This window comes from Miscanthus floridulus, chromosome 14, assembly GCF_019320115.1.
Source record: "Miscanthus floridulus cultivar M001 chromosome 14, ASM1932011v1, whole genome shotgun sequence".
Lineage (NCBI taxonomy): Eukaryota > Viridiplantae > Streptophyta > Magnoliopsida > Poales > Poaceae > Miscanthus > Miscanthus floridulus.
This window is the reverse complement of record NC_089593.1, coordinates 1,338,921-1,482,314: the sequence shown is the minus strand read 5'-3', so window position 1 is coordinate 1,482,314 and position 143,394 is coordinate 1,338,921. Positions and strand designations below refer to the sequence as shown.

At 47.6% G+C, this 143,394-nt stretch overlaps 6 protein-coding genes and 1 pseudogene across 8 annotated transcripts; 4 read left to right on the top strand and 3 right to left on the bottom strand.

Annotated features, from left to right (window-relative positions):
- Positions 1-1,197: 1,197 nt before the first annotated feature.
- LOC136505680 (uncharacterized) lies at positions 1,198-1,563 on the bottom strand. The gene has a single exon (XM_066500833.1). The coding sequence runs from the start codon at positions 1,561-1,563 to the stop codon at positions 1,198-1,200; it is 366 nt and encodes a 121-aa protein (XP_066356930.1).
- Positions 1,564-20,246: 18,683 nt separating this feature from the next.
- LOC136504330 (probable serine/threonine-protein kinase PBL8) lies at positions 20,247-25,372 on the top strand. The gene is made up of 6 exons (XM_066499216.1): positions 20,247-20,730; positions 22,051-22,385; positions 23,070-23,205; positions 23,986-24,122; positions 24,224-24,347; positions 24,706-25,372. The coding sequence occupies exons 1-6, from the start codon at positions 20,676-20,678 to the stop codon at positions 25,155-25,157; spliced, it is 1,239 nt and encodes a 412-aa protein (XP_066355313.1). The 5' UTR covers positions 20,247-20,675; the 3' UTR covers positions 25,158-25,372.
- Positions 25,373-59,089: 33,717 nt separating this feature from the next.
- Positions 59,090-59,907, top strand: LOC136502772 (uncharacterized). The gene is made up of 2 exons (XM_066498025.1): positions 59,090-59,206; positions 59,367-59,907. Exons 1-2 carry the CDS (start codon positions 59,137-59,139, stop codon positions 59,666-59,668), a joined length of 372 nt encoding a protein of 123 aa, XP_066354122.1. The 5' UTR covers positions 59,090-59,136; the 3' UTR covers positions 59,669-59,907.
- A 588-nt stretch (positions 59,908-60,495) lies between these two features.
- Positions 60,496-109,339, bottom strand: LOC136505679 (uncharacterized; annotated as a pseudogene).
- Positions 109,340-112,426: 3,087 nt separating this feature from the next.
- LOC136505678 (3-ketoacyl-CoA synthase 20-like) lies at positions 112,427-113,786 on the top strand. Its single transcript, XM_066500831.1, has 2 exons — positions 112,427-112,518; positions 113,321-113,786. The coding sequence occupies exons 1-2, from the start codon at positions 112,427-112,429 to the stop codon at positions 113,784-113,786; spliced, it is 558 nt and encodes a 185-aa protein (XP_066356928.1).
- Positions 113,787-116,246: 2,460 nt separating this feature from the next.
- Positions 116,247-116,791, bottom strand: LOC136505677 (3-ketoacyl-CoA synthase 20-like). The gene is made up of 2 exons (XM_066500830.1): positions 116,754-116,791; positions 116,247-116,712 (listed from the first exon to the last, which is right to left on the bottom strand). The coding sequence occupies exons 1-2, from the start codon at positions 116,789-116,791 to the stop codon at positions 116,247-116,249; spliced, it is 504 nt and encodes a 167-aa protein (XP_066356927.1).
- A 3,647-nt stretch (positions 116,792-120,438) lies between these two features.
- On the top strand, positions 120,439-133,577 carry LOC136506010 (uncharacterized). Of its 3 annotated transcripts, none has more exons than XM_066501137.1 (6): positions 120,439-120,799; positions 120,950-121,319; positions 128,631-128,935; positions 129,058-129,120; positions 130,519-131,021; positions 131,748-133,577. In XM_066501137.1, exons 2-6 carry the CDS (start codon positions 121,030-121,032, stop codon positions 133,239-133,241), a joined length of 2,655 nt encoding a protein of 884 aa, XP_066357234.1. In that variant the 5' UTR covers positions 120,439-120,799; positions 120,950-121,029; the 3' UTR covers positions 133,242-133,577. The 3 variants fall into 3 exon arrangements, with proteins under 3 accessions (XP_066357234.1, XP_066357233.1, XP_066357235.1); XM_066501136.1 differs by having other exon boundaries at positions 128,631-128,947; XM_066501138.1 differs by lacking the exon at positions 120,439-120,799 and having other exon boundaries at positions 121,192-121,319; positions 128,638-128,947.
- Positions 133,578-143,394: the final 9,817 nt, after the last annotated feature.

Below are 143,394 nucleotides of genomic sequence, written 5' to 3'. Positions count from 1 at the left end.
GCTACCTGTGATGCGACCTGCCTCATTGAGCAGCCCAGGGCCCAGAGCAGGCACACATCTGGTGCTGGGCCTGGTCTCTTGCGAGCAGCTTCTACTGCCTTGCCAACAATCCAACACACAAAAGTTTCGTTTTGCATTGATTTCTGGTGAGGACACTTGTCTCCTGGTCTCTGACCGTTGTTCTTCATCTGACTCCATGCATGCATGCATAGGGACTGCAGCGGCTGTAGGGTAGTAATTTTTTTAGAACAAAACTTATGTTGGTACATACGGTACTGTATGGTTTTCTGAGCATAGCACGCTAATACTCCAGGGTAGAAGAAGCTACAAGCTTGTTAATCAGGCACCTTCTCAGTGCTCCATAGTAAAAGGAGCTACAAAAGCCTATTAATAATGGTACCACTGGAAAGAGTAGAAGAGGGGGATCGAGTTTTTTTTTATGTGTCTGCTGCAGTTTTTGCTGCTACTCACTACTGAAAACCCATTCTTTGCCGAGGGCTTCTGGGTTTGCTGAGGGCTAGATTTCGGGCACTCGCCAAAGGCTCTATTTGCCGAGGGCCAGCCCCAGGAGCCATCGGCAAAGATAGGCCCTCGGCAAAGAGGCCTTTGCCGAGGGCCTAGCCCTCAGCAAAGAAACGGCCCTTGGCAAAATAAATCTTTGCCGAGGGCCTCGTCCTCGGCAAATTGGCCCTCGGCAAATATGGCCGGATGGGTCACGGCGGCCACTGGCGCCAGTCTTTGCCGAGTGCCCGCCGTCAGGCACTCGGCAAAGATTTTTTTTATTTTCTTTGCCGAGGGCCATTGGCCAAGCCCTCGGCAAAGATCCCCTTTGCCGAGGGCCAGGCTAGGCCCTCGGCAAAGATTTTTTATTTTTTTTAAATTTTCTTTGCCGAGGGCCATTGGCCAGGCCCTCGGCAAAGGGGAGCCTAGGCCCTCGGCAAAGATTTTTTTTTGGTTTTTTGAACCCAGTTTTTTGTGGTGCTATAATACATTGGGTTCAAAAAAACTGGGTTCAAAAAACCAAAAAAAAATCTTTGCCGAGGGCCTAGCCAATGGCCCTCGGCAAAGAAAATTTAAAAAAAAATAAAAAATCTTTGCCGAGGGCCCTGGATCTGGGCCCTCGGCAAAGGACCCAACCCACCCTAAATCGGCCAGCGGCCTGGCCCAAAATCCCCGCCCACATTTCATACGCCGCTGCTACGCGCCACCGCCGCTGCTCGCCCCACGCCCCGCCGCCCCACCACCACGCCGCTCGACCTCCGCGCCGCCCCTGCGCGCCGCTCCAGCGCCGCCCCAGCGCCGCCCCGCCGACGCCGCCCCACCGCCCCAGAGCCGCCCCGGGGATGCGCCCTGCCTTCCCTCCCCGTCTCGGTCAAGCAAGGGGAGCTCGGCCGCCCCGGCTAGCCCTCCGGCGGCCCCCTGCGCTGGACTTCCCGCCCCCCGCGCCGGCCTTCCCGCCGCCCCGGCCGGCCCTCCGGCGCCCCCCACGCCGGCCTTCCCGCCGCCCTGGCCGGCCCTCCGGCGGCCCCCCGCGCCGGCCTTCCCACTCCCCCGCACCGGCATCCCCGCCCCGACACCAGCCCCTAGGCCACCCCCGTCGCCGGCTGCTGTTGGAGGGGAGGAGGCAGAGGGTGAAGTAGGAGGAAGAAGAGAAGGAGAAGAGGAGAAGGAGGAAGGGGAAGAGAAGGAGAAGAAGAGGAGGAGGAAGGGGAAGAGAAGGAGAAGAAGAGGAAAAGGAGAGAAGAAGGAGAAGAAGGGGAAGAAGGAGAGGACGAGGAGGAGAAAGAGAAGAAGGGAAGAGGAGAAGCGGAGAAGAGAGAAGGGAAGAGGGGGAGAGGAGTACTCCGACGCCGCTTGACCTTGCCGGAGAAGAAAGTAACCCCCGCACCGCGACGCCCGACTCCACCGCAACCCTAGGTAAAACTCTCGTTGTCGGCCTTCCTACCGTATGTGGTTGTGTGGGCCTTCGTGCCGTAAATTGATATGAGGGCCTTCGTGCCGTTGTGGTTGTCGGCCTTCGTGCCGTTGTGAATGTCAGCCATCCTGTCGTTTTTGCAGGTTTTGGAAACCTCCCCGTGCAGGGGAGGTGCTGCCGAAATTTTGAACAAACAATAACCTATTGCCTTTTTATGCAGGAGAAGAGCATGTCGGAGGGGACCCGGAGGACCCCGATCGTCTTCGTTGGCGTCGCAGTTCTGCCTGCACTGCGTCGCCTCGCCACTGCGTCGACTCGCCACTGCCCCGCTAGCCTGACTTCACCGACACCCTAGGTATAAATAATCTCTTTTTCCGCATGTCTATCGTAGCCCACGCGTAACCCAGTTAGGCGTCTCCCGTCCGAAAGAGATACGGTCGTAGGTATGCGGATCTTTGCATATTTGCGACCGTATTGGCAGGAGCGGGTATTGGCGGAGTTTTGGGTAAGTTTCTCTCGCACAACATTGCTTAATACATCTCATTCATTGGTTAAATGTTTTATTGAAATAATGAATGGATACATCGGTTTTGTATGCAGAAAATTTTCAAGACCGAAGAAGGACTTGAGGCCTAGGCGGATCGGGCGGCTGCCGCAGCTTGTAGGAAGTACGTCACCGAGATGCACCACCATGGGCGCATCCAAGCCCACATAGACTACTACAGGTCGGTACTTAAGCAGTCCCTCCCCAAGCCTCAAGCAAGACTGATTACGCTGACCCGGGACCAGTACCTTGAAGTAGGCGAATAACATTCATAATGATTCATTTTGATATTAAGTAGGTTCAATTTCATCTTCTTATATGTCAAATACTCGATGACTTGTAGGTGATTCCCTGGTGATGCCGATCGTATCCCGAGTGCTGGGCCATGATCGTGGACAAGTGGTTATCACAGGACTTTGTTGACATGCACGAGAGGCAGCGGGAACAGCGTCTGATGAGGCAAGGTCCAACTCACCATCAAGGCAGTCGCAGCGTCCCCGGATACAAACAAGCATACGTAAGTGATTTCTTTCATTTATTTTGATGCTCAATTCTGCTTGATTTCTCACCATCTTCTCGTCTTTCTTGCAGGAGGCTGCGCACCCGGGCGAGGAGGTCTCAGAGTTCTCTACGTGGGCTATGTCCCACATGGGCAGGGCATCGTCCTCTGTCCCCTTCGACCCGACTGCCCCGCCCCAGGTGTACTCCGACCCGAACGTGTACACTAAAGTCTAAGAGTACACGTCCTCGGTAAGGGAGATCTATGGGGAAGATTACAATGTGCGCACTGAGCCCATTGATGTAGAGACGATCATGAGGCTCGGAGGAGGCAAGAAGCATGGGCGGCTGTGGATTGCAGACGGCGCCATCGACTCCACCACTGTTCCCTCCCTCGACGCTATCCGAGCACGGAGCACGAGCTCCAGCCAGCCCATACGCACACGGCCTTCTCCAGCACTGCAGCAGGTCCATGCACTCCAGGTAATTCCTGTTTTACTCGTCGTACGTTGATATTTACACACCTAAATTAGATTTGCATTACTGATACATTGGAGTGAAATATTACAGGCCGAGCTGCAAGAAACAAAATGGCAAAGTCAAAGAGCAGAACGCGGAACTGACCGCACAGCTGTAGGCCCAGCAGGTCGCGTTCGAGGCCGCGCGAAAGCAGATAGCGGAGATGATGGTGATCATGCAAAGTCTTGGGCAAGCATCGGGTGTACCTGTGCAGTTTTCAACTCCTCCACCTACTACTCCTGCAGCTACTTCTGTAAGTATGAAAGTTCACTTTTTGCTTGTGCTTTGCATGTATGTCGGCCTTCGTGCCGTTGTGGATGTCGGTGTTCGTGCCGTTGTGGATGTCGGCGTTCGTGCCGTTGTGGATGTCGGCGTTCGTGCCGTTGTTTCTTGCAGGTTTTGGAAACCTCCCCGTGCAGGGGAGGTGCTGCCGAAATTTTCAATTGAGTCTAATCTTTTTGTATTCCTAGATTACTAGATGCAATCTCTAAGTTCCAAAACTGTTTTTCCGGATTACTCACACATACAATCTCTGCTCCTTTGTGCAGCCTCCGTCCGTGGGTTCCAATCATCCCAGTAGTGCGTCACCGGGTGATCCCGCCTTTCCTTCACCACCGTCTCATAGGCTACCTTGATGAGGACTAGTGCTAGGTGATGTGGTTGGACTTTATTGTAATATTTGTGGTTTATGGTTCTGACTTGTGCTTGGATTTCATGAACTTGTCGTAATAAACATGTGAATGATGATGAACATGTGACTTGTCGTTGTAATATATTGTGATTTGTGGTTCACAATTATGGTTGTGATATATTGTGAGAAAATGGGTTCTGTGTGATATATATATGTGATGGTTGATATATATATATGTATATATATAAAATGTTTGTGTCGATGGAATGCAAAAAACAAAAAAAAAATTTAAATTTCTGCCTCTTTACCGAGGGCAATGACCAAGGCCCTCGGCAAAGAAGGGTCCTTTGTCGAGGGTCGTCCCATTGCCCTCGGTAAAGATTCATTGAAAAAATTCTGGAACATTTCTTTGCCAAGGGCCATGGTTGGAGGCCCTCGGCAAAGACTTTTTTAAAAAAATTAAAATTTCTTTGCCGAGGGCCTGCGGGGAAGCCCTCGGCAAAGATTTTTCAAAAAAAAAGAATAATTCTTTGCCGAGGGCCGTCCCATTGCCCTCGGCAAAGATTTTTTAGAAAAATTCTGCAACATTTCTTTGCCGAGGGACATGGTTGGAGGCCCTCGGCAAAGATTTTTTTTTTAAAAAAGAATAATTCTTTGCCGAGGGCCTCCGGAGACGGCCCTCGGCAAAGACTCCGTCCCAGGCGCCGGCGCCGTGACAGTTGCTTTTCTTTGCCGAGTGCCGGTCCAGCCCTCGGCAAAGGTTTTGCCGAGTGCCGGTCCAGCCCTCGGCAAAGACCCTCTTCATCGACTCAAAATTCCCCGAGAGCTCTTTACCGAGGGCCGCTCTCGACAAAGCCTTTGCCGAGGATTAATGGGCCTTTGCCGAGGGCCTCAGGCCCTCGGCAAAGAGGCCGTCTCCAGTAGTGACTTGCTGATAAAGGAGTATACTTCATACTCCGACCTTATGCTGGAGATGGATACGTACGGGTGCCATTTTAACTACCAGTGATTAATTGGTTGGATAAATTAATGAGTCGCTCCACAGCTCAATCCAAGGCTCCATCCCCAAGTCGATCTCCATCATCGATCCTGGCATGTGCGTGCTGAGAGCAAGTATAATAAAGGGCTCTAACCAACCTGAATGCTGAGATGGAGGAGAGAAGAAAGAAGAGAGAGGAGAAGCAGGCTGTAAACTTATAGTTGGCTTGTACACAGAAATTAAGAAACTCTATGAGAAAGACAAATGGACCATGTATTAATTATAAAGATATAACCACTGTATGAGTGGGCTGAGAAGTTTCTGTAAGAATTCATACGGTCAGTAGCCGACCTTGCTTCGTTCTGATGTGTCAGAAAACACATTAGTAGAGAGTACTACTAGCTCAGGAGTCAGGACTGACGAAGTTGATGAAGAGAACAGAAGAGCAGGCCAGCGGTTTTGTCCTGCAGCCGATCGACTGATCCAGCGTGCATGCACCTTTTTTATATATAAAAAATACACCTAAAATAACCAGGAGATAACACCCAATCTCATCTTATATTAAAGTCTCCAGTGAAGGGATCAGTATGTCTTGGCGTGAACTACCAAACCCCTACTGCTGGCCAGTTAAGTTAGAGCGTGTTTAGTTCAAGGAAGTTGGAATTTGGGGGTAATGTAGCACTTTCGTTTTTATTTGGTAATTAGTGTTTAAATATGGACTAATTAGGCTCAAAACGTTCGTCTCGCAATTTCCCACAAAACTGTGCAATTAATTTTTTTTTCGTCTACATTTAATGCTCCATACATGAGCCGCAAACATTCGATGTGATAGGTACTGTAGCACTTTTTGGAATTTAAGGTGGAACTGAACACGCGCTTAGCAATGATATCATCAGCCTGCTGCTTATAGTAGTATTAATCTAACGTATCCCGAGGTATCTTAAAACTTGTAACCATGTGCACGCACGCACGCACGTACAGCGCAGTACGCTTTGCACGTAGGAGTGTCTCCTCCCGTCTCATACTCTCGATCACTAGCTAGGTCAGTACAAGTTGGAGTACGTTGACACGTACGTATATAGGCCACTAGGCAAGCATGCAATGTGCAATGCATGCAGGGGCGAAGCTACGTCGGCTGACCCGAGTGCACCGGCACCAGGGTAAAATCAAAATACAAGTTAACAGGAAGTAAATTTTACCTCTTGTGCACCACCCTGGGCCAAACATGTGCACCACCGTGAGTCCATACTTTGCGTTCACAGGACACAAGCAGGCCAATCTTGCCTTGCGGTCGGCCCAGCTAGGATGTCTAGGAAATAGACTAAATACTGAACGCATGACCCATCGTTTCCTTCGCGTAGAAACTTTGACAGCGACTGTAACTCTACGACGACTATGAAGCGGAGAGCCGGAGTGGGCGAGGCTGTCGCTTCGCCTACCCAAAATTGCGACCATCGTGAGGGGAAAAAACGTCGCTTACGGCTCACGCCTCACGGATCAGGGCCACCGGATTGCCGCGCTGGCAGGACTGCTGGAGCTCATCGCCAAGTCGCTCTGCTCATCGCCAAGTCGTCGGAGCTCATGTTGAGTAAGCTTCTGTATCTTTGAATCTGTGATCAAATGAAATATTTGTTTTTTTCTCACTTAATTCTTTGGAATAACGTGCAATGGCAGGTAAGCTTATGGACATATGGTTGAAAAGGAAAGCACCATATGATGTTAGCAATCAGGGGCCTGTTAGCAATGCTAATACTTCTCATGAATCTCATCAACAAGAAACCAATGTTCGTGTTTCAGCTCCAGAGAAAATCAATTGGGGGGAGGAGATCCAATTTGATCCACGCAAAAGGAAAGATATACGTGCTTATCATCCTAATCTTTGAGATTCAGTAAGAAGAAAGTATCTGCTAAATGGGCCTTGTCAACCTTGCACTCTTGATTTTCCAGGGACTTGGATTGGACCAAAATGTAGAAGGTTTAATCCAGAATGGTTTGATGAATTTGGAAATTGGCTTGAGTACAACGAGTCCACTGATAAAGCATATTGCTTTACTTGTTTCTTGTTTAGAGACCCTACTAAAAAGGGAGCTGGTTACAAGTTGATGCTGCAGACAATAGTCTTTTAGGGTCTTCCGACATACAAAAAGACATCATTAAATGTTTTGCAGATGAGATTTTGCATTCCATCTTTGAAGACATAGGGCAAGATGTATTCTGCTTGCTAGTTGATGAGTCTAGAGATGTCTCTTGCAAGGAGCAAATGACTGTGGTGCTGAGATATGTTGATAGGTGTGGAGTTGTGAAGGAGAGCTTTGTTGGGCTTGTTCATGTGAAGGATACAACTTCTGCAAACCTCAAGTCATCTATTGATTCTCTATTTGCTAGGTTCAAGTTGAGCATAAAGCAAGTGAGAACCAAGGATATGATGGTGCTAGCAATATGCGAGGTGAGTTCAATGGCTCAAAATCATTGATCATGAGAGAAAATAGTAGTGCATATTATGTCCATTGCTTTGTTCATCAACTTCAACTAGTGGTTGTAGCTGTTGCTAGAAAGCATGCAGGCATTGCAGAATTTTTTAGCAAGATTTCTACCTTGTTGAATGTGGTGGGTGGATCTTCAAAGAGAAGGGACATGATTAGAGACATCAATCTCAAAGAAGTTAGTAAGGCCTTAGGTTGTGGGTTACTTGAAACTGGGACATGATTGAATCAAGAACAATGTCTTCAAAGACCTAGAGATACTTGTTGGAGTTCTCACTATAAATCTCTTAGAAGTCTAGTTAACTTGTTCCAAACAATTATCAAAGTGTTGGAATTTGTGGAAAATGAGGACAAGGATGGAAAGGCAAGGGGCGTTCTTGTGTACTTCCAGTTTTTTGAATTTGTCTTTTATTTGCATCTCATGTTGAGCATTTTGACTATCACAAATGTCTTGTCAAATGCATTGCAACGGAAAGATCAAGGTATTGTGAATGCTGTTAATTGTGTGGGGTCTACTAGAAGCCATTTGGATAAGGTTAGAAGAGATGGATGGGAGCAAACACTTGGAGAAGTGTATGCATTTTGTGATGAACATGATATTTCCAAGCTAGAAATGGATGAGCCTTGCATTGATCCAACTATGCCAAGAAAAAAAATCTAGAATTACCAACAAGCATAATTTTCAAGTTGATTGTTTTAATGAAGTCTTTGATTGGTTGCTACAAGAGCTTGATAGTCGCTTCAATGAGACTACCTCTCAATTGCTAGTATGTTCAGCTGCATTCAACCCAAGAGATTCATTTCATGATTTCAACGTGGATAGTTTGATAAGCCTAGCTAAGCTATACCACGTGACTTTGATTCCGTGCAATTGAGAGATCTGAATTCTGAACTTTTCCTTTATATTGGTGATGTACGACAGGATGATAGATTTCTTAGCATAAAAACCATTGCTGAGCTTTCCAAAAAAATAGTGGACACAAAGAAACATCTTACCTATCCTTTGGTTTATCGGCTATTGAAGCTAGTACTTGTATTGCCCGTCGCCACAGCTACAGTGAGAGAGGGTCTTTTCAGGCATAAAGATAGTGAAAACATCTTTGTGCAACCGTATGGGTGATCAGTACATGAGTAATAGTCTCATTTGTTATGTGAAGAAAGTGAAAATGTTGAAAGTTACCAATGCTACTGTAGTGGCAAGAAAATGAGAGATCACAAGTATTAGAGGTGATGCATTACTTTCATATTTTATCGTTTTTTAGTTTTGAATCATTCTTTTCTCGACATATTTAGTCATCTAACTAGTACTTCTGTCATAGGTAATTGACTCACCGAGGACTTCGGCTTAATATGTATTTTGTCATGTAGACCATGTAAATTTTGGATGTTTATCTGAATTAACTATTAATATCTCGGATCCAGCATTTTGGTAAGAATTTCTGCAATTCTATGTAGTGAGATAATCATTAAGCTTATGAAGTGTGCACTCGGGTCCTTGATGCTCTAGCTTCGCCCCTGAATGCATGTAACATCTATGACGAGATCTATGTCTTAGTCTAATACTAGGGATTAAAAAGATATGTCATTCGATCATTAGCAGGAAGGTGTGATTTGCGTGCGTGACCTAATTAATGACTAATGAGCCGTCTCCCTATGCAAGAAATGAAAAGAGAACCCTCCCTGCAAGCAAAGCGCTGCACCTGCACGCTCTCCCCATGTGTCACTGGGGTGCAGGCATTTGTTTGTTTACCTTACCAGCTGCCTGCCCTTGCCCATTTCGCCGCCTCCTTTTCAGAGCACTGACCTAGTACTGCTACTAGTGTGGCAGTATCATTACAGTAAGTATGCTAACTGCAAACTGCTGTGCTGTGTGTTAATAATGTATACTAACTAAGCAGGTGGCAGTTATAAGCGGCACTAAGGAACGTGGATTAACAAACACCTAGTACTAAAAAAAAGTGATCTTGCGCATTATGCTTTGAGTTGCGTTGGAAAAAAAAAAGGAAGCACGCAGGTGACAGACAGATGCTACTGGTAAGGTGGTGTTTGGATCCAGCGATTAAAATTTAGGAGGTGTGTCGGAAGAATGTTCCATAGGGTGTTTAGATACTAATAAAAAAATAAATTACATAATCCGTCAGTACTCTATGAGACGAATTTTTTAAGCCTAACTAATCCGTCACTAGCACATGTTTACTGTAGCACCACGTTGTCAAATCATGGACTAATTAGGCTTAAAAGATTCGTCTTGCAAATTAGTCGCAAACTATGCAACTAGTTTCGTAATTAGTCTATATTTAATACTCCATACATGTATCAAACATTCAATGGGACAACAATTAAAATTTAGGAGGTACAACCAAACACCACTAACTGTATTGTGGCTCTGCATGCAGCTGCAGCTGCAAGGCATGCAGGATGCGGCAGCTTTGATCGACGCGGACGGTGCGTGGCTTTCACGAATTCCAAGGTACAAGATCTTCTTCGTCTGCTGTTAGCATAGGAATCGTATCTCGGCTACCTGACTCTATTCTAGTACTTTTTGTCTGTTTTGGAGTCCCATGGGTGGCCAAAGGAGAGGCACGCAGTCACGGAGCATCACATGCACGAACAGAGTGCACTGGACTGGACTGGACCCCATGGCTGCTGCTGTTGCTCCCACTACCATCATGATCATGGCCACACGCCCACACCACAAGTCCCACTTCGCTCGCATGCTTTGCCACTTGGCTTGGCAGCTCCGCTCCGCCCTCACAGGCCGGCCGGCTCACTTCTCCGCGCGCTGCTGCTGCTCTGCTCGTCAGATCAGTCCCCAGCTACAGCTTGCAGCTGCTGCTCCTCCTGCTCCTGTTGTTGCCAGCGGCAGGCACAAAGCAGGCTGACGAGGCAGCGACCACGCCGGAGACCGGACCGACCGGAGGCGCCCGTTCACAGTTGCACTTGCACATGCATGCATGCATGGCCATATCGCCAGCGCGGCAGCTAGCGCTTGCCCATCCTCTCCTCCTCTCCTCCTCTCCCTCCACTGTGTGCCTGTACGTGGTCCACCGCTCCGATCCGACCCCTCTTCTTCCATTTTCCATTTCCATCGTGCAGCCATACAGCGGCACCACTTTGCTATGGGATGGTACTATGGGAGGCTACGGACTGTTTGGTTTGAAGTTTGAACAGGGGCAAGCTGCCTGGTCCAGGCATGAATCCAAATGTTCAATTTCAAACCAAAACATGCATACCCCGTAAGCATGATGGATTCTTTCATTTTAAACACCAGCGGCCAGTGTACCTAAGGGCGCATTTGGTCGCCTGCATCGGCTGCATCCAGGCTTGGCTGGTGCGAGCTCCGACTGATTGGTTGGCTGGCCGAGGGTGTCAGACAGGATGCCTCCATGCAAAAGCTCCCGTCGGGCCAGGCTCTCCCCATGCGCAAAAATTCTTCCTTCCTGGAGAGCCAGGCCGGCTGCATGCGGGGAGGGCAGACAACCTGCATCAGACAAGAGGGGAGCGTGTGGTGCAAGAAGCTCCATCAAGCCAACCAAACAGCTTCTCTCGGAGACCAGGCTGGACGAGCACGGCAACCAAACAAGAGGACCTCGCACCTGATGAGCCTGGGCACGGTGGGCCTGCATGGTTGGGACAGGCCAGGCTCTATTGGGAAGCAAACCAAACGTGCCCTTGGTAGCTCTTCACGCGGGCGGTAACCAAAGTTACCAAACGCCCCGGCACCACGCTCCGCTCTGACAAAGAAGCCCCTTGCTCACGCCGAGAGAAACGAGGAGAGAGAAGAGGAGCTGAAAATATTAGGGCGCGTTTAGATACAAAATTTTTTGGGTTTTGGCTACTGTAGCACTTTCGTTTGTATTTGGCAATTAGTATCTAATTATGGACTAATTAGGTTCAAAAGTTTCATCTCGCGATTTCTCACACAACTATGCAATTAGTTTTTTTTCGTCTACATTTAGTACTCCATGCATGTGCCGCAAGATTTGATGTGACGGGTACTACGCAAAATTTTTTGGAATCTAAACAGGCCCTTAGCTTCACACGGTTCCTTGTCAATCCCATGGGCTCGGTGCGTGAACAAGTCCAATTTGCCTCGGTAGGCGGCCAACAATGCGGGCTAGGGAGGTCTGGGGAGCGAACGTTCGACGGCGGGACAGGGCGAGCCTAGGAGGGTCGACGGCGGCACGACGTGAGGATGGGCCAGGAGGGGAAGGCCGACAATGACGCCGCAGAGGGCGATGCCAGCGTGGGCCAGAGCTAGAGGCGTCGGAGGAGGAAGAATGAGGCGAGGAAGGAGGAAGAAGGAAGAGAAGAGGTGGCGTGCGGGTGGTCGGTGGGGCCGTGGGGGTGACGGCGTGAGAGATAAGGTGGAGATAGAAAAAGGAAAGAGAGAAAAAAAGAGAAAAAAGGCATTATAGACATTTCACCCTTATCAACAACTAGGAGAAAGATGTTTTACCAGATGTTTTTCTAACTAGTAAAGCTAGAGCCAGAAAGAGTTGTGTCGACACGGAATTTTCGTCCCGTGCCGAGGACACACGAGCAGGCAGGAAGGGTCCGCTCGATGGAGCTGGAGATCCGCCTAGCTTCAGCGCAGGGGTGGTCGATCCTGCACACTCCTCCCGAGATGTGCCAGTCAATTTGACCCTGCAATTGACAAGGAGAGAAAGTTTATCAGTAATTTAGGGCGGAACGTGCCAGTGTTGCCAGACAGTCCCGAATGTGCGGCTCTGAGAGCCGATATGAAAGGAGATCGACTAAATAGTCGGTTCCAGCATATTCATAAGAATAAATCAGTTAAAGCTCATGGGATTGTGTAAGAAGAATCGGTTATCGTTCAGGATAAATATCATTATTTAGACAAATATTGGTCACCGGCAAAAGGATATCAATAGTAATTAGTTCATGCTAAGCCAATGACTGCAAGTAACCGGACCCCTTTTATGTAAAAGAAACAGCTCATCATCATTCAACCATTTAATAAAGATAAATCTAATGAACATATTAGATCTCATCTATCGCTATGACCCCTTTTATGTAGAAGATACGCCCTTGGTTGGGACCTTTCTTCTTCTGTATTTCGTCACAATCTTCTGTCCACACTTGCCGCAAGCAATGAGAGGAATGTCCAACCTTAGTCGCTTAGGGACCCCATGCAAGGCCGAGGACCCCGAAGCAGTCACCATCTATGACTCTCTATACCCATTTTCATCAACTACTATAAGTTTCTCATTTTGTGAACCATGAAATTAAATGAGCTATATACTAAAAAACCTTTTTATTTCTCAATTTACTAAACCATGCATGAAATGAGACAATGAAAGGTGCATACTAGTTTTGATGAGCTACTATAAGATTTCTTCATCTACATATGCAAACTATCAAGTGATTTTAAGCTCAAATGCCATATAAATAAAAAATATCCACCATTATTTCCAATCTAAAAACAAAAAAAATCTCTATTTCTAGACCATGAAATGAGGCAATGAAAGGTACATACTAGTTTTGATGAACTATTATAAGCTTCCTTCATCTTCATATTCAAACTATCAAGTGATTTCGAGCTCAAATGGTATATAAATAAAAAAATTCACCATCATTCTCTATTTCTAAACCAAGAAATGAGTCATGCTACTGATGAAACATGGGAGGATGAAGTTGGTAACCTTTAGAACCAAAGAATTGATGGAGGAATGAAGTCTTCACCAATCCCGCAAGCATGAACTCCTTCCACGAGCAAGAACAGAGAGCAGGCAGAGAGCTTGAAATGGCTCACGCTAGGGGAGGAAGAAAGAGAAAGTATATAGCCCGAGACATATAGTCCCGGTTTGTGGTATAAACCCGAACTACAGGTAGTGTTCTAGTCCTGGTTGGAGCCACCAACCGGGATTAAAGGTTTAGTCACGGCTGCTAGCTCCAACCAGGACTAAAGGTCCCCTCCTATTCCCCTCTTGCAAAAGTTGTGCCTCTAGCCGTTGGGCAGAGGACTTTAGTCCCGGTTGGTTGCTCCAACCGGGACTAATCCTGTCTTTAGTCTCGGGCCAAAAAATGACCGGGACTATGCCTAGAACCGAAAGTTTGTTCTCTACTAGTGGGTGACGACAAATTCGTCCCTTTCAACTTCTGTTGGAGACAAACAAATGCAATAAAGGATCAATATTGGATCTCCTAAAGCTTATGAGAATCTGAATTCTAGACGGTGATTCAAGAATCTGGATTCTAGATTAAAGAATTGAGGTATGTTTAGATCCTTGGATTTTAGAAACACCCATTATCTCTAAATAAATACTCCTCTGTCCTAAAAAAAGGATGTAATTATAGAACAACGCTATGTTAAAATATGCCAAATTTGACCAAATGTATATTTAAGAACTACTACTATTTATCGTACTAAATAGGTACCATTAGATTCATCATGAAACATATTTTTATAATATAATTATTTGGCATCATAAGCATTAATATGTTTATCTTTATATTTGGTTAAACTTTAGGCACTTTAACCGAGAATATACCCAGAATTTCATTCTTTTTAGGATAGAGGTAGTAGGATGGAGGTAGATTTTTGGATTCTTAAAATCTGCTGGTTAGATTATATAAGAACCACCCCTTAGATTCCACATGTTTGATCTCATTCTTATATTGATTTTTAGGAGGGGAGAACCAAACGGGGCATAAGTGCATGGTTGTAAACTCACATCATGGCCCATGAGCTTTGTCTAGTAGTATCACCAGAAAGGGAGACATGTAAATGAAAGTAGCTGTATTAGTTCGATTGAACATGTGTTCTAAATGTAACAGAAAAGACAACGCAACTAACTTTTATTTAGATAATGAAATGCCACGAGCGTCTGACCCTGACTTTCGTCCGGACGCGGCTCCATAGGAGCGGGCCTCATCTCTCTCAGAAATAAAAAAACAAATCCCCACTCCGCCACTCGCTCATCTGCTTATCTGCCCGGCGCCAGGCACAGCGTGGCCGCACATCCGTCCCCTTCCCCCACCGTGCGTCGTCGGCTGCCGCGCCGTGCCCTTCCACCCAACGCCCTTCCACCCATCACCGGCCGCGCTGCGCGCCCGTCCCAGTCACCTGCACAGCTCGTTCCCTTGTCGTTCGTCCATCCCCCATCGCCGTCACACGTGCCGCTGACCCCGCCATAGCCGCTAGGGCGCATGTGCCGTGGCGCCTCATGTCTTCCCCGGTCGAGCCAAGGGCACCCACGAGCGCGGCAGGTGCTGGTGGTGCCCGCGTGCCATGGCTCGCCGTCGGCTTGTACCCTAACGACTGGAATTGACCGGCCCGGCCTTTCCCTCCCCTATGTTGCATATGTATGTTTTAAGTGTTTTAGACATTTCAAATGTATGTTGCAATTGTTTCATGCATCTTGATGTTGCAAAAGTAGATCGGGGATGTTGCACATGTTGCATGTTGCAAGTGTTTCAAAGGCATGTTGCAAGAGTTTATTCAAAATGTTTCATCTGTTTCATACGTATGTTGCAATCGGTTTTGATATGGATGTTACATATGTTGCAACAGTATGTTCCCAATGTTTCAGTTGTTTCAGTCTTATGTTGCAGCAAGTGTTTTTTATGTTGCAAGTTGTAAGTGTTTTATTTGGATGTTTCATGTGTTTCACACATATGTTGCAATTGCATTTCCCAAATGTTTTATCTGTTTTTAGATGTACGTTGCATTCAAATGTTTTTTCATGTTGCAAGTGTTTTATGTTGTTTGGCCGGGGGCGAGCCGGGAGCCGGCGGACGGGGTGCGCAGTGCGCCGGGGGCCGGTGGATGGGGTTGCTGTGGGTCAAGGCACGCTGAGGGAGTCCAAGAGTTGTCCGTGTGTCCCCCGCGCGGAGAGACGGAGAGAGAGAGGAGGGGGTCAGGGGAATGACCGGCGGGCTCAGAGACAGGGGTGGAGTGCACTCGTGGGGCGAGGCAAAGGCGGACGGGAGCGAGGCTAAGGCGGACGGGGGTTGGCTGCGCGTGCGTCTGGACATTCGGATGTCCGAGCGCTAGCCACTCTGTTTTATTTAAAATAGTAATAACACATGGTGTTTCAGTATAGGACTCTTATTGTGTGCTCACTCGTTGCTAAGACTGGCAGCGAATGAAGGGCATCATCCATGAAGGGAAACTAATTAAGAAGATAGACTAATCATAGATATATGTGGCATTCATACAAGAAATGAGAGAGATTAAGAAGTTGACTTGCAACTATAGGAGGATGTTCGTGGGAGAAAAAAAAAGTTCAATCAGGTATGCAAGAAAAGTAATCAGTTAGAAGACTCTAAATAGAAACCGTGCGTTGTGAACCTGAAGCAGCGCACGTACGCTGAATAAAGATTGTGCATGACAATATCATATATATACCCAGCCAGCCCCTGATTCTTTTTTTCCCTATAAGGGCTGAAAAAAAAACATCCGTAGCTATTAACCCATATGCAAGCAATGATAATGTCAAATAAACCATCATCATCCAGCAAGAGGAATCTTTGGGAAAGTGGTGTGGATCCCTCTGCTCCTGTGTTCCTCGTACCTTGTAGTACGTACTGCCTGGTAGCAGTGAAACAGATCTCCAAGATATCCAGCAAATCAACTATTAGAATCCACAATAATATCTATAGAGCCGTTGGTAACAGACTGACAGTAGGTTCACGCGACTTTGTGTTTTTAACTTTTTATATGTTTGTTAACCGCAGTAAGATTATCCAATGGCCTCTCTGTTTGTACTCCTCCTGTCACAAAATAAATGCATTTCTAGCATTTAAAATTTATCCCCACAATAAGTACACTTTTAGGATATAGACCACCTAACACTAGTACTTTTTATTACTTTTAACATTTTCAAGGTGCAATTATTATACATTTCTATAACTTTTTGATAGGGTATTTATGTAATTTTGTTATGATATTGGTTTTCCTCCTTTATTCTAGAGGTGCATTTATTTTGAGATAGAGGGAGTAACCAGATTGGTTAGTATTACTGATCAACATATATAATGTATTGGGATATTCAACCACTCAATTATTAATATATTATACTCGAGGCAATTAATTCTCACAACGGAACACCATTCGATTACATTATCAACATGTAGGCCCCTATTGTCATACAGAGGGTCTTTGTAAGTGGTCCAATTCCTGGTCATGCCTATTTGGCATGGTTACCTAGTGTGTATAGCATGACTAAATGGCTGTCACCCGAAGGTTTTTAACCAGGGTCATTTTGCGATAGTCCATGTAACTACGCTAAAGGGCGATGCTATGTTCGAGTTGCATGGTGCCAATGCACATGCACCACGGTAAAAAAATTTGCCACACAACAGCTTCACTTATACCATATATTCTAACAAAAAAAAAAAAAACTATGTATACATATGCTCTGTTTTTTTTTTGCGATTGTTCCTAAGCACATTTTTGTGCATCCTACTTATATTAAACGATGCACCATGATCAATTCACTTGTAGCTTCGCCACTTTTTTTAGATAATGGAACTAAGTTCCAATCTTTATCATCCAAGGATGGTACATAGCTGTGTAGCTTCGCCACTTACAAAGCTATAGGCCATTCTATGGCCAAAATGATTAGATCTTGATAATTTAGATAAATAGAGATCAACATGAAAAATATGTGGCATTTTGAGATAGAGAGATTAATATTAGGGATTCAACGTCAGTGAACGTGGTCCCAAATGACACGAGGAAACCTCCTTTGTCGAACTAACCAATTTTCACAGGAAATGAACCTTCGGGTGAAAGCTTCTTAAGAAGGAGCCAATCGACGAAGGTTGTCTAGATCGAAGAAGAGGAATTTCAATGTTCTTTGTGATGACTTGAACCCAAACAAAGACATCATCAGAAAAGGACGAAGAGCTAAGGAAGGCCTCGCCAAACAAAACGAGGGTTGGTGGGAACCTACAAACAAATCTCGAATGACGAGAAGGGCTTTTGTGAAGTACATGTGGATGGTGTGAAGGTACGCACAGACGAAGATAGAGGATGACGAAGGTGTGAACAACTGAAGACCCAAACTTGTGACAAGAAGAGATAGGCTCGTTATGTAAATGACTAAATTGCCCGTGAATGGAGTGATGTCTATTTCTAGTTATAGTGTCAAATGAATGGGTACTTGGGGAACCATATTGTGCTATAAAAGATTGTCTCCCATATAAATACCCTAATAAATGTACAATATAATACCAAGGGATGAAGGAGGATGCGATTCATGTTGTCATGTCTACTATTTCTTCATTCCATTTATAGTGGAGTGTTTACACCCCCAACCTCTGACGCTCACCATTTTATGTGAGCATGATACCACTAGTCCACCACAACCACAATGGCACGCTCATCCAAGAAAACGAATCAACCAAGCAATGGAGACGACGCAAAAAAACACCATAAACGAAGATGATACCACAATGGAAAAAGCAATTGAGAACGAACCAAGATGTGGGCAAAGCTGCAAGATCACAAAAGCAAAACATGAATGATCAAACAACAACACCAAACCAATGCAACCAAGAAGAAAGGCTATGCAAACTTGAGGAACAACTTAGTATCAAAAAGAAAGAACTAGAAGCAGGCAAGACAAGAACAAGAGAAAAAAACATTCAAGCAAAGAATATATAAGAGGCAGAAGCATCACTTCATCACATCAATGAAGAACTCAAACATGCCAACCCACAAAAAGTTCGCTTAGAAGAACTAGGATCTTCAGAATAGCCAGAGGTGGCGGCTCGGCGCGGCACAAACGCGTGTGTCAGCGGCGGCATGGTTCGAGCAAGTTTGCGTGTCTCCGCAGGGAGACGACGATGAATGCAAGAGGAAAGGGCGGGGGTAGGTGGGGAGGTAGAACATGGGACTCATGTTAGGCCGCGTTTAGTTACCGAAGGTGGCGACGCCGGAATCACTGTAGACAACGGTAGCGCACTGTAGCATTTCGTTTGTATTTTGTAATGCTTGTTCAATCGTTGACTAATTAGGCTCAAAACGTTCGTCTCGCAAAGTACAACCAAACTGTGCAATTAGTTTTTGATTCGTCAACATTTAATACTTCATACATGTACCACAAGTTTGATGTGACGGGAAATCTTCTTTTTGTATAGTGCCAAAGTTTGGATTTTGGATAACTAAACAAGGACCTAATGGACAACCACCGGTTGAAAAACTTGTCCTATATGGTATCTTTTTAGAAGACGTGGCAATACACGAGCAATCTAAGTCATGATTGCTGAGAGTGCTTTAAATAGATTTTGTTGGTGATTACTCCATGTCTCTTTGCTCACTAATGGCGGACCCAAGGTCTGATGACCTTGGGCTGGGCGTCCACTTGGACTCTGGGGTGGATGCACGCTTAGCTATTTGTCGTATCACACTCTCTTACAGGCTTAAAAATACATGATCTTGTCGATGGCCCAGTTCGGCTTACGTTAAATCCGACGTATTCAGTTTCTTTTTTTAGACGAAACAGTGTTTTTCTCTCACAACATTTTAGCCAGAACAGTATTTTTCAGCCAATTTCAGCCAAGTTTCAGCAAGCCGAACAGAGCCATAATGCCTTGAGCTTCGCCCGGGCTCCATTTGAGCGCTGGGTCCGCTATCACCACTCACCATCTTTGTTACTATTTACTGCAATCCATACTGGCCCTGTTCGGCTTATCTCATATTCGATTTGTTCGGCTTTTTTTTTAGCCGAAACAGTGTTTTTCTCTCACAACAATTCAGTCGGAACAGTATTTTTTAGCCAATTTCAATCAAGTTTCATACCAGCGAACGGGGCCACAAATGCCTCTTTGGTACAGATGCCAGGGTTCCGACTCATCTGACAAGTACTCAAGTACTGTAGCCAAACTGTTACCGAAATCCATTCTTCTCTCTCCTTTCTTCTCCTCTCACTAACACGACCGCACCACCCAAAGCCAGAAATTCAAGCTTCACCGGCTCCAGCTTCCGCGTGCTACACAGTATAGCTACAGTGCAGCAGCCGAATCTGCCGGGAACCCAGCCAAACGGGTCCTAACTTCTAAACTCCTAGCATGCCACCAACCGTACTCCCAGTATCATGATGGCACTCTAAGCTCCGAGTTTCGTGGATTGGAAATCTAAGGTGAATCTGAGTTCTACAATTACCACTTTACCAGCATTTGTTGTTGGATTAACAAATCATCTGTGGAAGAAAAGCCACATTTATAAATGTGGAAGCGAACGCTCCAACTAGATGTAAAGAGAATATACAGGTAATGAATGGCAAATCCAATATCTGAATAAGGGGCTGTTTGGTTCATACTAGAAAATTTTAGTTCCTGTCTTATCAGATGTTTGACACATGTACAGATTATAACTAATTTGCGAGATGAATTTTTTAAGTCTAATTAGTCCATGATTTAACAATGTGATGCTACAGTAAATATGTGCTAATGATGGATTGATTAGGCTTAATAAATTCGTCTAGTAAATTAATTAGTTTTATAATTAACTCATATTTAATTCTTCTAAATAGCATCCGAACGTCTGATGTGACATGAACTAAAATTTAGTCCGTGGAACCCAACACCCCCTGAGCAATAGAGTCATCGTCAGACAATTAAAAGGCAACCGTGGACTAGGAGCACTTTTTAAGGGATCCACCCGTCTCCCCCACCCTCGGTTCGTTCGTTCCCTTTCACCACCATTGAACTGAACACTGTCTGTCTCGGTGTCTCCCTCCCTCCCCTCGCATCACAATCACAACTCATCCGCAGGCCATCCCTGCTCGGCTGCCCTGCCCCCCCTTGTTAACGGTTGAGGCTTTGCTGGTACACTCCTGCCGGCCAAGCTGCCCCTGTTCTGTTCCGCGCGAGCGTCCCACAGGAAGCAAGGAGGCATACAGCTCTGCTCCCCTCACGCCTCGCCTCGCCTCACCAAAAGAGGAAACGCCCACGGCTTGCTTTACCTCCAGCAGTCGTCTCGCCTAGTGCCTCGTCTCAGTCTCAGAGGAGTAGGAGGGAGAGGTGGATGGCATGAAGCAACCTGCCAAGAATGAGAGCCTGGGCTGCCCCTGGTAGAAGCAGAGCAAGACCGGGCCACAAGGAGGAGGGGGGAGGAAGAGGAAGAGGGTGAGATGGGCAACTGCGGCACGCGAGAGGAGAATGCCGTCGTCGCCGCGCACGCGCAAGGTATCCATCCTTTCCGGCTTGCGCCTGGGTTTTCTTGGGCGGACTCTTGTCGGTGGTTGCTTGGATTGGATCTCAGGCTGGCATTTCGAATTGCATCGGAATTTCGTCTTTGCTGGATTATTTGCCAGCTCCTTCCTGGCGTCTCTTTCTCTTGGTTGGTGGGCTCACGGTCACGGTGGATGTGGTTACCAAAAATGCTTTCTTTCTTGGCTTTCTATTGCGATGCCTTTTGGTTTATCTGTAGTTTCGGACTGGCGATTTGGTTGCAAAAATCGATTGTTCTCAGGGTCTAACCCATATCGACATTAGGGATTTAAAGTCACATGCCAATCTTCACTCGAAATGTTTTAATTCTAGTACTTCAGCAGGGGGAGTTTGATGTTTTTTTTTTCATTTCCCCCCTGGAGTCTGGAGATGAACCTAGCCTTAGGACTTTGGTTCTGTTAATCCGAATTTACTCAAGTTTTATGTTCTTTGGTTGAAAGCTTCGTTTATTTCTTCTTGTCACAGTTCAGGTTGTTGGTCTGTGATCTCTTCTATGCTGCATCTTCTTGTCCAGTCGCCGTGCCCTTGTGCTTCATTATCTTCTTGATTTTTTGAAACCCAAAGGCTACTTGAATTGACTGTGTACATTGAGAAAATCTAATGGCACTTTTCCCCACTATTGACTTTCGATTTCACATGGATAAAAAAATTTACGATCCTCCAAGTTGAATAAACATAATCTGCTCTAGTCGGTACTTGCATTTTTAAAGCAATTTGATTTCCACCCCCCCCCCCCCCCCCCCCCCCCCCCCCCCCTGCAACTGTGCAGTAGATCTGGTCCCCTGACCTGTTTACACTTTGCTTTAATCAATTTGTGCATGTATTATGTCTTTATTGTTTCCCTGTTTCCTACTAATAAGAAAGATAAGTGGTACAGTCCAATAGAAGCTTGTATTTTAGGGGAAATGTCATTTAATGGATGCTAGCAGTTGGAAATTCATTCATTTCTACTTGTTCTCATGTTACTTCTGTAATTTTCAAATAGCAATTGTATTTCAGCATGAGTAATCTAACTTTCATTGAACCCTGTTTGTAAGTGCTTAATTCTACACGAATCCTTGAGTCATACATTTTTCTTAGGATATATCCGTGACCTGTACTAGCTAATATAGAACTGAGCGTGAGAATATTTTCTAGTGGATAGCTTTTGGTCCTTTTATCTTATATATATGTGAGAAATCCTTGTTACTTCAATTCTTTAGTTACATGATGGACAATAGTTAAACTTCATATTGTCGAGGACTTATATTTCTTTCTTGAATACCATGTTCTCAGTTCAGCAGCTCCACTTGTTGCAACATCCTGCCAAGAACGCCCTTTCAGATAAGAAGCACACCCGCTCATCGTCAGATATAAGTGATCCTTCAACACCTAGGAAAATTGAAGATGCCAAGAACATTTCCATATGCAACGATGTGATTGCCTTCACATTGTTTGAGCTAGAGACGATCACAAAGAGCTTCCGTGCTGATTATGTTCTTGGTGAAGGAGGATTTGGGACTGTTTATAAAGGTTACATCGATGAGAATGTCAGGGTTGGGCTGAAGTCACTGCCTGTTGCAGTCAAGGTGCTCAATAAAGATGGACATCAAGGGCACAGAGAATGGCTTGTGAGTACCCAAGTTCTTCAGTGATTTTCATGGAAAGTTCCTTTTGTTATATGCATGGCAACATAAAAAATTGTCTATTAATATGTTGTACATGCAACTATGCATGGCACATTCGCATGGAAATATGTAAATATTGTCAAGTTCATATTGCCAACAAACATGCTCACAAGTAAAAACACACATACTGAGGGCTCCATGCAACTATTGTTTCATTGGCAGTCATGTTTTTGTTTCCATGGCTGTTTGGATTGGTTCTCACTGTTTTTTCACAATGTTTTGTCAGGCATCTATTATGAAAAACAGACATGGAAAGTTGATAAGCTTAGGTCATCCATATTGATTTCATTTACAGACATGTGCAGTCTTTGTGTTGTGCTGTTAGACAGAGCATATTGTAGTTTTCATGCTTGGGAATTTGAAAATGTTGTAGCGCACTTGCTTGGCCAGAATAAGCAACATCACTGAGCAAAGAAACCCGATGTGTTAAGATGGAAATCCATAAGAAATGTGTTTCTTTGAATGCCTAAGCAACTGTGAGTGACTTCTAGTAAAATGTTATTGGGTTATTTTTGCTCATGGTTTTCATAGTTATCATGCTTATGTGAGCCTAGAAAATTATTGTTTCAATACTGTGTTTGGTTCAAAAAAATATTGAAAATGTTTACGCATCTTTTTTTTTGTCAGACCGAGGTTAACTTCCTGGGGCAGTTAAGGCATCCAAATTTGGTGAAGTTGATTGGATATTGCTGTGAGGATGATCATCGGCTGCTTGTCTATGAGTTCATGTTTCGAGGAAGTCTAGAAAATCACTTATTCCGAAGTAATCCTCTACTCCTTATTGTCAGATTGTGTACGGTATCATAACTGAGTTTCTGTAATGCCACTTTTTACATACTATCTTCTGTTTTCTTGAATGTTGTCCACTGGTCTCAACACCTTGAGCTCATAAAATGTTGCTGATAGAGTTATACTTCATTTTCATAACTATTGCCGGTATGATCTAACTTCTCTAACTGGCAGATGGTTAGGCATATTTATTTGTCTACCAAAAACTGATTCATTATTTTTGGTACTTTTTTACATGCTATTTCCAAAATAACCACCAAGCATCCAACTCTTTAACTTTCTGATGACTCACTCAACATCCTGGATGATTACTTGCTTGGTAAACTGTTGATTTTGATTAATTACAGGTGGTACATACTACCTAGCTGGTGACCATCTATTTTTCTGGCTTCTATATTTAGCTTTTTAGGCAGCTTCCCAATCTGAACTTATGACTTCTTGTTATTTCCGCTGAAAGATATTTTACATTTGCACACTACCACACGTTGTTGATTTCTTCTGCATCTGTTGATTTTTGTCGTGCTTCTTTAATTAGGTACTATAGCTTCTACTTGCTACATTTCTTGATGCTTTTACAAATTGGCAATGTCCCCAACTAAAAGAGAAATAATTGAATGCTTCCCACTGCTAGAATGTACGATCTGTAGTGTGCCAGTAGCCCAGTATGCTATTTTCCTTGATTCATTCACAACAAACTGCTACTTGAGAGGAAGGAGATTTTGCTGACTACATATCCTACTTTTCATGTTCTCAGAGACAGCTACACCATTACCCTGGGGTTCTAGGATGTCAATTGCACTGGGAGCTGCTAAAGGGCTTGCATGCCTCCACAATGCTCAAAGGCCTGTAATCTACAGAGATTTCAAGACCTCAAATATTCTGCTGGACTCTGTTGAGTGTTAATTGCTTGCTCATGCTTTCTTCTCCCATTTCAGTTTTAAGAGAACATATGTGTATGAGATAATGACTTCTTTTTATTTCCATGGCTACAGGATTATACTGCTAAACTATCTGACTTTGGTCTGGCAAAAGCTGGCCCCGAAGGTGATGAGACTCATGTGTCAACGAGGGTGATGGGAACCTATGGATATGCTGCCCCTGAATATGTGATGACTGGTACTTTCCTCATTGTTTCTATATGTTTAGTAATTTCATTCTTTTTTAGAAGATATCATTGTTTCAGATATGAACTTCTGCATGTCAAATTGCAGACATAAAACTATTGTTTCTACTCATGAGCTGAGATCGCATATATTGCCATTCCCTGCTTCTTTCAGTTTTTGAATATTACTTCATAGCAGCAAAACTTATAGTCACAGAAAAGTATTATTTGTAATGCATGATCTGATGTCACATATAGATTGTTCACTGCTTGTTTCAGCATTTGTACAGCAAACTATGGCCAAAACCTACACATGTATGTACTATTTGTCTGTGTTCATTTGTTGTTCTCATGTATATAGCTGGTGTGCAGGCCACTTGACTGCTAGAAGTGATGTCTACAGCTTCGGCGTCGTCCTTCTGGAGCTCTTGACAGGGCGCAAGTCAATTGACAAGTCACGGCCCAGCAGGGAGCAGAGCCTAGTTGACTGGGCCCTCCCGAAGCTCAATGACAAGAGGAGGCTTCTCCAAATAATCGACCCAAAACTGGAGGGACAGTATTCGATCAGAGCGGCTCACAAAGCCTGCAGCCTTGCATTCTACTGCTTGAGCCATAACCCCAAGGCAAGGCCACTAATGAGTGATGTTGTCGAGACCCTGGAGCCACTGCAGGGCGGTGGCGGTAGCGGTAGCGACGGAGCTGGCCAATCTTCTGGCCTTCCTGACTATAGAGGTCGCCGCAGGCTAACAGGGAACAACGTCCACTTCAGGGCCATCCCAAACGCCAAGTGCTCCCCTGCTGTCCCGGTTTGCAGAGTGCGGTGATGGTCGCCGCCAACGGTGCTGTTTCAGTTGCTGCTGGAATAGGTTCGGTTGTATATTAGAGAGTCTAAACCATGGGTGATGTGTGCGCCTGTTCTGCGCTGCTGTGTGTGTTTGAGTTTTTGTTTTGGAGGTTTTTGGCCAGCGTTTTGAAATGTAAATTTGATCTGCATGCTGGTGCTTGTAAGGCCCGCTAATTTTCACAGTGGTCTTATGTATCCTTGTCTCCTTGACTGAGTAAGCCCTGCCAAAACAGGCGGGGTTTAAGTTTAACCCTAGAAATGAAAGGCTGAACTAGGACCTGTTGGATGCTTGATCTGCTATATGGTGTGCTGTTCATATTTCAGGAACCAGTTTGTGTTGAATTCCTTGACAGTCCTCTCTTATTTGGCACCCTGCCATGCGCCCATGCCACAGGGAAGAATGATGATTCTAGTCAAAAGTAATTATTTGTCATCGAAATTGTAGTTGTATGATCTTTTGATGCATTGTGCAATTGTGTAAGGCCTGACATCTCTTCTGCTAACCTGTACTAGGAACTGGGATGTTGATCTGGATGGCTGCCGGTCAGTGGGTTTTCTTGGTCCTGTTTTTCAGACTTTACCAGTTTGCAGATACGAAGTTATGTTTTCATGCGTCTATCTACACAAACACAATGAATAGGAATTCTGAAAAAAATATTAATGAGTATGGTTGCCTGCATCTGTTATCTTTGGTAGGTGCAGAGGCTCTAGTGTACCTTCATTATCATCTAAAAAAATGCTGAAAATGCACAGAAAGTAAAAGGCTTGATGATGGGATGGAGATGAATCATTGTCTGGGCTTGTTATAACCGAAGTCCACCGTCCAAGTAGTGCTTCTTGTTATTTCTTTTATCTTTTATAGATGCTACGTTTCTTAAATATGTCGATTTTGATGAACAAATATGCTGCATCACCCTGGATGGGTCTGTACTCTCTACAGATGATTGGATCACGCTCTGCCGTCTGAGCAAATAACTAGCCTATACACTGTAGTAGTAGTAATGTCAGAAACTTAATGGGCAGGAACAATCAGATCAGAGAACGCAGCTTCCTGCATTCAATTGTTTAACATTCAAATTATTTCTTGATGTCGAATATAGTAAAAATGAAGCATAATTTAATTTGAGAGGTTAAAAAACTAAATATAGAAAAATAGCCTTTTGATGTTGGCTATAAGTGACTGAATCTTAAACTTTATATAAGGAGATTAATTTAGAGTTTAATACTATGTGATGATAAATGCTCATAAAAGAGTAGAATATAAACATCATAATCATCCGCGTGTCTAGTCTAATGGAGATAATCGAGATAAATAAATGCAATAAAAGGATACGTACGCAGGTCGCTGACAGTGGAAACACAAACACTCATAAACTACCGATGGTCATGATATGAGAGCAACCCTGCTCATTTTCCAATTGTAACCTAGTCTGACACGCATCACCAACACGAGATGATGCAGCGGGTAGAATACACGCCAGTCAAGAAAGATGGCTAATATGTTTTTTTCCCACTCGAGAGAAAAAAAAAGAGTTCAATTTCGCTCGTGTACTAGCAATTACTAAGACGCTGCTGCTTCCGATTAAAATCTTTCCGCCGATACAGTATTTTTTTTTTCTGATCCTATTTTCCACGGGAGAGAGGAGAGTCGATTTGTTTTTTCCACAGGAGATTTCCTGATCCGATTTTTCACGGTTGATGATGACTCTTTTCCCGTCCCATTAACTCCAGTTCCGGGCGTTCTAAATTTGCTACGGGATTTTCCACGAGAGCTGATTCGATTTCGATCCGTTTTTTTCCACTGTTGACTCTGTTCCCGTCCAGCCAACTGCAGTTCTCGCCGTTCCCATTGTGCTACAGGATGTTTCACGCGATCTGATCTGATACCGATTCCATTTGCCAACTCCAGAGTCCAGTCGCGGCCGTTTCGAGTTTGCTACGGGTTTGTCGACGGGGAATTTTCTCATCGGGAAATATAGCTCTCCATCCCTATCTACATGGGGTAAAAAAAAAATTCCCATCCACATCTCTGCGAATGTTCGCATGGAGGTTCTCCTCCCATCCCTTCCCCGCACGTGGAATTTATCCGTACGGGAAGCTCAGCCACATTAGGTCTCATCTTCATTCACATGTGTTGAAGTGGATTGGAGTGAAATTAAACTAAATTATATTTCATTACACTCCAACACATGTGGATTGAAGTGAATACACATGTATCCAAACAAGGTCTTACGAAATAAAACATTTGAACAAGTAAAGTAAGATTTCATATTATAAAAGGCATCTAGTTTAGGGTACAATTTGCTATTCACACCATGCTGTTTGTCAAAATTTTTGGTAGAATTTTAGTAGACCTAGGGTGTAATTCATAGTAAAATTATTTCACGGGACGGGTACTCGGGGAATGGGGCATCCTCACGAAACTCGATGGGACTGATTTTCCCCGTATCAATCCCCATATAGACACTAAATCAGCCTCGTCCCTATCCCCTAATAACAGAGGAATTCCCCGCAGAGAATAAGAGATCAAGACCCATTGTCATATCTAATTTTTCCTCATCAATTTCACTCTGTTTTTCCACACATTCCAATATAATATAAATATAAACATAATAAGTGTCAAAAACAATGAACCTTTGAATCATTAATCTATTTCTGAGAAACAAAAAAATTATATACCACTGACTTATTGATGCATTTTCAATTATGAACAAATTTTGTTATATGAATCTGGTTTAGCCCATGGTCCAACTAATCAAATAGGGAACTAAGATGACGTTTATTGTGTGGCCAATCTAGTCTAAATAAAGCCTCTTGGCAGGGTGTGGGCCTCTCTGAAATTGGTGAAGCCAAAGAAACCCACGTTTTTGTGGCTTTGGCTTCTGGGCAAAAATAGTTTTGGCTTGGATTTGACAGATTAGAATTCTATGTATTTTTTATGGGTCTTCAAAGAAAATCACATAACTTGATATTTAACTTACCAACCAACACATGGATAGCATGAAAATTAAAATTATGATATACTTATGAGCTGAAATGTGTGGGCTGCAATGGGAGGAAAAATATCTCTCAAAGTTGTATTTTAATTTGATACATACGTAATAGTTTGCCAACACTAACTTAGATTATATATGGATGTCATTGTCATTATAGAATAATGCGTATAGAACAATTAATTAATAATTGTAGCCTCAAATTTTTCATAGAAAGGGAAAAAATAAATAGATACGTAGGGTCCACTACTACGGAATTGATTTTAGGAGCCAACTTGTTTATTAACAGAGACATTCAAAAATATATATCCCAAGAACATGATGATTTTTAGAGACAGATGTTTTATTTATTAAGACAACCAAGAAAAATGTCGATCTTCAAAAATCAATTTACAGAGACACCTCTCTTAAATGGTTTGTCTTTGTAAATCATTTTTAGTGGCGGACACTTATCATAAAGCCACCTTGGCAAATTAGCGTATGACTCAATAACCTTAGGCATATAAATAAAAGCAAATCCTAGAGCCTCCTAACTCTCCTCTCTCTCTCCGCAGCCGCTGCTGCCTGCTAGCTCTCTCGCTCTCTCTAAGCACCCACTTTCCTCCCATCGGCACTGCCCAGCCTGCTTTCACCCATCGTGTCACATTCCCATCTCCTTTCGACGGCTGGACCTCTCATGGATGGGTAGGGGGCTGCTCTCTTTCCCTCAACTCTCTGTCCTTTTCTCACTCTCTGCCTCTCCTCACAGATCCAGGGTTAACGTCCGATTCCTAGATTCATGTGTGTCGGTGCAGAAACTGACCAACTAGTAAATATTTATAGTTTTGCTGTACGTTGTGATCGGAGGTGGCCTAGCACACAATGACACAGGATTTATACTGGTTCAGGCAATGTGCCCTACGTCCAGTCGGGGTCGGTCGGTGACTTTATTCCTGAGCCCAGGTACTCAAAGTCTGTAGTGGGGGTACAAACGAGAAGGAGAAAGGAGGGGGTGTACAAGAGGTTCGGTCGGCTCTGACCGGAAGGGTCACGGTCGGAACTGGGTGGTCTTGCGGTTGGGAGTGTTGATGTCGATCTAGTGAGTCTGAGCTTGAAGAAGTCGATCTCCCCTGGTTGGAGGGAGCGCATCCCCTTTTATAGATGAAGGGGATGGCTTTTACAGGTGAGAGGGAGAGAGTACAGATATTTCTAAGCCCGGCTGCCTACGGTGATAAAAACTGGATAATGGTTGAAGCCTCCCAATACTGTCGATGTCGCTGTAGGATGTCAGATGTGTACGGGAGGTCGAGCTATCTTCTTCAGGAAGGATGACGCCGGTATCTGCAGAATACTTCTGGATGCCTAGTGGCATGTGAGGAGTTGTGCTATGTTCACCCGGTATGGCAAATCCTAGAGCCCATACCGCAATCGGTGTCCAGAGACACGTGGAGGGGGCTTACCATATGGGAGTTTCTAGCGGCCCCTACAATACTTTGTGTCAGGGTGGCTGCAGAGCACTGCTTCGTGCAGGGTATGGTCCTTGGTACAGTGGTGTTGACTTGTGAGCCATGCCTTGCCTTTCTCCGCACGCCTTCTGGTTCTTTCCGAGCGGGCGTCCCCAGTCGGATGGCCCTAGTTGGAGAATAGCGATGAACAGGGTTTTCTATGAATCCCGGTCGGAGACACGGGGTCGGAGTCGGAGGCGGTCCTCGGGTCAGGCTTTCCGAGTGGAGGCCGTGCGGAGCCGGCCAGGGCCTAACGCTAGCGCTCTGATCGGAGAGGCCGTTTGGAGCTGGCCTGAGCCTGAGCTAGTGCTCCGGTCAGAGAGATGGGCCGAAGGCGGCCTGGGCCTGAAGCGAGTGCTCCGGTCTGTTGAGTTTAGACTCTTGGGCTGGTCCAGAAGAAGAAAAGGCTGTTCTTCTGGGCCGAGCCTTGGCGTGGAAGCCGGTCCCCGAGGGACCCCGGGTTTATGAACCCGACAGGAGCCCCCGAGCCCCGGGCGATTCGGACATAATCGTCTGGGGGATTTTTGTCTTGCCGGTGGGTGCGCGCGAGCGCACCAGTGGGTGTAGCCCCCGAGCCCTAGGTGGTTCAGGCTGAACCAGTTAGGGGTGTTGTCTTAGCAGGCGTTTATGCATGTTTTTTAGTTTGAGACGGAATTTTGTTTAACCATGGCGTCGTTGTGCAGCCGAGGTGTTTTAAGCGCGGGGATTGGATTGAGACAGAACTTAATGATCCCAGCGTTGGTGCGCGCTGAGGATCGGACGAGGAAGTTTTTAGTTTTTGAAACAAGCCCTAGCGTTGGTGCGCGCCGTTGAACGGAAATAACTTAGTTTCGGATGCAACAGAGTTCGATCTTTGGCGTTGGTGCGTGCCGTGGGATCGGGGAAGGTGGAGTCGCGAGTAGACCCAGACGTCGATGCTCGCTGTGGATCGAAAGAGTTAGTTTTAGTTAGTGAAGCCGTTACGTGAGTTAAGGAGTCGCGGGTCCCAAGCCGTAGCCGGATGTCGCCTATCCCGTCGACGCGAATTAAGGAGTCGCGGTCCCAAGCCATAGTCGGATGTCGCCTATCCCGTCGACGCGAGTTAAGGAGTCGCGGTCCCAAGCCGTAGCCGGATGTCGCCTATCCCGTCGATGCGAATTTGGAGTCACGGTCCCATGGCGTTTAAACCCTCGAGCCTTGTCGGGCCTTCGTGGGGGCTGTGAGTCGTTTTTGCGCTACCCCATCCGGTTCCTCACAACCGGAGGGGCTGAGTTTTGTCACCTGTCCTGATCGCTCGGGCTCAAAGACTAGCTCGGTGAGCTCGCTAACGGGTGTGATTGAGTGGAATCCGGGTCCGTCGTTCGTGACGGGGTCGGCATAGCCCTCTTGTGGCATTCCACTACTCCTTTACCTATAGCCTGACAGATGCCTAGGTCATTCCATAGACTGACCCAGGTGGCCTGACGGCCTCTCCCTCGATGGAGATTCTGTGGTGAGAGGTTCAGGATCGAATGAGAAGGTTGAGATGACCTAGTTTGCCAGACCGGGCGAAGGCCTCACGGTGCTCATCTACGGTTTTCTCCCCTGGCTCTGTTTGGTTGCTCATGTCGAATGAGGCAAGCCACCGCTTTGTGGCGCAACACAGAGCGTTTTGGTGCATTTCGCTACACGTGCGATGCTTAGTTCCCGAGCCCCCGGGCAGTTCATGCCCTAACCGTCCGGGGGGTTTAGGCGTATGAGATGAATGCGCGTATGGATGTATGAATGATTTGTAATGAAATACATGGGCTTTGATGGTGTTTTACCTTGAAGACTGGAGCGACGGGATTCAAAGAGCTCCAGTCAGAAATGCCCATCCAAGACCTACGCTTGTCAATCGTGGGTTAGATCTTGTGTGAACAGTTTTTTATGAACATATGCTTACCTTGATGACCTGAGAGACGGGTTTCGGAGAGCTTCAGTCAGAAATGTCCGACCAGGACCCGTGCTCATCATTCAAGATGGAGTCAGCATGGCCCGCATGGGGCGTCCCTTCGCTTCCTTCCTGTATCTCAGGTACTTGTCCTGAGTGAATTGATCGACTCAGGAGTCCGGTTGATCTATCCTAGGTGACTCGATCGACTCAGGGAGGTCTGGTTGTCTCCCAGCAGAGATTTCGCGTGGTGGCGCTTGCACGACTGGTGGTACCTGCGCTCGTCAATCGTGGGTTAGCCCTTGTGTGAACTGTATGTATTAATGAACACATGCTCACCTTGGTGACCTAAGAGACGGGGTTCGAAGAGCTCCAGTCGGAGCCATCCGACCGGGACCTGTATCTTAGGTGTTTATCCTGAGTGAATCGATCGACTCAGGAGGCCGGTTGGTCTCTCCCAGTGGAGACTTCGCTGTTGGATCTCTCTAGGTCACACCTGGGGAGACAGGGAGCCGTCCACGTGTGGTGATGCTTCGGTTTTCGTGCCCAGCGTGAGGTAGTGGCTGGTCGTGCGGTAGTGGTGGGCCATGTCCCGGTCGTGTCCTGTCTGATTAGGAGCCATTTTGTCATGCTGGGCACGTCTCGTCGATCAGGGGGCATCCCATCTGCATTAAATGGAAAGAGAGAGAGAGAGAGAGAGAGAGAGAGAGAGAGAGAGAGAGAGTTTCTCGCCCCACCGCTTTGCCTTCTCGATCGACACATCCTTTCCTAACTGCTGCCCCCCTTCCTTTAAGTAGGAGAAGAGAGAGGGTGTTCGCCTCGTTCTTTTGCCTGTTCATCGTTTGCCGCCGCCGCCTTTCTTTTTCCTCCTCGTCGAAAGTGTTCCTGAGAGCTGCGGAGGTTTCTAGGAAAGGAAGGGGGAGAGAGCGAGGGAGAAGGGGAGAACTTACTGATCCTTTTTGCAAGGCGGAGCAAGATATTGGGCTGGAGGTCATCCATCATGAGGAAGCCGGTGCTGGAGTCTTTCGTCAAGAAGGGTTTTCTGCCACCGTAGGAGGTGGCGCACTAGAGGGTCCCTAGGGAAGAGGAGTTCCCGTGACCTCATCTCGACAAGGTAGTGTCCTTCCTTACCTTCCATGAGCGTGGGCTAGGATACCCTGTGCACTGGTTCCTACGCGGGCTCCTTAATGAGTGGGATTTGGTGCTGCAACACCTCAATCCGATGGGGGTGTTGCATATAGCCGGTTTCATCACCGCCTGTGAGGCTTTCCTTGGGATGGAGCTGCACACGGACCTCTTCCAGCAATTCTTCTCTGGGAGGACCTTGACGGTGGGGAGCTCGGTTGAGGCCGCGCCGGTGGGGGGTTTCGCCCTTCAGAGGAAGCCAAGTGTAGGAGGTTCATACCCTACGTACACCCCCTACAGTTCCAATCGGGGGTGGCACGGGAAGTGGTTCTACATCAGGAACTCGGAGGCGGCGCCGTTCCTGTCGTTTACAGACAGGAGGCCGGAGGAGCAGGAAAGCTGGTCGTGGGGTTGCGGCCGTAAAGGGAGGCACAAGGTGGAGGCCATCGAAGAGGAGCTCTGGAAGTTCATGAGGCACAGCCTTGACGGAGTGCCGGTGTTCTACACTCTCTACCACTGCCGGATTGCGCCGTTGGCGGAGAGGACGCAACCGATGTGGGAGTACGGCGGCCAGTCGGACCCGAACCGTGCGTCGCCGGAGGAGTTGTCGGATGATGAGGTCTAGAGTCATGTCGATCGGGTGTTGCAGCTGAGGCCTGGGGAGACGGTTGCAGGAAAACGCATACCGCTCAACACCTCGATCGTGTCCATGTTGGTGTGTTCCCCTGTTTTTGTTCATGTTTCTTCTCTGCTCTTTCCTATCTCTTTGATCTGGTTCATTCATTCCGTAGGGGCTTGGGAGGTATAAGTCCCGACCGCACCTTCCCAAGGGACCATAGGGCGTGGCTCGGCAGACCACTCAGAAGAAGGTGGTCGAGGCTCGGAAGAAGAAGAATAAGGAGATCCTATGGAAGCAGGTGAAAGAGCAGGAGGTCGGCCGGCGCACGAGGGCTGGGGAATGTAGGAGCGACGTCGAGTTGGAACTCGTGTCAGACGATCCTACGGATCTGGATGATATGGTCTTCTCCGACGAGGAGGAGAGCGGGGGGGGGGGGGGGTCATCGCAACCTCGGCGGAGCGTCGTGACACTGCGACATCATCCGCTGGTGACGAGCTGGTGGTCGCGCGTCGTGCGGCGGATCCCTCGTCGAGGAAATGCGCAGCAGGTGTAGACGTCGTCGGTGAGCGGGCGTCGAAGTGGACGCGGTCACCATGCCCCTTGACAGTGTCGTCGGCCCCGCTCCCACCTGTTGTGGACATGGTGGAGCAAGGCGGACGGTCTGCTGAGGGGTAGACTGACACTCGCGCGTCGCTCGGACCGGCGCCGACGCATGACTCGCGGCGGGAGGACCTGCCTACTGCGGGCGTAGTCGAGCATGCCGGGTGATCTGAGGGGCGGACCAGGGCACGTGTGCCGCGTGAGTCACAGTCGGAGGATACTACCCTTGTTGCTCCGGTCGAGGATTCCTAAGCTGGGGGTCAGGATGACCCGTAGGTCGGGCAGGAGCAGGTAGGGATGACTTTGCCCCCTGCCGAAGTAAAGGAGCGCGGGTCGCGGTGTGGGAGTGGTCCTCGATGCGTAGGCGCGTCGAGGTCAGGGTCGGCCTTCAGAGTTGTGCCGCTCGCCACCCGGTATGTCTTTCTCCGTTTTCTTTTAGTTTTTTGCTAGCTAAGCTTTTTGTTGGAGTGTGACTGATCCATACCTTTTGTCAGTGGCTCGGGGATGCCGGGGATGAGTATTGCCCCAACTGCCGTGCAGGAGACCTGGAAGCCTGTTCTGCAGCGTGTCACGGCGGCAAGACCTTCTGTTCCGGGGATGGTGCCCTCTGGTTTGGCTATTGAGGAGGCGGCGGCTCTGGCGTCGGTGTTAGCGGCGATCTCGGTGCTGATGGCGGTGGTGGCATCGGAGGTGACTCTCACAATGGAGGTAAGGGAAAGCGAGCTTCCAGCCTTGCCGGGTAGAGGGTCACGTGGCTCACCCTTGCCGTCGGAGCCGAAGGCGCCGAGGGAAGACGTGGTCGGGCCAGGGTCGGGAGTCCCGGTGGCGGTCCAGGTCGATGAGGTGGTGGAGATCCCGTCTGATGACGAGGCGGATGTCCCAATGGAGCTGTTGGTGCCATTGCAGCAACCCATCGATGATGTCACGGCAGAGCCGTTGGTGCCGTTGCGGAGCCTGGTGGTGGTCCAGTCAGTGGCTGGGACCTCTGGCGGGCTGGTGGTGTCACCACGGGACTTGGCAGTGGCACGATTGGAGGCTAGGCCCTCCGACGTGGTGCCGGAGGGTGACCTAGAGTGGCCCTGCCCTGAGCATCCAGTGAGTGCGTGGTTCGTCCTTTGGGACTCTTAGGAGCGTCAGCTTTGGGACATCTTCGGAGGGCAAGGGCACGTCGCGGTATCAGAACTCACCAAGCTGACCGCGCAACTTGAAAGCGCCCGGAAGCGGGCTTTGTTCGCCCGGTAGTTGGTTGAGGGCGACATGCAGCTCGTGGCGGAGGTGAGTTTCTGGTACTTGTCTTTTACCCCTGAATCCCTTGTCGGTTGTTTTTAGCGTGCTTACCTATCATAGGAGATAAGGAAGACGTCGTCCCGCAAGTCCCACTTCCTCTGGTCGGAGTATGCTCGGATGGCTAAGCTCGAGCGTCGGGCGGAGTCCGCTTGCCATGAGTCCCATGACCGGGCGGCTGAGGCGGCTGCGGCGCGGACGGAGGGGTAGCGTGCGGAGGAGCGGGCGACTGCGGCCGAGCAAGGGCTTGAGGTGGCAAGGGCCCACCAGGCAGAGACTGAAGTGGAGTTGCGGGCGTCCCTAGCGAACACCGAAGTGGCACTTTAGGAGGCCTTGGCGGCCCTTGATCTAGAGCGCGCCGCCCTGGAGTCGGCGGAGAAGGCCGTGGAGGTGGAGCGGAGGGCCCGGTCGGAGGCAGATCGAGAGATGCGCGCGCTCCGGGGCCAGGTGATGGAGACGGAGGACGCGAGTGCCCGGCTGCGTGAGCAGGTGGCCCAGCTGCGCGAGCAGGTGGCCCAGCTATGCGAGCAGGTGGCTCGGCAAGCGGAGGATCTCTCCACCCTTGAGGCTTCTCACATCGGTATGTCCCCTTTCTGCTTTTTGTTGTGTTGGCTTTTCCCTCAGCCTATTCCTGAGCTCGTTGCTCTTCTCGCAGAGCTGGGCGGAAAAGTGGAGGTGTTGGAGCAGGACCTGGAGACGACCAAGGCGACGCTTGGCCGGCGTACGGAGGAGCTGGCCATGTCCTGTGAGGAGCGTCGTGCTCTTGAGGGGGATCTCGACCAGATCCGCAACGTTGCCCAGCACGTCGTCTCGGAGATCTTTGGGTCGGCGCCGAGCACCAATGTGCCTGCTGTCTAGCTGGCGGAGGTCCCAAGGGAGGTTCGGGATCTCATCAGATCCGGGTTGTTCTACGGAGCGTCGGGGGTGCTGACCGCAGTGGGGACGCACCACCGCACCTAGACTTCACCACCATATGTAGCGGATACGCTGAAGGTATGAGCATGGCGGACATCCAGTCGATCGAGGAGCGCTTGCTGCCGTACGCGCGGTCGGTGGCAGATCAAGTCTCCATCGAGTGGGTGATGGATGTCCGCCACGAAGACCTAGCCAAAAAGCGCATGGAGAGGATGCTGCAGAGCTTTCAGATGGCAAAGAGCCTGGGTCGGAGGGGAATGTCGCCTCGGTCTTGGCCGAGCCGGATGCCGTGCCGTCGGGAAGTGAGCAGCTTGAGCCTTCATCGGTTGCACCATCGTTGGATGTCGTCAGGCTAGCCTAGTAGCATGCAAAAATAATAGTAGTTAGTAAATGTAGGAAGTTTTAAGTTCGTGGGGAAGCTCCCGTGTAAGACATTCGTGGTGTGTTTTAATGACTGCAATCGGTTTTTTGCTTTTGTAATGGAGTTGCTCCGTTCGGGGAAGCTTGTTCCCTTTCGTTCCTTAGTTCTCCCTTGGCATAATTTTGTTTTAAATTTCTTTCTCTCTTGTACCTGCCTGTTTGTTCCGTGGGCTGCAACTTTACAAGCCCGGGGTGTGGCCCACGAGGCTCGGCCGGTCGTAGCCATAGGAAAAGGTGGGGTGCGATCAGTCGGAATGTTCTAAAGCAAAGTTACGTAAGGTAAAACAAAGGAACTAACTACCCTTTTACTCAGGTAGGAAAGAGTTTCTTTATACAAAAGCAAAAGAGTACTTAAGGTAAAAAACAACAAAGGGGTAGTAGAGCCCCCTGGTGGAGCCCCCGAGCGCTCCGAGTCGAACAGTGTTCGGGTCGAGGTGCTCTTGTAGGAGCGTTCGCTAAGTAAGGTAAGACTGAAACTTAGGAAAAGAAGAAAAGACATAGCTATTCCAAGGTCCACGGAGAGGGCGTCGTTGTCGTCGTCCTTCAGTCGGTGCTTCCCCTTCTTCTTCCTCCTTTGGCCTATCAGCCTACCTCAGCAGGCGCTTAAGGAGCTGGCAGTCCTTGTAGAGATGGTTGACGGGATAGTTGTGGTTGGTGCACGGGCTCTCCACGAGCTCGTAAAAGTTTCCCAGAGGGCCTTGCTGGGGCTGAGTGCCCGCGTAATCTGCCGCGGCGGCCAACGCAGAGTTCGCCGGTTGGCGGTGATCCTTTTTGTTCTTCTTTCCCCTCTGTGCGGCGGCCCTCATCTTGATCCTGGCGCTTGGCCTTACCTTTGTCGCAGCCCTCGTTGAAGCATGGCAGAAAAGGCGCTTGCTGAGGGTGTTGGACAAAGGTCCGTGGTTCCAGGCTGTCAGGGCTGGAACATCGGTCGACACTGCGCGCGTCATGGTTCGGCTCGAGGCATGCGTAGATGGGTGGTCGGCACGGGGCGGTCGTCAAGTCAAGACGAGGAGCGGTTGTGGCTTCTTGTGCCGCAATCAGTGGTTGTGGCAATGACAGGGTGTAGTGCCCCATCTGCTGCGTCCCTATCCCCCGGATGGGGAGCAAGGTCGTGGGTCGGTGTCACGATATGGAGCACTCTGCTTGCTGAACGGCGGCGGTCTCCAACAGTGCCCGGAGGTTCTGGTGGATTACCCGTCTGCGAGGGTCGTTCGGCTCGGGCAGGTCACGTAGGAGCATTGCCGCGGCGGCAACGTTCTGACTAGCCCGAGCGAACTGCGGGGGATTGGTCCCCCGAACCGGGGCGTTGCGCTAGGGCTGATGGGCACGACCCTGAGCACCGCTCGCCGGTCTATGCGTCTGGGGCGCAGTGTGGTGCGCCGAGCGCATTGGTGCAGTTGGTGGCTAATGCAGCCACTGTTGTCGTAGATTCTCCCCGTGCTCACGTGTGAGCTCAGGGGTCCCCGTGTGGGGGCCTAGCGGGGCATGGGTCCGGAAGGACTCCATTACCCCCAGCGGCTGTTCCACGGTGTGCGCCACAGCGTACTCCCGGGACCGACGGTGGCTAGGTGCCACGTCGCCGATGCTGGAGCCGTCACTCCCGACATCGTCATCCATGATGTCGAGGAAGCTGGTGGGAGAATAGCTCGCCATCCCCACGAACTCAGACGTGAGAGGGTGCGGTGCCAGCACCTTTTGGAGTCCCTAGGCGTATGCGTCCGCAGAAGACGCAAGGCCATAGGGGAACTGGCCGTATGACGGAGCGGGGTTTGAGCAGAGAGTTTGCTCGGAATGAAGCGCAGATGCCGCGCCGTCGAAGTTGCGCGTCCCGAAGTCGATGGAGGACGTCCCTTCGACGGGTGTCGGGTCACGACCCTCCTTGCGGAGGTGGAGTACGCAGAGCCGGTCAGTGACGAAGTCCAGGCTCCCAAATCGGAAGGCCTAGAATGGCTCGAAGATGGGTGGAACCCACATCTCGGCAGGCGAGAGTGCGGGAACTCCAGCGAGCCGAAGTGAATCGTATCGCCCAAGCCCGCCATGGTGGGGGTGGTGGAAAAATGGGCCATCCGATGACCAAAAGTGTTGAACGTACAGCGTCTTCCCCACGGACAGCGCCAACTGTCGGTGCAGAAAGTTACCAGCTAGTAAATATTTGTAGTTTTGCTATACGTTGTGATTGGAGGTGGCCTAGCACACAATGACACAGGATTTATACTGGTTCAGGCAACATGCCCTATGTCCAGTCGGGGTCGGTCGGTGACTTTATTCCTGAGCCTAGGTGCTCAAAGTCTATAGTGGGGGAACAAACGAGAAGGAGAAAGGAGGGGGTGTATAAGAGGTTCGGTCGGCTCCGACCGGAAGGGTCATGGTCGGAACTGGGTGGTCTTGCGGTTGGGAGTGTTGATGTCGATCTAGTGAGTCTAAGCTTGAAGAAGTCGATCTCCCCTGGTTGGAGGGAGCGCATCCCCTTTTATAGATGAAGGGGATGGCTTTTACAGGTGAGAGGGAGAGAGTACAGATATTTCTAAGCCCTGCTGCCTACGGTGATGAAAACTAGATAATGGTTGAAGCCTCCCAATACTGTCGATATCGCTGTAGGATGTCAGATGTGTACGGGAGGTCGAGCTATCTTCTTCAGGAAGGATGACGCCAGTACCTGCAGAATACTTCTGGATGCCTAGTGGCATGTGAGGAGCTGTGCTATGTTCACTCGGTATGGCAAATCCTGGAGCCCATACCGCAATCGGTGTCCAGAGACACGCGGAGGGGGCTTACCATATGGGAGTTTCTAGCGGCCCCTACAATACTTTGTGTCAGGGTGGCTGCAGAGCACTACTTCGTGCAGGGTATGGTCCCTGGTACAGTGGTGTTGACTTGTGAGCCATGCCTTGCCTTTCTCCGCACGCCTTCTGGTTCTTTCCGAGCGGGCGTCCCCGGTCGGATGGCCCTAGTCGGAGAATAGCGATGAACAGGGTTTTCTATGAATCCCGGTCGGAGACATGGGGTCAGAGTCAGAGGCGGTCCTTGGGTCAGGCTTTCCGAGTGGAGGCCATGCGGAGCTGGCCGGGGCCTGACGCTAGCGCTCCGATCGGAGAGGCCGTTTAGAGCTGGCCTGAGCCTGAGCTAGTGCTCTGGTTGGAGAGATGGGCCAAAGGCGGCCTAGGCCTGAAGCGAGTGCTCCAGTCTACTGAGTTCAGACTCTTGGGCCAGTCCAGAAGAAGAAAAGGTCATTCTTCTGGGCCGAGCCTTGGCGTGGAAGCCGGTCCCTGAGGGACCCCGGGTTTATGAACCCGACAATGTGAGTGTGTAGTGTGCCCTCTAACCTACTCCGAATCTGATGCGACCCCATCCGCGGCTATGCCAATGACATCCACCTCATCAAGAATGTCCCTTTCCTCGCTCCCAGGCAGCACATGGCCCCTCTCAGTTATCGGATCTGGAAAGGGGGTGGTAGACCCGATGAGGGCATTGCAGATCCGGCGTTTGTAGGTGAGAGATGACTTTGTATCCTTTCCTAGCTAGATATGGCTTGTTGACTCCCCCTTTTGCTCTCATGGAGGATGAGGAGGACTGCATGGAGGTGCATGCATGGAGGCGGAAAGACGAGGACGACATAGAGGCAGACACACGAGGACATCATAGATCAGAAGCTCCAGTGATGAGAATCTATTTTCTTTTTCTGTTTTTATTATTGATTAATAACAAAGATGGGCGTCATAAGATACCACCTATATATATTTGCTATTTTATAGATGAACTATTCTACTGTCTCTATAGTGTTGGATTAATAGAGACTAAATAGAGAGACAGGCACTGGCAGAGCTACCTTAGGGCCATAGAGGGCCATGGCCCCGCCTTGCCGTGCATCAAGTTCCATGGTTGTCATGTGCAAGTGCATGTATATTTCCACACTGTCTACTGGCATAGCTGCATGCATAGTTGTTTTGTCTATGTAAGGAAAATGGACCCTTGGATCATTTACTTTGGGTTTTGGTGTTTGATGATCAACACAACCAAATTGGACTAATGAATTTGCAAGTGATTGTTTGTAGTTCAATAGGATGCAAGACATGACTTGGACGAAGGTAATGTGATGATCCGATGATCAACACCATAAGCAAGACCTTAGAAGCATAAGAGAAGACCCATGATATCAAGCAAAGTCCAAGTATGAAGATAGGAACCAAGCTGTATGCAAGATCGCGATGAAACGAGCTCACAGAAGTGACCGGACGCTGGAGGAAAGTGACCGGACGCTCCGATCAAGAGGCTCGGCAAATAGGCGTCAGCAGCAGCGACCGGACGCTGGACCGAATGATGGCGGCAAAATCGACCGGACGCAGGACAACAGAGTTCGATCGAGTACAGAGAGGTTCTAGAGCGGCAAAAATGCGATCGGACGCGTCCGGTGGCATGTGACTGGACGCTGGCAGCGTTCGATCAGTTGATTGCGGCTGCAACGGTCGGGACGACCGAACGCGTCCTGTCAGGACGTGATCAGTGTCTGGTCAGTAGCAGAAAGGCGAGATTTCGTCCCCAACGGCTACTTTCTCAGTGGGGCTTATAAATAGACCCCCCAACCAGCTATTTGAGAAGTGTGGAGCTAAGAAAACATACCAAGGGTGTTGATACACCATTTTAGTGATCTCCACTTGTATAGTGCTTAGTGTTTTATTAGGTGATTAGCGTAGGTGCTTTGTGAAGTGCTTAGGTTGATTAGACCACCGCTTATGCGCTTGCTCTAGGTTTAGGCCTAGTGTTTAGTGAGGTTTGCATATCTCTTACCACTCGGTGCTTGCGCGCACCATTGTGGTACATCGGAGGGGCTTGTAGTCTTGCGAGATCACACCAACCGCGTTTGTGGTGTAGCCGCCACCGTGTACCGGAGGGAACAAGGTCCGTGGCATTTTGGCCGGAAGCTTGATAGTAAAGACGGTGGGGAGCATACGAGAGAGGCTTGCCAGAAGGCACGTCGGAGACCCACTTGCGCATGGGAAAGGCCCGAGGCTATCCACAGAGTTACCCTGACCGGGAGCTTGGCCCTTGCGAGGGATTCCTTGCGAGGGGCTCCAACGAGGACTAGGGGGAAGCTTGCGCGCTTCTCGATACCTCAGTAAAAATACCAGAGTCGTCGATGGGAGTTTGCATATCTCTACCTTGCTCTTTAGCTTCCGCATTTACATTGATTGTATTACTCTTTTTGCGATAGAGATAGCAATACACTAGCAAAACTGTAGTTGCATATTTAGATAGTTTATCTTTTGCATAGGTTTTGCTAAGGTTAGAAAAAAGAGGTCATAATTTAGAGTTAGAATTTTAAGTTGCCTAATTCACCCCCCCCTCTTAGGCGTCACGGTCCGCTTCAATTGGTATCAGAGTCGGTTGGCTCAATTTGGACCTTTGGCTTAACCACCGTTGAGTCGATGCTATTTAGAGTTGTTGGAATGGACACCTCTAGGCCTCCACACTTTGACGGCACTAACTTCCCCTATTATAAAGCTAGAATGGCTTGCTACCTTGAGACGATTGATTTGGGAGTTTGGTGAGTCACTCATAACGGGATAAAACCCATTAAGAATCCCGATAAACCCACAAAGAGTGAAGAGAAGGAAATACATTTCAATGGTAGAGCTAAGAATTGCTTGTTTGAATCTTTTAGCATGGATGTGTTTAACCAAGTGTTCACCTTAAATACGGCACATGAAATTTGGTTTAAACTTCAAGAGCTCCATGACGACACATCTAATGTCCATGAGCAAAAACATTGTCTAGCTAAACAAAATTATGATTCCTTCACAATGAATGATGGTGAGCTTGTTCGTGATATGTATTCTCGTTTGAATCTAATTATCAATGAGCTCCATTCAATAGGATTAACAAAGCTAGATGATGCGGACATCGTGAGGAAGATCATCTCCGTGCTACCACAAAAGAAATATGCAAGCATCATCACCATCCTTCACAACATGAAGAACTTGAGCACCATGACCCTAGGCATAGTCATTGGCAAGATAGTGGCATTTGAAATATCATGTAAGATGGGTCAAGAGGAAGCCTCTTCATCGAGCAAAGGCAAAGCTCTCGCATGTAGCGAGAAAAAGAAAATGAAGAGCAAGCAAGTTGAGACAAGCTCAAGCTCAAGCTCCTCAAGTGAAGAGGAAGAAGAAGATGAGGATGATGATGATGATGAAGATTCAAGTAAAGATGATCAATCTTCCTCCTCCACCTCTGACCTTGATGAAAAATCAATCAAACTAATCAACAAGGTGGAGAAGATGATCCAAAGGCTCATTGTCAAGGGTGTGCCCATCCAAATCCAAGATCTTATTTTTACCAATCAAAGAAATGAGCAAAGAAAGAGAGGATGCTATGGATGTGGCGAGTTGGGGCACTTTGTGGAAGTTTGTCCAAACAAGCCCACACCCAAGACAAAGAAGAAGGCATGCAAGAATTAAGCCCTCACATCAATAAGGTCATGGGATAATTCTTCAAGTGAAGAAGAACACCATCACAAGAGACGAGGGCGCAAGCACTCATCATCAAGCTCTTCTCGTGTGTGCCTTATGGCACGAGGTAACAAAAGCCCATCCTCTAGAGAGAGTGATAGTGATGATGAAATGCCTTCTTATGATAAAATTGTGCAACAAAATCTTAATTATGCTAAAGTTTGCACTAGTCAACAAAAGAAGCTCGAAAAATTAAAAGAAAAGCTAAATAGTTCACAAGAAGCATACAAAACTTTGCTTGAACAATATGAGAACTTTGCTAATCTCAATGTTGAACTATCTACTAAAATTAAGCAACTTAAGGCTAGTACAACAACAAATGCATGCACAATCAATGATGCGCAACTTGTAAAGAAAAATGAAAGATTAAAAGAAAAGTTAGCTAGCTCACAATATGCTTATAAAAGTTTGCTTGCTAAAATGAAAACCACGTGCAAACATTGTGATGAGCTAACTAATAAAGTTGCTAATCTTGAAGCCGTTAGTACAACCCCCACCAAGGCATCTAAAAAGAAAAGTTATATCTTTAACATGTCTAAAAAGGATGCCTCTACTTCTTGTAATGATTTATGTTTAGACTCATCTTTGTACGACCAAGTTTGTGTTGAGAAAGTTGTTGTAGATACATGCACACAAGAGATTGCAAAGGAGAATGAGCAACTCGAGCAAGAAGTAGCTCGCCTCACCAAGGACTTGACTCAAGTGAAAGGCAAGGCGAAGCAAGCCCAACTTCATCAATATAACACCATCAAGGGAGTGAAGAAGCTTGATAAAGGACAAACTATGGTTTGCTACATGTGCCACAAGGAAGGTCACAAGTCCTATGAGTGCAAGGTAAAGAATGGGGGAGGAGCAAAGAAGAAAGAGAAGAAGCAAACAAGCAAGCTCTCCAACACCTATACCAACAAGGTGGACAAGAAGGCCTCCACACCATACTTGTTAAAGAAGAAGAAAAATGACAAGGTGGTGGCCATCAAGGTGAACAAGCAAGCCAACAATGGGGTCAAATGCTTTTGGGTGCCAAAGGAAATCATTTCCAACATGAAGAGCACTAAGAAGGTTTGGAACCCAAAAGGGAAGTGAGAAGTCCAATGGAAATCGGGGAATTTGGAGACTTGGCAAAGTATGGGTGCATTTCATGGGGTGCATCATGATGGACAAGATCATTGCCAAGTGGGTAAGTGAATACTATGGACCCAAATTCCGCTTCTCATGTTAGGTAACTAGATTCAATTTCCTTCAAGTAGTATCAATTTGTTTTTCCTATGAGTGGTATTTCTTACAAATTGGTATTTTTTAAAGCATCTAGTTACTCTTCATGTCTAGGTTTGTATTTGCATGTTTATATCTTTTGTCATGCATACACTAGGTATATCTTATGGTAGGCTTGCACGGTATCATTCTTAACCCTTGGAGCAAACCTACATGATTTAAAATTGTTTAGGAGCACGACACATAGCTTGTCTTACAATTGTTCATCTAATATGTAGCAAAGTCTAAATTGTAGATAATTTCTCCCAAATATCATCTTAGAAAATGATTCTCACATTCATGAGATGTTATCTTTCAAGTGGTATTATTGATTCTAAAATCAATGTGCATGACTTCTACAAGTATCCCACACTTGTGTGCATAAATTTAGGGGGATGTTACTCTACAAGTTGGATGCTTTGAGACTAACACATTTTCAAGCTTATCATGTGTGTAGTAGTCTCATTGCAAAGAAAATGGAGTCCTCGGAGTTAAGCATCATACTTTAAATATCCACCACCTATTGCAAGTGGTAGAAATCAAATTGGTTTCCACATGTGGTATTTCTAAACCGATATCATCATGTTGATTTCATTTTGATATTTATATGCTTTCTCCATGCATTATATAGATTAAATTTCCTTGAGCAATAATTTGTCAAATATGCATATGCCTTGCTTTCTACCATATGTATGCATATATTTAGGGGGAGCTTAATCTATATAATGTGAGAGTCAAATTTTGTGACCTATTCCACTCTACACACAAAGGATCATAAAGTTTGACCCTCCCTTGTGCTACTAATGTCTTCTTTTTTAGTGTTTGATTCCAAATGGAAAGAATTTAGAGGACCAAAAGCAAGCATTAATTTGTAGGGCCATAAGCTAGATCATAATAATTTACAAGTGATAATGGTCTATAAGTGGTAATGGTCTGAGAAAGGGAGGATAGTGGATTATGGATTAATCTATGTAATGAGAAGAATTTGTAGGAAGCAAGGCTTAAATCCATAATGCCACATTGGGACATTTTGCAAGGGCAAGATAAGTTTTTATGTAGTATATTTTAGTCTTATAAATAGTATCTTTTAGCATCATATAAACTTCCCCTTGCACTGCATCCTAGCAAGTAGGTAGTTTTCAAATTTCAAAATTTTATTATTTGCTTGCTTTGGTCGTGTTGTTATCAATTACCAAAAAAGGGGAAGATTGTAAGGAAAATGGACCCTCTTTCATATGGTTTTTGACTTCTTTCATATGGTTTTGTGATGATTTGTGACGACTGCATGCAGCGTGAAGTCCTCCAGCCCGAACTCAGGCGCACCGGGGGACCTGCCACTCATAAATGGCACCATGGCGTCCGCCGGCGGCGACCAGCAGGTTGGCACCGCCGCTGCTACACCGTCGACGCCGCGCACCCTCGTCGTCCTTCTCGGTGCCGCCTTGGTCATGCTAGCAGGAGGAGCCTTGTCCTGAACTCTGGCTGCCGAGGACTTGCAGAAACAAATATATGCAGGGAACCTAACTAACACACACATCGGCATTCAGAGATTGGCACGGGAAATACAATTTAGGCAGTAATCGGCTGCTTAGGGGGAAACTTCAGCTACATATATAGCTACAAAAAAGCCTTTTATACAATTGGTTTAGGTATTTTAGCTTCACTTATGCAGATTTTTCCTCGGCAAATCTGTCCTTTTTTGTAGGCCTGAGAAGTTAGCTTTATTTATCTGAGTAGGCTGATGAAGGTTTACAATATGAATTCTTTGGATATGAAGGTTTTTTACAATATGATAAAATCTTCGTGGAACATGAGAAACGAACTTAATTGCATGGGCCTTGATTCTCTTTTTAATTTGGAGGACTTTATTTGGACTTGGTCTATTTTAAATTTAACCAAAGTCAGAATAAATCACAAGGCAGATGATTAATTTTAATCACGTGTAGGAAATTGATTGAAGTTTGACTGCAACAAAAATAGGTACATATTTGTCTGTCGGCTGTCGTGATGAACTTAATAAAAGACGACCTAAACCAAACGTGCGTGTCGAAATTCATGCAAGTTTGAGAGATCCAATTGACTTTACAACGCCCACAATCAAAGTGCGTGAAATAATTCTGTTGACGTCGGAGGGTGTCCGAATCACACATCAGCAGTGCCTAGCACACCCAAGAGATTGCAAACAACCCAGATAGCAGCATGATCGATAAAACCGATCTAAAGACCAGTTAGGCCGATGTTGAACCCGTTTTTGGCTTGATAAACTCCCAAAATTCTCCTGGGAAGATCCGTCGGGGAGTAGCATGTGAAGGGGTGTCCTAGGGCCAACAAGGCCGCATAAAACGTCGCCGGGAGACGCGACAAACAGTTGGAGGGGTTAGAAAAATGGGTAAAAGGTTGGTATATTGATTTTTGATTGGTTGGATAGATGAGAACTCATCGCTCGTGATCCTCTCATGTATATATATATATATAGAGAGAGGGGGGGGGTGGTCTCATCGCAGTAGAAAACAAGTCCAAATCGTAATCTCCAAGCTTCTCACGTAAAAAAATATACCAAAACCGACTTTTAAAAGTCTCCTAGTTGGTTTCTAGACACGAGTCGGCTTAGCTGACTCCTGGAGTCAGCTAAGCCGACTTTATCGGGCTTGGGAGTGCCGACTCTGTCAATCGGCTAAGTCCACTAGAGGGTGTGGAGTCGGCTAAGCCTACTGGATCTGGGCTCGCATGGCTCGCCGTCTTCTCCGCGTGATTCCTTCAATGTTTTGTCGTGCTTTTCGGTCTGGTTTATGATGTTTGCAACTTACTACCGATGCCCATGATCCACCTTGAGATATTTTTTAGTGTCAACAAATTCATGTTTGACTAGGTTTATGCTCGTAACAGATTACATATTTCGGAGATCACCGTCGAGTTGGCAAAGGAGTAGAGAGTAGCATACTATTCCGGTGTAGTTGGTGGGTATATATATGTTCACTATCGGAATCCTTAAATTTTTCGAGTGATTTTGGGTTTGCCGAGTGTATTTTCTCGGGCAGTCGGCGAACAAGTTCTTTGCTGAGTGCCGCGACAAAAACACTCGGCAAATTTGAGTTCACCAAGGATTGTTCGAAAAAAAATATCATTGTTAGTTCAAGTTTTAGACCACATCTTTACATATGAATCCTGCCTCCAAAAGCTGGCCAGCCAGCGTGCCACGTCACGGGCTTTTTCGCGGCCATTCGATCGGGCGCGCGGACGGCCCAGATCGGGCGAGCCACGGTCATTTTTTTGAAAAACCCCTTCGATTTTTTGGAAATCAACCCGCGCTCTAGGGGCCCTCTCAGTATATTTTTTCAAAAAGCACATCAGATTATTTTGAAATCAACCCGCAGTCCAGATAAGATGGGCGCCGAGTTTTTTGCAAAAAAGACCTTCTCTTTATCGAAAATCAACCCGCGCTCCAGAGACCCTCTCAGTATTTTTTGCGAAAACCTCCTTAGATTTTTCTCAAATTAACATACGGCCACCTTTGATTATATCTCCTTTTAAAAAAAAAAGCTGAAACTTTAAAATTGCATAGTAAATTACAGAAAAATTGTAAATTAGAAAATCAAGTTGTTCTGAAATCCTAACGAGTAGAACTATGCAGTGCATCCATAATATCACATGTTTTTAGCAAGAATTTTTTCACATAAACTTTTACATATGCTTTTTAGGGATAAATAAAATTATACCTTCATGATGATAAAGTCTCGAAAATACATAAAAATCATAAACTACACCTAAATTCTTATTGCCATTGGCCTAATCGAAAGGGAAGGCACGGCAAAGCCGCGCCCGCGTTTCTAGTATTGTTTATTCTCCGACTGGTGCTGTTCCAAGTTTCAATCCTAGGCTCACAACAATAAGCCTCACAAAAGCTTATGAGTGAAGTAGATAACTCAATAGTTTTAAATATTTAACCAAGAAAATAGAAAAATTCCAAAAACAAAATATAGTAATATAACTACATCCGTAGCCTATCCTTGTCTAATTGTTCGTGCTTTGGTACGGGCAAACAAAAATTGCATGTCCTCTTAACAAAAATCTATAGAAATGACTATTGTTCATGTCCTTTCTTCTCTTCGATGTTTCCAAGACATTATCTAAGAGCATCTTTATGAGCTCTCTATATAGCTCTTTATCTCAAAATTTAGGAAACAACAAATAAAAAAGCATGCTTCTTCAATAGACTTTCTAGACTACTGTCCATTTTTCCGCTCTCCAAAGCCACCATTCTCGCTCTTGACTTAAAAAAACAAGACTTTGGAGAGGCTATATGGGTTCTCTAAATGCAATATATGGTAGTTTTTTTTTGTTTTTTCGAGGCAAGGAAAACTACAATAAACTATCTGAGTATAGAGGACAAAAATAATGGAAAAGTCCATTGAAGGCACAAGAGATATATATACTCATATACAAAGAGAATATACATTTAATGGCTCTCTAGATAAAGGCATAGAGATTAAAATTTATAGAGACTCTATAGCGTATTGACGAGTGCCCTCCGCGTGTCAGACACAACAAGTCAACGACTTATAACAAGCTCAAGGAACGTCCCTTTAGAATTGCATTGCATTGCACCAGAAAAGTGGCTCAGCATCTGAACCATGTCTGTTGAATCGAAATGTGTAGAAGCTTCGGTTCTTATATGTCTCGAAAAAAAATCACTCGCCGAGTTGCTTTGGAAATCTTTTCTTTTTTTTCAGATGAAATCAAATCAAATAAAAGGGAATAGATCAGACTCTAAACCTTGATGACCAAACCAGCCACATCTGGCCCATACAAACCCGTCGGCCTCTTTCTCTCCCGCTCGCGCTGGCTGGATCGGAGGAGGCCCTCAGAATGGCCCGAGGTATGGCCCAATTACGTACATTGGCCCAAGCTGGTTTGAGAACTCAGATCGTGCTCCGAATATGTTTATTTTCGGTCACTTGTGTTAATTAATGTTAATGTACGTGAGATTCAGAAAAAATATAATGGTAATGTACGTGTACAGCATCATCCTAATCACACAAATGAAAAAAAAAGTGTTAAATACACCATAAGTCCATGAATTTGTCATAGTGTACCATTTCTAGATCACCTAACCTGTCAACCGCAGGTCCACGGTGCTTTATCAGCATTTTTTGATCGACGTGGCATGACTGCATGAATGCGTTTTTGCATTTAACCCCATGCATATACTTATCTCTTAGAAAATTTACCCTCTTCTCCTTTTGAATAAAAGGTGCAGAGAAACTCACGGGCGTGAGCATCAACCAGGTGCTCGCCGCACTGGTCCGGCAAGGCTCAGCCGCCTACTACATACGCTAAGCGCACCGCGCCAGTAGTGGCAGCTCCGGCATCTAGGGCCTGCCGCATTTCCGCGGCGATATCCCGCAGACTATACACAGCTGCACGCTGTGCATCTTCGCGGCGGCGAAGAAGCTAAGGCCACATCGTCGTGCCGGGGCTAAGCGCGGACGTATGGGTCTGGTGCGACTACTGCTTCTTGCGCTATGCCGACGACGCCAACTTCTTGGGCCTGCCGGACACTGGGTACACGCTCATCCTCATCAAGTCATCATTCATCAACACCACGGACGCGCTGTCCAGGGAGACAGACGACTACCTTATGCAGGCTGTGCGTCCACGACCGGCGGCCGACAGCTTGCACAGTGCCATGATGAAGTGGCACACCATGGACATCACGGCCGCTCCACTTCGTCAGGCAGAAGTCCTTGGTGCTGCACGGAGACGACTGCGGGAAGTCCTTGTTGCTCCACTTCGAACGCAGAAAGGACATCACGGCCGCCGACTGCAGAAGTTCATCATGGATTCACGGCTAGCGACCCCATGAGCGACGGCCGACACACAGCTTGCACACAGTGCCACGCACAACTTGTAGTCCAGGGAGATCAAGTACGTGGTGCCAAGGACATCACGCGATGGGGCGCAGCTTCGTCCTCTCGCTGGAGATGCAAAGAGATGGCAATAAACCGAAGCGCCATCGCCACCGTTTCGTTCGCCGCGCGGGTGCTAGGTGGCAGATTCCAGCTGCTTGAGGCCCGATGCGGGGTCGGGACTGCCAAAGGAACCGGGCGGGGCGTGGGATTATGGAAACGCCCTTGGGCTAGTCGGCGGCTCGGCGTCCGACTTTGGTGTGGCGAGGCCGACACCTGTAGCAGAGGCGGTGTCCGAGGCGAGGAGCTCCGCCACCACACCAACCACCTGAGGCAAGGCGTCAGAGATTCAGAGGCCGACACCTGCGTCGCGCTCGAGCGCGGGGCACACAGCGGGCACGCGCACGATCGCGAGGACAGCGAGCTCCACCACTGCGCATGGGAAGCAGCAGCATAGTCGCACCCGCCACTCTTCCTCCCACACGCTGCGCTCCCCGTCGGCCTTCGCCTTCGCCGTCTACTTCGCGGTCGTGGGCTTGGGGCGTCTGGCCATGGCCGTCGGGCCTGGAGGCGCCGGGCAGGTGTGCCTGCAGTGCTTGGACGCCGGCATCGGCAAGAACAGATGAGGGAGGGAGAGAGAAAACGAGGAGACTGAGGGGGATGAGAAGGAAAGAGAAAAAGCAAGACATGGGTGACGATGCAAAATTGCACGTCGTGCTGTCATGCCATGTCAGCTAAAAAAGTGCTGGCGAAGCAATATGGATCTGCGATGTACTACTTGATGACAAGTTAGATGGCCCAAAAATACATTTTCCAAGCTTATGAACCAAAGTGATACACCATGACAAGTCCATGGATTCCTAATACATTTAACTTTAAAAACAATTCTCCAGTGCCCTCACTACTGGATTCAGGCGCTTTGCCGGGTGCCGAATGCACCCGGCAAAGGCTACTTTGCACTCGGCAAAGCCGTTGCCGGGTGCAGCACTCAGCAAAGAGCCTCCGGCAAAAAGTTAATCGGCAAAGATTTCTTTGCCGGGTGCTTTTTATCAGGCACCCGGCAAAGACTTTGCCGAGTGCAAACCCGGCACCCGGCAAAGAAAAGTGGTCGTTACGGCGCCGGCTCCATCATCCCTTGCTTTGCCGGGTGCCATGTCAGAGGCACCCGGCAAAGATTTTTTTAATTTTTTTTTAAATTTTCTTTGCCGGGTGCCGTGCCGGGGAGGCACCCGGCAAAGATTTTTTTTATTTTTTTTATAATTTCTTTGCCGGGTGTCGCACCGCAGGGGCACCCGGCAAAGAGTTTCTTATTTTTTTTCGTAATTTCTTTGCCGGGTGCCAGGTCATGGGGCACCCGGCAAAGAATTTTTTTTTTGAAAAAACTTTGCCGGGTGCCCTGGCCCTGGCACTCGGCAAAGCTGGGAATTCTGGAATTCCCAGCTTTGCCGAGTGCCAGGGCCAGGGCACCCGGCAAAGCCTCAAAAATTAATTTTTTTATTTTGTTTTTTGCTTCTATAATCACAAACACAACATATAAAAGATATATATCACATCTGAAGCATCACAAAGACAATATAGCACATATATATCACATCCATCTCATCACAAACTCAATCCCACACATATATATCACATCGCGAATACAATACCTCACATACACGACATCACAAACATAATAGGTCCAATTACCATCGAAACAAGTCGATAGTGGATCACAGTGCATCACATGTCCATCAAGCGGTGAAAAAGAGATGCAAACTAAAGGTGGGGAGGAAACTGAGTGCCTGGTGAAGGAAACTCGGCACCGCCTGCTTGCGCCTGAGATGGGTTATTCGAACCCGCCGACGGAGGCTGCATAAAGGACAAGAGATTCATGCGCTTAGAGTGGGTCATCTAATGAAAGCACTAGTCGAAGCAATATGGATTCATACTCACTAGACTAGCTACAACTGGCGAAAGAAATAGCTCAACTCTGCCAGCACTAGCTAGAGATGCTCAGGAACGTAGCCTCGTACCATCGCCGGAAGAAGCCGCTCAATCCATACGTGGTAGTCATGACTCTTCATGCCGTTGACTCGCATAGTGCCTAAGTTCACTCCCCTGCTCAGGTTCGCTGCATACCCATCAGGGAACATTAACGCCTTAATCCATCGTAGTACTTCCCTCCTTTGTTCGGGTTTCAAGACGAAATCGGCCTTAGGCCTTTTCCAGTTCTTGCCGTTTGCAGGAGGCCGCATCACTTGCTGTGGTCTATCGCACAACGTTGCCAGGTCCACTCTAGCCTTAGGGTTGTCCTTAGACTTGTCAGTGTCCATGAGTGTTGCCCAAAGTGCCTCGGCGATATTCTTTTCAGTGTGCATTACATCAATGTTATGGGGCAGTAGGAGGTCATCGAAATAGGGGAGCCTCGTCAAGCCGGACTTATGAGTCCACATGTGTTGCTCACCATATCCCACAAAACCACCTTCTTCATTGGGCAAGAGAGCATCTATCTGAGCATGAACCTCGGCACCAGTCTTCAAGTGCGGTCTAGGGTCCGTGACCGCGACACTTTTCCTGAAGTTCTTGGTGTCCTGTCGGAATGGATGGTTGGAATCTAGGAATTGACGATGTTGATCGAACGACGAATACTTACCACCCTTCTTCAACCAAATGAACCTCACAGCTTCCTGGCATATTGGGCACGGGAACTTCCCGTGAACACACCGGGCGCTGAATAACCCATACGCCTAGAAGTCATGCATGGAGTACTGGTACCAGACGTACATTTTGAAGCTTTCCTTTGTAGCTCGGTCGTATGTCCATACCCCTTCATTCCAAGCTTTGATCAACTCATCAATCACAGGCTCCATGAACACACCCATCTTACTCCCTGGGTGCCCGGGAATTATCAACGTCAAGATCACGTTATGTCATTGAAAGGCGACGCCAGGGGGGAGATTGAGGGGGATAACAAACACGGGCCAACATGTGTAAGGGGCAGACATCATGCCATAAGGATTGAACCCATCTGTTGCCAGCACGACACGTACATTACGAGCCTCATCAGATTTCAAACGATGCTTGTCATTAAAGCTGGTCCATGCTTCACCATCAGATGGATGCACCATCTTGTCAGGATGGTAGCGTTTGCCATTCTTGTGCCACGTCATCTGTTTCGCGGTTTCCTCGGTCATGTATAACTTTTGAATCCTCGGCACGAAGGGAAGGTGCCGTAGGACTCGGGCGGGTATCTTAAGCTGGGTCTTCTGGCCACCACCGTCATCAGACTCTACCTTCAGGAACCTGGAGGCTTTACACTTCGGACAGTTGAAAGGTCCTTGTTTGGTTTTGGTAATTGAGTGACAACCTAGGTGGACTAATTGTGTTTATGTGAGATACACAGGTAATTAGTCCACAGGTACATGTGTGTGAGCAACATATGCCATGAAGGTGAAAATGGCTAGGAGATGTTGCAAAGCTCACACATGTGATGATGAAGGAGCTTATTACGCATGAGACATGACATTGAGTCATGTGATCAAGGTGGAGAAGATCAAGACAAGACTTGGCTTGATAGACCGGTTGCAAGCGTGAAGGGCAAGTCGAAGGCTTTGGAGTGATGGACCGCGTGGCGGTGAAGCTTGAGCAAGACTTGGCGCTGATGGACAATGGCAACGGTGAAGAGCAAGTAAAGTCAAGATCGATGAACCAATATGATCACATGATGATATGAAGTGGATCATATCATCGTTGATCATGTTGGTGCATGTGTTGCATCAACATTGAAGGAGATGGAATGGAATACGCAAGGCAAAGGTATAACCTAGGGCATTTCATTTCACCGGTCATAGGTGTGTAGAGAAGTTTATGACCGGGTTTAGAATAGATGGCCGTACTATCAAGAGGGGCAAACTTATTTGCATATCGGTCATCTAGTGCCACTCGAGTGATCTAACTTTGCATCGTCGCTAGGATCGAGTGGCGTGGCAAGTTGAGTGGCTAACATCCTTTGGAAAATGATTGTGAAAAGCTAACACACATACACATGGTGGTGTACACTTGGTGGTGTTGGCACATTTACAAAGGAGGTGGTGTTTGCAGGGTTGAGATGGGTTTGGGTTGGGATTCGGCGCTTTCGTAAAAATGAAATGCCTATTTTCTATTGCGCCGGATGCAAATCCTTGTGGTTGGCTCATTGGAGCAAGGGTGAAGAAGTTAGAAGTGAAAATGAGTTGATCGCGAAGACGCTGGCGTCGGTCAACTGACCGGACGCTGGGTCTGAAAGCACCGGACGCTGGCAGCATGCGTCCGGTCGAACTGGTCGGTTGGCACAGTACCGAGGGTATTGCACCGGACGCTGGTCTGTGTCCGGTCAAGGTGGACCGGATGCGTCCGGTCGAAGAAATACGCCTCGGGTACCTTACTGGAAACGACCGGACATTGGGGTCTAGCGTCCGGTCAATTGAAGCTGCTGCATCCGGTCAGGTCAAGTGACCGTTAGAATCGGGACACGTGGCCGTCTGCGGGTGACCTGACGCTGAGGTCTAGCATCCGGTCAACACGACCGGAGCGTCCGGTCGGCCCGATTTTTGCCTAGTGAAGGGGTAATAGCTAGTTTAGCCCTTGGGGCTATAAATAGAAGTGGCCTTCGGCCATGGCTGGTGCTGAGCACCTAAGGGGACTTAGTGTCCATGCTTGTGAGTGCTTGGAAGCCCTCCATCACACATATACTTGATAGTGATCATTCGATTGTGTGAGTGAGTGATTCTAGTGCGATTGCATCGTGAGGTTGCATCGAGTGGCACTAGGTGATCGAGTTGCAAACTGGTGGTGCTTGTTACTCTTGGAGGTTGCCACCTCCTAGATGGCTTGGGTGGTGGTCTCCGTCGAAGCGCGCAAGAAGCTTGCGCGGCGCTCCGAAGAAGTGCTTGTGAGGGGCACTTGTGCTCGCCCCGCGGGAGTCGCGAAGAGCAACTTTAGTAAAGCGTGTCATTGAGCTACCCTCACTCAAGGGGTAGGTTCTTGCGGCGCCCGACGTGCGGGCTTAGCGGGTGATGCTAATTAGCCGCCGAACCACCAAGTGAGCAGTCGACACAATGGGGACTAGCGTGTTGGCAAACACGTGAACCTCGGGAGAAAAATCATCATGTCAACCTTGTTCTTCCCGTTGGTTTGCATCCCCATTACACAAGCTTACAATTACTTTTATACATATTAAGCTTGTGTAGTTGCTCTTGTAATTAGATAGCTTGTGTAGCTTGCTAATTACTTTCTTGCTTGTGTAGCATAGAAGTAGCTCCCTTGCGTGGCTAATTTGGTTTTAGTAACCTTGTTAGTCACATTGCTTAGTTTGTGTAGCTAAGTATTTGCGCTCTCTAATTAGGCATTGGTTGCCTTGTTATTGAGCATTGCTAGTGAGCTTAGTTAGCTTTGTGCTTTTGCTTACTAGCATGTGTAGGAGCTCCCTTGTTGCTTAAAGTACTAGTGGCATAGGTTTGTGTAACCTTGCTCCTAGAATTGTTTAGGAGAGCTCTAGCTAGCCCGGCACCTTTGTTGCATAATTGTTATCTTTGCAAGGTGCTAGAGAACATATATAGTGGGGTATAGTCTTGGCTAGACCGATAGTTTTAATTCCGCACTTGTTTCGGTTAGCCAACGTGATTAAGTTTCAAAAAGGACTATTCACCCCCTTCTAGTCGCCATCTCGACCCTTTCAACAGTACTTTGCCTCCTTGAGTTCTTCTCGAAATAGGACACACCCATTCAGACAAGCATGTATCTGCTCATATGGCATCTTCAGTGCTTTAAGGAGCTTGTGTGCCACGTACATGGTCTTCGGCAACACGTGATTTTTTGGAAGCAGGGTGCCAACCACGGCCAACACCTTATCGAAGCCTTCTCGACTCCAGTTTAAATCGGACTTCAACCCCATCAAGCGACTTATGGCATCTAGCTGGGAGACCTCAGAATGGGCGTGAAGGGGTTTCTGTGCCGAGTCCATCATGTACTTGAACGCATCTACGGCTGCCTGCATCTCCGCCTCCTCACGTCCTTCAGCAAACTGTGCTTGGTGAACGTCATCTACCATGTCTGCTACCCCGGCATCAGCATCGAAAGCCTCGACGCGTTGTCTCACCACCTCCTCTCTCATACGATCGGCTTCACCATGGTGGACCCACCGGGTATAGTTCGGCGTAAACCCATTCTTGTGCAGATGTGTACCCATGAGTTCCTTGTCTAGCATTCTCCTGTTACCACACTTGCTGCAGGGACACAAAGCCATTTTCGGGAATTTTGCGGCCTTGCCAAATGCACGATTCAAGAAACGATCGGTCTTATGCATCCATTCATAGCTGGCATCACCCTGACTTGTCCGGCCCGTGTACATCCACTGACGGTCCTCCATCCTCTAGCATATATAACATCACCACAGGTGACCATCAATTGCATCTACGCGGTGTCCCTACTCTCTAATAGGTGAGGATAGGTCCTAATCCCACCCGCGGATACGTAGATGAGATTAGTTTCCATGCTCCGCTCCTATTCGAGATGGAATTTCGGCAGCACCTCCCCGCCATTCTCCCGATACACGTCCTGCAAGGGAGAGTGTGTATCCGGAGAACAACGGAGAGGTGATGCCGAAACACCGTCTCGAACCGGAGCGGAGCATGAAAACTAACCTCAACTACGCATCTGCGGGCTGTCCAAAAAGCGTGGACAATCCGAAATAGATACGGTCGCAGATATGCAAAGGTCCGCATATCTCCGACTGTATCTCTTTCGAACGGGAGACACCTAACTAGGTTACGCGACCAAAGACCACATACGGATAGAGGGGTTATACCTAGGGTGGCGGTGAGGTCCGGGTAGCGGGGCGGTGGAGAGTCGGTGCAGTGGTGGTGGAGAGTCGGTGCAGTGGCAGTGAGGTGCGGGTAGCGGGGCGGTGATCACATGTGGAGATGTCTGGGTTTTAGGCAGCCGATGTCGCAACTTGCTCGAAACTTTCTCAATTTTTTACCAGGGCCTCCACATGTGATAACAAGACACATCGATAAGTTTCGTGATTTTCGGACATCGTTTGGATTTTATATAATTTAAATAAATTTCCCCCGCGAGTACATCGTCATGTTACGACAACATGATGCGCGACATTTCATGCCACTTCCTGCATACGGCCTCGACATAGCCTAAATATCATGAATACTATTTTTTGAATGACCAAATTCCATTATTTCATGTACCTGCAGTTCAAATTTGGAATAGTCAGAAAAATTCAATGAAACGGAAAAAATTAAGGAAATATAGTTAAAAACTCATAATTGTCCCAAATTTTAAAATAGGGATATATTTACTGTAGCAAGTCCCCACAAAAAAATGAGGTAAAAAAAACAAAAAAAATAATTTGCCGGGTGCCACCCTGGGCACCCGGCAAAGAAGCCTTTGCCGGGTGCCAGGTCATGGGGCACCCGACAAAGAAATTTTAAAAAAATAAAAAAAATTCTTTGCCGGGTGCCTAACGGCGTGGCACCCGGCAAAGGCTGACGGCAGCTGGCCGCCGTCAAGCCGGCCACCTTTGCCGGCGGCCATATTTTGTCGAGTGGCCGGCACCCGGCAAAGACCAATTTTTGCCGACGGCTGGAATTTGCCGCGTGCCCGGCACCCGGCAACGGCTGCTTTGCCGGAGACCTTTCTTTGCCGGGTGCCGCTAGGCCTGGCACCCGGCAAAGAATTCCTTTGCCGGGTGCCCGATAAAAAGCACCCGGCAAATTTTTTTGCTCCCGGCAAATCAGCCGTTTCCTGTCGTGCCTCTCAAGGTGTAGTCGCTGTCACTAGCTGCCATCTCTCGATGGCATCGCAATCATATTACATGCATGGTGTCAGGTTGCATCCGCGCTGTGAGGTGGACAACGGCCCCGTTCTCTTGGAGGAATTTTGGAGAAATCTGGATGAATCTGAAGGAATTTGTGAGAGAAAAACACTATTCCGGATGAAAAAAGAAACGGATAAGCCGGATTTAAGGACACACGAATGGGGCCAACAACCCAAAAAAAAAAGATTACGTTAATTATGCCTAGGACTACATATGAACACATACACACACTCTACTCCTAGTAAACATCTCCGAAGATTGAGATTTGGGCATGTTGTCTACTACGGGAAAAACAACGCGTTTAAATTCTAATTTCAAAAAGCCAGATACATGCATTGGGCACGTTGCCTACGACATCATTAAATCCCGATGGGTAGGCAGGTTTCATCACAAGTAACCTTATCAGCCGGTCGAGCTATGCTGAATTCGCATGTCATATGTGACCGAAAACTAGTTTGTCTTAAAGCAGATCGAAACTAGTGTCAAAATGATATAATCCGTGTTTCTTTTTCAATTTATATATAAGTATAGAATATATAATCCGTGTTGGTATACTTATAGTGTCACCAGTTATAAGTGTTCGTTCAAATACAATGGTCTGATGACGATGATCTTGCAGACGCTTGCGCAGCTTTGTGGTTATCGCTATCTATTTCTGTGCTCCTTGAGATACTAGTTGTCTTTTGGGCGTTTGGTTTGTTAGGGGTGTCGTGTCACTGCTAGTGACATGTAATGCGAAAGTGTGGAAAAAGTAGCCCATTCTTATTCCATATTCCCTTTATTTGCTTGACAGAGAAATGTCAGTCGCTTTCATGAAACTGGCACGCACAACATTTGTTCGGTCGACTGCTCAGCGGCTGCACAGATTTCTTCAGGTGATCTCGAACCTTTTTCCTATTAAGAAACCACTGAAAGAATTTTGCAGTTCCAGTCTTGAACACATTCTTAGACCGAGTCGTCCGTGCTGGCGAGACTTGATCATTTTAGTACTGGCCACTGCCCACTGGCGAGTCCTTGTATTGCATACCATCTTCCAAAACCATTTTAGTAGTGGCAGTGCATTTAACCCTTCTTCCTTTCTCACCAAAGCAAAGCAAAGCAAACCCATTTGCCATGGCTACTCGTGGTGCCGCCTTCAACATCTCCCTCGTGCTCGTCCTATCCCTCGCCCTCCAAGTTCAAGGTACGTACCAAAATCGACTGTCCATCCGTGGCCGCCGTACGTCGTCCATCGATCTCACTAGCTAGCTCATTATCCATGGTTGCTCGGTTGGATCCTCATATGCATGTGTTCTTGATTCATTTCTAATATGTAATCCCCTGCCCATGAAACGAACAAGCAGGAGGCACTCAGCTGAAGCAGTCCAACAGGAGACCGTCAGCATCAGCATCACCGGAGGAGGAGTACGTGCGTGGTGTACCGGCCATCGACGACGACGGCGACGGAGGCGGTGTCGTCGTACGAGCCGTTCGAGCTGTGCCAGGGGTGCCGCGGTGCTGCTCGTCGTCCAACGCGAGCAGCTGTGTGGACACCAGCTGCTGCTACGACATCGATTGCGACCTCCCCGGCAAGCCCTTCGGCACCTGCGCCTTCACGCCCCACACCTGCGGCTGCGGCACCGGCAACTGCACCCAGCTGTCGTGATCCATCCGTCCAGCTCCTTTCCTCCTTCTCGTCTATCTGACCAAAATTAAAGGATGCTGCTGCTGAGTGCTGATCAATTGGTAGATGCCCGTCCAAATGCATTGGTTTTGATGGTACAATCGTAAACGTAGCATGCTTTTGACGATTACTGTTTTTTACAACCCCCCTGTGTGTGTGGTGTCTGTTTCTTTTATCAGAGATTTTCGAGTTTGGGTCTGAATTTGATTACAGGTTACTCATTTTTTTTATGTTCACATGTGGCTTGAAATTATTTTGTTGATGTGTAGACGGCATTCCTCTATGGGCGTGGCTAGCATCCGGACGGCGTCCGGACGCCGGCGCTGCTACTCTATTTCACGCACGCCGCGCACACGTGGGAACCTCCGCAGCTCCCGTTCGGACACCCGCGCCCCCCTACTTCCAGCGACCGCATACACACAGGGCCGCATGCCCATTCCCCTCTGCTTCCCGCCAGGGGCGGAGCTAGAGAATTTTGGAGGGGGTGCGGCTTACAGGCTAACGACAAATCAATAATGTAATTTACTAGTACCATAGTCATGATTGTAGCATGAATAATTTAAAACAAACAATAATAATGTACATCAACAATGAAGTAGCGGTAATAGTGCATTTGTGCTTACCGTTTATCAAAATATAGTTAGAGAACCCCATAATTATAACAGCAAAAGATTGTTGGTGTTAGCAAAATAGAATCCCCAACCACGAAATCCTCATTGACCTTAAGAAAAAGAAATAAACCATTCATTTGTAAACAAAGAATCTACAGATTGTATCCTTGAAAAATTGAAAAAGAGATGCATTACCTCTCATCGATCAAATCTACGCCCTTTTCCTTCCATGTTCATGAAACGATGAACCACGGCATCATTTGTAACTTTCTTTAATTCTTCTTTCTTCACATAGCAAATAAGTCTATTACTCAAGTGTGTATCACCGATGCGGTTACTAACAGATGTTTTAACAATCTTCATCCCTGAAAATATCCTCTCCACTGTTGCAGTAGCAATTGGCAATACCAGCACAAGTTTCAAAAGTCGATAAACTAATGGATAGCAGCGATCTTTTCTTGTCTCCACCATTTTTTGTGAAAGCTCACTGATAGTATTTATGTTGGAGAATCGATTGTCTTCTCTCACATCGGCAATGTAGAGCCAAGATAGTGGCTAAGATCCCTCAAATCTATAGAGCTAAAATCATCAGGATATAATTTTACTAGGTTTATCAGACTCTCTACATTAAAATCATGAAATGAATCTCTTGGATTGAAAGCAGTTGAACAAACAAGCAATTGAGAGCTTGTCTCATTAAAGCGGCTATCAAGCTCTTGGACAAGCCAATCTATAACCTCATTAAAACAATCCACTTCATAGTGATGCTTGTTTGTAATTCCAGACGCCTTCCTAGATTTTTTGGGATCAATATATGCATCTTCCATTTCTAACCTTGCAATATCATGCATCTCACAAAACTAGCTTACTTCATCTAATAAGTTGCCCCAACCATCTCTTCTAAGGTTACACAAATGCAATCTAGTTGATTTCAAACACTTCATAGCATTCACAATGTCTTGATCCTTGCGTTGCAATGCTAATGACAAAGTGTTTGTGATGGTTAATGTGGTCAATAAGAGATGCAGGTAAAACACAAAGTCAAAAGATTGGAAGTAGACTAGAAGGTTTGATGCTTGGTCTCTGTTTTTCCAATCTCTATCATCCTTTTCCACAAATTGTAGCACCTGAACAATTGTAGAAAACATGTTGACTAGACTTTTTAGAGTTTTATAATGGAACTCCAACGAGTATCTCTAGGTCTTTGAAGACATTGTTCTTGATTTAACGCTCTCCCAATTTCTAGTTGCCCACACCCTAAAGCCTTTGTCACTTGTTCATGATTTATATCCCTAATCATGTCTCTTCTCTTGGCTGATCCACCACCACATTCAATAAGCTATGAATCATGGTTAAGAAATTGCTAATACCCTTATGCTTTCTCACAACAGCCACAATAACTAACTGAAGTTGGTGAGCAAAACAATGAACATAATATGCTGATCTACTTTCTCTCATAATTAATGATTGTAGCCCATTGAACTCACCTCGCATGTTGCTAGCACCACCATATCCTTGGCCTCTAACTTGTTTTAAGCTCAGCTTAAATTTAGCAAGTAAAGAATCAATAGATGACTTGAGACATGAAGAAGAAGTTTCAGTCACATGCACAAGGCCAACAAACCTCTCTTTCACAATTCTGCATTTGTCAACTGTTGTAACACGGCTTCGGCGAGTGACGAAGGCCTCCGACAGCAAGGTGTCGCCAAGGCGTCTTCGACCGTCTTAGGGCGGAGACCCGGCGCTGACTAAAGGAACTTTCCTGGCTATGCTCGAAGGGCGCTAAAGGTTCAGCGCCCTCATCGCGGATCCCGCCAGGGCCAGGCACACACGTCTCCGACCGCCCAGGCGGACGCCGCCCCATTCTGACTTGTGGGCGTCTCCGGTAATAAGGGCGGAGGCCGCCCTACCTCTGAACTAATCAAACAAACAATCTTGCCTAAGTGTGTGCAGGTACTCAAGCGCAGGCGCCCGTGGTTCACGCAAACACGCCAGCATGGCCCCTGCGCGGCCGGACAGAGACCTACGGATGGTGTCTCCGACCAGACCGGCGGAGACCCGGCAAGGCGACGGCGCGCCCCTGAAGGCGGAGGCCAGAACGCGCCTGCATGGTGTAACACCCCGGTGTTATGCCAGCATTTAGGCACTGCAAATCATGCATATTATGCATCATGAAGCATCCTAATCATACATGCCTAATCATGTAAATAATAACTGAAACCCTGCTTCGAAACGTATGAAACATGCTCGTGAAACATGAATGTTGCATACACTTGTTTAGAGTTGTTTTTGCCCTAATTATGCTTGCTAGGTTAGTAAAACATGTTTGGCTATGATTGTAAATCATCTAGAATTATTTAGCACAGTTTTTGGAGCAAAGTTTGTATTCAAGCTTTTGACAAAATATGCATTTGAAATCTTTAATTGAAAATGGTCAAAAATTCTCCTAATTTAGCTTTTGCTTCCCAATTCAAAATCTATGCCAAATTTTCAGTTGGCCCCTAAAGCAAAGTTGTAGAGCATTAAATTCTAAGCAATTTTTATTATTGGGACATTTTCAAAAGATGTCATTTTCTTGCTCAAAATGATATTTGAAAACTGGTATTTGAAAATTTCTTAAAAATAGAAATTGAGAAAAATGTTTTCTCCTTTCGCGGGCCGTCGCCTCCTTTCTGGCCCGCCGGCCGAAGCCGGCCCACGCGCCACGCCGTCCCGCGCTGCGCTCGCCTATCTCCGCGCTGCGCCGCGCCGTTCGCGCGCGCCGCGTCTCGACCAGCGCCAGAGCGCGACCGCCGCGTGGCGGCCATGCGCCGGCGACGCCCGCCGCGCGGTAGCCACGGCCTGCCTCCGCTTCCACGCGCTCGCCTTCATCTGCTGACCCCGCCGCGCTCGCCTTCACTCTCCCACGCTGCCTCTCTGCTTCGCCCGCATCGAGCTCGCTCTCTCCCCCTCGCCGCGGCCACCGCGCCATTCCTGCAGCCGCCGAGCTCCACCTTTGCGCGCCAGCAGCTCTTGCCCGCACTGCTGCAGCTCCACGCTCGTCTTCGTCACCAGCACGGAGAAGGTAGTGGCCACAGGCCTTTTCGCTTCTTCCCTTCTCGCTCTCCCGTGCGCCCCCGCTCGCCGGAGCTCGGCTCCGTGTTGACGGCGCTGCTCTGCCTTCTCTCTCTCCTCCTCCTCTTGCGCTTTGGGTCCGCCGTTGCCTTGCCGTGCTCGCGTGCGCCTCACCGGACCACGCCATAGCCGGTAATGGCCAGCGCGCCGCGAGGCAGCGCCGCCGCTCCGCCATTGCCGTCGGCAACCTTTGCTCCGGTGAACCGCCCCTCCTTTTTCACCTCTATCCGACGCGGCTTGGCGTGGGGAGCACGTTGGTGCCCTCCGTTTCGCCGGGGAACCTCGCCGTCAGCGAGTGCGCACCGGTCAGCGCCGCCCCTGCTTTGGCCTGGCCGACAGGTGGGGCCGTTGACCCACGAGGGCCCGCTCGTCAGCGCCCTGGCTCGGGTCCGGGTGCACAGCACCGGGTGCACCCAGCAATTGTGTCGGCTGATTTTAAAAAGGGATTTAAGAAATGCTTTTTCAGATTTCTGTTAAATGCTTTGGAAAATGTTTGTGTACTCATTTTGGCTTCAAATTTGTTGAAACAAATTTTGCTAGGTTCCTTGTCACTAGATCTACATGATAAAAATATTGCATGTCATTTTTGAGATACTTTTCTGTAGAGCTTTAATTAACTCTTGATATTGCGGATATCTTGTAAAATGGTTGGTAAATCCTATATGTATCAGAAAAATATGATTCCAAGTTTGTTACTCTTCTTGTGTAATGTACTTCCTAGGAAAAATATGTGTCATGCATGTACTATAGAAAAATTATGAGGTGTAGTTCAAGTGCCTTTAATGGCTGATTTTTGTTATTTTTGTTAGAGAGCAAAATTTGTATAAAACATGCATGTGATAATTTTTGTACAGTGATTATTTGTTGTGTAGAATATAGGAAAAATATTTCATCTGTTGTTTGACACTTTTCACAGTACAAAGTATTTTCATGTTCATAATCATGCCATAGCTTGTTATTTTTGTGTAGGCTAATCCACTCATCCAAATGCTATAAAAATCTGATGGTAAACTACTTAGGGTAGTACTGTGCTATGGTAATTTTCTAAGATTTTTCTAAGCAATAAAAATAGATGTTGCTATTCAAACCTATTATTAATTAGGGTTTAATCAAGTGTTGCTTTATGTGTGATTAAGAAATTAGTGAATGTTTTGGTGTATCTTTGAAGCATTTAATGAGATGTGTTGACTTAGCATATTAGTAGTAGAAGAGAATGCAGTAGATGACATGTGCTTGTAGTATATGTTTTTGGATGATGTTGACTACCTTGCATTCAAGCATATCCATTGTGTTCATCTCATCCGATGCACCTTTTTGCATAAGCACTTACGCACATGCATCATACAGGATCGCAAACCGAGAACCCAGTCGTCATACCCGAGGAGCCCGAGGAGCAGCTCGAGGTGCAGCCGTAGGAAGTGACCGAAGCAGACGAGGAGGACGTTGAGGAACTTCCAGAGTGCCCTGATCATCGCCCGAGCTCCTTCGAGAGAGGCAAGCCCCGGAGCATTTTCTCCCTGGTTTGCAATTGTTAATTAACTGCTTTACTTTAATTGATGCATTACGTTCAGGAGTTGTTTGCAACCGTTGCTGCATTATACCTTGTCTACCTTTGTTATACTATATCCTTGTTACCCTAGTATCCGCCGTCGAGTCAATGCTTAGCTGGCTTAGGCCGATAGAAGTCGGGTGATTTCCTGTCACCTACGAGCTATAGGTGGTTACCTAGATCTGCTTGGATGACTATGAAGTCATGGTATAACTAAGTGTTAAATGAAGTTGAGACTGGACGGAGACTTACAGAGTTTTGGACTGTAGTGCTTTCCGTCTGTGTTGATTAAGGACCGACCGTTGTTGGGCCTCGAGTCATGTTGAACGCATGCCTTACATTTAGCTAGCCGAATAAAGTACCTTTCGATCGTGAAGCTGGGAGATTATTCGGGCTGAGTAGATTGCCCGCAACGCACTGTGCCAGAGCAGGTGTGGTAGGACACGGGGGCGAGATGATAAGACCAAAGTGCAGTCGGTCGGCCCTCGGGTACATGTGGTTCCTAGCAAACTCGAGATTCCTGGATAGTTGACTCGGTGACCGCTACCTCACTTTAGCGGGTGAGTGAGGTTTGTGTAAGGAATAAATCACCAGCTGGTTATGAATCGATTCGAATCGCCATCGCTCCTGGATAGTGAGCACTTGACTTGAGTTACTTCATCGTAGTAATGTTTATGGAACACTTGGACAGTTATAATGAATATGACATTATGGAAGTTGTTAATGATCATGGGTTATCATTATTTGCTTAACCACATGTTTGCTCTAGTATAGGTGCAAATCTAGTCGACAGGTTATAAATAATTAACTTGACAATAATGCTTTTGGAAAGGTTCTTGAAATGCTAAAAATGCTTCTTTTTGCAAATGAGTCAGCTACCCTACTATAAAGCCTTCATAATCCTTGGTGTCACTTATTTTCGGTTATGTCGGGTAAGTCCAGCTGAGTACCTTCTCGTACTCAGGGTTTTATTCCCACTTATTGCAGATGGGCAGATGTATTACGGCTATTGTATCAACTGCATGTATCCTACGATGGGTGATGCTTAGGACCATGGGCATGGTCATTCGTTACGTCTCGTCTGATGCTTTTGTTGGAGATGATCATTAGCTAGCACTGTAATTGAACTCCGTGTGAGTGTGTGTGGTTTGAACAAATGGCTTCCGCTACTTCTATTTGAACTCATTTGTAATAACTATGTTTAAACTCTAATGTATCTGAGATGCAAACTTTTATGTAATATGTGATGGTGACCGCTAAACTTATTACGATCTTGGCTGGTATGTGAGTTGGTTTGAAATCCTTCGTGATTTCACGGACTACCGGGTTATACGGGCTTAAGTTTGCTAAATCGTCTGCACTGGCGGATGATTTTCTTACTTAATTTTGTATAATTGGTCGATTCTGTTACAGCTGGCATCAGAGCATGGTTTAGCGTGTTACTGTTCACAAGTGTATTTAAAACAAAAAGGCATTTGAAAAACATGATTTTCAAACTAAAAAGTGTGCCAGTGGTCATATCCTTTATGCCCAGTTAAGGACTCTAGGTGGCTTAATTAAGTACTGGCTTGGGGTTCTTGCATCATATTTCTCTTTTGTCGCTCATACGGCGTGCTATTGTATGAGTGCCACTTGTTTGAGTGGTAGTATATGGATCATTTGCCTCTACGCCTCGGTAAGTGTGAGTTGTGAGAGCATGATCGGATACACCGCCGATCTAGGGTGAATGCTTATATGATGCTGGAGTAATTACATGTTCTACGCATGTTTTACAAAGGTATCTCATGTGTGGGTATTCCGTCTGTTGAGGCGATGCCGTCAATAGGACGATGGTTCGGGTAGTTACTACCGTTGTACACGTATCTGGGGATTCGTGTAGAGCGTATAGCTAACATTTACTGCTTTTATGCATTCATTGGGAATTGGGCTGAAATGAATCTTCTGCAGGTACATAACAACGCTATCGTGTAGAACGTATTAGCTACGTAATTGAGAGATCGTTTGTATGCCACCGAATTCGTCGCTAGAAATTATTTATTTCATAAGTTTGTGAGAACGTACGACACGTACATACATCATATTACTTGTGCATTTCATTCATGTCATGCATTCCTCCCCTTATAAATTGATTATCTCATTTTGATAAAAGTTGTATCACCAAAAATATGTTTCCACGGGGTAATAAAAGAGCTTTTGCTACAGATGGCCCGCACGAAGCAGACCGCCCGCAAGTCCACCGAAGGAAGAGCACCTCGACGTCCGTTGGCCCTGAGGGAGCACCGCACCACGGACACCTTCTTGAGCGAGTTTGGCATGCCGACCTTGCTTTGGAGAGTGCTCCATGATGTGGGGTACCCAGAGGGTCAAGAGCCGGTGTACTCTTGGAATGAGAGCCAGTTAGCAGAGGATGGACTTGCAGTGGTAGAGATCATGGTTCCTGCTCTCGGTGATGCTCTCAATTGGGATGGTTGGCACTTGGAGTTTGAGGGTCGCACTCCTACTGAGGGTGCAGAGGGAGCAGCTTTCCGTGTCATCAGGGATATCATGAGCAGATTTCCCAGTGAGCTTGCAGCAGCTCTAGCTGGCACTTTTCCTAGGGATGATCCTCGTGATGCTATTTGGGTTCAGCCTCAGGGAAGTGCTTTGGTCAGAGGTCCAGCTGAGGGATAGGCTAGCGACAACCATGCTATGAGTGCTATGTTCGCCGCCATTAGAGCATATGAGGGTCTTGAGAGTACCTACTGGACTTTGACTGGCTTACGTGGTCATGATAAGCTCAAGGGGAGAAAGCAGAAGAAGAGACAGGCACGTGCTATAGCTAGTTTGTAGGACCAGTTAGCTGATATGAACTTACAGCGAAACCAGGCGGTTGAGAGAGGTGATAGAGCTATGCAGCGGGTGCATACATTGACTCAAGCCAACAATAATGCAGACCGCATGATTGGACAGTTGGTTTAGGAAAGGAATGAAGCCTGGGACGAGAGGGACCTTCTGCTGCAGAGGGTCGATGAGCTAGAGGAGTACAACGTCAACCTGCACGAGGAGTTTCACGCACTCTACAATGGGGTTGGCCCATATGCTCCTCCAGACGCCACTGGCATGGACATCGACGACGACAACGAGGACGAGCCTGTAGTTTCACCTAGGGGCGATGGTGACGTCTCCGATCCCGACGACGGCCCCGAGGAGTAGGCTAGTTGCCTTGCGCTAGTATCTAGGTCCTGTCGCGATGACCTTTCTTTTGTTGGCATGTAACCTAATGTATTTTGCTTCGAACTTATGAGATTTGGCATGTGATTGGAACTTGACTAAGAATGCGATATCTGAACGCATAAAAGTCCAGTGTATGTATGCTGGCAATTTGGTTGTATGGACGCGATGTTTGTTATTGAAGTAATTTGATCCGTCGGCAACCTTTGCTCCGGTGAACCGCCCCTCCTTTTTCACCTCTATCCGACGCGGCTTGGCGTGGGGAGCACGTTGGTGCCCTCCGTTTCGCCGGGGAACCTCGCCGTCAGCGAGTGCGCACCGGTCAGCGCCGCCCCTGCTTTGGCCTGGCCGACAGGTGGGGCCGTTGACCCACGAGGGCCCGCTCGTCAGCGCCCTGGCTCGGGTCCGGGTGCACAGCACCGGGTGCACCCAGCAATTGTGTCGGCTGATTTTAAAAAGGGATTTAAGAAATGCTTTTTCAGATTTCTGTTAAATGCTTTGGAAAATGTTTGTGTACTCATTTTGGCTTCAAATTTGTTGAAACAAATTTTGCTAGGTTCCTTGTCACTAGATCTACATGATAAAAATATTGCATGTCATTTTTGAGATACTTTTCTGTAGAGCTTTAATTAACTCTTGATATTGCGGATATCTTGTAAAATGGTTGGTAAATCCTATATGTATCAGAAAAATATGATTCCAAGTTTGTTACTCTTCTTGTGTAATGTACTTCCTAGGAAAAATATGTGTCATGCATGTACTATAGAAAAATTATGAGGTGTAGTTCAAGTGCCTTTAATGGCTGATTTTTGTTATTTTTGTTAGAGAGCAAAATTTGTATAAAACATGCATGTGATAATTTTTGTACAGTGATTATTTGTTGTGTAGAATATAGGAAAAATATTTCATCTGTTGTTTGACACTTTTCACAGTACAAAGTATTTTCATGTTCATAATCATGCCATAGCTTGTTATTTTTGTGTAGGCTAATCCACTCATCCAAATGCTATAAAAATCTGATGGTAAACTACTTAGGGTAGTACTGTGCTATGGTAATTTTCTAAGATTTTTCTAAGCAATAAAAATAGATGTTGCTATTCAAACCTATTATTAATTAGGGTTTAATCAAGTGTTGCTTTATGTGTGATTAAGAAATTAGTGAATGTTTTGGTGTATCTTTGAAGCATTTAATGAGATGTGTTGACTTAGCATATTAGTAGTAGAAGAGAATGCAGTAGATGACATGTGCTTGTAGTATATGTTTTTGGATGATGTTGACTACCTTGCATTCAAGCATATCCATTGTGTTCATCTCATCCGATGCACCTTTTTGCATAAGCACTTACGCACATGCATCATACAGGATCGCAAACCGAGAACCCAGTCGTCATACCCGAGGAGCCCGAGGAGCAGCTCGAGGTGCAGCCGTAGGAAGTGACCGAAGCAGACGAGGAGGACGTTGAGGAACTTCCAGAGTGCCCTGATCATCGCCCGAGCTCCTTCGAGAGAGGCAAGCCCCGGAGCATTTTCTCCCTGGTTTGCAATTGTTAATTAACTGCTTTACTTTAATTGATGCATTACGTTCAGGAGTTGTTTGCAACCGTTGCTGCATTATACCTTGTCTACCTTTGTTATACTATATCCTTGTTACCCTAGTATCCGCCGTCGAGTCAATGCTTAGCTGGCTTAGGCCGATAGAAGTCGGGTGATTTCCTGTCACCTACGAGCTATAGGTGGTTACCTAGATCTGCTTGGATGACTATGAAGTCATGGTATAACTAAGTGTTAAATGAAGTTGAGACTGGACGGAGACTTACAGAGTTTTGGACTGTAGTGCTTTCCGTCTGTGTTGATTAAGGACCGACCGTTGTTGGGCCTCGAGTCATGTTGAACGCATGCCTTACATTTAGCTAGCCGAATAAAGTACCTTTCGATCGTGAAGCTGGGAGATTATTCGGGCTGAGTAGATTGCCCGCAACGCACTGTGCCAGAGCAGGTGTGGTAGGACACGGGGGCGAGATGATAAGACCAAAGTGCAGTCGGTCGGCCCTCGGGTACATGTGGTTCCTAGCAAACTCGAGATTCCTGGATAGTTGACTCGGTGACCGCTACCTCACTTTAGCGGGTGAGTGAGGTTTGTGTAAGGAATAAATCACCAGCTGGTTATGAATCGATTCGAATCGCCATCGCTCCTGGATAGTGAGCACTTGACTTGAGTTACTTCATCGTAGTAATGTTTATGGAACACTTGGACAGTTATAATGAATATGACATTATGGAAGTTGTTAATGATCATGGGTTATCATTATTTGCTTAACCACATGTTTGCTCTAGTATAGGTGCAAATCTAGTCGACAGGTTATAAATAATTAACTTGACAATAATGCTTTTGGAAAGGTTCTTGAAATGCTAAAAATGCTTCTTTTTGCAAATGAGTCAGCTACCCTACTATAAAGCCTTCATAATCCTTGGTGTCACTTATTTTCGGTTATGTCGGGTAAGTCCAGCTGAGTACCTTCTCGTACTCAGGGTTTTATTCCCACTTATTGCAGATGGGCAGATGTATTACGGCTATTGTATCAACTGCATGTATCCTACGATGGGTGATGCTTAGGACCATGGGCATGGTCATTCGTTACGTCTCGTCTGATGCTTTTGTTGGAGATGATCATTAGCTAGCACTGTAATTGAACTCCGTGTGAGTGTGTGTGGTTTGAACAAATGGCTTCCGCTACTTCTATTTGAACTCATTTGTAATAACTATGTTTAAACTCTAATGTATCTGAGATGCAAACTTTTATGTAATATGTGATGGTGACCGCTAAACTTATTACGATCTTGGCTGGTATGTGAGTTGGTTTGAAATCCTTCGTGATTTCACGGACTACCGGGTTATACGGGCTTAAGTTTGCTAAATCGTCTGCACTGGCGGATGATTTTCTTACTTAATTTTGTATAATTGGTCGATTCTGTTACAGCTGGCATCAGAGCATGGTTTAGCGTGTTACTGTTCACAAGTGTATTTAAAACAAAAAGGCATTTGAAAAACATGATTTTCAAACTAAAAAGTGTGCCAGTGGTCATATCCTTTATGCCCAGTTAAGGACTCTAGGTGGCTTAATTAAGTACTGGCTTGGGGTTCTTGCATCATATTTCTCTTTTGTCGCTCATACGGCGTGCTATTGTATGAGTGCCACTTGTTTGAGTGGTAGTATATGGATCATTTGCCTCTACGCCTCGGTAAGTGTGAGTTGTGAGAGCATGATCGGATACACCGCCGATCTAGGGTGAATGCTTATATGATGCTGGAGTAATTACATGTTCTACGCATGTTTTACAAAGGTATCTCATGTGTGGGTATTCCGTCTGTTGAGGCGATGCCGTCAATAGGACGATGGTTCGGGTAGTTACTACCGTTGTACACGTATCTGGGGATTCGTGTAGAGCGTATAGCTAACATTTACTGCTTTTATGCATTCATTGGGAATTGGGCTGAAATGAATCTTCTGCAGGTACATAACAACGCTATCGTGTAGAACGTATTAGCTACGTAATTGAGAGATCGTTTGTATGCCACCGAATTCGTCGCTAGAAATTATTTATTTCATAAGTTTGTGAGAACGTACGACACGTACATACATCATATTACTTGTGCATTTCATTCATGTCATGCATTCCTCCCCTTATAAATTGATTATCTCATTTTGATAAAAGTTGTATCACCAAAAATATGTTTCCACGGGGTAATAAAAGAGCTTTTGCTACAGATGGCCCGCACGAAGCAGACCGCCCGCAAGTCCACCGAAGGAAGAGCACCTCGACGTCCGTTGGCCCTGAGGGAGCACCGCACCACGGACACCTTCTTGAGCGAGTTTGGCATGCCGACCTTGCTTTGGAGAGTGCTCCATGATGTGGGGTACCCAGAGGGTCAAGAGCCGGTGTACTCTTGGAATGAGAGCCAGTTAGCAGAGGATGGACTTGCAGTGGTAGAGATCATGGTTCCTGCTCTCGGTGATGCTCTCAATTGGGATGGTTGGCACTTGGAGTTTGAGGGTCGCACTCCTACTGAGGGTGCAGAGGGAGCAGCTTTCCGTGTCATCAGGGATATCATGAGCAGATTTCCCAGTGAGCTTGCAGCAGCTCTAGCTGGCACTTTTCCTAGGGATGATCCTCGTGATGCTATTTGGGTTCAGCCTCAGGGAAGTGCTTTGGTCAGAGGTCCAGCTGAGGGATAGGCTAGCGACAACCATGCTATGAGTGCTATGTTCGCCGCCATTAGAGCATATGAGGGTCTTGAGAGTACCTACTGGACTTTGACTGGCTTACGTGGTCATGATAAGCTCAAGGGGAGAAAGCAGAAGAAGAGACAGGCACGTGCTATAGCTAGTTTGTAGGACCAGTTAGCTGATATGAACTTACAGCGAAACCAGGCGGTTGAGAGAGGTGATAGAGCTATGCAGCGGGTGCATACATTGACTCAAGCCAACAATAATGCAGACCGCATGATTGGACAGTTGGTTTAGGAAAGGAATGAAGCCTGGGACGAGAGGGACCTTCTGCTGCAGAGGGTCGATGAGCTAGAGGAGTACAACGTCAACCTGCACGAGGAGTTTCACGCACTCTACAATGGGGTTGGCCCATATGCTCCTCCAGACGCCACTGGCATGGACATCGACGACGACAACGAGGACGAGCCTGTAGTTTCACCTAGGGGCGATGGTGACGTCTCCGATCCCGACGACGGCCCCGAGGAGTAGGCTAGTTGCCTTGCGCTAGTATCTAGGTCCTGTCGCGATGACCTTTCTTTTGTTGGCATGTAACCTAATGTATTTTGCTTCGAACTTATGAGATTTGGCATGTGATTGGAACTTGACTAAGAATGCGATATCTGAACGCATAAAAGTCCAGTGTATGTATGCTGGCAATTTGGTTGTATGGACGCGATGTTTGTTATTGAAGTAATTTGATTAGTGATGTTGTTTTAATTGGGATGCGATTGTTGTGCCTCTGTTTTATTGTATGAATTTATTCTCTCCAGTAAATTCAGTACGGCATAATTTTTCTTTCACTCGCAATTATTACAGCTTCACTCAATCATTACTTGTTGCTAAAATATGCAGATGACAAACACTCGCCGTACCACGTATGAGGCCGCTGAGACCGGTGCTAACGGTGCGGGGACCGGTGGTGGTGGTGGAAACCACAGCAACAACAATAAGCCTCCCCATGAACCGCATTTGCCACCTCCTCCCCCATTTACCCCAGAGGTGTTCCTCGCACAGTTGTTCGGAAGTCAGCGCAACACGGAATAATCCCAGAAGAACATGGAGGATTTTCTGCGTACCATCGCCAACAACGTTCAGCGCGGTAACAATCAGGGTGGTGGCATTGGGGTGAATCAATACAGCAGCTTCAAAGATTTTATGGACACTAGGCCACCAATATTCAAGGAAGCAATGGAACCACTTGATGCTGAAGAATGGATCAACACTATGGAAGATAAATTCCGTGTGTTGAGGATGACTGAGGTATTGAAAACTGAGTATGCTGCACATCAGTTGCAAGGACCAGCGGGAATGTGGTGGAAGCACCATCGCACCACCTTCCCTCCAAATGCTCAGATTACATGGAGAGAGTTTGCTGAGGCCTTCCGTGGAGTTTACATTCCACCCGGGTTGACCGAGATGAAGTTGGGAGAGTTTTTAGCGTTGAATCAGGGCACCAAGACCGTGACACAATATTTGCATGCCTTCAACAACTTGTGTCGTTATGCTCCCGACATGGTTGACACTGATGCTAAGAGAATCGCCAGTTTCAAGAGAGGACTCAATCCAAAGATGATGAAGCATGTGGGTACCAACAACCGCGCCAGATTCAATGACTTCATCAGCGATTGTCTGAAGCAGGAAAAGAACAACAATGCCAGCACCGCAGCTAAGACTCGCAAGAGAGCCCTAGAAGGTGGTCCATCCCAAGCAAGAGCACCTGCGGGAGGTCGTCCTCCCTATCATCCATCTGCACTTGGCGCTAGGTTTAGGCCACCTCAGCAGAGAAGTCAGAATTTTCGTGGACCCTAGAAGCCTTACAAGATGGCAGTACAGCCCAACAAGGCAGCCGCAACTGTGGTACAAGGTAGTTCCAAGGGAGCTATGGGATCTACTGGGACAGTGAGGGGACCCTGCTATAATTGTGATCAACCCGGCCACTTCTTGAGGTTTTGTCCTTATCCGCCCAAGAAGAAGCAGCAGACTTATAATGCTAGGGTGCATAGTACGACGGTGGATGAGATTCCTGAAGGAGAGCCCGTAACCGCTGGTAAGTTTCCAATCAATGAAAACCCTGCAGTTGTTCTATTTGATTCTAGATCATCGCATTCTTTTATGAGTCAAGCATTTGCACAGAAACATGAACAACTATGCACAGAATTGGGTTATGGTTACCGTATAAGTTCAGCAGGGGCTGATGTTTTGACCAACCAGATGGTTCGAGGGGCAACCCTTGAATTAGGTAGCAAGAAGTTTTGAGTGAACTTGATAGTTATGCCTGGACTAGTTTTGGATGTCATTATAGGGATGGATTGGATGAAGGATTAGGGAGCAGTCATAGATACCGGAAGTTGGGTACTTACCCTTAAGGATCCCCTAGGTGAGGGTACTTTCCATGTACCATTGCCTCGAAGAACAGACCTTATAAGTGTTACATGTGCTACTGAAGTCATTCCTATTCATCAGATTCCGGTAGTGTGTGAGTTTCTGGATGTATTCCTGGATGAGCTACCTGGCCTTCCGCTATACAGGGATATTGAGTTTGGAATAGAGTTACTCCCCGGAACAGCTCCGATTTCAAGGAGACCCTATCAGATGCCTCCCGATGAATTAGTTGAGCTAAAGAAGCAACTAGAAGAGTTATCAAAAAAAGGGTTTATCCGGCCAAGCAAGTCTGAATGGGGATGTCCCGCCTTGTTTGTGAAGAAGAAGAAAGAGGGCACGTTGAGAATGTGCGTGGATTACAGGCCACTTAACGCTGTGACCATCAAGAATAAGTATCCCTTGCCTCATATTGATGTTCTGTTTGACCAGTTAGCCAAGGCTAAGGTGTTCTCAAAAATAGATTTGAGATCCGGTTATCATCATATCAAGATTAGACCACAAGATATACCAAAAACTGCATTTTCCACCAGATATGGGTTGTATGAGTATCTTGTCATGTCCTTTGGCTTGACAAATGCTCCTGCATACTTTATGTTTTTGATGAATACAGTTTTCATGCCAGAATTGGATAAGTTTGTGGTCATGTTCATCGATGACATTCTGGTATACTCCGAGAATGAGAAGGATCATGAAGAGCATCTGAGAATTGTCTTGACCCGACTTAGAGATCATAAGCTGTATGCTAAGTTTAGCAAATGCGAATTCTGGTTAAAGAAAGTTCCTTTCCTTGGTCACATTCTGTCAGAAAATGGAGTTTCTGTCGATCCAAATAAGGTGCAAGAGGTTATGGATTGGAAGGCACCGACCATAGTTCCTGAGATTAGAAGTTTCTTAGGACTAGCCGGTTACTACCGTCGTTTCATACCAGACTTCTCGAATATTGCCAAGCCTATGACAAGTCTACTATAGAAGGATCACAAGTTTGTGTGGACAGAGGAGTGTGAAGGAGCTTTCCACACTTTGCGGAAACTGTTGACCACTGCTCCTGTTCTTGCACAACCGGACATTGAGAAACCATTTGATGTGTTTTACGACGCATCAAAAACTGGATTAGGCTATGTTCTTATGCAAGAAAGAAGAGTCATTGCTTATGCCTCACGTCAATTGAGAAAGCACGAGGTCAACTATCCAACACATGATCTTGAACTTGCTGCAGTTGTGCATGCCCTAAAAATTTGGAGACATTATCTACTTGGTAATGTGTGCAACATTTTCACAGATCACAAGAGTCTCAAGTACATCTTTACCCAACCTGAGCTGAACATGAGACAGCGAAGATGGTTGGAATTGATAAAAGATTACAACTTGAATGTGCAATATCATCCTGGAAAAGCCAATGTAGTGGCAGATGCTTTGAGCAGAAAGTCACATTACTTGAATGTGCAGCCATTACTTGAAGATGGGTTCGATCTGATGCATCATGCTGTGTTACATAGTATTCAGATTAGTTGCTCGTTGGAGAGTAAGATAATAGAAGGCCAGAAAACCAACAAGGGAATATTCCACATCAAAGAGAAAATAAAAGAAAAGTCGTCGAAACACTTTAGAGTGGATGAACAGGGCGTGTTGTGGTTTGACGACCGTCTTGTGGTTCCCAAGGATCGATAGCTTAGGAATAAACTCATGGATGAAGCTCACCTTTCTAAGCTATCTATCTGTCCAAGAAGTAGTAAGATGTATCAAGAACTAAGACCTCGTTATTGGTGGACCAAAATGAAGAAAGAAGTTACAGCATATGTCGCCAGATGTGACACGTGTTGTACAGTGAAAGCCATTCATATGAAACCTACCGGTTTGTTGCAACCTTTGTCCATACCTAGTTGGAAGTGGGATGATATAAGTATGGATTTTATCTCGGGTTTGGCCACTACTCAAAAGGGACATGATTCGATTTGGGTGATTGTGGACCGTCTTACTAAGACCGCTCATTTCTTGCCTGTCAAGACAGAATATCGACCACCTCAATATGCCGAGAAGTATATCACAGAAATTGTGAGGTTGCATGGTATACCAAAGACTATAGTATCTGATAGAGGGCCCTAGTTCATGGCTCACTTTTGGAAACATTTGCACAAAGGCTTAGGAACTAGTTTGATTCATAGTACCGCTTATCATCCGCAGATAGATGGTCAGACTAAACAAGTGAATGCTGTTCTGGAGGATATGTTAAGAGCCTGTGTGTTGTCTTCTAGGGGATCATGGGAGTCATAGTTACCATTAGCTGAGTTTGCTTACAATAATAGTTATCAAGAAAGCATCAAGATGGCTCCATTCGAAGCATTGTATGGCAGAAAATGTAGAACACCATTGAATTGGGTCGAGCCTGGAGATAGAAGGTATTATGGCATTGACTTTGTAGAAGAAGCCGAGAAGAAAGTTCATATTATTCAACAAAATATGAAGGCGGCCCAATCGCGTCAGAAAAGTTATGTAGACAGAAGAAGGAGACCTCTTGTGTTTGAAGTTGGTGACTATGTTTATCTGAAGGTCACGCCAATGAAGAAGAAACGGTTTGGAGTCCGAAGAAAACTTGCCGCTAGATTCGTAGGACCATACAAGATCTTGGAAAGAAGAGGTCCAATAGCTTACAAGTTAGAGTTACCTGAGACAATGAGTACCGTCTTCCCAGTTTTCCATGTATCACATCTCAAGAAGTGTTTGCGTGTTCCAGAGGAAAGAATAGAACCTCGAGGTATCCAACTCAAATCAGATTTGGTATATCGTGAGCAACCGGTCCATGTGTTAGACACTAAAGAACGTGCTACTCGGAATAGTGTGGTGAAAACATACAAGATACAGTGGAATCATCATGATGAGGGAGATGCAACTTGGGAAATGGGAGAATATCTACAAAAAGCTTATGAAGATTTTTATAACAAATGGTTCGTAACCCAAATCTCGGGACGAGATTTTTATAAGGGGGGAGGGCTGTAACACCCCGGTGTTATGCCAGCATTTAGGCACTGCAAATCATGCATATTATGCATCATCAAGCATCCTAATCATGCATGCCTAATCATGTAAATAATAACTGAAACCCTGCTTCGAAATGTATGAAACATGCTCGTGAAACATGAATGTTGCATACACTTATTTAGAGTTGTTTTTGCCCTAATTATGCTTGCTAGGTTAGTAAAACATGTTTGGCTATGATTGTAAATCATCTAGAATTATTTAGCATAGTTTTTGGAGCAAAGTTTGTATTCAAGCTTTTGACAAAATATGCATTTGAAATCTTTAATTGAAAATGGTCAAAAATTCTCCCAATTTAGCTTTTGCTTCCCAATTCAAAATCTATGCCAAATTTTCAGTTGGTCCCTAAAGTAAAGTTGTAGAGGATTAAATTCTAAGCAATTTTTATTTTTGGGACATTTTCAAAAGATGTCATTTTCTTGATTAAAATGACATTTGAAAACTGGTATTTGAAAATTTCTTAAAAATATAAATTGAGAAAAATGTTTTCTCCTTTAGCGGGCCGTCGCCTCCTTTCTGGCCCGCCAGCCAAAGCCAGCCCACGCGCCATGCCGTCCCGCGCTGCGCTCGCCTCGGCCCAGCCCAGCTCGCGCGCCCAGCCTATCTCCGCGCTGCGCCGCGCCGTTCGCGCGCGCCGCGTCCCGACCAGCGCCAGAGCACGACCGCCGCATGGTGGCCATGCGCCGGCGACGCCCGCCGCACGGCAGCCACGGCCTGCCTCTGCTTCCACGCGCTCGCCTTCATCTGCTGACCCCGCCGCGCTCGCCTTCACTCTCCCGTGCTGCCTCTCTGCTTCGCCCGCACCGAGCTCGCTCTCTCCCCCTCGCCGTGGCCACCGCGCCATTCCCGCAGCCGCCGAGCTCCACCTTTGCGCGCTAGCAGCTCTTGCCCGCACTGCTGCAGCTCCGCGCTCGTCTTTGTCACCAGCACGGAGAAGGTAGTGGCCGCAGGCCTTTTCGCTTCTTCCCTTCTCGCTCTCCCATGCGCCCCCGCTCGCCGGAGCTCGGCTCCGTGTTGACGGCGCCGCTCTGCCTTCTCTCTCTCCTCCTCTTCTCGCGCTTTGGGTCCGCCGTTGCCTTGTCGTGCTCGCGCGCGCCTCACCGGACCGCGCCATAGCCGGTAATGGCCAGCGCGCCGCGAGGCAGCGCCACCGCTCCGCCATTACCGTTGGCAAGCTTTGCTTCGGTGAACCGCCCCTCCCTTTTCACCTCTATCCAACGCGGCTTGGCGTGGGGACCACGTTGGTGCCCTCCGTTTCGCCGGGGAACCTTGCCGTCGGCGAGTGCGCACCGGTCAGCGCCGCCCCTGCATCGGCATGGCCGACAGGTGGGGCCGTTGACCCGCGAGGGCCCGCTCGTCAGCGCCCAGGCTTGGGTCCGGGTGCACAGCACCGGGTGCACCCAACAATTGTGTCGGCTGATTTTAAAAAGGGATTTAAGAAATGCTTTTTCAGATTTCTATTAAATGCTTTGGAAAATGTTTGTGTACTCATTTTGGCTTCAAATTTGTTGAAACAAATTTTGCTAGGTTCCTTGTCACCAGATCTACAAGATAAAAATATTGCATGTCATTTTTTAGATACTTTTCTGTAGAGCTTTAATTAACTCTTGATATTGCGGATATCTTGTAAGATGGTTGGTAAATCCTATATGTATCAGAAAAATATGATTCCAAGTTTGTTACTCTTCTTGTGTAATGTACTTCCTAGGAAAAATATGTGTCATGCATGTACTGTAGAAAAATTATGAGGTGTAGTTCAAGTGCCTTTAATGGCTGATTTTTGTTATTTTTGCTAGAGAGCAAAATTTGTATAAAACATGCATGTGATAATTTTTGCACAGTGATTATTTGTTGTGTAGAACATAGGAAAAATATTTCATCTGTTGTTTGACACTTTTCACAGTACAAAGTATTTTCATGTTCATAATCATGCCATAGCTTGTTATTTTTGTGTAGGCTAATCCACTCATCCAAATGCTATAAAAATCTGATGGTAAACTACTTAGGGTAGTACTGTGCTATGGTAATTTTCTAAGATTTTTCTAAGCAATAAAAATAGATGTTGCTATTCAAATCTATTATTAATTAGGGTTTAATCAAGTGTTGCTTTATGTGTGATTAAGAAATTAGTGAATACTTTGGTGTATCTTTGAAGCATTTAATGAGATGTGTTGACTTAGCATATTAGTAGTAGAAGAGAATGCAGTAGATGACATGTGCTTGTAGTATATGTTTTTGGATGATGTTGACTACCTTGCATTCAAGCATATCCATTGTGTTCATCTCATCCGATGCACCTTTTTGCATAAGCACTTATGCACATGCATCATACAGGATCGCAAACCGAGAACCCAGTCATCATACCCGAGGAGCCCGAGGAGCAGCTCGAGGTGCAGCCGTAGGAAGTGACCGAAGCAGACGAGGAGGACATTGAGGAACTTCCGGAGTGCCCCGATCACCGCCTGAGCTCCTTCGAGAGAGGCAAGCCCCGGAGCATTTTCTCCCTAGTTTGCAATTGTTAATTAACTGCTTTACTTTAATTGATGCATTACGTTCAGGAGTTGTTTGCAACCGTTGCTGCATTATACCTTGTCTACCTTTGTTATACTATATCCTTGTTACCCTAGTATCCGCCGTCGAGTCAATGCTTAGCTGGCTTAGACCGGTAGAAGTCGGGTGATTTCCTGTCACCTACGAGCTATAGATGGTTACCTGGATCTGCTTGGATTACTATGAAGTCATGGTATAACTAAGTGTTAAATGAAGTTGAGACTGGACGGAGACTTACAGAGTTTTGGACTGTAGTGCTTTCTATCTCTGTCGATTAAGGACCGACCGTTGTTGGGCCTCGAGTCATGTTGAACGCATGCCTTACATTTAGCTGGCCGAATAAAGTACCTTTCGATCGCGAAGCTGGGAGATTATTCGGGCCGAGTAGATTGCCCGCAACGCACTGTGCTAGAGCAGGTGTGGTAGGACACGGGGGCGAGATGATAAGACCAAAGTGCAATTGGTCGGCCCCCGGGTACATGTGGTTCCTAGCAAACTCGAGATTCCTGGATAGTTGACTCGGTGACCGATACCTCACTTTAGCGGGTGAGTGAGGTTTGTGTAAGGAATAAATCACCAGCTGGTTAGGAATCGATTCGAATCGCCATCGCTCCTGGATAGTGAGCACTTGACTTGAGTTACTTCATCGTAGTAATGTTTATGGAACACTTGGATAGTTATAATGAATATGACATTATGGAAGTTATTAATGATCATGGGTTATCATTATTTGCTTAACCACATGTTTGCTCTAGTATAGGTGCAAATCTAGTCGATAGGTTATAAATAATTAACTTGACAATAATGCTTTTGGAAAGGTTCTTGAAATGCTAAAAATGCTTCTTTTTGCAAATGAGTTAGCTACCCTACTATAAAGCCTTCATAATCCTTGGTGTCACTTATTTTCGGTTATGTCGGGTAAGTCTAGCTGAGTACCTTCTCGTACTCAGGGTTTTATTCCCACTTGTTGCAGATGGGCAGATGTATTATGGCTATTGTATCAACTGCCTGTATCCTGCGATGGGTGATGCTTAGGACCATGGGCATGGTCATTCCTTACGTCTCGTCTGATGCTTTTGTTGGAGATGATCATTAGCTAGCACTGTAATTGAACTCCATGTGAGTGTGTGTGGTTTGAACAAATGGCTTCCGCTACTTCTATTTGAACTCGTTTTGTAATAACTATGTTTAAACTCTAATGTATCTGAGATGCAAACTTTTATGTACTATGTGATGGTGACCGCTAAACTTATTACGATCTTGGCTGGTATGTGAGTTGGTTTGAAATCCTTCGTGATTTCACGGACTACCGGGTTATACGGGCTTAAGTTTGCTAAATCGTCTGCGCTGGCGGATGATTTTCTTACTTAATTTCGTATAATTGGTCGGTTCTCTTACACATGGCCCCTGCACAGCCGGGCGGAGACCTATGGATGATGTCTCCGACCGGACCAACGGAGACCCGGCAAGGCGACGGCGCGCCCCTAAAGGTGGAGTCCAGAACGCGCCTGCATGGCCCCTGCGCGGCCGGGCGGAGACCTATGGATGATGTCTCTGACTAGACTGGTGGAGACCCGCTAAGGCGACGGTGCGCCCCTGAAGGCGGAGGCCAGCGTCGAGAACCTTGGCCCCCACGTGGCCGGGCGGAGACCCGTGGGAGATGTCTCCGACCGGCTGGCGGAGACCCGCTGAGGCAGCGGCGCGCCCTTGGAGATGGAGGCCAGCACTGGGGACCCTGGCCTTTAGGCCGAAGACCGAGGCATGGTGGGCCGGCTGCTCATGGAGGCCCATTACTCGGAGACGGTATGGCAGGATTGCCCCACAAACAAGAGGCTAGCGGCAGAAAATTCTAGGAATGTACTATAGCAGTTGAGGGGCATTGTGATAAATTCTGTCATGAAGTAGTTGAGCTCTATAAATAGGGAACACTTGTAACCGTGCAGGTTGGTTGGTGAACGAAGTAATGAAACCCTAGTTCTTTGCATTAGCTTCCCACAAGTTCACCTGTCGAGCCTATCCCGAGCCTCCGCCCGAAGGTGACCCCTAACGGGCGGAGGCCCCAGTCTCCCCCACACTGTCTGAGACCTCTAGTTTCAACATTGGCGCCCACCGTGGTTTGGCCAAGGCAAACCAACGATGGCAGGGAAAAGAAAGACCACCACTAGAGCAGTAGTGACCACGGGTCAGCGAGGAAGGCCTAGGCGCAACAGTTGTAGCACCTACGCAACCTCGCCAGTGGAGGATGACACCAGAGCAAACACCCAGGGTCAACCACCGGAACCCCAAGATCTAGAGATTCAAGATCTGGAGGCCCAACCAAACTCAGCCACAACACCCGAGCAAGAACTGCAACAGCTACAAGCACAGTTGCAAAGAGCACAACAAGAGAGGGACAGAATGGCAGCAGCATTCGCAGCTAATCAGCAAGCTATCCAAGCGTCAGCACAAGCAGCAGAAATAAGGCAGCAGTTGGCAGTCCTACATGCTGAGATGCTAAGTATGCAGCATGCAGTACCAACGTCAACCTCCACAATCCCAGCCTCCACAGCAACACCAACTGCAACCATGCTACAAGGCCCTACGCCAGTGATCAGCCAGCCGACGATGCCATCTCAGGTGATGCGGAGGCCTATCGATCCCAAGTACCCACTATCTGAAGGCATACAACAGTCGCCATGGCCAACAACGTACAAGCCAATCACACTACCAAAGTTCAACGGAAAGACAGACCCCCATCAGTTCATTATGAGTTACGAGGCAGCAGTAGCCTTCGCCGGCGGAGATGATGTCGTCTTGGCAAAGTCATTTGTCATCGCAGCCAAAGGCGACGCGCTGGCTTGGTATTCTATGCTCAAACCAAGCACAGTCTATTCTTGGGAGAACCTCCGGGATAAGATATTGGCAAACTTCAAGGGGCTAACAGCACAGTTGCTGACTTCCATAGATCTGTTCCAATGCAAGCAAATGCAGGGAGAGACACTACACGACTACTTCTGGAAATTTGTGCAACTAAAGGCGAAGGCACTAGATGTCCCAGACGAGATCGCCATTGAAGCAGCGATCAAAGGCCTCCGAATCGGGCCGTTCGCAGCACACCTAGCAAGAAAGAAACCAACTTCCATACAGTAGTTGTATGATGAGTTAGAGAAGTACTGCAGATCAGACAATGACCTCCGCAAAAGGCTGGAGGAGCAAGGACAAAACAGACAATAAAACAGCAGCAAAAATTCCCAGAAAACCTATACGAACTAGAATGTATCAAATCAGAAGCCAGGCCAGGGGCAAGTGCTCAGCATCGAGGGTCAACCTCACCCCGAGCAAGGGCAACAGGCAGCGCTAACACGCCCGGAGACCCAGACAAGGAACCAAGGTCGGCAAGGTTACCAAGGCAAAAACTGGAACAGAAACCAAAACCAGAAACAACGCAGGCCATATTGCGTTTTTCACGGCGAAAACATAGGGCACAGCACCAAAGATTGTCCGGAGACAAAAGATACACAGGAAAGGATGAAGAACAAGCAGACTGCCCAACCTCTAACACAGTAGAGCACAAGAGAGGTCAACACCACCTACACAACTAGCCACGAGCAGTACTGCCCAATGTACCCAACGCTAAACGCAACCCAAATACATCCCTCCACACTGGCCTCTGCCTATTACCCAAACTTCCTACCAGCATGGCGGTCATCGCCTTCGCAGCAGCCTCCGGCGGGCAACTACAAGTCGGAGGCAAGCCTGACCTACATAAACCCAAAATCTCCCCATATAACCTACCTCAAAACAAACCCACCAGAACAAAACTGAATAAGGTTCGAGCCTCCGTAGCCACAGCACCACATGCAGCAACTGCCTCCGCACCACCTCACAACCAACCCCCAACACCAAAAAACGAGCCAAACCTAGAAAACCAAGTCAACCCTCATGGAGCACTACCAACAATAGGCATGATATTGCCAATCGCCGGAGGATCATCAATGGAGTTTCAAACGAAAAGGCAGAAAAAGGACCACCTCCGCTTGGTAAACAATGTAGCAATCCAAGGGCCGGCGAAACACATAGATTGGTCCAGAGTCCCAATCACCTTCACAGAAGAAGATCTACAGCTAGAGAGCTACCCTCACGCAGACGCAATGGTGATCAAGACCAACATAGCAGCATGGGAGATAAGCAGAATATTGGTCAACACTGGCAGTTCAGCAGATATCATCTTCGCAAATACCTTCGACCAAATGAAGCTCAGCAGAAATCAACTATAGCCCTCTAAATCCCCTTTAATAGGATTCGGAGGCAAGCAGATACAAGCATTAGGAAAAATCTCACTCCCAGTGTCATTCGGAACCCAAGCGAATGCTAGAACCAAGTACATAACCTTCGACGTCGTCGATCTATATTACCCATACAATGCCATCTTGGGCAGAGGATTCACAACCAAATTCAACGCAGCCCTGCATATGACTTACCTGTGCATGAAAATACCAGCACTCTATGGTATTATCACAGTCCGAGTCAGCCAGAAAGAAGCAAGAAACATAGAGAAAGCTATCTACAGAGCCCAAACAAACATCAATGCAGTCGAGTCAGCAGATAAAGAACTAGAGCCTCCAGATATGCCCAGAGGAGAAACAGATATAGCAGGTCAAGAAGAGACAAAGCTGATCCCTCAAGAAAGAGTTACTAGATAGAAAAGTAACAATCAGCTCAGAATTGAGCAAGACAGAAGAGGAAGAGCTCATGGAAACTCTAGTAAAAAACAAGGATATCTTCGCCTGGCCAGCCTCCGACCTCCAGGGAGTCAGCAGGGACATCATACAGCACGAACTGGATATCAATGAAAACATGAGACCAAGAAAGCAGAAACGGAGAAAAATGTCAGAGGATAGAATCCTGGCAGCAAAGGCGGAGGTGCAAAAATTGCTAGATGCAAAAGTGATCAGGGAAGTCAAGTATTCAGAATGGCTTGCAAACGTAGTACTGGTACCAAAGAAAAATGGCAAAATGAGAATGTGCATAGATTTCATAGATCTGAATAAAGCTTGCAAAAAAGACCCTTTCCCATTGCCAAGAATAGATGCCTCCGTCGACAAGGCAGCCAGATGCCAGAGGTTCTCTCTCTCGACTATTTCTCTGGGTATCACCAAATCTGTATGAAAAAAGAAGACGAAGACAAGACAAGTTTCACCACTCCATTCGGGACATATTGCTACACCAGAATGCCAGAGGGCCTCAAAAATGCCGGAGCAACCTTTGCTAGAATGACAAAGGAAGTTTTGGGCTCACAACTAGATAGAAACATCATAGCCTACGTCGACGACATAGTGGTCATGAGCAAGAACAAGAATGATCATGTCTCTGACTTACAGGAGACCTTCACCAACCTCAGGACAGCTGGCCTCTGCCTCAACCCAGAGAAATGTATATTTGGAGTCACAAAAGGGAAGATGCTCGGTTATATCATAAGCAGTGAAGGAATCAAAGCGAACCCGGACAAAACCAGAGCAATAATGACAATGGCAGAGCCCAAAAACAAGAAAGAAGTGCAAAAGCTGATGGGAAGAATAGCAGCGCTCAACAGATTCATCTCAAAATCAGCAGAACACAGCCTACCCTTCTTCCAAGCCCTGAGGGGCGGAGGCAACTTTGAATGGGGGTCCAAGCAGTCGGAGGCATTTCATAACCTGAAAGAGTATCTAGCAAACTCACTGATGGTCTCCGTCCCAGAATTGGACAGCCACCTATTACTGTATGTGGCGGCCTCCGACCATGCAGTCAGCGCAGTCTTAGTCCACGAGCTGGAAAAAGAATTAGGCAAAACTCAAAAACCAGTTTATTTCATCTCAGAAGCACTGTCCGGAGCCAAGCTAAACTACACAGAGGTAGAGAAAGTTGCCTACGCAGTGCTGATGGCATCAAGAAAACTAAAGCATTATTTCTAAGCCCACGAAATCTCAGTTCCAGCATCGCTGCCACTACAAGACTTGCTCAGAAACAAAGAAGCCTCCGGTAGAATAGGCAAATGGGCTATAGAGCTATCACAGTTTGGTATCTCGTATGTCCCCAGAATAGCAATCAAATCACAAGCATTAGCTGATTTTGTAGCAGATTGGACACATCCGACAGAGCCCAAGATACAACCAACAACTTAAAACTGGATAGCATTCACGGATGGAGCCTAGGGCCAAGCCGGAGCAGGAGCCTCCGCCATCCTAACGGCACCCTCCAGCGTCAGACTGAAATACGCAGCAAGGCTAGAGTTCAAATCAACAAACAACATAGCAGAATATGAAGGCCTGATCCTAGCGCTCAGTAAAGCAAAGGCCCTAGGGGCAAAAACATTGACAGTCAAAACAGATTCTCAAGTGGTCACTAGCCAAGTAGAGAAAGAATACATAGCAAGAGAGCCAGAACTCATCAAATACCTATCCGTTGTCAGAAATTTGGAGCGGAAATTCGAGGGTTTCACCCTGAAGCACATCCCAAGATCAGAAAATACAGAGGCAGATGAATTGGCAAAGGCTGCGGCAAACAACCTGCCACTGCCACCAAACACCTTTTACCATATCTTGAAGTCTTTGGTAACTGCAGAGACATCTAAGGCGCTAAAGCCCGTACTACACCTACAAAATGAAGATTGGAGAAAGCCGATAACAGAATTCCTAGAAGGCAAAACCACCGAAGAAGATAAAGCAAAAGCAGCAAGAATACATGCCAGGGCAAGAAATTACACAATCATTGATGGTGTACTGTACAAGAAAGGAGTAGTCTAGCCTCTCCTCAAATGCATATCGCAGAGCGAAGGCATAGAGTTGCTTCAAGAAATACACTCAGGAATTTGTAGGTCGCACATTGGCTCTAGAGCTTTATCAGCAAAGGCAATAAGGCAAGGCTTTTATTAGCCAACACACATACAAGACGTAGAGTAGACAGTCAGAACATGCAAAGCATGCCAAACATTCTCTCTATGACAGTCAAAACCATCATCGGAGACCCAGCTTTTACCTCTGATATGGCCGCTGCAAAGATGGGGTATGGACCTGGTCGGCCCATTACCATCGTCCCAAGGAGGAAACAGATTTGCAGTAGTAGCAGTGGAATATTTCACAAGATGGATAGAGGCAAAGCCGCTGACGAAGATAACCTCAGAAACTATCAGAAAATTCTTCTGGCAGAACATCATTTACAGATTTGGTGTACCGAGGATTTTGACAGTAGACAATGGAAAACAATTCGATTCAGAGAACTTCAAAGAATTCTGCAAAAGCATAGGGACAAAATTAGCCTTCGCCTTGGTATACCACCCAGAGTCCAATGGAGCAATGGAAAGAGCAAACAGAATAGTGTTTTCAGCAATATCAAAAACACTGCTGGGCCTACGCAAAGGAAAATGGATAGATGAATTACCTAGAGTTATTTAGTCACACAATACATCCGTCTCAAGAACAACAGGATTCACACCATTCAAACTGCTTTATGGAGAAGAGGCCATGATGCCAGAAGAAATAAAGCACAAAAGGCTCTGCACAACGAGTCAGCTGATGTTGCTAGATGAAGAATATGCAAAAGAAACAATAGAAGCCACAAGACTAGAAGCAGTCGATAACATTGCAAAATATCAGTCCCAAACCAAGAAGTGGAGAGACTCTCAGGTGGTAAGGAAACACATAAAACACGGGGACCTCGTACTCAGGAGAAAACCCAACGCACAACTTGTCGGCAAGTTGCAAACGAAATGGGAAGGCCCATACACAGCAACGGCAGCAGGCCGACCTGGTTCTTTCCACTTGACCGACAGTGAAGGTGTCACGACAACCCACACATGGAATATTGACAGCCTTCACAGATACTACATCTAGGCAATGTACCAAAGGGCAACCTCCGCAAAATATAAGCGGAGGCCCCTCTATGCATTTACCTTAGTTTTTTTTACTTCAATCAAAACAAAATGTAAAAGAGCCTGCACTCTTTTCCTCACAGGGGAACTCCAAGCGAAGGTGAGGTTTTTAACGAGGCAGGCTCAATGTAAAAATCCTCTACAAGTATAAAGAGGTAATTCCCCAAAAGAACGCCTCAAAAAACCCAAAACTGAAAGCGGCCAGCTCTGGCGCCGCAATATTCGGTAAACAAAAATTACAGGTCCTTTCAAAGCGCCAGCCATAGGCAAGGGCAATTTGAAATGACCTCTATGGCCAAAAAGGCCTCTGACCCTTGACAAAGACCTGACCAAAGTCAGGCATCAAGGCAAAAATCTTTGGCCAAAAAGGCCTCCGACCCTTGACAAAGACCTGACCAAAGTCAGGCATCAAGGCAAAAATCTTTGGCCAAAAAGGCCTCCGGCCCTTGACAAAGACATGACCAAAGTCAGGCATCAAGGCAAAAATGTTTGGCCGAAAAGGCCTCCGACCCTCGAAGAAGACCTGACCAAAGTCAGGCATCAAGGCAAAAAATTTTGGCCGAACAGGCCTCCGACCCTCGAAGAAGACCTGAACAAGTTCAGGCGCTAAGGAAAAAACAACCTCGGCTAAACAGGACTCCGACCTTAGCCAAAAAAAATCCTAGCATCAGGGGCAACAAATTTGTGGCACTAGAACCAGGAAAAAGGTCTCCGCCATTCGAAACAGGAAAAACATAAAGTGCCCAACAAAACACTGCCACCACTGCGGCGCCAGGCCTCTTTACTTCAAAAGATCTCAAGGGGAATGAATGATTCTAGAAAAGATACAGGCTATTAAAGCCAAGATACTATCCAACCAACAACGTACAAAAATGTTAACACCCGAAAGCCACCACCCCACTATAAAAATGGATTCCCCCCATGCCCTTAAAAACTCAGTCAGCATAGGGCGCAAGGGGGGAGCAAGGCATAGCACAGGCAAAAGCCATAGCGACAGCCATGGAGACAAGGGTCTCCTTAGACATCCAACTTGGCCATAGATATTGTACGAAAACTCGTAAAATCAGAGGCAACAGTAGATAGTCGGAGGCAGTGGGAAAAGAGATAGGACCTACGGCACGGTGATGAATAGTAGAGGCCTACGGAAGCAGGGGGATATCGCACCAAAGCTCGTAACATCCCCCTGGTGCCGGAGGCCTAACCTGCCATCTCCAAAGGTCAACCATGTCCCACGGGTGTGCAGCGTCGGAGACCCATACCTCCAGACAGCTAAAACACCCAGCTAAAGAAATATCTAGAGTCTCCGCCGTCTACACAAGCTGTGCCAAACCTCCAGTCGGATCAAACAACGACTCGGCAAGCCTCGCCAGGTGGACTTCAAGTACGCCTCCGCCGGTCGAAAAACTACAGAGACTTCTACCCCGGCCATCAAGCGAGCACAGAGAATGAGAAAAAATGGGGCGAAGGTCTTGGCCACCACCTCTGTATCGCACGTGTTCGCCCAAGCAAGGGACAACGGTGTGCGAGCTCGGGACTAGACGAGATATGTAAACTACCACGACGGGCTCAAGCCACTGCACAAACAATCAAGAAAGTGAACCTGTCTTGTATTCCATAAAGCGTCGGGAAACATTCTTACAGGACACCAACTTAAAATAAAATCCTAACTATTGTGGCGGAGGTCCGCGCCAAGCGAGCGCGCGAGTAAACCCAGCGCGCTCGTCGTCTATGTCAAACCTAACTGACTCGAACACGTCGCGCGCAACGCTGCGGGGAAAGGCCAAATGCCAATACTCCCAAAGCTCTCCGCTCACGTAAATACCATCATTGTAGAGAGTCAAAGGCGCAACATCTTGCGCAGGCTCCCAATTCGGAACGTGCGCAAGGTTAAAATTTTCCACAAAACTATTCAGAACAAAATAAACTTTATTCACAAAAGTCCAGCTAGACTGCAAAATACATGCTAAAACAACTAAGTGCTACAAAGAGCCTAGACCTCCGGCGCATCGGCCGTAGCGGAAGTCCCTGGAGCAAAGCCCGCATCAACTGTGGGCGGGCACGGCGCCTGCGGCCTCCAACCACCACCACCACCGCCGATCGTAGATCCCCCCGGAGCGCCACCAGTGGCCGAGGCCCCGACCGCAGTCGCCGAGCAAGGAACTGACGGAGGCCTGCCCGCAAGACTTTTCTACGCATCCTGCAGCATAGGCTAGAGTGTCAGGGTCAAAAGCAACGAAAGCCTTCGCAGGCTCGCAAAAAAAGGGGGGGCGGCTACAAAGATTAAAAATACCTTCGCCCTCTTTGTCGATGCGGGACCCATGGGCTTTCCCACGGAGAAGAGAGAAGAAGACCTAGTCCAACTAGGATTCCCTACATGTAATCCTACTAGAACTAGTTACACGTAATCCTACTAGGATCTCTACTTTGTAACCGACTAGGACTCCCGCCTCTCCTGGACTATATAAAGGAGGGCAGGGGTCCCTAGATCGGTACCTACACATAACCGACAGAACTCACAACCACAACATACCTCACAACACAACAAATAGCGCAGGGCGCAATATACTATCGACACCAGACTGGACATAGGGCGCTGTGACTTTCCGGCGCGCCGAACTAGTATAAATCGTTGTCTCCCTGCGTTTACCATCGAGTTCCTGCAAACGCCGATACCCCTCCGAACAAATCACCGTCCCGGGTACCCCGTGACGGGTTGCCGGTGGTAAAACATCGACAGCTGGCGCGCCAGGTAGGGGTTCTCGGCGCTTTGCGTTCGAGAGCTCGGTGGACCTCAAAATCAAGATTCGTTGCAGCACTCGTCGGCCCTAGTCGACAACTCGCCGTTCTCACGGTCATCATCAGCGTTGTTCGTGGTAATTCGGATTATCACAACAACGATAATCTCCTAGGGAACGCGATGTCTCGTCACGTCTCTCGACTAGCAACAGGACTCCAGAAGTCATGCGGGATGACGACGACCCTATCCTGCTCGAGTTCCAGGCCTCAGCGGCAGTACCGAACAGTATCTGTGCAACCGTCGCCTCCGCGGGTCCAGAGTCTCTGCACAGCACGCCGCAGTCCATCCGAGTCCAATGCATCTCTTAGAAAGCCAGATTTGGATCGGCCAGCATCAACTACGGCAAGAAGTCCTGGCGCTATCCACTTGGATACGAACTCTACTCGGATACGACATGGAAGATAATTCCAAAAATCAACGTATTCATGAAGCTCGAGTGCATGCATATGGGCATTAGGCATACACGTACCATTAAGGCATGTCAGATGACGCAAACAAGCTAGCAATCGAAGCTATTTGCATGCACATATGCACCGGATCGTACAAGCAACTGTCTCACACTGCTGAGTTCAACTATTGGATGGTGCCTGACTCTAATAACTGACTAGTTGGCTACGGTGACCGACTACTCCGCTACTCCGACTACTCTGCTGCGCCGACTACCCCTGTTCCACTATGGCTCCATGTACCCGTTCGATTGCATCAAGCCGTCCAAGCTGTCTGTCTGCTGTTCAGGCTGTCCGGCTACTTTAAGATTGTCCGACTACATCGGCGACTACATCAACTCCGTCCGAGTGCACGAGGTTTCGGGTACTCGACGATGGCTTCTGGGTACTTGACGACGGCTTTCTGGGTACTCGGCGATACGTTTCGGATGCTCGACGAGCCAATCAGCTGGCTGATTTACTTCACCAACATCGGCTACTACGACGCGCCGATCACAACTCGGCCATGAACCAAGCTAAGTGACGCTTTTAATTTTTAAAATACATTTCGGATATTATTCATATGCCTCTGTGGCCATATCACCTTCCCTTAATGACTGTTAATTTACTCGGATAGTAAGCCTTAATTCGTGAAGCTTGTTTTCTCGATTGGATGGTCACGTCAATGAACCTCTGAACCATACGGATGGTCACGTCAAAGAACCTCTGAACCATACGGGTGGTCACGTCAATGAACCTCTGAACCATACGCGAGATTCAAGTGCTTAAACGTAACAGGCTAGTACCCAAGAAATTAACCGACCTAGCAAGGAAAGACACAAAAAAATCATCATACGAGCAAACATAGTGCTCTACAATCATCATGCGAGCAAACATAGTGCTCTAAGTAAAATCATCATGCGAGCAAACATAGTGCTCTAGGTCTTCTCTTAACGGTTGCCGAATTCCTCAGGTAGAACATGCCTTAATCCGTGAAGCTTGTCTACTCACATGGATGGTCACGAACCGAGTGCCAGGCTCACATGGTCACGTCATGAACCTCTGAACCATATGCCAGAGATTCAAGTGCTTAAACGTAACAGGACACTACCTGAGGAATTTGCATGGCCTAGCAAGAGCAAGACGCAAAAAGTTTATATGCATTTTATAATGCTGGGGCCCGCCCCTGATTGATTATCCAAATATGGGACATGCTCCCGACTTCATATCCGGAATATCATTTACAACATTTTTTTATGTTTAACATGCAGGGGAGCTGAGAGCTAGTCCAGAAACAAGCTAGTTTGAACAAAAAAGAACCCCAACAAGGTGCTGCAAGTAACAAGACAAATTCAGAAAGAACCCGGATTAATCAGAAAACAACCCGGATGAGGAATATACAAGTTCAGAAAGAACCCAGATTGATCAGAAAACAACCCGGATGAGGAACATACAAGTTCAGAAAGAACCTGGAATGATCAAAAAACAACTCTGAAGAGGTGCTGCAAGTAACAAGACAAATTCAGAAAGAACCCGGATTGATCAGAAAACAACCCGGATGAGGTACATACAAGTTCAGAAAGAACCCAGAACGATCAGAAAACAACTCTGAAGAGGTGCTGCAAGTAACAAGACAAATTCATAAAGAACCCGGATTGATCAGAAAACAACCCGGATGAGGTACATACAAGTTCAGAAAGAACCCGGAACGATCAAAAAACAACCCCGAAGAGGTGCTGCAAGTAACAAGACAAATTCAGAAATAACCCGGATTGATCAGAAAACAACCCGGATGAGGTACATACAAGTTCAGAAAGAACCAGAGAAGTCCAGAAACAACCTGGATGAATAAAAAACAACTCGGAAGAGCATCACGGCTTAGTCAAACACTAAGCTCGGGAGCTCGGCATTCGCTTCAACTACGCCCGGGGGCTCGGATTCAAGGACGAAAGACCAAGAATACAAGTACTCAAGACTACAACAACGACAACACATCAAGACCCTTCATCCGATTTCTATTCTAAAGAAAAGTACTCGGAGAAGGCTCGGGGGTTGCGGGATAAATAACCCCAGAATTTTTTGAAGACAAGAATCTAGACCCTCCAACCTTTGCAAGCAAAAGCAAGAGGCTCGGGGGCTACACTCGGTGAGTGCAATTTTTACGAAAAATTGCACCCACCCAAAAAGAACTCAGAGCAACCAAGAAGACTAAAGGGACCCTCTGGCTTCTTGTCCCAACAAGCAAGAGGCTCAGGGGCTACACTCACTGAGTGCACTTTTGTCCAAAAGTGCACATCAGCCGGAGAAAAGACAAAGAAGACCATCTCAAGATTTTACTTCAAGAAAGAACCCGGAACAAGTCTACAACAACCCAGCCCTTGAAGCTCAATCATGAAATGCTCGGGGGCTTGTCGATGCGGGACCCATGGGGTTTCCCACGGAGAAGAGAGAAGAAGACCTAGTCCAACTAGGATTCCCTACATGTAATCCTACTAGAACTAGTTACACGTAATCCTACTAGGATCTCTACTTTGTAACCGACTAGGACTCCCGCCTCTCCTGGACTATATAAAGGAGGGCAGGGGTCCCTAGATCGGCACCTACACATAACCGACAGAACTCACAACCACAACATACCTCACAACACAACAAATAGCGCAGGGCGCAATATACTATCGACACTAGACTAGACGTAGGGCGCCGTGACTTTCCGGCGCGCCGAACCAGTATAAATCGTTGTCTCCCTGCGTTTACCATCGAGTTCCTGCAAACGCCGATACCCCTCCGAATAAATCACCGTCCCGGGTACCCCGTGACGGGTTGCCGGTGGTAAAACATCGACACTCTTGTCCTCCGCCAGTTTCCGGGCAGCAGATCTCCCAAATGGAGCCCAAAAGTGCGCAATGAAATTTCTCAAGGTTTTTCGCAAACCAAGAGAAGTCTCACCGAGCTCCTCTAGACCAGGCAGCGCTCCCTCTAGAATACTCTCGGTATGCGTACACCCACCATGTGCCAAAAGTTTGGCATAATTTGCCACTCCCGCTAGCGCCCCATGGTCCGCGCAGCCATTGATCAGACCAGGGAGCTTCGCAAGGTGACGCTTTAGCCAGGAGGCGAGGGCGTACGCACTGTCTTCCTCCGGAGGAGCGGAGGTTTCGCCTCCGAGCTCTGCGACGGTGGCCTGGTAGTTGCCAACGGTTGCAGCGAGGACTCCCTTGACCGAGTCCAAATGCTTCGTCGTCAAAGACAGCTGCTCCCTCACCGCTACTGCTGACTCTTTTTCAGAGGCAAGCTCCCGCCGAAGACCCTCGGCTAGCTCATTCGCCCTACGGGCCTGCTCGACGGACAAAACCTCTGCATCCTGGGCCTTGGCGAGATCGGCCCTCAAGCCATCCTTTTCTCGCTCCTCCTCCACCACAGACCGGCGGAGAGCTGTAAGAGAGTCGGACAGACCCCCTTTTTCACCTTCCAGGCGCTCGATTTCCGCCTTGAGCGCTTCGATTGCAGCGTCTCGGTCAGAGACCTCGCGGGTACAGCGCTCTTCCATAACAACGCCCCTGTGGTACCCCTGCGACCAGAGAGACAGCAGAATCAAAAACAAGTCTAGAAGCGAGCATACACAAAAAAATAAAGAAAAGGAAAGAGGCAAAACCACCGGAGACGCACCAGGCTCTGGTGTTCTAGATGAACACAGAGAAGTTGGAAGAAATCCATGTCCCTCAGACACTGCTTGAAGCGATCTGTTCAAAGAAGAACAAACAAACACAAAACGATAAGGTGAGAAAAGCAAATCTCACGTTAAACACACCAACAGCCAAAGACCACCTCTGACGTCCCCAAGAATAGCAAGATAACACTCCTCCCAACCTGAGATAGAGGTGTCGGAGGAGCCTACGTAAAAAAACAACAACAACAACAGCTCAGGTCAGAGGGCAGATCAGAAACTAGCAACAACAACAGGCCAAATGATGATCAAAATAAACATTCTATACTCACTCGGACCTGGCGTCGTCAGCCCCGGCTGCCCCGGACCAAACCTAGCGCCGACAGCGGCTGCTCGCTCCTCCGGGTGAGGAGCCCAGCCATGACATCACCTGCAAAGCAACACATACACAGTATTAGCACTTGGCACAATACGTAAAGGAATGAACCGGGCGAAGACAATAAACACAAAAATGTACACCAAACTGACTTACTCATAAAAAGCCCAGGCTAGGCAGCTTGCCGCGCCCACTGAGCAGAAGTCTCCGCCATATCATGTGGCGAAGGCCCAAAGGGCCGGATCTCCTTGGCCGGCGGTTCAGCGGGCGGAGGGCTCGAAGAAGGCCGAGTCACCGAGGCCTGCTCAGCAAGCGCGGCCTCCACCTGCTCGACGTCGGCCGCCGGCACGAGCGAAGGCACGACAGTGGCAGGGGACGGAGGAGCATGCTGCGGGATGACCTCCGTGTCCTCTTCAGAGCTCGAGCACAGTCTGCCAAGAATGTTGGGCATAGGCTCGACGGCGCTACCTTCCGACTGATCGCCGACACTCACAGCACCATGCGAGGAGCGCTCAGGGGCAGCGCTGGCCTCCGGGTGCCCAGCACCACTCACAGCGCCGCTCGTAGGGCACACCGGAGCTAAAGAAGAGCCACGGTCACCTCCACTCGCAACCCGCGCGTCAACAGACGGGACGGAGGAGCTCTCAACGTCTTCACTGCCGGCGGAGGCAACGCCCGCACTACCAGCAGAAGACAAGGCCGGCGCAATCAACGGAGCACCGCTCTTCTTCTTTTTTGCAGGCGCCCGAGAGCCGACGGCGCCCTTCCTCTTCTTAGACTCGGCCTCCGCCGTAACATTCTTCGCGAAGGCTTTCTTCTTCTTCTTTTCAATTGAAGCCAGGACCTCGGCGGGAACCTCGCGCTCCCGGTAAACGATCCCAACCTCCTCAAAAACTCGATTGAGCCGCGGCATGGTGCTTGCCACGGCCATCCGAGACGTGTACTCACGCTCAGAAATCTTGCCAACCAACCCTATGGCGGCTTCTCACATGCACAAGGCCAACAAACCTCTCTTTCACAATTCCGCATTTGTCAACATACCTGAAGACCACTGCCATCTGTTCTTTACAGGAAACATCCCTTGACTCATCAACTAGCAAGCAAAACACATCATCCCCAAGTTCTTCAAGAATAGATTATAGGATTTCTTTTGCAAAGCACTCTACAATGTCCGTCTAGATTTCATGAGCCACCATACAACTATTACCTGCAAGACCCACTGCCTTCGCCAAATTAGGATCATGCTCTCCTAAGCAATCAAAAACCTCAAAAATTCCCTTTGTTCAAAGACTCCTTCGACTCATCATGGCCACGAAAAGGCAAGCCTTGCTTCAATTGTAGCCTAGCGGTATCAATGGATCCATTCAATCTAGTAAAATAAGCCCTCTTAGATGCTTCACTCTGCTGATGCAAAACAACATCTATGTGCTGACTTCTCTGTAACAAATCATCACACTTCTTCATAGCAATAAAGCGTGATCCATCAACATTGCCAACATGTATCATTAGCCTCTCTTTTCTGTGATAACCATTCCAACCCTCAGCAACAAATACTTTATATCCTGCATCCTTCTTTTCTCTGAACAAGAAACAACAAAAACAATATGCTCTATTTTTTTATTCACTATATTCAAGCCAACTTCCAAACTCATCAAACCATTCCGGCTGAAACCTTCTTGGATTGTCTTTTTCCCCAATCTGTGTAGAGGGAAAATTGCACGTGTGTGGTTGGCACGGCCCATTCTCCAAATATTTCCTTCTCACCCTCTCTCTAAGATTAGAATGGTAAGAATTAATTTTCTTTCTTAAGCCTGGGTCATATTTGATTTCCTCTTCCCAGTTAATATCATCTGGACACTGTCTGGTGCTTTTCTTTTGAAAAACCTTTCCATTTTTTTCCTAGCATCCACAAGAATACATAAATTTTAGTTACTTTGATTGTTTTCATAAATACCAAATATCACAAAAAGAACAAAAAATCCTAACCTTAGAATCTAGACAAATTGCCACAAAATTGAAATCACTCTATGACGAGATTGATGGAAACAGAAACTATAAAAGGATGGAGAATATTTGAACTTGCTTACTTTGTAAAAGATGAACATAGAAGAGGAGAGTGGAGAGAGGTGGGTGGAGTGTGCTGCTGCTGCCTCCTGCGGTCCCGGTCCTGCCTGTTGTGTAGTGCGCTCGGCGCTCGAGTGCGGCGCTACTGGTGGCTGTTGCAGACTGCCGCCGTACCGCGGTCGTCGGCTACTCGGCTAGCCGGCCACCCGCCACGACGCCATCACTCCATCAGAGAAGGTGAGAAGGCGAAGGGGAACGGGAGAGAAGGCCGCAGGATAGGAGGCGTGCAGTCGAAGACTCGCGACGCGAACGAAGCGTTACTGGCTTCCTGCGTGCGTGTGGACGGCCGGCCAGGAAGTCTGGAACTGATGTTGGGCTGCCTATTTCGATTGTGGGCTCTCATAACCTGGGCTGTGGGTGCAAGTATTTGGGCCATGTGGGTGCGAATACAGTAAAAATTTGTATACTACAAAGAAAATCGTATTTCGACTTGGGTGCGGTCGCACCCAGTCGCGACAACATGGATCCGCCCGTGCTTCCCGCACCCGGTGCTTGCACGGCGCCCCAACAACTCCCGTTTCACGCGCCTAGGACCGCCCGCGCCGTGCCCCTATCTCTATCCCCCTCTGCTTCCCACGTGCATGCATGGTGCCATAGCAACTACACCAGGCGGCTATAGGTGGATTCTGTTGCAACATGTGCAACCCTAAATCTACTTTTACAGCACCCAGATGAAACACTTGCAACATACATTCAAAACAGGTGAAACATTTGCAAGATACATCCAAAACACTTGAAAAACACGCATGTAGCCGTTGCAAAACATATGCAACATCTAGATGAAACACTTGCAACATACGTATGAAACACCAGAAACACTTGAAAACATACCCTTGCAACATGCATGTATATGCAACATCCAGATCTACTTTTACAACATCCAGATGAAACACTTGAGGCTTTGTTTGGATGTAGTCAGATTCGAATCAATTCACATGTGTTGAGGTGGATTGAAGTAGAACTTGAACTAAATTCCACCCTAACACATGTGGCTCGAGGTGAATTCGATAACATCCAAACAAGGTCTGAAACTCTTGAAAAACTTGAAAACATATGCTTGCAACATGCGTATATTGTCATTGTAACATATGAAACATCTCAGATATATTTTTGCAACATCCAGATGAAACACTTGAAACATGTCTGAAACGTCTGAAACACTTGAAACACGGTGTCGCCGACGGCCACGGCCTACCTGGTGGGGAAGTGTGGTAGCCAGCAAGCTCGGGTTATGGGACGTCGCTCAGCACGCTCAAACCCGTCGCGTGGCCCATCGCTCCTCCTGCCATTGTCCGATGCCTGCTCGTGGCCCCGATGCGAATGCGAGTAGGGAAAATTTTTAGAGGTAGAAGAATTATAGAGGTGAGCACGCCTGTTGGACCTGTCCGCTGCACATGCCTAGTAAGGCAGCGTGCGGATGGGACGGACGACCGCGTGCCAGCATTTGCGTTGCTCCATGGATTTGGCTTGTGCATGCAGTTGTGCGATCCGTGTTTTAGTTTTCAGAATCCGCGGCTGTTGCCTGAGTTTGACTGTGCAAGACAGCCATCATGCTATCGATCGGAGTGGGCAGCCAAACTCTTGTCCGCGGTTCCTTATTTAAAAAAGAAGTAAAATTCACTTAAACTTAGCCGTCGGTGTCATCGCGGTCTCCGAACTTTTAAAGTGATATCTAAGGATACCTAAACTTGGTCAACAGTGTAATCGATATCCCGGTCATGAACTTTTAAAGTGTTCATCGTTGGTCCCTAACTTAGCTAGTGGTGTCATTTTAGACCCTAAACTTGGTTTCGAGTCTCATCCGAGTCCAAACAGGGCCTTAACCCACCACTAAATACGCGACACACTGATTTTTTTTAAAATAATTCATATTTTTTTCACATGAACTCAGATGAAGACAAACTTTATATCAAAATTGTAGCCCTCGACGGGATCTACAACTTTGTTGTTGAAACGTTTTTGAATTAAAACTGTTTAGGGTCACAGATTTCGAAATTTAAAATTTGAAATTATCCAACAATCTTGGATGTTGATAATGCCTATACGAAAGTTATAGTTCTCAATACGATCTACAAATTTGTAGTTAAAAAGTTTTTTATTTAATGTTGTTTAGTGTCCCAAATATGTGTTCTAAGTTTATAGATTTTGAATTTTACTGTCGGCCAAGTTTAAGGACCGACAGTGAATTTTACTCTTTAAAAAGCATCATTATTTGCATGTTAGTCAAGCTTTCTGAAATTTGATTACCCATAGATAATCCACTCCCACTGACCCACTCCCCGTGCCCTCACCTCGCCATCTCTATTGGATAAATAAAGAAAAAGAATTACCCATATATATCCATCCCGAAAATTACATGTCGCAGACATCGACTCCAGTTAGTAATGCAGCGTGACGTCTACTCCTCTCCTAACGGGAAGCTTATTTTTGCCTTTAAGGGCATGTGACCCATGTACATGAACCGTTGGAGGGTAACAATTTAAGGTCCTTCATGCTTATCAATGCTGGTATGCTGCGTACGCCATAGATAGCACCAGAACTACAAAGCTAGCGAGATCATAGCCGCAATTAAAACGTGGAATTGGGCCGATTCTCCCCCTTTGCAATGCGCGCCGATCACGACGCGCGCACATCCCCGTTGCTCCCTGCGCCGAGCCACCTCTTGTGTGCCATATCCTACCTCGCCGCCAAAGCCTGTTGCCGCCCGCGAATATAATTGAACTCACACACGCGGAGACTCGCCACGTCGAGAGGAACTCGACCGAGAGCAGGACCGAATCGCGTACGCGCCGCCGCTGCACGCCACACGATAGACGTCGTCGAAAGAAATATTTGTCGGACCTCCTACAGCTAGCGTGATGGCCGGGACGACCGGCTATTGCCTTTCATGGCATGCTAATACCTACGGGCACATGCCTCCCTCAGCTCGCTGGCTCGCTCGTCCATGCATGCATACGCGCACAGGCCGGCACAGAAGCAAGGCGTAGGATCGTACGTTCAGGTCCATTGGATTGGGAGTATTGTTCTTTGCATCGTACGTACCGTACGTAACAAATTAACTAACTAGGCTAACTGCTGGTCGGTCGTAGCGCCGCGCTCCCATGCAGTGGCGGAGCCAGAAGTTTTTCAGATTCTCGTTGTGCAAAGATATTTGCCTAGCAAATTATAACACTTTTCTTTGATATATAGGAATTTTCCTTTTCAAGTTTACTGAGGAGCCCGGCCAGCCGCCCGGGGTGGCCGGGCGGTGGCTCCGCCACTGGCCCCATGCAGCATGATCGCCTTGTTGTACCATGCATCGAACAGGATAGGCATGGAGAATTAGGGTCTGTTTGGTAGGGCTCTTCCTCGGTTCTGGCTCCCCCTCCCACGGAGAAGCCCCGCCAAACATTTTTCTAAAGGAGTCGTTTTTCAGTAAAAAGCAGATAAGCCAGAGCCATTGTTGGCTCCTCTGGAGGAGCCCCTCGAGAGCAGCCGTGCCCAACACCCTTAGTCTGCCTACCTAGTGTTATATATGTCCATCTAATAAGTCCCTCTTGGGCTGGGTTGTGTGAACAGAGGTTGAACCAAATCCTGTTCCTGTCAGACCTGCCCTCTTCATCACACACTCACACTCGCTCCACACTTCACTTACCACACACCAGCAGCCCATCACCCAGTCTCTCTGAGTCTCTGTCCTGCTGTAATGCAATGGCTGCTCCTCGCCTCGCCTCCCGGACGCTTCTTTCTAGGCCTGCGGACCGGCCTAACAGGTCTCCTGCCATCTACCTTCGTTCATTTACTAATAAAAAAATACACAGCGACATTTCCTCATCTCGCATCGACTGTCGCAACGTTATCCACAGCCATAGGTGCTTCCACCGTACTGCCCGCCCACACCCCTGCTCTGCTCTGCTTTGCCATCGACGGTCACCCTGCAGTGCCTCTGCTCCTACCGCTTGCTCCACCGCCCGCCTCGCCTGACGACGCGGAAACTGCACTGCGGCCGCCAGCTGGCCACTGAGGTCGCTGCGCGCGTGTTCGCGACTGACAATGCCGACAGGCGCCGCCAGCACAAGGAGAAGCGTAGGGCCCCAGCACGGAAGCCCTCTGATAATGATCATTCCATTATACTAGTAGAGAAATGGGTTGCAGTCCTGGTTGGAAACTGGCTTTAGTCCCGGTTTCCCAACCGGGACTACGAATCCAGGACTAAAGGTCCTGGCCTTTAGTCCCAGGTCACATAACCGGGACTAAAGGTCCATCCTCAGGAGAAAAATAAACGAAATTGTAGGGAGACCTCTCTTGCGATGTGTGATATTCGAACCCAAGACCTATTTCCTCGCGCATAAACTCCTTACCAATTCAGTTGTACACCACATGTGACAGGGTCCTGGACACTCTCCTTTTGAATTGACCTGTGAGGTACCTTTAGTTCCAGGTGGGAGACCTTTAATCCGGGTTGGTGATACCAACCGGGACTAAAAGGTCACCCTTTAGTCCCGGTTGGTATTACCAATCGAGACTACAGGTTGAAGAACCTTTAGTCTGGGTTGGTAACACCAACCGAGACTAAAGGTGGCCTACTGCGAAAGCGTGCTAGGATAGGGGCCTTTAGTCCCTGTTGGTAGCTCCAACCAGGACTAATTCTTCCTTTACTTTCGGGCGTAAAAAATACCGAGACTAAAGCCTAAAATAAAAATGGATGAAATATCATTTCTCTACTAGTACAGAAGCCTCGTGTTGTCGTAGCAGATAATGTCCATGTCCACGTGTGACATGAGATAGATACTAAAGGAGATCATGCACCCGGTAATGATCACTCCATTATATTTAGCCCTTGTTTAGTTCGCGAAAAGTTTTCCCAAAAAGTGCTACAGTACCCGTCACATCGAATCTTGCGGTACGTGCATGGAGTATTAAATGTAGACGAAAATAAAAACTAATTGCACAGTTTGGTTGGAAATTGCGAGACGAACGTTTTGAGCCTAATTAGTACATGATTGGACACTAATTGCCAAATAAAAACGAAAGTGCTACAGTAGCCAAATTTCGCACTTTTCGCGAACTAAACACGCGCTTAGCACCTTCCATTTACACCACTGTGTCGCTGTCGTCGTGTACCTCGATCGTACGTGTGTGTAGCAGGCTAGCAGAGCAGCCCTCAATGTCCTTGGGTTTGCTGGCTCTCTGTTTTCATCTACTACTGAAATAGCCGCGTTTCAGCATCATAGTGTCCCCTTGGCATAATTTGCAAAGAAAAATAACACACGTCTTCTTGCTTGCCCGGCCCGTATCAAATCATCGGTGCACATGAACATAAGCAAGAAAAACATAGAAACAGGACAAAAGAAGATGCCATGATTCAACAAAGTTATACCGGCCTTAACACAGGAAAAACCGTTCACACAGGGCATTATGAAAACAGATTACATTAAGGCCGTCAATACCGGTTCAGATGAAGATGTTAAGAATGCGATCCTAAATTTATTTAACCGTTGTTTTTCTTCAGCATGCTCCTGCACAAAAGGATAATTCACCATGCACTGCAGGGAATGTAACTTGATCATCGGCAATACCACAGACCAACAAAAATTCAACTGATGAAACTAAGAAATCAAGATAACAGACTTCACCAGGAACAAAAAAAAAAATGAAGCGGATTGAGTCATCAGTTACCTGGGAGCAGCAGCCTAGATTCGACCAACCTCGGCAGCCAGCCCCCGAGTTCCTGCCACGGGGCGGGGCCAGGTGTGGGAGGATATGGAGCTGCAACACCAGGCCAGGGGCTAGCCGGCGAAACAAGAAAACTGGCAGCAACGGCCAGCGGGTACACCAGGCGGGTAAAAAAATCGATGGCAAACCTCGGGTGGGTGACCTAAGGCAACGTCAGACACAACGTGTTTTTGACTGGGTCCATTTGTAAGGTTCGTGTTGAAAAAATTAGAAGTGTTAGGTCATATTTTATAGCGTATAAGTATATCTAAGGGATAAAAATTTAAGTGGGCAGGAGACGTTAGGACAAGAGTCTATTTTCAATTCATCGGCTCTTTTACAGCCGTATGTATGTAATTACGAAACAGAAGTTCGGCCTGTTCGCTGGTTGGTTTCTGGGCTGGCTGGTGCTGGTTTATTGTGAGAGAAAAACACTGTTAGCTGGCTGGTTTAGGCTGGTTGAAACCAATAAGCGAACAGGCTGATTGAGTGAAGAAGGAAGGACACAATCTCTACCAATAAATACTACTGCATCAAAATTGATCTTTTTTTAATCTATCGTGCTACTACTTATTATCATATAGTTGTTCTCGCTTGTTGCATACAAAACGGTCCACACGTACTTTGCATCACGATTTAAGGAGATGGCGCTGGTGGGCATTTGGGCCTGCATGTCACACAGATGGACCTGCACTCTTGCAATGTCAAGTGGCAATACCCTTTCCGAGAAGCATCCGGACAGCAGTAGCTGGTGGTCCCGTCCACCGGATCATATCGAAGCAGCGGTGGACCCAGAAAATATTTTAGAGGGCTAAACAACATTGTTGTTCGATCTTAAGTCTTAGCCCCCCTATATTATAGAACTTTGCCTAAAAATCTAAAAATCCATGGAGACTCCACAGGGGTTCCACTGATGCGGCGTGGGTAGGGGGGCTTGAGTGCCCCCCCCCCCCCCCCCCCCCCACCGTTGTGTCCACCCCTGTATCGAAGTGATAGCAGTGCTTGGTGACACAAAAGTCGAGGACAAGCTTTCTCTCATCTGATGATGTAGAGTTGATGCTAGCCGCCGTGATAGAACTCTTGGAATTAATCCATCAGCTGATGACGGCATACAGTGTTCGAAGTGTGGATGGCAACAGGGCGGGTTTGAATCGGGTGGAGTGTCTGGGCACCCAAAACCAAAACCAGAGCCTAAAACCCGAAACCACCCCAAACAACAATTCAGGTTCAAATCCATCCCTGAAACCGAAACCCGCGGATCCCCGAAACCCGACGGATAATCTGAAACCCAGAAAATTCGAGATCTAGGGAAGGGATGCGCCAGTGCCGCCGCCCTCTCGCTCCTTCGCTAGGCCGCGTGCCTCCCCTGCACCGCCCGCTCTCGAGCCGCCAGCCGCCGAGGGCAGAGCGCCACCAGGGACCCGCCGACTGGACCTCTACTGTGAGCGCCCGTGCCGTGTGCGCCCACGCCGGCGGATGCAGGAACAGGGCCGAGGAGGCCGCACGCCGCCAGAGAGAGAGAGAGATGTCGCGAACGGGGTGCGGGGAAGGCCGGCGAGGTCGCGGACGGGGTGCGGGGAAGGTGGGCGAGGTCGCGCCGTCGCGAACCGGCGAGGATGCCCGTCAGGGCGTCGAGTGGTGCGGGCGTGCGGCCGCCGTGCGACGGTGCGGGGCTCCTGGCCTGGGTGTGGACGAGGGATTGAGGGTTAGCCAGGCACTGAGCAACAAGGATTTCAGGCTTATATAATAGGGTTCTTAGTTGGGCTTCTAGTGGGCTCAATATTTCGGGGCCCCGAATGAAGCTCCACGGATGAAATTATGGATCAGCCCCAAAACCGCGGTATTTCGGGTATCCGAACCCGCAAATCTGTGGGCGAAAACTAGAAACCGAAAACCGTGGACCTGAAACCCGCGGATATCCGCCCCGAACCCGATCCACTGCCATTATTAGTTCGAAGATCATTACTGTATGTATAATAGAAGCATCAGATCGCCCCTAATACATATAATATAAATTAAAAATTCAACAATACAAAGGAGTACCTACATTGTGCTTGCATTGCTAGGGGCCCGACAAGCATACCGCACAAGAACATGGTCATCATCATGCTATCGCGCTTGCGCCTCATGTTAGATACCTTGATTTACGATAACGTTTGCACCAATTTACGATAACATGAATAAGCATTTACGATACTCGTGTTATTACAACTCACGGTGATATTTACGATAATGTTATAGTAAATCACTTAGTAAGGAGTTACTGTAATCTCGTAAATTAGCATGGTAATTATCGTAACTCAAAGTGGCCACAGAATAAGTTATTCTATGACCACATATATATATATATATATATATATATATATATATATATATATATATATATATATATATATATATATATATATATATATATATATATATATGTGTGTGTGTGTGTGTGTGGTAGAACGTGCTGCATGTTGAATATCCTGTAGCATATAGCATAACCATATACGGCAACACATGTATAGCTGCCGTATATGAGTGATTCTAATAACAGTGATTGATTGATTGATAATCTACCACAGTCTCGTGCTTTTCTTTGAAAACTCTCTCCATGTGTATTGTAGCCGTGGCAAGGATATTCAAATTATGAAATACTTCGTTTCCTTTTCCTGAGGTAGTGTCTCATTTTTTTTGTAGAATTTTATTTTATTTTTTGATAAATTTTAAAACCTCGGAAAGTTATTTGTTTGGGACGAAGAGAGTATATAAATAATCAGAAACTCATCAACCTAACCATAGAATCTGGACAAGGACAAACAACCAAGAACCACACTGAAAATTGAAAGAGTTAAGAGAATCACTTAGACAACGCACGGAAAGTCAACGCTTAGATTGATGGAAATTGAAAGAGTTAAGAGAATCTTCGAAATTTCTTATTGATTTTGTCTTGTGATCGATGATGAGCAAAAGGGATCACTTGGATGCCTCGGCTCCTACGCGGTGATCACTTAGACAACAGAGCCACGTGAGCGGTGCACAGCCGGCGGCGGGCAAGGCGCTAGTATGTGAAGCGTTGACAGCGTCAGAGCGTCGCGGACAATGCGACTGTGCACGGATTTATTTTGTGCGTGGGTGTGTGCAAATAGGGTAGAAATCTAAGAGCATCTCCAAGAGTTCCCTATTTTTTTATCCTAAAATCTTGTAGTTTTACAACTTCTAAAAAGATATTGGGAGGAAAAAAGAAGACTATCTCTAAGAGTTTCTAATAAATGGTTTCTATGATATTGGGCGCGCTGAACCCTTTCTCACGCCACGACCTCCTTGCCGCCGCCGCAACTTGCTAGCTCCCAGCCGGCCATCTAGTAGGAGCAGCAGCTAGCCATCAGCAGAGCAGCAGCAGAGAGTAGGAACCATCAGCTGCAGACATGTACGCATAAGCAGCCGGCCAGTAGCAGTTCAGTACCATCAGCAGCCATCAGCAGAGCACAGACGAAGAAAAAAAAAAGTTGCTGCCTGCCGGCCACCAAGACAAGCTAGCCGCAGACGAAGAAACCAAATTCACAGAACACAGGGGCTGGCAGAGAGGCAGGCGGCCAGGGCGTGGCACAGAGACACAGCACGCGGCAAGGGCATCGCACAGAGAGACAGCACGCGGCAAATCCCGGCGGCGGCGGCCAATCCCAGAGGCGGCGGCGTGGATAAGAACAACGAACGGCAAAATACCATAATAGAGTAGATCGATGGAGTTTTTACCTCTTCCTTGGTCGGCGGCAAGCGAATATCCTCTGCTCTCGACGAAGAACGATGGCGCGACGACGGAAACCGCGGCAAAGGAAGGGCGCGGGAAGGAAGAAAACGTCGCGACCTTTGCGCCACTGAGGATACGCGCGAATCCACGGCGTGTAAAGTTACGCGGATGAGGGGATTTTTCCCAACTCCTAAAATATTAGGAGATTGTATTAGGAGTTGTTGGAGAGGAATTTTTTCACATCTTTCTAAAAACCAAGGATTAGGGAGAGGTTTAGGAAACTCTTGGACATGCTCTAAGGTTTCTTAAATATTTATTAATCCTTTTTAGAAACTAATTCTAAAAACAACACTATTTTTTTTAAACAAACCACTGCGGTGCCAGCCCGCCTAGCGTGGCAGGTCAACAACCGGATGACCAGCTGATGTGGCCTCCCTGTCACGCCACCGACTCTGGCGCGGCACCTGCCGCTCCGTGCCACCCTGCTTGGCCCATCAATCCACCGAAAGAAGTAGCACCTCTCCTCGCGCTAATAAAGTAAATGCCACCATCATAACAGGAATTTCAAAGGAACTATCAAATACAACATAATGAACTCTTTACAGATGTGCAGAAGGCTTGGGCAGCAGTATCAGAATGTCTAGATTCAAACACGTGGTTATTCACACACAAAAAGATTCAAACAAGTGGTGGGCCTTGTGTTTTTGTCTCTTTCACGGGCTCGGATGCGACATCCGGGAATTCACATCTGAAGACTCCACTATGGGCTACGACTCTATAACCATTTCAACCTCTCTTCAACCATACAAATCATGCTAAATATGTTTTTTCCTCCATAATTTTTGTCTCAAACACGACCCTAACCTCGCGGGCCCTCCACGCCATGAGGCTGCCAGCCGTCGGTGTGGCGACTGCATGCTGCGTCGCGCATACACTGCCTGTCGGGGAATGCGCATGGCCTGACCATGTGAGCGGCGACCTGAGCAGCTCATGGGTGGGGTGCGAAGGGAAGGGGATTGCAGAGCATGGTGGCGTATAACCATCACAACAGTAACAGCGGTGGCGGCGGCGCGCTAGGGCTTTGACGGCTCAGGGAGGAGGCAACCTTGGGGAGGCAGACGCGAGTTGGGTTCTGGAAGAGCCCGAGAAAGAAGAAAATTGGCAGCAACGGGTACACCAGGCAGGTAATAAATCGGTGGAAAAATCTCAGGTGGGTGACCGAAGGCAATGGCTGACACACATGTATACAGACGTGTTTCTGACCGGGTCCATTTGTCGGTTCGCATTGGAAGATTTAGATGTGTTAGGTCAGATTTTATAGTATATATCTAAGAGGTAAGAATTTAAGCGGGTAGGAGACATTAGGGTGAGAGACAATTTTGAATTCCTTTGTGAAAGTCTAGTTTGGTTTTAGATAATTGATGAAACCTATGCACTAACCTTTGTCATGAGTTATGATATGAGCTAGGTTGGTGCAATCCAAGTATGGAGCATGGTGGCACTCAAGAGATGGTTATGATCACATGAAATCATGAGATGGCCACATGTGACGATGATCAAGTGCTCAACTTGGAAAAGAAGAAAGAGAAAAACAAAACCCTATGGAGATCAAGGCAAAGATATAAATAGGGGTTTTGTTTTGGTGATCAAGACACTATAGAGAGTGTGATCATATATAGGGTAGATGTTCGTACTATTAAGAGGGGTTCTGAACTAGACAATTCGGTTATCTAGTGCCACTGGGTGTTGGACTTCATGCATTGCATTTAGGCCTAGTGCACTTTGGAGAGCAAGCGAAAATATTTATCGAAAATGTTTTGAGAAATGCTAACGTGGCTCTAACATGTTTTGAGAAAACACTTTGAGAGTTAGCATCGCTTGCGGGGAGTAGCCCGAGTTGACGTGGATCGAAACGTGAAAAAGTTTGCAACTTGGTGAGCTAGTGGAGATGCCTGGGTGACACCGCCACCCTTTATCCAGTGCATCGCCACCCCTGTGGCGGTGCCCGCCTAACCATGGCCGAGAGAAGCAACTTCGAGGTGGTCACCACCCTACCGGTGTACACCGCCACTGGCACGGCGGTGCACCACCGTAGGGCATCCGGTGTCACCACCACTTTTTGGCAAAGAACAAAGTTAACCTCGGAGTCACCGCCACGGTCACCGTCATGGTGACGGCGGTGCACCGCCCCTTTTCTCCAAAGATGAGCGCAAGCGAAGGGGGCACCGCCATGGTTGCCGCCATGGGTGCGGCGGTGCACCGCCATATTTTTCTAGAGAGTAGGGAAGATGGGGGGCTCGGCTGGGTGGTCACCGCCACCCTTAGGGCGGTGCCACCGCCACCCTGTCCTGTTCCCCAACGGCTAGTTTATAGCCGTTGGTTTTTGACAGTTGGGCAGGTCACCGCCATGTCCGGTGCCAGGCACCGCCCTGTCCGGTGACCTCGCAAAAACAGCTCCAAGGGGTACAACAGCTCTATTTGCTTGTGTGGCTATAAATAAAGGGTGTGGCCGGCCTTGGCCACTCTCTTGGCACCTCTTACACTTGTGCACACCGTTTTGGAGCTGAGCAAACACAATCCAGTCACTTGCACACTTGATTTCATCATTTGAGTGAGATTGGTGAGCCTCTAGTGCATTGCATTGAGTTGCATCATTTTGTGGCACTAGTTGGGTGATTTGGGGTGCCTGTGAGGTTGTTACTCTTGGTGTTTGCCAACACCTATACGGCCCGGTGATTGGAGGATCGTTGAGCGGAGTTGGTGATTGTTGAAAGGATCAAGATGTCCAAGAGAGGGGGTGAATTGGGCTAATTACAAATTTCTTTGCAATAAACATATCCTATGGTTAGCCCAATTAACCCCTTGTGCCTAGAAAGTGTTTCTATTGATCTAACGCACAAAAGTTTAGCACTCTAAGTTTCAATCCTACTCTAGCATGGCACTTCTAGGAATGTAAAAGACAAGTATTGAATTGCTCAAAGTAAATGCTTAAAGTAATGAGAGGAGAAGGAACGCGGCGATGTTTTGCCGAGGTATCGGAGAGTCGCCACTCCCCACTAGTCCTCGTTGGAGCACCCGCGCAAGGGTGTAGCTCCCCCTTGATCCGCGCAAGGATCAAGTGCTCTCTACGGGTTAATTCTTCGACACTCCGTCGCGGTAAATCACCCACAACCGCTCATAACTTGAGTTAGGTCACCCACAAGCTCCGCCGGATGATCACCAAACTCCCAATCACCACCAAGCTATCTAGGTGATGGCGACCACCAAGCTGTCTAGGTGATGGCGATCACCAAGAGTAACAAGCACGAACTCTCACTTGACCACGACAAGCCTAATGAGAAGGGTGGATGCACATATTGCTACTCTTGATCTCACTAATGAGGGCTCTCTTTGGGATTATCAAATCTCAATCACCTCACTAGGACCTTGCTCTTCTTGGCACTCTCAAATGTGTTTCTCAGCTGTTGAAATGAGCAAAAGTACCCCCACACATGAGTGGAGGTTGTATTTATAATATGGGCTGAGAAACGAACCGTTATGTGCCTCTGCGGGGTGACCGGACGCTCCGGTCATGTTGACCGGGTGCTTCGGTCAGTACACCCCGAACTCCAGTGGTTAAGTGTTGACCAGACGCTGGCCAACATCCGGTCAGCACTGACCGGACGCGCTCGGTCACGTTTTTCCCTCACTGGAACCTTACTGATGTCGACCGGACGCTGGACCCCCAGCGTCCGGTCACTTGCTGAGCAGCGTCCGGTTAGTAGCCGGAGCCTGATCAGCGTCCGATCAGCATTGACCGGACGCGTCCGATCAGGATTCTTCCTCTCTAGGACCTTACTGGAGTCGATCGGACGCTGGCCCTCAGCGTCCGGTCACTTGACCTCACAGCGTCCGATCACTTCCAAACGCTTTCACCTTGGTCAAATGAACTAATCGGACCCTGAGCCAGCGTCCGGTCACACCGGAGCCAGCGTCCGGTCAGTATTTGACCCTCCATTCACTTCCAACTCACGATCATATGTGAATGAAGTTTGCTCCATTGGATCAAAGGGCTGTTTTGGAGCTATCTATTGCTAGTTTTAACAAGTATGCACCATACCTAACACACTAGACTCACCTAGGTCAAGCTACCCGTTCATACCCCCTTAATAGTACGGCCAAAGGAAAAACAAGTCCTAAACTACTCTAAGTGTCTCTTCAACTCCAATCGACACTTAGAACTAGTTCATCCTTAACCTTGTCGTCCATTCTTTGAAAACTGAAACGATTTCCATCGTAGGGGCATGACCACCTTGATTGCCCAATCGATCGCCATTACCGTGACCTAACTTAATTGCCTCTGCAAAACACACGTTAGTCACAGTAATCACGTATTGTCATTAATCACCGAAACCCAACTAGGGGCCTAGATGCTTTCAATTGTCTCAATTGTCTCCTGCCTCGATCGATTGCTTGTGCGGGTTCTTGACCTTCTTCGGACGAAGAGCCAAAAGATACTCTATAGGATTGTGTGTGTCATTGAGCTACCTCACTTATAGGTAGGTTTTTATGGTGTCCAATTGTGTGGATGAGGTTCGTGCAACATCTCTTAGCCGCCGAACAACCAAGTGTTGATCGACACAACGGGGACTAGTGTGCCATCAAGCACGTGAACCTCAGGAGAAAAATCTTGTCTCTTGTGTGATTGGATTTCTCCCGGTGATTGGTTGTCATCTTATTGTGATTGGTTCATTTCTTGACATGGCGGTATAATCACCCTACTCACTCCTTTGCATTCCTTGCAAACTAGATGTCAAGCTCTTTAGTGTAGTTAGTCTTTGAGAGCTCGTTAGTTTAGTTAGTGTGGCTCTTTAGTTAGTCTTTAAGCGCATACTAGCTTTGTGGGTAGTGACTTAGTTTGTGTGTGTGTGCCTAGTGATTATAGCAACTAGAATTGTTGAAATAGGTGGGTTACAACCCTTGTAGAGATAGAATAAAATTGCATTACGCCATTTGTTGTACTAATCAATCGCTCTAGTGAGTTTATAGAGTTTTAAATAGGCTATTTACCCACCCTAGCCATATTAAGACCTTTGACTTTGCTCAGATGCAATTACAAAATGTACGTTGAGCGAAGAAAGGACACACATCTCTACGAATAAATAATACTGCATCCAAATGTGATCCTTTTTTTTTATCGTGCTACTTAATAGCATAGTTGTTCTCGCTTGTTGCATACAACGGTCCACACGGTGTAGCCTACTTTGCATCACGATTGAGGAGATGGCACTAGTGAGCATTTGGGCTTGCACGTGACACAGTTGGTCCTGCACTCTCGCAATGTCGAGTGGCAATACTCTTTCTGAGAATCATTCGGACAGCAGCAGCAGCAGGAGTTGCCCTTCACCGGTTCAAAGTAAAAGCACCACACGGTGACGCAAAAGTTGAGGACAACCTTTCTCTCATCAGATGATGTGGAGTTTATGGGAGCGGTGATAGAACTCTTGGAATCCATCAGTTCATGACGGCCTACAGTATTTAAAAAAAAATCGAAGGTCAATATATAATAGAAGCAGGAACAATCGTCACATATATATAAATTAAATTCAACAATACAAAGGAGTACTTACATTGCGAAAAGCAAAGCGCACAAGAACAAGGTCATCATCGTGCTATTGCGCCGGCCTCATGTTAGTTTACTATAGGTCACAACTAATATTAGCTACTATAGCTAGTTTAATTGGTCCAAATAGTAAAATAGTTATTAGTTGAGAGAATTATTTATTTGGCACTGAAACAAACCAGTGTTTCGTATTTGGCACTCGAAAATTTAAACTTTCTTATCTGGCAACAAGTTGAAATTTCCTTTCGTAAATGGCACTGCCGTCCATTTAGGGCAGTAACGGTGTCAAGTGACCGGCAAAAAGACATAAATACCCTTGTTTGCAGCAGAAACTCATGGTGCCAAATAGGAAAGTTCAAGTATTTTCGTATGGTGCCAAATAGGGAAGTTCAAGTATTTTCGTATGGTGCCAAATAGGGAAGTTCAAGTATTTTTGTATGGTGCTAAATAGGGAAGTTCAAGTATTTTCGTATGGACGATATTGGCCTCAACTACTTCCCTCATCCTAGTCACTGACGGTTGGCCCCACGCGTGCTCATCGTCAACTGCAGCCACCAGCAGTTTCCGTACGTGTGTACCCATCAACTAATTAGCGGATTGAGATGCTGCAGGCGAACCCCGGGGTGCTACGCCGTCGTGGTGAGCACCAAGAACATCACGCTCAACCGGTACTTCGGCAACGACCGCTCCATGCTGCTATCCAACTGCATCTTCCACATGGGTGGCGCCGCCACGCTACTGTCCAACCGCCGCGCCGACGCCGGGCGCCCCAAGTACCGGCCGCTACACACGGTGCGCACCCACAAAGGCGCCACGGACAAGTGCTATGGCTGCGTGTACCAGCACGAGGACGGCACAGGCCGCGTCGGCGTGTCGCTGGCGCGCGAGCTCATGGCCGTCGCTGGGGACGCGCTCAAGACGAACATCACCACCCTGGGCCCGCTGGTGCTCCAGCTGTCGGAGCAGCTCAAGTTCCTCAGGTCCCTCATGCTCCGTCGCGTCCTCCGCTCCCGCAGCGTCCGTACGTACATCTCGGACTTGCCGATGACCAGGAACAGCAGGCTCCCCAGCAGCTGAGGCACCTGCACGCTCGACTGCCATGGCCGAGAAGGCAGCCACTGAAAGGTCCTAATGGCTAGAGGGGGGGGTGAATAGCCTAATAAAAATTTCTACAACAACACTTAACCAAATGGTTAGACAATTATGAGGCGAAGCGAGTGTTGCGCTAGCCTACTCAAAATGCAAGCCACCTACCACAATTCTAGTTTAGATAGTGTCAATTCACACAAGATCAATGACACTACCCTATGTTAGTGTGCTCTCAAAGGCTAACTAAAGAGCCACACCAACCAAGCATGCAAGCTCTCACAACTAGCTACACTAAAGAGCTTGTCAACTAGTTTGCGGTAAAGTAAAGAGAGTGATCAAGAGGGTTATACCGCCGTGTAGATGAATGAACCAATCAATCACGAAGATGAATAACAATGATGACCAATCACCTCGGAATCAATGATGAAGACAATGATTTTTACCGATGTTCACTTGCTTGCCGGCAAGCTAGTCCTCGTTGTGACGATTCACTCACTTGGAGGTTCACGCGCTAATTGGCTTCACACGCCAAACCCTCAATAGGGTGCCGCACAACCAACACAAGATGAGGATCACATAAGCCACGAGCAATCCACTAGAGTACCTTTTGGCGCTCCACCGGGGAAAGGTCAAGAACCCCTCACAATCACCACGATCGGAGCCGGAGACAATCACCACCTCCGCTCGACGATCCTCGCTGCTCCAAGCCGTCTAGGTGGCGGCAACCACCAAGAGTAACAAGCGAAATCCGCAGCGAACCACGATCACTAAGTGCCTCTAGATGCAATCACTCAAGCAATGCACTTGGATCACTCCCAATCTCACTATGATGATGAATCAATGATGTAGATGAGTGGGAGGGCTTTGCCTTAGCTCACAAGGTTGCTATGTCAATGAAAATGGCCAAAGATGTGAGCCACAGCCGGTCATGGGGCTATAAATAGAGCCCCAATCAAATAGAGCCGTTATACCCCTTCACTGGGCAAAACGCGCTCTGACCGGACGCTCCGGTCATACTGACCGGACGCTGGCCCTCAGCGTCCGGTCGCCCGATGGACGCCACGTGTCATCCCCTTCAAACGTTGTTCGTTAGATTCCAACGGCTACGAAGTTGACCGGACGCTCCGATCAAAACTGACCGGACGCTAAAGCCCCAGCGTCCGGTCGTTTCCAGTAAGCTCCCCGAGGCATGTTTTTTTGACCGGACGCGTCCGGTCCACCTTGACCGGACGCAGCCAGCGTCCGGTGCTCAACCCTAGCCTACTGTGCCGTCTGACAGCTCGACCGGACGCAGCCTTTCAGCGTCCGGTCGCTGAGTGACCCAGCGTCCAGTCAGTAGACCGACGCCAGCATCATTTCGACCAACTCCATTTCAACTCTAACTTCTTCACCCTTGCTCAAATGTGCCAAACACCAAGAATTTTGCATCCGGCGCAATAGAAAATAGACACTTCATTTTCCCGAAACCGGACGTAGGCAGTCAGCGTCCGATGCTTCTGGATCCAGCGTCCGGTCACTAGACCGACGCTGGCATCAGCTCTGTTCTCACTTCTATCTTCTCCACCCTTGCTCTAATGTGCCAACCATCAAGAATTTGCATCCGGCGCAATAGAAAATAGGGACCCAAACCCATCTTAACCCTACAACCACCTTGTGCACATGTGTTAGCATATTTTCACAAATATTATCAAGGGTGTTAGCACTCCACTAGATCCTAAATGCATATGCAATAAGTTAGAGCATCTAGTGGCACTTTGATAACCGCATTCCGACACGAGTTTCACCCCTCTTAATAGTACGGCTATCAAACCTAAATGTGATCACACTCTCTAAGTGTCTTGATCACCAAAACAAAATAGCTCCTATGGTTTATACCTTTGCCTTGAGCTTTTTGTTTTTCTCTTTCTTCATTTCAAGTTTAAGCCCTTGATCATCGCCATGCCATCATCATTGTCATGCTATGATCTTCATTAACTTCTCTACTTGAAGTGTGCTACCTATGTCATGATCACTTGATAAACTAGGTTAGCACTTAGGGTTTCATCAATTCACCAAAACCAAACTAGAGCTTTCAGCCACGCCATGGCCAGCGAGCGCGCGCGAGCAGGCCACCACGCTGCTGCCTTCTCAGTTGTCAACAGAAGCAACTCCATAACGGCTGAGGAACCCTGGCATATCGGATCTGCAACAGCCTCAACAGCTCACGCGCACTTCACGCGCATGCCGTGCCCTTGCATGCGCGCTCGCCGCACCAGTGACTCGCTCTCGCGTGCCCGGTCCTCGCGCTGCCTGCATGTCCGCTAGGCGTGCTCGCCCGTTCTCAGTGTACAGCACGGCCAAAGGCCCCGGATGTAATCCTATATATGTATACTATAAATGATCAATGAAAGCTGTCCAGTTGTGCAATCTTATTCTACATCGGCCATGGCAGTCGAGCATGCAGGTGCCTCAGCTGCTGGGGAGCCTGCTATTCCTGGTCGTCGGCAAGTCCGGGATGTACGTACGGACGCTGTGGGAGCGGAGGACGCGACGGAGCACGAGGGACCTAAGGAACTTGAGCTGCTCCGATAGCGGGAGCACCAGCGGGCCCAGGGTGGTGATGTTTGTCTTGAGCACGTCCCGGGCGACGGCCATGAGCTCACGCGTCTGCGACACGCCGACGCGGCCTGTGCCGTCCTCGTGCTGGTACACGCAGCCGTAGCACTCGTCCGCGGCGCCTTTGTGGGTGCGCACCGTGTGCAACAGCCGGTACTTGGGGCGCCCGGTGTCGGCGCGGCGGTTGGACAGTAGCGCGGCGGCGCCACCCATACGGAAGATGCAGTTGGACAGCAGCATGGAGCGGTTGTTGCCGAAGTACCAGTTGAGCGTGATGTTCTCGGTGCTCACCACGATGGCGTAGCACCCCGGGGTTCGCCTGCAGCATCTCAATCCGCTAATTAGTTGATGGGTACACACGTACGGAACTGCTGGTGGCTGCAGTTGACGATGATCATGCGTGGGGCCTACCGTCAGTGACTAGGATGAGGGAAGTAGTTGAGGCCAATATCGTCCATACGAAAATACTTGAACTTCCCTATTTGGCACCATACGAAAATACTTGAACTTCCCTATTTGGCACCATACAAAAATACTTGAACTTCCCTATTTGGCACCATACGAAAATACTTGAACTTTCCTATTTGGCATCATGGGTTTCTGCTGCAAACAAGGGTATTTATGTCTTTTTGCCGGTCACTTGACACCGTTACTGCCCTAAATGGACGGCAGTGCCATTTACGAAAGAAAATTTCAACTTGTTGCCAGATAAAAAAGTTTAAATTTTCGAGTGCCAAATACGAAACACTGGTTTGTTTCAGTGCCAAATAAATAATTCTCTCTTATTAGTTAGGTATTTAGCTTCTTGAACTTTCACCTTAGTCCGATTTACCCTATCTAACTAACTGGCGCCACATCAGCAAAAACACCCTCAATACCACCGGGGTGCAAAAGTGAACGGTTTTCAAAAGTTTAGGGGGGACGAGGGGTATTTAAAAAAAACTTGTTTTATAGATCAGGAGAAAAACCTGAATACCGCGATAGTTGCGGAAGGTAAATTGAACTTCTTTCTTTATTTTAGCCCTGTCATTTTGGCCCACGCGAACCAGACATATGGGCTCGATAGAATAGAAGGCATGAGAAGTGGACCACCGCGGGCTGCAGCTGTATGGGGGTTTTTTTTTCTGGCTTAACCACTTTCGAAGATCGCATCTCTCATGATCATCATGGATTTGTGCATCTAATTTAGCCCGCATCTTGTTGCACGAAACGACTTGTAGCTCCACTTCTAGCTCTTGTTTCTAATTAAGAATGTAACTGAACGAAACCGACTTCTTGCACGTACATCTTTGACCTAGAATATAAACTTAGCATATGCCTAATAAAAACGTATCGCGTTCAAGATATGGTATAATATAAAATATTATCTGAATCTAGCATAAGTTAGCACCAGTCAAGCACAAGAATGATTTAGAGACCGGGGTACTCAAGGATGTTAGACTTTTTTTTTGTATAACCATTGCAGCAGTAGCAGCGGTGGTGGCGGCACACTAGGGCTTCGGTGGCTCAAAGAGGAGGCAGCCTCCACACCAGGGATTGTTAGGGCAGACGCGAGCAATCCTGGAAGAGCCGAAGAAAAAAGAAAATTGGCAGCAGCGGGTACACCAAGCGGTTAAAAAAAATCAGTGAAAAAAAATCTTGGGTGGGTGACCGAAGGCAATGGTAGACACACATGTATACATATGGACGTGTTTCTGTCTGGGTCCATTTGTCAGTTCACGTTGGAAGATTTAGATGTGTCAGGTCAGATTTTTTTAGGGGAATCAGGTTAGATTTTATAGTATATCTAAGGGATAAGAATTTAGAAGGGTAGAGGCATTAGGGTGAGAGGCTATTTTCGGCATTAGGGTGAGAGGCTATTTTCAAATCCTCTGCTCTTTTGTAGATGTAACTACGAAAGAGACATTGAGAAAAGAAAGGAGGACACACATCTCTACAAATAAATAATAAAATACTTCATCCAAATCCATCTTTTTTTATCATTCTACTTATTAGCATAGTTAAATACAACATACTACTTGGCTTCGTATTGCATATACAACGGTCCACACGGTGGGGTCTACTAATTTGCGTCACGATTAAGGAGATAGCGGTGGTGGGCATTTGGGGTTGCATGTCGCACAGTTGGACCTGCACTCTCGCAATGTCAAGTGGCAATACTCTTTCTCTGAATCAAATGGACAGCAGCAGCAGGGCGTCCCCTTTCACCGGATCGAAGTAAAAGCACCACACGGCGATGCAAAAGTTGAGGACAGACTCTCTCTTTCTCTCATCTGATGATGGTGAAATTTTTGTATTTTGGTCCCTTTTGAAAACAATTTTTACAAAAAGACCTACGTCAAAACGTTTTCTGAAAATAGACCATTTTTAGGCGTCTTAGAACATGACGCCGAGGTATGGGGGTCGGCGTCGACTGACACGACACCGAGGTATTGCCACGTCACAGACGACCGGGGTCGTCGGCGACATGGTGGCGCGTGGGGTCCGAGACGTCGGCGTCGTGTCAGCCAACGCCAAGGGCCCAACCTCGGCGCGGCTGGACTGCGCGCCGAGCTATTGGCACCATCCGGCGCGCGGCCCAGGCGGCCCAACAACGCACGGTGGCCCAGTAGCTCGGCGCGGGGTCACTTAACGCCGAGCCACAGACCTCGGCGCGGCCCGACTCAACGCCGAGGTCTGGTCCCTTGAGGCCGCGCCGAGGCCCCCTTCTTCTTCCTCCCTCCATTATGACTAACGTTATAGGAAAGAGTAACGCCAGAGCATCATGTGTGCGATGGATGCCATCTGCTGCATGCTGGGTGTTTTATCAGTTTGCTACCACCTCTTCATATCCTCCACCATTACTGTAGCATTAATACTTGGTGACCTTTTGATTCTTGAATATGAAATGCAATTTACAATTTGAAAGTTGTACACCATTGACGACGTGGAACACTATGGAGAGTGGGGTTTAGCTTTATAAGAGATATACATAGATAGGTTCGTGTCCCTTAGTTTAACTGAACAATAGAGTAGGTCACATTTTACTCACGCCCATATTCAAAAGTTTTTTTTTTTAGAAAAGGCTATTCAAAAGTTTATCAGTCAGTTGGTCTCACTGATGGAGCCCATTTCTGCGATAGCCCAGTTTTGGAGCACAACAGCCCACGTCGTGTAGCCCTATACGTTTAGTTTAGCCCTGCTAGTTATTTTGGCCCACGCGAGCCAGGAATATGGCATAGAAGTGGACCACCGCGGGCTGCAGCTGCATGAGGATTTTTTTTTTCTGAGATCGCATCTCTCATGATCATCATGGATTTTAAAATTCCCCACTTAATATAAGCGCGTTCGTATATCTTCTCTACATTCAAGCGTCAGTCTAGATCTGACTCAAGTGCCATTTGTGCATCTAATAGTCCGCATCTTCTTGCACGAAACTTAGCATAAGCTTTTAAGCTAGCACCAGTCAAGCACAGGAATGATTTATAGAGACCGGGGTACTTAGGATGTTAGACTTTTTTTCTTGACCTCCTAAATCTAACTAGTGCTAACAATTTTGAACAACACTAAACACTGTCGAACCGTGAGTGAACAGTACCGAATAGTTTTTGTTTTGTACTACAGGTGCTGATTTTGAAGATAAGCTTTCAAAGATAAAAATAAGTTCCGTATCAACGAGTAACAATGTCGAAACCTTTTATGAAAAGTAATAAATTACCCCAAAATCAGAATTAACTTGGCAGCCGAAATGAAGCTATGCCGTCAAGAATATAATTTTCTTGGTAAACCACTAACCTAATCAAGGCTACACGATAAGCTCTTTGAGATGGCTCGGCAGTTTGTTTTAAAATTGTTTTGATTAAACTTGTTTCTTTACTAAAATAGAATTAAGTTGATTTTGAATGACTTTTTAACTTCGGCACGACTCGTTAGATTATGTTAATTTTAAAAAAAACATATCAATTTTGAAGAAACTTTGAAAAGAAATGTAGTTGGTTCGCTATCCACTTGAGGTTATTTTTGTTTTGATTTTTACCAGACACCAGAGGTAAAAAAAGCCTGCATCCGTTGCTCATTTGCTCCTTGGTTTCGTCGGCTCCACCTCCGGCCCTTTACGCTGCCGGCCGACGCTGGCGGCCACCGCTACTGCCCACTGCCACCTTCCGTGCCGGCCGGAAGCGCAAAGAACCACCGCGCTCGTTGCCCATCTCAGGCCCGAGCCCTCGCCGCCGCCATCGTCACAACCAGCGGAGGCCAAATCCATGGATGCTTCCTCCCCTAACCCTCGTCGTCGCCGTCGCTCGCGCATCTGAGGCCAAGTCCACGGGCCGTGCAACCGTGCCCCAATCCCGGCTCCCCACCAATCTTCTCCTCCGCCATGGAGATCCGCCCGGGCTGATGCCTGATTCTCCATCTGACGCTCCGCGGTAAGCCCTTGCCCCACTGCTGGTTGGGGATTGTTCTGCTTTGGTTGGGGTATTGGTAGGAATCCTCCCGTTCTATCGTGTACTCGTACGAATCAGTGGGTTCTGGGCGACAGATTTTTGTACCTTTGCCGAAAAATCATCTGTCCGCAGGTCTTGTGGAGGAAGATCGGGGCGAATTCCGGTGGTGTTCCTGTGGCCCTGAAGGGCCCCTGACGCATCAGTGGCGAGCCATGGCTCCCGCTCCAGCGGCCATGGATGTTGACGACGAGGGTGCTGGTGGTGGAGCCAGGAACCAGAGCACCATGGTGGTGGTGAAATCTGACTGCACAAACACTGACCCTCTGGTGGTCGGTCCTGAACCTGTGGAAGACAAGGGAGGTGGAGGTGATACCACCGAATGCTCGAGCTCGTTTGGCGACACCTGTTCTGGATTTCAAGATGCGGCAGGCGATGGTGAACCAGAAGTGAATTCTGGCATGTCTGCTCGTGCCGATGGTGGCAGGCCCTGGAAGCCCCCTAGGTGAGTGTTCTGTAAGTTCCTCGCGTGCCCTGGATGCTATTGGTCTCATCATTGTGTGTGCGCTCATGGTTCATGGAAGAATGAATGGGTGTAAGATTATGCTTGAGCACTAGGCAGTTACGGAGTAGGTGCTTATGTGAGCTCTGCTGAATTTCATATATTCAGTTTCACGTCCGCCAATAAGAGACGGAGACATGCTTCACATTTAGAATTACGGTGTTTAGTTTTCCCGCTCCCATGCTCCTGTGATAAGATGGAAGGTTGTAGTGGGATTTCAACTGTTATACTATGTTGTAATTGGTGCACCTTCCTATCTGCGGAAGTAACAAGAAAAGTAGGACCATCAGTGTATCTGAAACAGAAACAAATTACTAGTTATTCAGTAACATAATGCAGAGTCTTGTATGCTTATTAATTAATTAGTACCTTCTTGCTGAAATTTTCCTTTTCTGGGCCACGTTTTAGTCATCATTTATCTATATACGAAACTTAGCAGGTGACAGTAGCACCTAGATTAAAAGGCAGGTATGATTTCTACCCAATTCTTCTAATCACGATAGAAGCAGGTGTCCACGGCCAGGAAGTTATTGTTAGTCGCTGAATTCTCACTCTTGGTAGTAGGAGAATTCTTACTCTCATCGAGAGAGGATGACACTAGGAGTTGGGGCAATTTTCTTGTCTATTTCTCACACAAGCTCACACAAATGCCATGCCAACTCAAGGGGTTGGGGTTACATATTTATAGGCTGCTAGCCAGCCAAGCATATGTCAAGATGCTAGTCTAAGATGCTAGTCTAAGATGCTAATATGCTGTCCTAGCTAAGATGCTGTCCTCTAGTCTAAGATGCTGTCCTCTAAGATGCTGTCCTCTAGTCTAAGATGCTGTCCTAAAAACAGAAAAACAGCCACAAGGACCATGACCATGTGAGCATCATAGCCCCACAAAGACCAGCCACACATGAGACTTATCCATCATTCTCCCCCTAAGTCTTGTGCGTCGTCTTGTGGGAGAGTTGAACCATCCCGGTCCTGGAGCAGAGCTCAAGGAACTTGATCCTCCCAAGGGGCTTGGTGAGCAGGTCCGCAAGCTGGTCCTTGGTGTTGATGTAGCTCGCCTTGATGCTCCCTTCCTCCAAACAGCCTCGGATGAAGTGGTACCTCACCCGGATGTGCTTGCTGCGTTCGTGGAACACGGGGTTCTTTGCCAGGGCCAGAGCGGACTTGCTGTCCACCCTGAGCTCCACCGCTCTAGTGTCTCTGCCGAGGAGATCACCAAGCAGTCGAGCGAGCCAGAGCGCCTGAGTCGAAGCGGTGGAGGCCGCTATGTACTCGGCCTCGCAGCTGGACAGGGCCACCACCTGCTGCTTGACCGACTGCCAGCTAACGAGGCACTTGCCGAGGAAGAAGAGGATCCCGCTCGTGCTCTTGCTGGTGTCGATGTCGCCGGCGTGGTCGCTGTCGCTGTACCCGACGAAGTGTGCCGCCCCAGGGCACCTCGGGTAGTAGAGGCCGTGGTCGAGAGTCCCCGCAACGTAGCGGATGATCCTCTTCACAGCCTGCTGGTGCTCCGTCGTCGGTCGCTGCATGAACCGACTAACGTAGCCGACGGAGAATGCCAAGTCCGGCCGTGTGTGGGCGAGGTAGCGAAGGCTCCCCACAAGACGCCGGTACTGCGTAGCGTCCACCTCCTCCGTCGTGCTGTCGCGGCTCAGCTTCAGCCTCTCCTCCATCGGAGTGAGAGCTGGGTTGCAGTCGGTGAGCCCAGCTAGCTCAACGACGCGCTTGGCGTAGGCGGTCTGTCGAAGCGTGATCCCAGAGTCATCCTGGTGTACCTCGATTCCCAGGTAGAAGGAGAGAGGCCCCAGGTCACTCATCTGGAAGGTGGCCTTCATCTCTTCCTTGAATGCCGCCACCTCCGCATCCTTGGTGCCGGTGATCACCAAGTCGTCGACGTAGACACCCACCAGCAGGGCATTACCTCCATTGCCCCGTCGGTAGATGGCCGCCTCGTGCGGGCTTTGCTCGAAGCCCATCCCCTTTAGCGTGGAATCCAGCTTGGCATTCCACGCCCTCGGTGCCTGCCGCAAGCCATAGAGGGCCTTGCGCAGGCGGAGCACCTTGCCCTCCTTGCCGGGGATCGCAAATCCCGGCGGCTGGTGCACGTAGACCTCCTCCTTCAAGTCGCCGTTAAGGAACGCCGACTTGACGTCCATGTGATGAACACGCCAGCCCTCCTGGGCAGCTAGCGCAAGGAGGAGTCGCACGGACTCCATCCGTGCCACGGGAGCAAAGGCGTCGTCGAAGTCGACCCCCTCCTGCTGCACGAAACCTCGTGCCACCAAGCGAGCCTTGTGCTTGACGATGGCACCGGCTTCATCCCTCTTCAGCTTGTACACCCACTTAAGGGTGATCGCGCGATGACCACGAGGAAGGTCAGCAAGCTCCCAGGTGCGGTTCTTCTCAACCGCATCCATCTCCAACTGCATCGCGGCGCGCCATGCCGCGTGTCTCTCGGCCTCTGCGAACGACCGAGGCTCGCCGTCGTCACACGCAAGGTGCAACTGCGCCTCCAGGTCCTCCAGGTCATGAGGCACCAGTCCCGGCACCAACTGGTCGCCGAGAAGGTTCTCCATCGTACGGTACCGCAACGGCTCGCCGTCGTGGTACGCGTCGATGCGCTCCTCGTCGTGAGAGAGCGGAGTAGCGAGCTCAACCGGGCTGTGCTCGACACGAGCTGGTGTTGGAGTAGACGTGCCCGGAGAGGTGCCTGTCGGTGCTGGAGTGCGTGGCGTTGCCGGCTGTGGTGAAGCCGGCGAAGAACTCATCGCAGCCGAGGTCCTGGCTGGAGAGCGTGGAGCTGTTGGAGTAGCAGGCGCCGGGGTCGGTGGAGGCTCGGGGACTGGGGTAGACGCGCTCGCCGAAGAAGAGCTGCCTACTCCCCCAGCTCCCTCGAAGTGGACGTACTCGACAGTGAAGTCGTCGTAAGTCGGAGCCGAGCCATCGTCCACCGCCTTGTCCCACGCCCATCCTCGCCCTTCGTCGAACACAACGTCGCGCGCCGTGCGCACACGCTGTGTCTTCGGGTCGAGGATGCGGTAGGCCTTCGAGCCCTCCGCGTAGCCGATGAACACTCCCGGAGTGCTCCTGTCGTTGAGCTTGCTGATGTGGCCAAGCTCCTTGGCGAACGCGAGGCAGCCGAAGACCCGCAAGTGGGAGACCGCCGGCTTGCGCCCATGCCAAGCCTCGTACGGCGTCCTGCCGTCGAGCGCCTTGGTAGGCGAGCGGTTGAGGATGTAGACGGCCGTCACCACCGCCTCTCCCCAGAAGACAGCCGGCATCCCCCTCTGCTTGAGGAGGGCCCGAGTCATCCCCACAACCGTCTGGTTGCGCCGCTCGACGACGCCGTTCTGCTGCGGGCTGTACGGCGCGGAGTAGTGGCGCTGAATGCCCTCGTCAGCGCAGTACGACGCGAATTCAGCCGCCGTGAATTCGCCGCCGTTGTCGGTGCGCAGCACGCGCAGCTTGCGGCCGCACTCCGCCTCCGCAGAAGCCTGCACGCGTCTGATGGCGTCCGCAGCCTCTCCCTTGCTGCCGAGGACCATCACCCACATGTAGCGGGAGAGGTCGTCGACGAGCAGCAGGAAGTAGCGTCGTCCTCCCGGTGTGGCCGGTGTCACCGGGCCACACAAGTCCCCGTGCACGAGCTCGAGCCTCTCCTTGGCTCGAAAGCTCGCCTGCTGGGGAAAGGGGAGTCGCCTCTGCTTCGTCAACACGCAGACGTCGCAGAGCTGCTCCACATGGTCGAGGCACGGCAGGCCTCGCACCATCTCCGTGGCACTGAGCCGCTTCAGGGCCTCAAAGTGAAGGTGCCCGAAACGCTCGTGCCACTGCCACGCCTCGTCGTCCCGACGAGCAGCGAGACAGAGGGGTTGTGCCACCTGCACGTTAAGGACGTAGAGTCGATTTGCGCTTCTGGATACCTTGGCAAGAAGGCGACGACGACGATCCCAAATCCTCATGACTCCGTCCTCAACCACCACGCGCGAACCGTTCTCATCCAGCTGTCCCAAGCTGATGATGGAGTTCCTCAACGCGGGGATGTAGTAGACTCCGGTGAGCAGCCTGTGCTCACCAGACACGGCGGTGAAGATGATGGAGCCGACGCCCTTGATCTCCACGCCGGAGGCATCCCCAAACTTGACGGAGCCTCGGACGCTAGAGTCAAGCTCGGTGAAGAACTCCCGTCGACCGGTCATGTGATGGGTGGCGCCGGTGTCGAGGCACCACCCGTCAGTCTTGTCGTTGCCGGAGCTGTCGCCGAGGAGGGCGTGTGCTTTTGGCTCGTCAAGGTGGAGGAGAGCCGCTGCAGCCGGTGCCGCTGGAGGTAGCTCGATGCTGGCATGTGCCATGAACAGAGCCGGCTCCTCCTCCTCCGCCTGTGCGACGTGGGCCTGGCCGCGTCGTGGCTGTCGACAGTCCTTGGCCCAATGGCCAAGCTGGCCGCAGTTGCGGCAGGCGTCGTCTCGTGCCGGCTTGTGCCTGCCGGCGGCGCCGCCCTGGGCGCCTCCGCGGGCATCACCCTCGGCACGTCCTCGCGCCCCGGCCTGGGCGTCTCTGCGCGCCTTGCGCGGCTTGCCACGCTTGCGGCCGCCTGTCGCGGAAGAAGGCTCCCCCTTCCTCCGGTCACCTTGGCTGGCAAGCCACTGCTCCCGAGTGAGAAGGAGCTTCCCGCCAGTGGTGATGGGCCCCGAGAGGGACTGTGGCTCATCGCTGTCGACGACCTTGAGGCGACCTATCGCCTCCTCGATCGACATCGTGGAGAGATCCAGCAGAGACTCGATCGAGCGAGCCATCTGCTTGTACTTCTCGGGGACGCAGCGGAAGAGCTTTTCGACAGCTCTCTCCTCGCCGTAGGTGTCGTCGCCGAACTGCACCATCTTCTGCAACAGAGTATTGAGACGGAGAGCAAAGTCATCAACGTCCTCACCTGGCTTGAAGGCCAGGTTCTCCCACTCCTTGCGAAGTGCCTGCAGTGTGGACTTGCGGGCGCGATCGCTGCCGATGCGTGCCGCAGCGATGGCGTCCCAAGCCTCCTTGGCAGTCCGCTTGCTGGTAAGCGAGAACTGCATCTCGGGCGGGACTGCAGCGATGAGAGCATCCAGCGCCCGTCGATCTAGGTCGTAGTCGACGTCGCCATACCGGACTGCCTCCCACATGTGCCGCACCTGGAGCTTTACCCTCATCACCGCAGCCCACTCGACGTAGTTGGTCTTGGTGAGGGTAGGCCACCCACCGCCGGGACCGACGTCCCTGACAACAGCCTGGAGCCCGTGGTAACCACGGTACCGATCCGGGGAGAGAGAGCCATGCTGCCTGTGAAGGCCGCGCTCTCCATCGACCCGTCGGTACCGATCCGGGGAGAGAGAGCCACGCTGTCTATGAAGGCCGCGCTCTCCATCGACCCGTCCGCCACCGTTGCCGTGCGCGCTTCCTCCAGGAGCGCCGCCGCCGTGCGCGCCTCCTCCAGGAGCGCCACCGGCGTGCGCGCCTCCTCCAGGGGCGCCACCGGCGCGTCCGCGCCTGTCTGGGCTGCCGCCACGCTCGTGGACGTGCGCGGCTGTCCACTGCGCCGCCCGCGCTCGCGCTGCCTCCCTCTCTAGCAGCTCGAGGTCCGCGTCGGCGGTGTCGTCAGCGGAAATGGAGCTGCCGATGCTGCCGCGCAGAGCCTCGACCTCCGCCGCCGCCGCACGCGCTGCATTCGCCGCCGCCGCTGCTTCCGCCTCCGCTCTGGCTGCTGCCAGCTCCGCCGCTGCTAGCCTCGACGCCCTTGCCGCCGCCGCAGCGGTCTCTGCCGCCGCTCGCTCGCGTTCCTCTGCCGCGGCAAGTTCGGCCTCCTGCCGACGCCGCGTGCTCGAGGCGACCGAGCGCTGAGACTGCCCTGCGGACATGACGCGCTACCGGGGGGCTGCTGCGTGGGGAGAGGGCTGCTTCAGACGAGCTGGGAGAGGAGTGAACAGGAGCGGCCGGAGGAGCTGCTGCTGCCAACAGCTGGGGCTGTTGTGGGGCTGGGAGAGAAGATGAGCAAGAGATGCTCAGGCTACAGGATAATACGGCTCTGATACCACTTGTTAGTCGCTGAATTCTCACTCTTGGTAGTAGGAGAATTCTTACTCTCATCGAGAGAGGATGACACTAGGAGTTGGGGCAATTTTCTTGTCTATTTCTCACACAAGCTCACACAAATGCCATGCCAACCCAAGGGGTTGGGGTTACATATTTATAGGCTGCTAGCCAGCCAAGCATATGCCAAGATGCTAGTCTAAGATGCTAGTCTAAGATGCTAATATGCTGTCCTAGCTAAGATGCTGTCCTCTAGTCTAAGATGCTGTCCTCTAAGATGCTGTCCTCTAGTCTAAGATGCTGTCCTAAAAACAGAAAAACAGCCACAAGGACCATGACCATGTGAGCATCATAGCCCCACAAAGACCAGCCACACATGAGACTTATCCATCAGTTATGTGTTCTGTCCTAAGAAATGCCACACCACTTATGACTATGACTAACACGATCCGAAAAAGCAATTACTGGATACTCGTATGGTCTTCTATTTGTCAAGTCGCTAATTAAAAAGACAATTAAGCAGATGATAGCTTCTTCAAAAGTATTGTAAATTTATCATGTTGGTTTTTCCACCAGGACTTTGGTTAAAACAACCTGGTAGATTGATTCCATGATAATCTGTCAATCGTGTAGTGGACGAAAATAATAAATATTGACACAAAGTACCAGTATCCTTCTGGTTAGAGAGAAAGTCCTTGGGGGTTAGTATTGCCCTTGTTTCTTTTTGGAAAAGTTCACCTAGGTGTTTTACTAAATGCTACTCTATATTTTAAGCATGACAGTCCGAATTTGCAAAAGAAATTCCTAGCCAGGGATTTGAACCCACACCAGCATTTATGATATTTATTTTTAATGCTGTAGACCATTATAGGTTCATTTTTGTGCGTGTTGGGAGACATCGTATATTTTCATGCTTATTGCCTTTCTTTGAGAGTATGGTTTTTATTTCTGATATTCATGCTTTAAACTATGATGTGTAGCCAACTAGCCATGAACAAGGAAACCTGTGCTACTCTTATCAGTGCTTCAAAGTGTTAGCTTACATATCATTTTGTGGGTATAGCTAGAGCCTAGAATGTAATTGGAGCAAGCGGCTACTTTCTATATTCTTATTACATTTTGTTGTAATGTTTTATTCTGATATCCTTCATTTTTATGCAAATTTTGTGATATGTGATTACTCTTCATAAGGAAAAAGGTGACGGCTGAGTGGAGGAATTATGTTCGTCCAATTCTGTGGAGATGCCAGTGGTTAGAGTTGCGTATGAGGGAGCTCTCATCTCAAGTATCAAAGTATGACAGGGAGCTTGCTCTAAACAAGAAACAAAAAGAATTACAAGCAGCAAGCAAAGCAAATGGTTCTATGTCAGAATCTATGCAGATTCACAAAGGTCATGGAAACAGTATCATGAAGAGGAAAAAGCGGAAGGGGCATGAAGAAAATTTGGATACTCCTTTGTACATCAACAAGCACCAAATATTGTCATACTACCATGGTCTGACATCCAGTTATGTCGTCTTCTTTTGTGTAGGGATAGGGCATCTATTTATCCATGGCCATGTCAATTCTGCACCGGGTTTTGTTGTCAACGGCAATAATTCTTTCAGTATTTTGCAGATAAACAAAATAAGGGAGCTGAAACTGATGGTCTCTTAATTGATGAGGATTGTGGTAGTACAGGTATGAATGTGCCTATCTGGTCAATTTTTTCAGTGAAGTTAAAATGGAAAGCACGGTTGTTATGACCGGCGTCCCATACTCCAGGCGCCGGCCCATTAGTGCCTAATGGCGCCATCTGTTAGGGGCTAGCAGCCCAGGCGTCATCTGTTAGGGGCTGATTGCCCAGAATTAGCTATTTTATTTATTTCCTCAGATAGAATATTTAGTCCTTAAATATAGGATCTTATAGATGGAAGCTAGGAGGATAAATATCTGTAAACATTGATTGGAGAGAATTAAGCAAGGCAACAATTTAGTTGCTCGGCTTCCCTGAAGCCCTAGCCGCGCCCTCTCTTCCTCCTTGGCGCGGTGATCACCATGGCGCCGACTTGCCGCCGTCGCTTGCCTAAGCCTTGCCCTCCGCTCTTCCATCCCTACAACCTCCGTAGCAACTCCCGTAGGATCCCTAATCCTATCAACGGTATTGAGCAAAGTTACACCATTAGATTGAATTAGAAGTTAACCCAGTTGCGAGAAAAAGCTTGCTCTTGTTAGGAATGCGTTTATGTTTTAGCTGAGGCATATGCTTGTGTTTTAATTGAAGGTCAACAATTAATTAGTCACCAAGTCTTTAACCATATGAACGCTATCAAAGAATTCTGAGATGTCTAATATGACTTCGGTTCCACAGAGTTCTTAATTCTTACTATACACTCCATCCCATTGTTTTAGTTTTCATTGGACTATACCAGTCTCCAACACACACCTTTGATTTTTTGCTTTATTAGTATATGTTAATAAAAATATCAAAATTGTAATTGCTTGAAAGCACATCACTTGGCAAATCTACTAATGTCATTTCAGGTGACAATCTTGCTTACGTGTACTTGGTCAAGGTTTAGTTCTTAAGTATCTGAGCAAATATTCTCTCCATCCAAGTATATAGGGTGTATTTTATTTTAGTACAGTGTTCAAAACTAGGCTTTTTTATATCAAAATTAAACTTTGACCATTATTTTCTGTTTCACAATATAGTAGTAGTGTTTACACTTTACAGCTATAAAACGAATATAGTGTGAAAGCACTTTGAAATATGGATGTAGCTGTATAGTTTGTGCCTACATAATTGGACTAAGCGTAAGTCAAATTATACAAAGTTTGAATTTTCCATAAACATAAATACCCTACATAATTTGAGAGGAACTAATTTGTATAGCCGTATGATATAATGTGTTCTGATCCTCTATGATTTTATTAGATCTTATGGTAGCATTCCTATTTTTGGGTAGATCAATGAAGTACATAGCTAGTTGAGGTTTAGTTAAATTGACCATGCAGAAACTGCAATTCATCTTTATTCTCTGCGTAGCTAATAGTCATGCAAGAACTATCTATGTATTTGATTCATTCTAAATGCAGTTCCTATTCGAGGCGGACTTGACAGTGTTACATTGCTTGATTCCGAGGATTATGATGTGATTTTTGAGCAACTCTCTTTAAAGGATATTCTCTTGACGATTGATGGGGTTCAGTCTCGAGTTCATCTGCTTCGAGGTCGTCTCAGCAAGGCTCATTATGAAGGAAGAAATTTGTCATTTTCTGAGGGCAATACTCATGTCAGGGTGGCTCCGAAGAGACAACATACTCAAAAGCGCTCATCTTATACAGAATGTAGATATACTAAACCACAGAAAAAGAAGAATCTAAATGTTTTGCTCAAGGATGATAGTGGACCAGCTCTTTCAGGGAGACCTTCTTTGCCTGACAGGGAAACTGATACTCCTATAAAAGATGCAGATAGGATTGCTGAAGAAAGTAGTGGAGAGGGCAAACACTCGAGGGAGAAAGCCATAACGATGGACCTTCTCTTGGGTATTGGCAATTACATACCAAATGGTTATATAGAGGATTTATGCAAAGAAGTAAGTCTTTGATCCTTTGCTTATTCTTATTCCTTTAATTATGTAGTGCTTGTTTAGATTTGGGTTGATGCTTTCAGAGTTGCTACTCAAGCGTTGGAATTTAAATCCTCATAAGCACAATAGGCTTTGATTTATAAAGTCCCCATTTACTATTTCTAGAGAAAATAGTCAAACATTATACTCTGAAAAAATATTGTAGGGATAGTTCCTTTACTTGTCTATGTTTAAATTAAAAAGTGTAATACCCATGTAAACATATGCTGTTTTTAAAATATATATATATATAAAGAGATTCTGTTTCCCCACAAGAACTTAGAATTTGTAGTTATATGATTATATCTTGGATATGAGGTATGGGGCTTAGAATTTATTAGGATGTTGGGTTGTTTGTAAATCAGGTCCATCCAGAATTCACTACCGGGTGTGCATTGGTAGAAGATATCCCTAGTGAAATTTGCAGGTTATAAAATTGAAGGCATGAGGATGGCAACGTGACAAAGCACTTCAATTTTAACTTTGTTGTGCAAACTAACAAATATTAATAATTTAGTATGTTATGTTTCTATATATGACAGTTTTGAAAGCTTAGTGATATTTGTGGATCTGTGGTTATGCCATGTTGACTATTTCACTGATTTTGAACCACTTCCCAGAAAATGGTTAACGTGTTAACTTCTTGGGCAATACATTTGCACTGGCATTTACTTGACTGTTTCTTTTTTGCAGAACGCTGACGATATCCTCATAGACAATCAAGCAACTAGTGATGTCTGTCAGCAGTTTGACAAGGCCAAGCATCTGCCTTCTGGAACTTCTTCCAAAGAACAGAACGTTTCTGCTCCAGTGGAAGTGAAGAACACTTGTGCTCCAGTGGAAGTAGATACCACTTGTGCTCCAGTGGAAGTAGATACCACTTGTGCTCCAGTGGAAGTACATACCACTTGTGCTCCAGTGGAAGCAGATACCACTTGTGCCCTAGCAGTGGGGCAAGAATCATTTGTTGAAAAGTCACCCTCGAAGGAGCCTGTCTCTTCTGGGAGCAAACAGGAACCGAACTCTAAGAAAAAGAGGTGGAAGAAGGGCTCTTTGTTTACCAGGAAGAAGCAGAGGAAAGAGGCGTCCAATACAGCTGCTGCAAAGGAGAAAACTGAGGGCAGGCCGTCAGCTGCAAATACCCGAACTGAGAGCACGCCCTCTGCTGTAGCAAAGCAGAAAACCGAGGGCACATGCTCTGCTGCAACAGGGCCGCAAACCATGACAGCTCGCTCTGCTGGAAAGAAGCGCAAATCTGTAAATGAACCTGCAGATGCAAAGGAGCATGGATCTGGGAACTCATTCTCTGCATCGACAGAGCAGAAAACTGGGAAGCCATCCTCAGCAATGAAGAGGAAAGAGGCATCCGAAACACATGCTGCAAAGGAGAAAACTGAGGGCACGGGCACGCTGTCAGCTGCAAATACACAAACTGAGAGCACGCCTTCTGCTGTAGCAAAGCAGAAAACCGAGGGCACACGCTCTGCTGCAACAGGGCCTGAAACCATGACAGCCCGCTCTACTGGAAAAAAGCGCAAATCTGTAAATGAACCTGCTGACGCAAAGGAGCATGGATCTGGGAACTCGTTCTCAGCATCAATGGAGCAGAAAACTTGGAAGCCATCCTCAGCAGTGAAGAAGCAGAAAACTGAAAAGTCGTCCACTGCTGCAAAGCAGCATGGATCTGGGAACTCATCCTCAGCATCGATGGAGCAGACGATTGGGAAGCTTTTCTCAGCAGTGAAGAAGCAGAAAACTGAAACCTGGTCCACAGCTGCAAAGAAGCATGGATCTGGGAACAAGTCCTCAGCATCGATGGAGCAGAAAACTGGGAAGCCATCCTCAGCAGCGAAGAAGCAGAAAACTGAAACCTCATCCACAGCTGCAAAGGAGCATGGACCTGGGAACTTGACCTCAGCATCGAAGGAGCAGAAAACTGGGAAGGTATCCTCAGCAGTGAAGAAGCAGGAAACTGTAAGCTCGTCCGCAGCTGCAAATAAGCAGGAGGCTGAAAGTGCGTCCTCAGCGAAAAAGAAGCAGGTGACTGAAAACTCATCCTCCAAAGCGAAGAAGGCAGAGACTGCTGCGAGTGCCCCCTCGAAGCTACAGGTTGAGAAGGCTGTGCTGGTGGCTGTAGATAGCAGGAGGAGCCAAAGGGTCCGGAAGCCCAAAGTTTTTGCTGAATGATGAAGCAGAGAGACTTCCTAGGGTCCCTGATGCATGTGTATGTATCGTGTCTGCCGCCAAATTTGGGGGGCAATATTTTGTTCCTATATATAGGAAGTGCTGGATCTCGCAGCGTAAGTGTACATATTAAGTGTGAAAGCAAGTCACCCAAAGGGTCGGTAGGTCAGTAGATCAGTATGTTGGTTGGTTCTTTTTAACCCTCTCTCCTGGTTCTGGGGTAGCAGACTAATAGTATCATGCTGTGTAGCCTCTATATCGAAAAAGAAAAAGAACTGAGAATTATGCCGTGTTATTGCAACTTGGCTTGCTGCATATCAGTGCCTTCACTTTATGGTGTCCCCGGGGTTTGATCTTTCAAATACCGCTTTGATATGGATTCGTCTTTGCAACTAAACAGCCTGTGCTCGCGATTCCTCATGGAGATGGAGTCATCAAATGGAAGACTGATACAGAGGCATGGACTTGCCAGGGTGAGCTTGCAGTTGCAGCGCTGGGTGGTGACTGGTGAGAGGAACACACGGACCTTCTTGTCCATGCTGTCATGGGAATAGTATTTGCAGAAGATACCGTGGTTAATCGCGATCCGTTCACAAACTTGTTCCAAACAATTTTCAAACAACCAAACTTGTTCCAAACAATTTTCAAACAACCAGGGTGTTTGGCAGTTGTTGATCAGTGGCAGGTGTTGGCCCAGCCCAGGAAGCCGAAGTGGCAGGGTGTTTGACAGGTGTTGATAACTCGTGGGCGGTGGCAGGTGGTGGCCCAGCCCAGGAATGGCAGGGTGTTTGACAGGTGTTGATAACTGGTGGGCGGTAGCCGGTGTTGGCCCAGCCCAGGAAGCCGAAGTGGCAGGGAATTCTAAAGTGAGACCAACCAATTTGGGTGCAATTATAACTATGACCCTCTTTGACAGGGCTCTCTCCGGCTCCAACTCCATGCTATAGTGCCAGAGAAGCCGAAGCTAGAGGAGCCAGAAAACGTGGCTTCTTCGGTCTCCTAGTTTATTTTGCGAGGAGAGTGAAAAACAGCTCTTGGGGGGCCCGGGAGGTGCAGGCAGGTGAGATGGGGCGGGTCTCCAACAGGTTGCCGCGGGGCTAAAATACTGGAGTGATAATGTCCTGGGTGACTTGGAGAAAAGGATGAGAAAGGCGAAGAAGGAGCTAGAGAAGTGGAGGCCCGAACTGATCAGCTATATTTCCACTAGCCGTGAGTCGGTGTGGAGTTTCAAAGTGGATAGATTGGAAGAGCAAATTGATTTGTACTGGAAGCAGCTTAGTTGATGTAAACTAGCTCCGTTTTGGAGACAGAAATACTTCCTATTTTCACAATGCTTGCTCCGTTTTCACTCGCATCCAGCAAGGGGAGAATTCGGCTAGGGTTTGGCGGCGCAAGAGTTTGGGCACAAGGAAGTGCAAAAGCGAGAAGGTTGAGATGCAAGGATGGGAGGGTGAAAAGTTTTTACCGCACGGCTATTTATTTACAATTGGAATTACGGAGGTAACCAACGGGCAGATCTTTTTTATCGTTGCATAGGCTAACGTGCAGATATTTTTAACCGTTACGGATGCCAACGGTTGGATTTTCCACCACGCGTCTAATTGAGGGGTCTGTTATTGATCTGACCATCAATTACGCAGTGGTCAGCGTTCCAGAGTCAACAATGGCACAATTACTCGGATTTGTTACAAATTAGTTATCTTGATGAATGTTAGTCGGCCAAGTCAAGATTTCATATCAGATTTGAAGATCATTATATGGCTTAGTCGGCATTCCAAGATCAATACATGGCTTAGTCGGCCATTGCCATGGCTAGGTCTCAGTTAATCTGACCAAGCTTGGGGGCTCGCATGTCTTGAATATTATCTTAATCAAGGATGAAAGACTAAATTTTAAAGCTCGACTACCATTCGTGGGTTGATAAGCTCGCCAGGGGTATTGAAACCACTCAATGACAAGAGGCATTTTATCATTGTCTTAGGGGGGTTACTCGTTAGCACCCATGATGTCTAAGACCCAATAATCGACTCAGGGTAGTCGATTTTAGGCTCGAAGGCTGCATGCGAAACATATGTCCTCAGCGGATGCATTCAAATTTCTTCAAAAAAAAGGTTGGGAAATTGCCGAAAAGACCCTAAGCTCTTTATGCTAAACAACACGAGGCTCGGGGGCTACACTGGGTGCGCTTTGCAAGAAAGCGCACGCCATTAGAGGAAGATTTGAAGATTCAAAGAGCACTTCATGGCTTCTCACAAGAAGGCTACTCGGATGCTACTTGATTCTACTCAGCAATGACATGGAGATTCAATAAGACTTCAAAGTTCAACCATGAAGAGCTCGGGGGCTTGACGGACCAAGATCCTAAGGGTTCCCCATAGGGCCGACTACCCGGCAAATAGATGGGCCAGCCCACGGTTTGCCTGGAAGGCGCAAAACAAGGTGGCATGGCTTCCCAGGCATGCAAACCGACCTAGTCGAATATGGAAAGGGATTAGAACTATTCTATTGTAACGGACTAGGACTAGAACTATGCACCTACCCTCTGGATTATATAAAGAGAGGTAGGGGCACCCTCTTGTAACATCATCATACAAAGCAATTCAATGCAAGGTAACCGTGGTAGAACCGCCCGAAATAACACACTTACAAAGTCGCTCGTCTTCCACCAGACACTAAGCACCCCGAAAGCAAGCCACAGCGGGCGGGTTCCGTCGGGCACACCCTAAGGGAGAGCCCGAAAAGTCCACATTTTCTCCAAGGATCCAATAATAAGAACGAGTTACAATACTTAATCCATTTCATACATCCAGAGTTCTTAGAAATATATTATTACAGTACCAAATTCAGAGTGTGGAATATTAAACAGCGGAATGATAATAAACATCTATCGATAATGAACAAGGATATGTTTGTGCTCACCAGAAGAATCCTTCACACAACGGGTACTCCTCAAGTTAAACCTGCAATAGGGGTAAATAAACCCTGAGTACACAATGTACTCTTATCCGACTAGTGGGAATAATTTCCTGACTCCAAGGAATATGATAAGCTTTATGTTTTGCTTGGTTTCTTTTTGCAGAAAGCAATACTAATAGTGAATCCTTATTTATGTTATTACTAGCAGTCATGATTTATTTATTATCTATCCTTTCTATGTAAGCACTTGTTCTACTTTCAAGCAAGGGTTGAGCAATCAGTTCCATTTCATCACCTTTTATCTTTTAGTTCTTACTACGGTGCTAGACTGTAGACAAGCCGTACCGGATTGCCCGGCGATTCGCAAATCAATGCCCCTAGCTGGGTACCCAAAAAACACATGCCTCACTTGTACCCCAGGCATAAGCTGGACCAACCCATCACTCTCCTGTCACAGGGTCCAGGCCCCCGTCCAAACTTAGACTCCAAGCCCTCACTCCTGAGTCACGGACTCAGTGCAATGCTTAGACCTCCACCATTCCCGCCTCCAATCAGTCGGTCCAGAAAGAGCCGGAACCCACGACAAGAGATCAACAAGTCTTCCCTACGTCCATACCCAAGTATGTGCTCGGGATAATAAGTCTGTGACTTGCCTAGAACCCAATGCAACGGTTGGTCCTTAACCGACACAGATAGAGAAAAAAGTGTAACTAAGCTATGCCCTGTTGGCCGCAGGATATAACCTCTTACACCCACCAATACCCAAACCATATCCCTGCCCGGTCTCCATTTTTCCTTTCCACCACTTTATCATGAGTGATCATAATTATCACCTATTGTGAGTAACGACAGGTTACTCACGCTACCGAAACCCTGAGCATAGCAGCTACTCGACCTATACTAGTAGGACTCATAGGTAAGTATATCTATGCATGTAGTTTCCATAAAATGCCTATAACGTAAATGCATATCACATATATATATATTCCATGATGATTCAAAAATATGGGTTATGCACCGGGGCTTGCCTTGGACAGGCGGTGTGTCAACAAAGTCAACAACAAATGGCTCCGAGGCTCCCTCCTGTATGAGAACCTCCTCCTCGTACTCCTCAATAATCTCCTCGTAGTCCTGTTCGTCCACAGGCACGAACTCTACCCACTCGTGATCTACATGCATGAAATGATGATGCAACACTTAGTAATACGGCAACAGCAACTTTTAAAATACGAATACACCTATCAAGCTACTAAGCTAGTTCAACTGGCTAAGGTGCTAAGTTACCTATTGTTATCACTAACAAGTATGAAACATGACATGTACTATCTTAGAAACTAAAGGTATTCTTACTCTTAATACCGATTTACTTTATATATGATAAAACAAGGAGTACTAGCTACTCTATTTATCAATCTACTCTAGGGCTACAAAAATTACAATGAGTACATAATAATCCAATAAACCTACTATAAAAATTTCATGGCTAAAGCTATCATCAATTTACCATAAAAACTCCTATAAATATTAAGCTAAATAATAATAAGCTCTCCTAAATGAATTAATGAGTCTATCAATATCACAGATAACTATAAACTAACTACACCAACATATAGATAGCATTTTTGTGAACCTAGCAAATTTTGTTTCACTATTTTTGGACATCTATAGATTTTACTATAGTTTTTCAAACTAAATTGAATAATCCTTTATTAATTCACTGGAAAAAGGAAACTGGAATCCACCACGCGGCCCACTACACGCAGCGCAGCCCACGTCCACTCGGCACGTACCACCGGCGCGGCCCACGCAGGGGGGGTAGCTGAGCGACGACGGCCCACGACGGGAAGGCCCGCGCGTGCCGATATATTTGCTGAAATGCCCTTTCTCTAATACCAAATCTAACCGAGGTCCACAACACTGTTCCACCAGTCAGCTATCTTACAATTCAGCCCCTCCCCCTTTCCTTCTTTACCACGGCCATACCCTCAGCCCCCCGCGCGCGCACAGGCGCGGTGGCGGTGGCACCGGGCGGTTACGCCGACCAGACCAGCCCTTCCCCGCCCTATCTAAGGAGCCAATACCTGCCTAGGCACAAATGCGAAGCACTAGGTGAAGAAAGCGCGAGCCGAGATGCTGTAGTAAAGCCGGTCCATGGTGGCGGAGCTCCTGCAACAAGGTGGTGGTGTTCCAGTGAGTTACAACAATGCCGAGACAGTAGGGGTAGCGAATGAGCTCAAGGTACTCACCATGAACCTAGACGAGGTGGTGGTTCGATCAGAGGTGGCCCAAGCCAAGCTGGCCGCGTGCGCACGGACGGTGCTGTGGTGCACCACGGTGGCAAGGCTGCGTCAGGGGTGGCTAGAGGGTGGTAGCGACATGGCAAGGGTACGTCGGGTGATGGGTAGGTGGAGGCAAAGCTGGCAGTGCAATGAAATGAACACAAGCAGCTCTAGATTGGGGGTCTTGCCATCGATGCGTGCCGAGACGGACTTAACGACCCGACGAGAGAAAAGCTCCAAATTGGGGCATGGCTCAGCGAGGATCACTAAACGATGGGGTCGGGTGGCTAGCTGACTACACTGCGAAGGCTTGGACAAAGCTAATTGGACCGAGGTGGCTCCACCAAGCCGAATTGAAAGGCGCTGGTCCAGCGACCACAACGATAGAGAAATAGGGGAAGAGCTGGCATGGCTTGGCTCGTTGCTGCCATGGTGGAACATGGCTGTCAACTCGGCGCACAATCGTGCATGTGCTATAGGCCGTTGGGGAAATGGCCAAACACGCTCAGGGACGGTTGGCCGCATTGCCATAATTCGCAAGCCAATGGTGGCTCGGCCCTATGCGCCGTAGTGGACAGCGCCGGCCAGGGGAGAGGCAGCAGCGTAGCGTTGCATCGAGCGCGGATGTGATGGCAAGGCAGGCGGGGCAAGCCCACATGTGGCAAGGCAATGATGCGGGCAGGGCCATGTGCTGGTCGCAGCAGGCCAAGTGTGGCCACATGCGCATGGTCCCACGTAGGCGAGCGCGAGGCGGTAGAGCAACCAGGCAGACGCGACTATGGTGGCAGAGCGAGCGCATGCAGCGACTCAGCACACGCGACCGCGGCTAGCAGCAGCACGGTGATGTGATGCACACAGGCAGTGACACGACGAAGCAGGCAACAGTGGACTGGCCAAGGCAGCAGGCCTGCAATGACGGCGGTGGTGGCAGAGCGGCCAGGCCCGCTGGGCATGGCGTGCACGCGCGTGCGTGAATCACGTGCCCGGGGCGCGGCAACGGTAGTGCGGCCTGCGTGGCAGTGCGCGTGTGCACGCTTGGGCAAGCAAGTGCTACGGTGCCGAGTCGACCCGAGGCCTGGTGACCGCGTCCAAACGCTGAAGCTGACCGGGAACGTGCCTTGCACGCTTTTTAAAGCGTCCCAAAAATCCATCTCAATGATCCAGTTGTTAAACCACCTATTTTACACTCGAGATGGCATGTCAAGCTACTAAAACAAACCCTAAGACCCTATGACTACTTAACCCTATTCTTCTACAAAAATTGCCGAACTTAGCTTCGTCAAAGCGCTTTCCGACTTTGGAAATTCGACTAAGTCTCAATCGGTTTCGTGCCAAATTCGATTTCCAAGCTATTAAGCATGCTAGCTAGTGAATCCCATTCTTGACCGCAAGTATTTCACCGTCACCTACGAAGCTTATGCTATAAACTTTATTAAAGTGCCGTATATGCATTCTATAGTATTTTCGTTCAATAAAAAATCGTTTAAACCCTAAGTGATACAACGCGACATGAAATATAACATCTGTTTCACGTTTTTGATGAACGTTTCAAGTTATGTACATTGCTTTGCACCCTATATTACACACATTTACACATAAATATGATGCTCATGCAGTGTTGTAGCAAAAGACTGTACATTGTAACACCGAGGGTGTTACAAATCTACTACCCTAAAATAAAATATCAACCCAAGATTTCATGTGTCTAGTGTGGGAAAAGAGGTAAGAATTACATTTCAACATAAACAACTACCTATTCGAATTAGAGAGAAGGTGGGGGTAATGCTTCAATATATAGCTCTCCTGTTCCCACGTGGCTTCATCCTCTGAGTGGTTTTGCCACTGCACCTTGTAGAACTTCACCACATTGTTCCTTGTCACTCTTTCCTTTTCGTCCAGGATTTTGATAGGGTGCTCAATACAAGTCAAATCAGGCTGGAGGGGAAGCCCTTCAATTTTTACAGCTTCATTAGGGGCCCTCAAACATTTCTTCAACTGCGATACGTGAAACACATTATGTACCGCAGATAAAGTATTGGGAAGCTGAAGATGATAAGCAACTGGGCCACACTGCTCTAAAACCTTGTAAGGACCCACATAATGAGGGGCTAGCTTGCCATGGACACCAAACCGATGCACCCCTCTCATAGGAGACACCTTGAGGTATACATAATCCCCAACTCAAACTACAAAGGCCTTATTCGCTTGTCCGTATAAGCTTTCGGTCGGCTCTGAGCTGCCTTCAAGTGACTCTGAATAATGCTTACTTACTCTCGTGCCTCTTTGATGAAATCCAGCCCAAAATATCCATGGTCTCCCACTTCAACTCAGATCAGTGGTGTGCTACATTTCTTCCCATATAGAGCTTCAAAGGGTGCCATATGAATGCTTTCCAGATAGCTATTGTTGTAAGAAAGCTCAGCTAACTTCAGGCATTCATCCCACTTCTCAGGAAAAGAAATGGCACAAGCTCTCAACATGTCCTCTAGTACCTGGTTCACCCTTTATGTTTGATAGTCAGTTTGTGGATGATATGCTGAGCTTTTGAGGAGCTGAGAGACAAAAACTGACCCTCTATCAGAGATGATAGTAAGGGGAGTTCCATGTAGGGTCACAATCCGATCAAAATATATCTAAGCATACTTCTTGGCTGTATATCTAGCATCCACCAGAAGGAAATGAGCAGACTTAGTGTGGTGGTCCACAATGACCCAAATAGAGTCATAGCCCTTGGATGTGCAGGGTCAACCCATAATGAAATCCATAGAAATATCTTCCCATTTCCAAACAGGAATGGGCAAGGGCTGCAAATATCCTGGGGTGCGCATATGATTTGCTTTAACTCTCCCACAAGTGTCGCACTCCATGACATACTTGGTGATATCCTGCTTCATGTTGGACCACCAATACAAGTGGCCTAAATCATGGTACATCTTGTTGCTGCCAGGATAGATAAACAACTTGGAATGGTGAGCTTCATTCAAAATCTTCCTTTTTAGCTCCTCATTTGATGGGACCACCAATCTGTCCTTGTATCTCACTACACCTTATTCATCAATACTAAACTAAGGACCATGCCCTTCGGCAATCAATTTCTTGATGTGAGGAATTTCTAAAGTATCTTGCCTTCAGTCTATAATAATCTGCTTGAGCAATTCTAAGACTAAAGCAATGTGAGCTAGCACCTCAGCATGGTTGAGAGACAAAGGTGTTTATTCAACCTGATAAGACTTCTGGCTCAAGGCAGCAGCTACCACATTGGCCTTTCCGGGGTGATAATGTACCTCCAAATTATAATCCTTGATCAATTCCAACCATCTCCTTTGCCTCATATTTAACTCAGACTGGGTAAAAATATATTTGAGGCTCTTATGATCTATAAAAATATGTCCTTTGTTGCCCAACAAATAATGCCTCCAAATTTTTAGAACGTGGACCACAACAGCTAGCTCTAAATCATGGGTGGGGTAATTCACTTTGTGCTTTTTCAGTTGGCGCGAAGCATAAGCTATCACACGCCCATCCTACATGAGCACATATCCCAACCCTGTCTTCGAGGCATCACAATATACATCAAAAGGTCTGTCAATATCAGGTTGAGCCAAGATAGGAGCAGTGATAAGAAATGTCTTCAAAGCTTGGAAGGCTTCTTCATAGGCTGGGCTCCAATCAAACTTAGCTTCTTTTTGGAGCAGCTTGGTCATCTGCTGAGCTATCTTGGAGAAATCTGGAATGAAACGTTGATAGTACCCAGCTAGACCAAGGAACTAACGAATCTGGTGCATTAACTTCAGAGACTTCTAGTTTAGCACATCTTGCACCTTGCTGGGGTCAATAGAGATACCATCAGGTGTCAAAACATGCCCCAAAAACTGCACTCGATCTAACTAGAATTCACACTTACTGAATTTAGCACACAACTTGTGTTCCCTCAATCGAGCCAGTTGTGGCAGAACCTCCTAAGTTATAGGGCCCACATACACCTGTCACTGTCCGACGACCTTTGACATTTATGCATATGTTTCCATTAACTTAAAAAGACTGTCGGGTGTCCTCGGGGAACCCCGAATCATCCACGATTTCCGAGCAGGATCACGTTACAGAGTCATTGTAGTATTACAACATTTATTCAAATATATGCATCAGAGTAAAAACAGCAGAAGTCTTACAATAACTTAGTTTACAAACCAGTGGTTTCAAACCTTACAAACTAAGTTCGATAGTTAATACAAAACGTAGTAGTGGAGTGGCATTATAATATAATACAAAACACACAAGGAGATTGCCCTGCCCAAGGGCCACATATTTACTTCTCATTGTCATCACAAGGTACAACTGTCATGCAGCACGATCCAAAACAGATCTGCTCATGAGGCTCACCTGCAACGAGGGTCAACGAACCCTGAGTACAAAAGTACTCAACAAGACTTAACCGAAATAAAACTGATAGAACTCAGGAATGCAGGCTCAGGGATTCAAGGTATGGCGTTAACAATAATCAAAGTTCTTTTGCGTAAAAGCTCTTTAACAAAATTCTTTATTTCAACAATTTAAACTTCATAAAATCATATACAAAGATGACACGATCCGTAATGAGATCATGAAACTTCATATCCAACACCTTCATCAACCATTCTCAAGTTCCAGTTATTAATACTACGATGATGAACAGTGAGTTGAGTCTCCATAACCGAGGAGCAACGACGATTCAAACCGATTAAACCCAGCTGGGGATTCCAGACCACACGACATATGCAGGTCCCCGACCTACATATACCAACCTACCCTCGGATCCTTTAAAACAAGAACGGGTCCGCGCCACCCGAGAACACAGTACTCCACCACTCCAGCCCATGGCCACGTGGGTACACGCTATTCCTGCCATCTCTTCACTCCCAGTGCGCGAGTAGCCATTCTCGTAATAGAATCGCCAAGTTCAGGCTTACCGGAGTATGTGGTTA

What these genes read in the sequence shown, in the direction of transcription:
- LOC136505680 (XM_066500833.1), bottom strand. Translation starts at nt 1,563, where the DNA reads ATGCCGGTGCGGGGGAGTGGGAAGGCCGGCGCGGGGGGCCGCCGGAGG.
- LOC136504330 (XM_066499216.1), top strand. Translation starts at nt 20,676, where the DNA reads ATGGGCAACTGCGGCACGCGAGAGGAGAATGCCGTCGTCGCCGCGCAC. An exon ending in CGTCGCCGCGCACGCGCAAG is followed by an intron (nt 20,731 to 22,050) that starts GTATCCATCCTT and finishes CCATGTTCTCAG; the next exon opens with TTCAGCAGCTCCACTTGTTG. An exon ending in AGAAAATCACTTATTCCGAA is followed by an intron (nt 23,206 to 23,985) that starts GTAATCCTCTAC and finishes TCATGTTCTCAG; the next exon opens with AGACAGCTACACCATTACCC.
- LOC136502772 (XM_066498025.1), top strand. Translation starts at nt 59,137, where the DNA reads ATGGCTACTCGTGGTGCCGCCTTCAACATCTCCCTCGTGCTCGTCCTA. An exon ending in CCTCGCCCTCCAAGTTCAAG is followed by an intron (nt 59,207 to 59,366) that starts GTACGTACCAAA and finishes ACGAACAAGCAG; the next exon opens with GAGGCACTCAGCTGAAGCAG.
- LOC136505678 (XM_066500831.1), top strand. Translation starts at nt 112,427, where the DNA reads ATGTCGAGTGGCAATACTCTTTCTGAGAATCATTCGGACAGCAGCAGC. An exon ending in CAAAGTAAAAGCACCACACG is followed by an intron (nt 112,519 to 113,320) that starts GTGACGCAAAAG and finishes GAGATGCTGCAG; the next exon opens with GCGAACCCCGGGGTGCTACG.
- LOC136505677 (XM_066500830.1), bottom strand. Translation starts at nt 116,791, where the DNA reads ATGATCATCGTCAACTGCAGCCACCAGCAGTTCCGTAC. An exon ending in AGCCACCAGCAGTTCCGTAC is followed by an intron (nt 116,713 to 116,753) that starts GTGTGTACCCAT and finishes GAGATGCTGCAG; the next exon opens with GCGAACCCCGGGGTGCTACG.
- LOC136506010 (XM_066501136.1), top strand. Translation starts at nt 121,030, where the DNA reads ATGGCTCCCGCTCCAGCGGCCATGGATGTTGACGACGAGGGTGCTGGT. An exon ending in CTACCATGGTCTGACATCCA is followed by an intron (nt 128,948 to 129,057) that starts GTTATGTCGTCT and finishes AGTATTTTGCAG; the next exon opens with ATAAACAAAATAAGGGAGCT. An exon ending in TAGAGGATTTATGCAAAGAA is followed by an intron (nt 131,022 to 131,747) that starts GTAAGTCTTTGA and finishes TCTTTTTTGCAG; the next exon opens with AACGCTGACGATATCCTCAT.